At 45.6% G+C, this 109,746-nt stretch overlaps 1 protein-coding gene across 2 annotated transcripts; it reads right to left on the bottom strand.

Annotated features, from left to right (window-relative positions):
• Positions 1-17,331: 17,331 nt before the first annotated feature.
• LZTS1 (leucine zipper tumor suppressor 1) lies at positions 17,332-81,220 on the bottom strand. 2 transcript variants are annotated; one of them, XM_048513384.1, is made up of 4 exons: positions 81,092-81,220; positions 31,660-32,141; positions 26,806-27,633; positions 17,332-23,996 (listed from the first exon to the last, which is right to left on the bottom strand). In XM_048513384.1, the coding sequence occupies exons 2-4, from the start codon at positions 32,002-32,004 to the stop codon at positions 23,328-23,330; spliced, it is 1,842 nt and encodes a 613-aa protein (XP_048369341.1). In that variant the 5' UTR covers positions 32,005-32,141; positions 81,092-81,220; the 3' UTR covers positions 17,332-23,327. The 2 variants fall into 2 exon arrangements, with proteins under 2 accessions (XP_048369341.1, XP_048369342.1); XM_048513385.1 differs by lacking the exon at positions 81,092-81,220 and adding an exon at positions 71,933-71,985.
• Positions 81,221-109,746: the final 28,526 nt, after the last annotated feature.

Raw genomic sequence — 109,746 nt, 5'->3', positions numbered from 1 at the left:
ATGGTGTTGGTTCAGCAACCCGAGAAGCTACAGCTCTCTTTGGCTGCAGTCATTAGAGAGAGGCCTCCATCACCATTAAAAAAACACAAGGGCCTTTGCTCCAAGATAAACTCACACATTAGGCAGGGGAGTGAGTTGAAGGGACTGCATTGCCTAAATAAGCTCGAACAATAGGAATTGGCCATGCCTAAACAGATGAATCTTTAAAAGTGTGTTGATGTGCATTGAACTCTCTTTAAACCCTTTCATTTGACAATATAAAGAGCAGAAAAACAAACTTGTAATTGTAACTGCAGTAAACAACCATTCTCCTTCCTCCCCCGCCCACCTCGCTATGTTATTAGTTCATGTCGCCATTAAACTAACAAAACTGCTATAAGTTGAGTATAAATGTACATGTGACTGCAGATTAGGAGTGAATCCAATCTACGAACCACTCTAGAGGGTTAACTATGCAGAAAAATAAAACACAAGTCCCGTGGCAGCTTCAAAGAGTAACATTTATTCCAGCACGAACTTTCGCCTGTCTGAGCTCACTTCTGTGTGCAGCTTCAGAATTATGAACGGTCATACTGGAAAAAATGTAGCTACTCTTTAAGGCAGGGTGTCAAACATGCTACTCTTTAAGGCGGGGTGTCAAACATGCAGCCTGGGGGCTGATGAGGCCCATGAGCCAGCTGAGCAAGGTTTTGTTTTGTTTTTTTTGCTTCAGCTGGCTTGCAGGCCTGATACGGCCTCTCAATGCAACCACCCCACCCCACCCCATTGTGGCATCACCAGTCCAGGCAGCCTCCCAGTGCTGTTCTGGGGCTAGCCGAGACAGCCATCCCATGCCGCAGGGGCATGGCCCGACCAAGAAAGATTTATGTCATATTCTGCCCTCGCCAGCCCTCATAACAAATGAGTATGATACCCCTGATTTAAGGTGCCCTTTGGACTTCTCAATATCTACTACAGCCACTGGCCATTCCACAGGTGCTCATACCACTTCTCGTTTGTTTCTTCAATTAGAACTTTTTGTCTGAGACGGTCCAGTATCACCTCAGGCACTTGGCAAATGGATGTTTTCACAGGCCCTGCTTCATCTTCCATTAGTAGCAGATGTGAGACTCACCTCTACCAAGGGTAGTTGTAGCACCTGAAGATCTGGATTGACCTGTTTCAAGCCACCTGCCTAGTGCCAGACCCCAGGTGTTTCTATCATCAGGTCAACACTTTTTTTTGTTTACTTGGGCAGTTTTTGTTAATTTGTTTTAATTCAAATATTATTTAGATATTTATGTTTAGGGCATAGGCAAAAGTATCTCAAGAGCCATATTTACTATTGTCAACCAGTCCAGGGTTTGGGGGCTGGCAGAAGATTCCCTGCAGAGAGTGCCTATGCTATACTATCTGTATAATGTGTGTAAGGCTGATGGGGGGACAGGATGGGACAAAACAGGAGAATCGTTTCTCTCCCGGAAGAAGTCTTAAAGTGGCTGACAAACTCCTTCCCTTCCTCTCCCCACAACAGATGCATTGTGAGGTAGGTGGGGCTGAGAGAGTTCTGACAGAACTGTGAGAAACAAATGGCTGTTGTGGGGTTTCTGGACTGGTTGGGCATGGTATGGTAGTTTTTCTCCTATCGCTTTGCCTGCATTGATGGCTGGCATCTTCAGAGGCAAGTCACGGTAAAATGTGTGCCATGGAGAGAAATGCATCTTACCATGAGATGCCTCTGAAGATGCCAGCAAAAATTACCAGATCGTGGCCACACAGCCCAGTAAACCCACAACAGCTAATTTTATATTCTTTCCGTCGCTCAGAAAGCAGTTTGCGGCATAAAACAGATACCAATAAATGAAAACTGTGCCCAAACCTACATTACGTTTTAGAATAATATGACCTGTAACAATTTACTTTATGACCTGCATCCCATGGTTCAGTCAAGTAGGGTTCTCAGGTTCTAGTCCAGTGGTGGCAAACCTTTGGCACTCCAGATGTTTTGGACTACAATTCCAATTGGCCATGCTGGCAGGGGCTGATGGGAATTGTAGTCCATAACATCTGGACTGCCAAAGGTTTGCCACCATGGTTCTAGTCTGATTCCGCACATGCAGAATAATGCACTTTCAAACTTCTTTCAATGCTCTTTGAAGCTGTGCAGAATAGCAAAATCCACTTGCAAACAGTTGTGAAAGTGGTTTGAAAACGCATTATTCTGCATGTGCGGAAGGGGCCTGAACAGTAAAGGAATAGGAGAGGTGGGTGAGCCTTGCCCGGCCAGCCTCATTCGTCAGGTGCTGAAAAGGGATATGCAGAGAGACTCATCAGGGTCTCTCCTGGTGAAGCTCTACAAACACTACTTGAAACAATGCTGAAGAGAACCTCCTATGAAGTGGTTCCTCCTGGCATGTTCCTGGCCTCTTATTTTCAGAAGAATGTGAAGGCCCAGGGACAGGGGATATCTGATCTCCTAAGCACACTGACACCAAGGCAGACAGACTAGATGAGCTTGCTCAGAACTCTGAGAGCCAGAGAGCACCTACACTCAAGCCCCATCAAGTTGCTAAATGAACTTGGCTAAGAAAGAATTTCAGTGTGTCCCTTCAACCTGTAATTTCAAAGGAAATTATGTGTCTGAGCATTCCAACAAACACAAGCGATAGGAACAGATCTAGGCCAGGCAGCGACTGGAGCTGATTTTGTGACATATCAAAATACTAAACAGCAAGCACAGCTGTAGCTGGTTTCAATATAACTTGTAACTTTCCCGACTGTAATGGGAAGTGGGATGGGGGGGGGGGGGAAGAGGGGCTTCATTCCTATTCTCTGGCATTACTAAAATGTGACAGGATAAAAATTAAGTATGTGGGGTTTTAAATGTCTAAAATCATTGGCAACATTTCTGGATTTACTTCTACAGTTTGCCAAGTCCCAGAAACAAATAAATTTAGAATCGTATGTGCCATCTGTGAGACAATGTAAAGAGAAGCCGAACAATGCTGGCAACACAGCTAAAAAGCAAGGTTGCCAGATTAATTTTTCACAATCATGTGTGCTGTACTTGTTAAAACTATTTATAAAACAACCAACATTGCGCTAGGAATGGTGTTTCAAGCCCAACTATATTCCAGGCTGTTGGGTGAGTTCCAAAAATTAACTGTGCATTGCAGCTAACGCTGGGAGAAAAATTATGCAAGGTTCAAATTACAGCTTTTGTTATTATTGGGGTTGTTATTCTTATTTTTAAAAGCCAAAGGCAAAGAGGAACGGGCTATGCAAAAGCAACAGCTGATGTGGAATGGGGTTTTGGGGAGGGTGAGGTTGCAAAGATTTGCACCGCAGCATAGTAACAGAAGGAATATAAAGGATGAAACAGAAGCAGAAATACAAATATGCTTCCTTTGCATAATTTACACTAGATGAGTTTCCATGGTACAGAGCACAGGTATTTTAAGGCTGAACTGGCGGTAAGAAGTGCCGTCAAGTCATAGCTGACTTATGGTGACCCTGTGGGATTTTCAAGGCAGGAGTATTTAGAGGTGGTTGGCCATTGCTTGCCTTTGTGTGGGCTGAGAGAGTCCTGTGCCTGGACTGAAATCACCCAGCAGACTTCATATGGAGGAATGGGGAACAGAAACCCAGTCTCCAGATTAGAGTCTGCTGCTCTTTACCACCACACTGTGCTAGGATCTCGAGCAAAATTAGATGCATTATTTTGACACATATATTAAACCCTGTGATGCCTCTTCCCAAACTCTTTACTTCCCAGGCTCTACCTCTAAATCTCCAGGAATTTCCCACCCTAGAGCGGGCAAACCCAAGTTCAGGAAAGACATGGATGGTCACACTTTTGAAAGCTCCCATGTAAAAAGCCCCTCTCTATGAGTAGAAAATTAATCCATTGGCAAAGGCTGGAATTATGCCTCCAAGAAGAAGAAGAAGAGGAGTTTGGATTTATATCCCCCCTTTCTCTCCTGCAGGAGACTCAAAGGGGCTGACAATCTCTGTGACTAGCCCAAGGTCACCCAGCTGGCGTGTGTGGGAGTGCACAGGCCAATCTGAATTCCCCAGATAAGCCTCCACAGCTCAGGCGGCAGAGCGGGGAATCAAACCTCCAGATTCCTCCAGATTAGATACACGAGCTCTTAACCTCCTACGCCACTGCTGCTCCCTAGAAATGCCTGGCACCACTTTAAATCACCACTGCTGAACATGGCGATAGGCTGCTTAAGGCTATTCCTTGTAATGAGCCTGAAAGAGAAGGATGGCACATGCACACACGCACGCACGCACGCACGCACGCACGCACGCTCTCTCTCTCTCTCTCTCTCTCTCTCTGCTTTCCCAATCTCAGATTAGCCTGTGCACTCCCACACACGCCAGCTGGGTGACCTTGGGCTAGTCACAGCTTCTTGGAGCTCTCTCAGCCCCACCCACCTCACAGGGTGTTTGTTGTGAGGGGGGAAGGGCAAGGAGATTGTAAGCCCCTTTGAGTCTCCTACAGGAGAGAAAGGGGGGATATAAATCCAAACTCTTCTTCTTCTTCTTCTTCTTCCTTGGGTTTTCTTGCTCCTTGCCTCATTCCCCACCCACACCACAGTAGTTCCTCCAACTCTACTGGCCATCATTTCAAGATGACTGAAGGTTCGGGGAGATCCCCCTTGCTGCCTTCTTCGTTTTAAAAATGTTCATGTTTAAAGTAGACTTCTGGAGCAGTAGACTGGAGCAGTGAACCTGGTGAAATTAACAAGGCTGGGTTCATTAACAAAACTGTTACTGGCCTTCCTCGTCTCTCCCCCACAGCCACTGCTGCCTGCCCCTTGCAAAACTTTATACCTGGATTGTTAGGTATGACAGACCTTGCCATCAAACTTTTCAGCAATCTATTAATAGGCAAAAGGCGCCACCTCCCAAAATGTGGCATGTAGCTTCCCAAAATGGAGGTTGCATGGCAACAGCAAAGAGGTGGGAGGGCAAAATGGCAGATCTGCTCAGATGTGGGGAGGGGGAAGAATGATGTAAACAGGAAAACCCCACTGCAAAGCAAAGTTAAGAGAATCGACTGCTTCTCAGTTGTAGGGTGAGTAGTGTATGCATAGATGGCCGAGGCAAACTTCTCAGCTTGAGCTTTTAAGAATGACTGTTTTGTTTGGACTGCATCGTTTGGAACCCCTCTTAGAAAGCTGCAATACATTTCCATGTCACTGCCCATCTGGAATATAACCACTGTGGTCCAGAGTGGGATACTTAGAGCAAACCCTGTAGCAGAAGGGTTCCTACACAGTGTGAGATTACAAGTTCAGACCAGTGTAATACAAGTAAGGCACACATATTGGTTTCTGAAAGGTAAGAGATATTTGCTTTCAGTCAGTGCTTCTGGTAATTTTGAAGACAATTTCATTGCTTGGACAACCCCAGGCTTTCATTCGTCCACTTGCTTTTTAAAATTCCCAGCCCGTCTTGATCCACACAGTCTGATAATGGGCCTCCTAGCACTTGTTATAAAAGCTGTTAGGTGCTGGGTTACTATAGGAACTGGGCTATGCCTCTACCTTTGGAGATGGAGAGGATTTGGAAAGCTGTGTCAAGCAGAGGCGTGGGCGGCAGCGCTGCTAGACCCAGTTCAGCAATCTGTTCAGACAAAAGGGGAAGCGTGTCATGCTCTCTCAGCCAGCCACTAGAATCTGACCGGCAGTCACCCTGGAACAAAGTAGCCCCTTAAGGCTCAGTGATGCAGCTCACATTTACAGCTCTTTCTGCATGTTCAGTTATTGCCGAAATATTGCATTGTCTTGGGTTAGGGATGCCAGCCTTCAGGGAAAAACTTTTGTTTGGTTGAGTCAGGAATTCCTAAGAGACAGTTTCTGGAGCTCCTGAAAGCCAGCAAGGTGATACAATGGTTCAAGGGTCTGTAACACCCCGGTTTGAGTCCCCCCTTTATTATGGAAGCTCACTGGGAAACCACTTTCAAACTAACTGGAATTGTTGCTGTGGGGATAAAATGGTCCCCAAAGAGGAGAAAAGGCAGGTATAAATATCTAAATATTAGGGTTGCCAACCTCCAAGGGATGGCTGAAAATCTCCTGGTATTCCTCTTATCTCCAGGTGACAGAGATTAGTTTCCTTGGAGAAAATGGCTGCTTTCAAAGGTGGACTCTAGAAGATGATTTTGGATTTATACCCTGCTTTTCTCAACTGTAAGGAATCTCAAAGCAGCTTACAAATTCCTTCTCTTCCTGTCTCTACAACAAACACCTTGTGAGGTAGATGGGGCTGAGAAAGTTCTGAAAAAAATATGACTACCCTAGGGTCCTCCAGCAGACTTTGTGTGTAGGAGTGGAGAAACAAACCTAGTTTACCAGGTTAGAGTCTGCTGCTCATGTGGAGGAGAGGAGAATCAAACCTGGTTCTCCAGATTAGAGTCCACCCGCTCTTCACCACTACACCACACTGGGTCTCTATAGCATTATGCCTTGCTGAGGCCCCCCTCCCCAAACTCACTCCCCTCCCCCAATCTTCAGGAATTTCCCAAACAGAGATGGGAATCCTACTCAGTATGTAAATAAATTTTGGAATGGGCAGCTGGTCGGATTGTTGTGGGTGAAGAAGCAATATTGCCAAGGCAAGCTCTGGGATTGAGTGGACCCCCAAAACTGTATGGCGGCCCCTGACTCCCTGCTGTTGTAGCTTCTTCTGGGGACTCACCTCTGGAGGCAAGGAAACACTGCTGCTTTGCTGACTTGCCTACAGAATTTTTCTCTGTTCACTTACTTGTGGGCAAGTCTTGCTGAATTCTATGGGCCTTGTTTCAAGAAAATATGCCAAGGAACATGGGGTGGCTCACCCACATCTCTACTTGCCTCCTAGCTCTTTGCTTGCCCAGTGAATTGTCCCCCCATTCCTGCTGGTGAATCATTTGGCTGAGTCACTAGTTGCTTATCCATTTTTTAGGATGGCTGTCCTATATTTCAGGTCGTCTTCCTTTCAAGTGGATATGAGCACTACTTTACTTTTTTTTAAATTATTAAGATTAATTTAATTATGTAAGAATGTTATAAAAATATCATCTGTTCTCATCATATTCCCTTGCAAAGGAAAAGGAATCTATGAAAAGAAATCTAAATCTTCCACCATTTGGAAAAGGGACCCACAAAATGATGGTTTTGATCCAGACTAAAATTGGCAATTTCTGCCAATTCTGCCTTCCTGCTGCAGATCCTCCTCTTGTCATTACTCAAGGCCCCTGGTCCCTCAAGGAGCAACACTTTTCCGGAGATGTTGTGGGGGAGGGGAGGGAGGAAAGTTCAGTTGTGCCACTGGAAAATTTAGTCAGGATCGAGCCCTGTTCTTCCTTGAGTTATATCAGCTTGCCTACCGATTCCCCACTCTGAGATCAGTCCTATGCAGGGGTCCCTGGGGCTTACTCTGGTTCTGCCCCACCCACCTGCCCGGGCTCCAATCCCTGCACCCCCTAGCTACGCCACTGGTCCTATAACCACCTTTATGTGACATTCTTTTTTCATCATTCCATTCTAACCTTGGTTCATCCTTGGAGCAACCTTGGCTGAAGTGTCACCTCGATTAAACTGGCTGATGGACATCTGCTGCAGGGACAAATTGTCCCATCTGCCCAATACTCAGTCCAGACTACCTCAGGGGGAATACTTTGTGTGCCATCTCCGTTTGACAGTTTTAGCACTGCAAATAGCATTGGCACAAAAGCAGAGAGGCCTGCGACTTGTAAAATAGCGAACGAGGCTCCAGGGACAAACCTGGGACTGGGTTACTGGAAGATTAATAACCAGGTGCTACAAATACACTTTCCAGTTTAAGGCTGTTTCTCCAGGTGATGGATTCTATCATTAGCACCCCACCATACTCAGGTCTTGGATGGAAATGGAAAGCTTGTCCTCTCTTGTGTCCAAAACCATACCCCAAATTTGGGAGTCCTTTCTGTGGTGTTTTGGTCACCTGATCGACCATGTGCATTACACATGGGCACTTAGCTGGATGCTAAGCAAATAGTCTGAGATTTCACGGCAGGCAGGCAGGCAGCAGGTATCTCTCTAAATGGAACCTGCTGATTCCCACAGCTGCTGCCCTTACAGGGCTTTAGGTCTTAATTTTTGTAGAAGTACCAATTAATGAGGACTGCCCACAGGGTTTGCTCTTCAGCCATCTGATTTCAGCTCCTTGGAGAGCCAAGGAGCAGCTGGCTCTTCATTAATGGAACAGAGGAGAACAAACATTAGGCTTGCCCTGTACCCTTCCCAAGGGAGCTGACTGAGGCTGGGCTGGCAGATGTAAGGCAGGGAATACTGCCGAAGGAGAGCAGGGGAGCTGAGGAAATTGGCTGGGGAGTATTTGCATATTTTTAAAAAAGCTGAGAATGGCCCCCTCTCATGGGCCTGTGATCAAGGTGGTTTACTCTGGAAATATATGGAGTTGGAAAGAAAAGTGGTATTGAAATGGTATAGAACACCAAAACAATTAGCATATATGATTAAAGGACTTAGTTCCAAATGCTGGCACTGTGGAGACCAGGAGGCATATTATAGTCATATGTGGATGGAATGTACAGACATTTTGGGCAATTGTAATGATATATATCGAAAAACTGGTGAAGATTAATATTGGTGTAAATAATGATTTAATGTTCATGGGTGTAATGGGGGATAGAAGGGTGGATTAAAATATAGCTATATGTATAAAATAATGATTAGAGCAGCGCATGCAACAATAGCTTTAGGCTGGAAAGAAAAGAAAAAAAGGACAATCCAGAAACGGTTGGAATACATTTGGGAACAAGTGACACTGGACATTTTTGATATAATAACAAAAAATAAACTGTGGCAAGATAAACAGAGTGAAATCTTGACGATATGAACAATATATGTGGACTGGATGAAAGAAGCTGGAGCCAATGAGGAAAGATGGGAGAAGAGAACACAAAAAATGAACTTACTGCTGTTTGATAAAATCATGAAGAAAACACAGGGAGGGAGGGAAACAAAGGGGAAATGTATTGTTTGCAAATGAATGAAAAAGAGTTCTAATATAAACTGTAATGTTCAAATGATACAATAATTTTTTTTTTTTAAAAAAGGTGGTTTGCTCTGGTTTGTACTCACTTTCCAGAGCAGCTGTTTTGGGGAGATTAGGAAAATTCAGCAGCAGTGCATTTCCAGTTCTTGAAGGAAGAGGGGGAAAGTTGCTTGTTACCCTCTTCACGGAGTTACAGTTCCCAACATTTCTTGATAGGAGCCATAACTGTGCTGTGTCAAAATTCCTTTTTGTACCATTGTCTCAGAGTTGTCATTTCAAAAGAAGTTCTAATTTTACTAGAATACATTTTGAGCCAGGAGGGAAACATTGTGCAGAATGCTTTGCTGGAACTGAAAGTTAATTTCCACTACCCCTTGGTAATTTCCACTACCCCCTAGTGGCTTATTTTCTACATGAGGTGATGCTTTTTATCAGCTCAGAGGACATGCTCAGTTCCACCAAAACTCCCTGACCCTGGGTTATCAAACTATTGCCAATCTCAGTGTTTGTGTTACTCTATTGGGAAAGAAGTCTTCAAAAGGATGCTGCAACTCTACAGGCAGGAACCAAGCCAATATGATTGGCCAGTCCTATAATTTGGAAGAAGCTATTTGCAATAACTACCCTTAAAACTTTGAGCCCCGTTAACCTCACTTTGTTCATCATTCCTCCCTGAAGTGAATGCTGTGTAGGAAATAGCTAAGCTGCTATTGGTGGAACAACCTAATTTTCTTCATTGCCAGATTCCTTCCATCTCTCTCCTTCCCTTCGGTGCTTGTAATGGGATATGGACCAGAAACTGTCAGACCAAGCCCCACGCGACACCGTGGAGATTGATCACAGCAGGAAAATTGGCCTGTTATTTTTGGTGCTAGCAGTATAATTTCACCTCACCTGTCATTTTTATGAAGGCTGCAGAGGTCTGATTGCTCATAATTGAAACTGAGGGAGGGAACAGGGTCTATGCACCATGTCAACAGATACATGTGGCAGGGAACTGGCGGGCACATAATGTATTTATGCGCATGCTTGTGCACATTCATGCTCCTGTAACTGAGAACAGGTGTGGGGTAAAAAGAAAACATTACGGCATCACTGGTAAGAATTCTCAAGGCCCAGCAGATCCCTCTCAGGAGCTGTTATTTCAGTGATCTCAGCTATTAAAATGAATTATACACCTAGTATTTAATGTTAAAAACCAGCCCTAGCTATGCATGACACCAGTGAAACCAAAGGCAAGTAATTGCAAGGGAGAACAGTCTGTGTTGTGGTTGAGGCTGCCAAATGGTCTGTCCCTTTAACAGAGACTTAACGTGTGGAAATGGGCAGTTGAAGCTTTTAGTCGCATGAAGGTAAATAGCATCACCTGATAAACCTCTGAGACAGAAATTGGTTCTCCAGGCTGGTTGGCACCTTTAACCGGAGCTTTGTATCATCTTAGGCCACAGATGAGTCTCACTTCTCCCGCTTGGTCTTGCAGACTCCGGCAAAGTTTGGTTTTGTCCATTGTTGATTTTATGGATTTGGTGGTTTTATCTCATTATTTTGGGTACTGCCTTCGACTTCTAAATGATGGGCATTCTATGCTGAATCAGTTTTTTTGTAATGTAATTTTACTTGTACATTGCCCCGAGCCAGTCTTGGGAGGGGCGATTAATAAATCCAATAAATAAATATTTATTTATTTGTTGACAGCAAGTCACAACATATGTAGATTAACATGTGGCCCCTATGATAGTGGCACTCCCCCCTCCCCCCCGGCAACTGTGCAAAGTGCTCATGCATTAAGATGGCCCAGGATAGCAGTAGATAATAAAACACAGATCATGCGAAACATGGCTGCTTTGGACATACCCTGAGAACCTGCCCAGCAAGCATTCACAGTGGCTTTTGCTGACTTCCAAAGGCACATAAAGTGCTATATTAATACAAAGGTGTGCAATGCACTGGAAGGAAACTGGGATGACACACCAAAAAGCTGCAAGTGTTGCATTTTCCGCACCCTGCTCATTGAGACGATCCCTACCCAACAGCTTTAGAGAGAAACATATGTCCTTTGTGCCAAACGATTCCATCAGGCAGTCACAGGGCTGCTCTTTCTTGTTTACCCCAGGAAGGTTTTACAGGTAGCAGATGGGATTCCTGATAACGAAGCCACGGCTCACGCCGGCTGGTGGCTTTTGCAAGGGAGAAAGAATGTGAGGAAGGAATCGAGCACACACATGACTGCATGTGATGAGCAGCATCTGCCATTAGCAAATATTCCAATCTGGCTGTCACAGCCAAGAACCAGAAACAAGGGGTTAGAGAATCCATATGTCAAGCCTCCCCTGGGCTTGTTCCTTTCAGCCTTATTATAAACTGCAATGGCTGCTTCATCGTTTCACTTGCTTAAGTCCAAGAAGTCCCACTGGGGGTGCAGGTCCCTCCATACACCAGAGGTCACAGGGGTGCACGTCGCCTCGTTCACCATGACCGTCCCTTTTTATATACCTGCCCCCTCCTAGTGGGATGCTGGGCTTTGTCAGCTGGCTTGCAGGATTCTGACTCTCTCAGCCGTGATCTGATATAAAGACTCTGGGCTGATTTCACTTGTGTCTGTCTCAGGTGGCAAATTTGGGGCAACATTAAAAAGGCAGAAAATTGCCCCCTACCTTAATCATAATGGGGGGTAAAGACCAACAGATTGATTAAACCACAAACTTTGGTGAACTAACCTTACTCCATAAAATTTTTGCATTTAATAAGCCATTAAGGCATCGCTCAACACTTTTCTGCTGTGATGGACTAATACAACTGCCCCTCTGAAGTTTATTTATCTAATGTCTACTCATTTAATTACATTTATTTATTTAATGAGGGGATTTTTTTAACAAGCTGCCCTGTAAGCCACATTGAGCACTATGGAAAGGCATGATAAATATTTTAAATAAATTATACTGAATCGGAACAATGGTCTATCAATGCAACAATCATCTTCTATAATTGGCTCTCCAACGTCTAAGGCTGCGGTCTTAAACACCATCTACCACCTGAGCCTTCTAAATAGAGATGCAGAGATTGGGTCTGGGACTTTCTGCATGTATTGCAGATGCTCTACCATTGAGTCACAGCCACTTCCTAATTTTATGGAGTCCATTTATATTTTGACTCAAAATGTCCTTGGCACCCCCTTCCCTGCTGGCATGGACTGTTCTCTCTGGTTCTCCCTGCATATTTGCTCAGAAGATAAAGAGCCAACAACCCAAGATGGCAGGAACCCTGTGACTGGATCTTTTGCAATTTTGAAAAATGTCAAAAGAAGCTGCAGGGAGGATCCCGTTTAATGAGATGGATTTCTTTAAATACAAAAACAGCAACAACAAAAAAGTGCAACTAGCAGCCGCCACCTTAGAGGCATTCTCTTTTTTGTGTCACACAAGAGGGAATGCCTCTTCCAAGGTATGGCTGCCAGGACAATTTGCATGTAGCAGAAGTTTCCTTTTTGGAGGGAGAGGCATTCAATTAAACAATTTAACGGTGCAGCCCTAAACAGAGTTACACCCATCCCACTCTTTCGGAATGTAACGGAACAGTCTAAGTCCCATGGACTTAGAAGAATTTAAGTATGCTTAGGATTGCACTGTTCACCAGTTTAGAGAATGCGTAAATCTGATTATGCATTAAGAAACGTTACTGACATGCATGAATGGGACGGGCTGTGGTTCAGCGGTAGAGCATCTGCTTGGCCTACAGAAGATTCCAGGTTCAATCCCCAGCATCTCCAGTTAAGGATCAGAAAGTCTGCAATTGGCCAATTGGCCATGGTGGCAGGGGCTGATGGAAATTGTAGTCCATGAACATCTGGAGAGCCAAAGGTTGCAGACCCCTGAATCTGGTGATATGAAAGATTTCAGCCTGAGACCATGGACAGCGACCATCAGTCTGAGCAGACAATACTGGCTTTGACAATCCGATGATCTGAATCAGGATAAGGCAACTTCACGTGTGTTCATATGTGACTTCCCCCTGGTTTAAATGTGGTGCCAGTGAAATAGAAACAGGTACTTGTGCAACTCCGCTTGGTATCAATATCTCATTTATACTGAGCTGTCCAAGCTTTGGATCTCTGCCAGGCTAACTGAGCCATCGTGGCTGCCTCGTGCAGGTATCTGCCCAGTTCACACAAGCATGTGGGAATGCGCAAAGCCACGTAACTAACGCCTCCTTCGCATCCCCATCTCAAATTGTCCTTAATCACTTAATGGCCCACTCATAGGCCAAGAGATCTCCCAATATGGAAAATATAAAGAAAACCGCAAGAGCGTAACTCTGGTTTTTACAAATTTATTAATACATAAAAACATAGAATTCATTTACATCATTCACCAGAAATAACTTTTAAAAATATTAAAAACTGCCAAGAACTACATTAAAAGGGGTGGGGGGTGGGGTGGGAAGGAAGGGGAAGACAATTGTAATATTTACAGCCTGCACACTGGATTCTCCCAGGCAGGTCTGGGATGGGACAGACGGGTGAATTCGAGGCAACACACATATACTGTCAAAAGCAAACACAGCATTGTGCAAGGACAGCAAGTCAACATCCCCAGGCATTGTCACATGGGGGATTCTCTGTGGTCTCCTTAATGCTTTGGAAAGGGGGGCTGGAACAAATGCATTCACATGGCCACTGGGGAGATTGGGCTCTCTCCTAATAGCTTTGATGGTGGTGTTGGAAAGTGCCGTTAAGTTGCAGCTGACATATGGCAACCCAGTAGGGTTTTCAAAGCAAGAGACATTCAGAGGTGGTTTGCCATTGCCTGCCTCTGCATAACAACCCTAGTATTCCTTGGCGTCTCCCATCCAAATGCTAACCTGGGCTGACCCTGCTTAGCTTCTGAGATCTGACAAGATCAGGCTAGTTGGAGTCATCCAAATTAGAATTTAACAGCTTCACCATGTTCATAATCAGACTGCAGTAAAAAAAGACATCCTCCTTATGACCTTGCATGATTTAAATACATGCTTATGGCTGGGACTGGGGGCAGGGATTCTAACCAGTGTTCACACTTGCAAGTATCAAACACAACAGTACCATATTTACCCAAAAGGAAGCCCACCCTCAATGGAAGACAATCCCCCTAAAGAAAAGGCTCTCCACACAAAAATAGATGTGTTAAATTACTGTACACAATGGTACCTTCCATTTGACTTTAAGATTCCCCCCTCCAATGGCGCGTGTGGAAAAAACACTCTAGCCTTCCTCTCAGGTAAGCTGGATAGCTGTCTGCAATTGTTGACCTAGGTTCTAGTCCCACGTCTAGGATAGTCTCATTCAAATAGTCACCCCTTCCCATCTGTAAAATGGGAATAATAGCAACTGACCACACAGGCACATAGAATAAAAGATTACAATATACTTTGCAAAGTAAAAAAAAGTTGTGTAAACATGAGCAATGGGCTATGTTGGGATAGCACACCCATCTGTGTGATCTTATACATATGGCACCAAGTTCTGTCTGCACAATTTGTGGCAAACCCGGGAGGCATGGGCAAGGTACAAGTGGGATCTTTAAAATCAAGGAAGCTGTGGCACAAGGTCTCTTTAACACACGGTACACCAATAGCAATAGTGGCAGGGGTAATACTGCCAGTTTGCAGTGTAGATACCATGACTCAGTTTCAGTGTGGCACATAGGCAATGTTATGTATGGTAGGGATGGAATTTGAGGCTCCCGCCAATCCTCCCTGGTCCCCACTGCTACTCTAATGAACAGTGGGGAAAACAGGGAGAGAAAATGTTGTTGCACAATGCCTTAACACCATTTCCAACCCACCCCCCCCAAACAGATGTGACATCACCATATTGCTGTGATGCTCTAGGAATCCCCTAGATCTCTATGGCCAAACCATACAGATCTGCAGGGTTTCTTGAGCATCACCACATTGCAGTGATGTCATTTTACAGGAAGTGGGTTGCTGAGCTGTTGCGCCAGAGACCTTGGGCTAGTCACAGTTTTCTCAGAACTCTCTCAGCTCCACCTATCTCAAAGGGGTCCGTTGTAAAAAAAAAAGAAAGGGAAGGAGTTAGTAAGCTGCTTTGAGACTCCTTCTGATTAAGAAAAGTGAGGTATAAATCCAAACTCCTGTTCTTCTTCTACTTTGTAGCAGAATACAGCCTAGCCGTTTTTACTTGCAACCAGTGCACATTCTTAATACCAAATACACGAAGCAGCCCCAAAGCCCTTTGAGTTGAGGGAGTTGCACATGATACTCTCACCTGTTCCTTGTACAACAGGAAGCTTCAAGTTCTCAAGCTGAAAAATGTGAAACACAGAAGCCAAACAGAAAGAAATATGTCCAATCATTTACTCCCTAAACGATTTCTTCCCACAGAACTCTGGTGACTGTTCAAGGCATGAATCCTGATTTTGAGAGAGATAAATGGCAACAGAAGGAAACTAGCATCCTGGTGTCGCACCCTGACATTCTTTAATGGCAAAATAGTGGGATGAAGTGCAGCATGTAGCTGTGGACTTGTTCCCAGTCAGGATGTTTTCCTAGGAAAATCAGACGCTCTCTAAAGCAGCTAGAGACAGCTAACAGCCTCTCAGGGCTGTCTTGTTGCTTGCAAACACAACTCTGGTTGCTGGGCTGTTGCACCAGGGACTGGGCCAGGCGCTAATAAAGGTTGTATGTGAAGGTATGTAACGAAACCATGATGAGGACTTAAAAAGAAAAGAAAAAACAGGTTTGAGGGGGGGGGATTTTGAGTGCAGACGATGCGGATTCTTAAACCCAGATTAGGGATGCCAGCCTACAGGTGGGACCTGGGACCCTCCCAGAATTACAGCTCATCTATGGTCTACAAACATTAGTTTCCCTGGACAAAATGGCTGCATTGGAGGGTGGACCCTATGGCCCCCACTGAGGTCCCTCCCAACTCCAAGTTCTACCCCACAAATCTCCAGGAATTTTCCAACCTGGAGCTGGCAACCCTACAGCCCCACCAGTGGTCAGGGAGGACCTGGCAATTGACTTCCTGCACTTTCTGCTTCCCTGCTTGAAAGGTGCTCCCCCCAGAGGCTTCATTTGTGAGCTTCCGAATGTGCATTTGCAAAGATGGAGCACTGAATGGACAAGCAGCTGAAGGGAGGAAGATTTGAAACAGGAAAGAAATGAGAATGGGAGGCAATGGGAAGAACGCACCGCACCTGCCTTCCTTGTCCGCTCTAAATTGCTCCTTCTAAGACCAGCTTTTCCTTCACAAAAAAATCAAATCAAATCTGTAGAGTCTTAAGTTATTTCTGAGAAATTCTTCCAAGAAGGAATGGAGCAGTGACACCTATTCTGTCGGACAGATGTCAAGAGACAAGTCAGCATAATGATGGGATCATTTTAACCCAAGCTAGTTATTGAATTCTTTCATTTGCCCTCTCATTCACGCGATCAATGTAACCCTGCCTTTCCAAAATTTCTAGGGTTGCCAGCTGTGGATTGAAAAATGCGTGTCCCCACCTGCAGTGTTTCGTCCCGATTTAGCATCTGTACCACAATGTCTTGTACAATGCATGTGAAAAGTTCTGCGCACTAACAATAGTGCTGCATAAATCCTATGTGTGTGAATTACAGGTACAAAATGCCAAAGGTAACCTATTTCTGTCATACACATCAGAAAGGCCCATGTGCAGTACAAGAGGAATACTGCAACCAGCATTTCCCTCAGAGCACAGCTGTGGTATAGAGATAAAAGCCAGGACAGGGGTAACTGAATTTGCAAGGTGAAGGCTGTAGGGTCATTGTAACAGATGGATAAGAAATGAAAGAACTTATGGTAGGAACTGGGGTGGCAGGGATTGGGGGGGGGGGGGCACACACACAGAAAATCAGTAGTTGCCAAGTCCTAAATCATAAGGTTGAACCAAGAAGAAAATGAGGATATAAATATTTTAATATTAAACAAACAGAGGTTTAATATGTGAAAATGCACAGGTAAAAGTTTTCATGGCATGTAGATAAATAACATTACTTGGTAAATGACATGCTATTAAGCTTCTATTAAAGGAGTGGGCTGTTTTCATCCAGGTCTGTTGGCAACCCTAATTTCCCATTTTGCAATCATCACTGCTATGAATGCCGGAGCAATTGTGTTGGCAATGGAGCACATAAGAGCATAAGAACTAGCTTGCTGGATCAGAACCAGAGTCCATCTAGTCCAACACTCTGCTACTCGCAGTGGCCCACCAGGTGCCTTTGGGAGCTCACATGCAGGATGTGAAAGCAATGGCCTTCTGCTGCTACTGCTCCTGGTCTGCTAAGGCATTTGCAATCTGACATCAAGGAGGATCAAGATTGGTAGCCATAGATCGACTTCTCCTCCATAAATCTGTCCAAGCCCTTTTTAAAGCTATCCAGGTTAGTGGCCATCACCACCTCCTTCATCACCACATGGGGATTTTCTGTGTCCTTCACTCTGCCAGTCACCATTTCCCCTGAATTTCCCCCCACTGCACCATAGGAGAACTTCCGTGAGCTTAAAAAACACCTGTTACAGCACAATAGTGGTATAACACTGTAGCAATTACCCCCACCCCACCCTCCGTACCAGTAAATTCTCCAATGGCATGGGAGGAAACCAGCAACTGCAAATGACTTACAAAAGGAAACTGGTGCTGATAAGGTTAGGATATTTGAAAATGTACACAAATCCTTTCACACAGCATACTTATATGCTTCAATGGCATTCTTTCAGAAAAGATTACACTGAACTAGGTTTGCAGAAAACCATGCTGAAGACAGGGAAAACCTGAAGAGTGGATGGTTACAGGACATCATGAGGAAGCTCCCCAGGATAGCATTCCAGTTTGGAAGTAACAGTGGAATAACAAATGGAAAAACAGTGATTTCCTCATAACCTTCTCTAGCCCTCTTGCCAAGTTGGTGTGTCTTAGCAGCTATGAATTCTTACCATTAGGAAGGTGAAATTAGAAGAAATGTAACTCTGGAAGCTTCTTGAGCAGCTCGCGGTGACCACAGCAGCTCAACAGGGATCTTTTGGAGCTCATTTAAAATATAAGGAGGATCTTGCAAAATCCAGCAGGAATGATTCTTGGCCTGGCAGAGTAGGGTGGAGCTTGGAGCGCCTCCACTTTCAGAAGGTACCAGCTGCCACTGGCTATTTTTAAACCAGAAATATTCCTATTTAAAAGTCTCTGTTTTTAAATGGCAATATCACAATGGGTTGGGGGGGGAAAGCTGCCCCCCCCCCCAAGCCGTAGGTGGGATGAATCAATGTTCTAGGTGGGAGGAGTGGCGTTCCCACTGGCATCATTCCTGGCTACGGACCTAATATGGAGATCTTAATTTGAATTCCAAATCTCAGTCACAGCTTTACTGGGGGGAGGGGAGAGGCTTCTGAAAGCCAGCTTCAATTCTCCATGCACAGCAGAGGTGCAGCCGTGGCTACTCCTCATATCTGTACAAAGCATGCACACAAAGAAACGGCTATTTCAGCATCTGTGCAACCCGAGTCTAGGCTGTTCATAATTAAATCAAGGAGCTTGTGCTGTCCCCTCATTTAAAACTTCTTATGGGTTATCTATCTGATTCTACTCTTTCCTGCCAAGAACATGAAACCTCCAGGGGTGGACAGCAATGCCCACCCAAAACCACCCAGCAACAGGAGAAAGAGAAAGGTGCTACCTCCAGCTTCCATGCAACAATTCCCAGATGCAGAAATTCAGCAGATTTGGCACAGGAGTTGACCTTAGCCCTCTCCCTCCAGTCCAGAGCCAAAGTATCACAATTTCTTTTTGTCTTTGCCAAGATAAAAATAAGACATAAAACCATGAAGCCTAGGAGGAGGGAACCCTCCCTGAGCAGCATCAGTACAAATGAACTCACTGACCGCACAGCAGGGACGGTGTTTTAGCAGGGCTGCACATTTGTGCTGGACGCATTTTACTGCCTTGTTGTCAAAGATGCCTGAAGGTTAGAAGGGACCAAAATGATTTTCTTTCATCTTAATGAAGCCTGCCAACAGCTGTTCCTCTGTCCCCAGGTGAGGGGGGAAGAGATAGAAAGAGGGGCAGGTGGTACAGAAGGTGGGAAGAAGAGCAGAAGGAAGTTTCATCACAGCAGGACATGACAGGCAGGCAGCATGGAGAACCTCCCACCCCAAGGTAATTAACCCCAAGGGGCTCATTGGCTGGTCTCCAGGGAGCAGGCCTGCGGTGGGATTGCAATTAACAATGCAAATTTTGTTAATCAGAAGCATATGCACACAAACCCAATTAGCTGAGTAGCAGGCAGAGAAGAGGAGGAGAGAGGGTTCACGACCCCAAGAACGATTTTTCTCACTACTATAAGCTGGGGGGGGGGGGGAGGGGAGACAGCGCTTCACAGTCCTTTGTAGCTGCTGAGAAGCAATGGAGTAAATTGGATTTTCAATCTTTCTCAAGTCCTAGATGTCAAATAAAACAGAAGTTCAGTGGCCCCTTAAAGGCCACCCTGGTTTTAGGGTGGCCAACCTATGGTGCTCCAGATGTTCATGGACTACAATTTCCAATTGGCCATGCTGGCAGGGGCTGATGGGAATTGTAGTCCACAAACATCTGGAGCACCCAAGGCTGGCCACTCCAAGAAACTACCCCTCTGGAAGAATCTAAATATTGAATGCAAAGCTATTAACTTCCAGGAAGTGGAACTATGTGGAATATGCTGAGGAATACTAATTGACATTTCCAGAAAATGTACCTTCAGGGTAAATGCACAGAGATGGCAAGAGTCTTATATCAACTATGTGGAACCAGTATGACGTAGTAGGTAGAGACTGCTGAATTTAGGATTGTTGGCTTTTAAACTAGTCCCTCTAGATATAACTTATTTATTTAACTTCATTTATACTCCACTTTTTTTCTCAACAAGGACCTGAAGGGGTCTGCAACATTCTCTGCTTCTCCCTTTAATCCTCAAAACACAACCCTGTGAAGAAGGTGAGTTTAAGAGAGAGCACAACTGGCTCAAATGCTGACTATAAAACCACAGTCTCCAACAGAGGAGGGCAACAGTGATGGACAGGCGAGATCTGGATTCAAACCCTTATTCAGCACATACGGTTGCAAAGTATCTCCTGGCCAGCTGTGGGGGACGGGGGCATGTAGGGTTGCCAGATCCAGGTTGGGAGACTGCTGGAGATTTGGAAATTGAGCCAAAGGAGGACAGGGGCCTCAGTGGGGTACAATGAAGTAGAATCCAAAGCAACCATTTTCTCCAAGGGAACTGATCTCTGTAATGTGCGTCTGAGCTGTAATTCTGGGGGATTCCCTGTATCCTGGAAAATGCCCTGTATCCAACTGAAGACTTAAGGGCACTGATGTTTTCTCATGAAGGAGGCTGAAAAAATCCTTTCCCAGTGACTTCTGTTGAATTTTGTATCTAGGAGGTCAGTGAACCCCCCCCCCCCCCCCAAAAAAAAAATAAATCCCCAGCATAATATGGCTCTATAGTGGGAAGGTAGAATCTGCAAAGATTGATGCCCCCTTAAAAATCGTATGAACCCTTAAATGTTTGGAATGTGATTGGACAAAGGACACTGGATCATGGCCAACCCATCTAGTACAGTGAATGCAAGAATAATGCAGGATAATCCTGTGTATGCTCTTCTGAACTCCACGAAGGTGTTCACAAATGTGGAACACAAAAGTCAAAATAATAAAAATGATTGCATTGAGAATGAAGTCCAGTGAATCTGACCAAAGTTTAGGACATGGCAGGAGTAATAGCATGATACTCTAACTCCCAAACTCATATGTCTCACAACATTTAAGGCTGGGTAAATGCAGAGCCAACAGATGCTGGCAACAGCTGCAGAGCGCCTGGGGAAACGTTTCACCTCCAGAGTGTCCTCCAAGAAATGCTCCGGGATTATAGGAGAGAAGAGGTTATGGTTTGGGGTGGACAAAGTTGTTTGGCATCAAAGTAACTGAAGCAGCTGAAGGTCAAACACTGGAACACCAGAGAAGACCAACACAGCAATCCTAACACCAGCTCTTTCAGGCCACTTCTCAGATGCCCTTGCTCTGATGCACTTCCCCTCATTTTGTTCAAGCATGGGTACCACTTGCTTGAAAAGTTACCCATTATTTGGTTGCTGGACCATAGGAGGCTGACTTATATTGAGCTATGCGCCTTACCGGAAGTAGTAATGAGCAGCAGCTCTCAGATGACCTATGACCTCATCTCTTTAACTGGAGGTGCTCGGGGGTCGAACCTGGAACCTTCTGCATGCCGAGCAGATTGTCTACCATAGGACTACAGCGACTCCCCAAAGACCCTCTCCAGGATCTTCATCACAGAACAGTCTTCCTCAATGCTTTTGTCTCCAGACCCCTTTAACTGGAGATGACATCAATGGAACCTGGAATCTTCCCTGTACAAAGCATCTGCTCCACTAGCTACAATACTCATGAAAGAGCAAAGCAACCTTACATTGGGTGAAGTCCACCCAGTACAGCATTGTCCACTTTGGCTGCCAGATGCTCTCCAGGCAGTGATTGATGCCCTAGCTACTGGAAACCTTGTTAGATGGAGATGTTAGGAACTGAACCTAGAACATTCTATAACATACACTGTCCCACTGCTTTAAGGCTCCACCACAGAGGAGCAACAAATCTGAACGGATAAGCTTTGGAACAGGACCACTGAAAGTCAATCAAGAGAACACATGCAAGGTCTCCTAGGGAAGATCTTCCATCTCTCTGCCATTATGGATAAGACTCTTGATCCAAAAAGCCCCATTATCCCACAGACACCAGTCACAAAGCATGAGAGAAATGGGAGGGGGAGAATGCAGAGAGTTCCCTGGAATGTCTTGGAGCTGAACTGACGTCTTGTCCAAGAACACAGTTATCTTCTGATCCATCTGCCTGCATTACGAAGCCTCTTGCCACATTCCCTGCTATTATCTCCCCATCTGCTTCCGTTTCTCCTCCATTCTCCTATTGCATTTATATCTCACAGTCCCTGGAATGTCTGGACAAAGGAGGAAGTGTGGGGTGTGTGTGTGTGTGTGTGTGTGTGTGTGGCTGTCCTATATTTAGCTGAAGCTGCCTTTGTCAGTGGCAAAATAGAAGAAGAGGGAGAGATGTGGAAACATACACGCTCAATATCTGCAAAATTAAAGAGATCTGTAAAACATTCACATTGGAGAGAAATCAATACAAACATTTCTGTTCAAAACACGAGTAAACTTCAGTTGTCTCCCCCACACAAATATTCTTCCCAACTCTAGTTGAGCGACAGGAGAAGGGTCCTGCTAAATTATTAGGAAAGAAGAGAGAAGACCCAGTGGCCGATGGCCAGATTATGGCTTCTAGAAACCAAGAACACTAACCTATATATTTTTTTCTGACAGCAGAACTATGCTGCTAAAAGAGGCAGTTAGTGAAACGGGGTTATTTCCTCCTGGACAAAGAGGGCTTTCCTTACAACCTGCATGACTATGTAATTGTCGTCAAGTCACAACTGGCTTATGGCAACCCCAGAAAGAGTTTTCAAGGCAAGTGAGAAGCAGAGGTGGTTTGCCAGTGCATTCCTCTGCAGAATTAGAACCCCAGCTCCATCAGTCCTCCAGAATATCCCAGAATCCTCTTGCAGCTCCTTATCTCAGCAGATCAAGCGACTTGCCTATCTAGCCAATCAGAATCAATAGGATATCTCAAGGACCTGTGATGTGGTCTCAGCATGCTGTGTGCTGTGTGTGTGTCACAATGAGAGGCACAACGGATCAAAAAGGCTGCAGTTCTTCCATAGTCCTCCCACACAACTATTAGGATGGTCTTGGGGAATGCACAGTCTTGTGTTGTAGCTTGGGAGGAGCAAAGGAGCTGCAGCGGCATCTCCAAGCACCACACGGGGTTGCAATGAGCTTCTTTCCCCTTCTTTCCCAGCCTCTTGGCAAACTTGTACCTGGCTGGCAGGTGAGCGGGAGCCCCTTATTCTTTCTGGCACAGGGATTTTTACATATTCTGTAGCAAGGCAGCCCCTGTGTCAATGCTACCCCATCTGAGCAGTTGGTGGGTGAAAACCTACCCCTCTCCTTCTCAAAGTGATGCAATTGGAGGCATTAGATGTGCTGGGGAGAGCTGAATGCTTGACAAAAAAAAACAAGCAAAAAACCATGGCATGACAACAGCTGGAGATCCACTTTGGCCAAGCAAGGACCTCAGCCAACAAGCAGGACTGTACACAACCCTACCCCCCAGCAGTTGAGAGAGACCCACCTCCTCCACCGTAGGCAGAGGATGCAACGAGCTTCAGATTTCAGTGGCGATGATGTCCTCGTAAGGGACATCAGTCCCGTGTAGGTCAAGCTCGAGGGGCTCTTTGCCATCTTCTCCTGCAGCCAACTGCTGCAGCATTTTCTCCAGATTCTGGTTCCTCTTGTACATGTGCAAGTAGCTCTGCTGCAGCTGCTTCTGGTAGTGGATCACCTTCTCTTTCTCCTCCTTCCAGGTCTGCCGTTCCTGCTGGAAGCCCACCGTCATCTGCTCATTGTTGCTGTGCTCCTCCTGGAGTTCTGCTTTCAACCTCTCGACTTCCCTCCACAGGGTTTGAATGTCCTCTGCTGTGGTCCCTTCTGGGCCCATGGATGCCACCCCGCATTTCCTCTCCTCCCTAAGGATGGTTAGATCTGTCCTTAGCTCCACAATCTCCTCCTCCAGCAGGTTTACCTTTTCCCTCAGGAGCTCCGATTCATTCTTCTTGCGCTGGAGTTCATTCTCACAGACCTCCAGCTCCATGGCCTTGGCCCGCAGCGAGTCTTCTAGGTCCTGAATCTTCATCTCCAGCAGCTCCATCTTTCCCCGGATGTCCTTCAGCTGGGCCTTCAAGTTGAGCACTTCATTGGTCTTGGTGTTCAGCTCCGACTGGGATTCCTTCAGCTGCTGTTTGAGGAGGGAGATTTCGCCAGACTTCTGGCATACCTGCAGGAGGTGCAGAACAGAAGAGCTAAGGAAGTTGCCTAGAACCAGCCAGACTGAGACCTGAAATGCAACTTGGCCTGGTGTTTAACAGCAACAGATTGTGGCACAGAGGAATTCATCTGAGGGCTGCCTCAGATGCAGCACATGAAGTGGCTTTATTCCAAGTCAAATCACCATTTTGTGGGGGAGGGGGGTTGATGATTTCCCAGCTTCTCAACGTGGGACGCGTTTCCAAACTTACTGCAGTTTTTGCATGCTACTTTCCCACTTCCTCAACATAAAACAACAAGCCTCACTTCAGTTAACACCGAGCATGTTTGTATTTTTGTTCTTTTAATTTTGATATTTATGGTCAACCATCCCTGGTCATCTCTTCCCTTGAAACCCAATGAAGGCTCACTGTGAGTCAATTATGAGGGGATGGCTCTAACTTGTGATTATTTATAAACATATAGCATCATTGAGCAACAGGCTGCACTTCAGAGTCATTTATGTCATGTTTGTATCTTTTTCTCCCTCTGCAGGAAAAAGCAGCTTTGGAAGACTATTTGTACTAGGAAGATGGCAAAGGGAGGAAGGGGTTAAACACCCCCTATCATTGCCTATGCAAATTGGCAGCCCACCCTGAGGCTGCTTTTAATTAAAATGTTGAGAAAAGAGATTAGTGCGATTCTGAGCAAGCTCCCTAACTGATCATTCCATTCAAGCCCCAGAACTTAACCCGTTCAAAACATTTTCCTAAGGGGGAAAGAAGGGGTTTGATTTAAAAAATATCTCCATAAAAGGAAATCAGGATTGGAATGCTGTATGCTGCTGCTGCAAAAGTTCATCATTTTTAGATGTTTACATGGGATAAAATCAAGCAGAACATTTTCAATAAGACTGGATACAAATATAGCAAAAAAAAAACACATTTAATCAAAGTGGAACAATAATCTCCTGACATCAACTTCACCTAAAATCTCCTATGCAGGAAAAAAAAATCCACACCTACATCTTTGCCCCTTCCCACATTCCCCTTGAGTAACTTGCAAGGCATAGTAGCCTGAAACATCCCAGAACCTTAACTACAAAGTTATAAAGAGCAGACAGTACCCTATAAACCTTCTGCTTTCCTGCATTATTTATTTATTTTATTATTTATTTGATTTCGAAACCGCCCAACCCCTAGGGGCTCAGGGCGGTGAACAACAGTGTTAAAAACAGCTTAAAAACATAACATTAAAAAAGTAATTAGCAATAATAAAACCCGGAACCCCATTACATGGTGTTATCAGGTGGCGTTTCTCCACCCTCCCACCCTCCCTACCATTATGCCCACGGGAGGCCAGATGAAATGGCAGCGATGTATTTAACCAGGCTGGCCAAATGCCTGGCGGAATAGGTCCGTCTTACAGGCCCTGCGGAAACTCTGCAGGTCCCTCAGGGCCCTGATCTCCCTTGGAAGCCTGTTCCACCAGGTAGGGGGCAGGGCTGTAAAAGCCCTGGCCCTTGTAGAGGCCAGCCTGATAGCCTTAGGGCCAGGGATCACCAGGAGGTCCTCCTCTGATGAACGGAGGGGCCTAATGGGACGATATGGGGAGAGGCGGTCTCGTAGGTATGCAGGTCCAAGGCCGTGATTGGCTTTGAAGGTCCTGTTGTGGGTTCTTCTGTTACAATAGGATTAAAACACCACTTGCCCTGACCTGGATGGTCTGGGCTAGCCTTATGTCATCCAGATCTCAACTGCTACGCAGGGCTGTCCCCAGTTAGAAGTTGGAAGCAGGCAATGACAAACTACCTCTGTCCTCTTGTCTTGAAAACCCTATGGGCTCATCATAACTCAGCTGTGACTTGACAGCATGCTCTGACCCCAAATCATCATTTTCTGGGGATGGGGTATCTTCAACTGTATGGATCTCTTTCTGTAAACAACCAGTTGGCACCATTTCTTTGTTGTTTAGAAAGCTGGGATAGGACTTCCATCAGGTTTTTAATGTCTATTAAGGACTTCTAAAGATTTCTGATGTTTTCCATTCTCTAGACTCTTGGATGTCCCTGTCCCATTAACTATTTTTAGTTATTTTAAAAGACGGACAATCTGATCAAAGATTTTAGTTATTTTAAAAGATGGACAATCTGATCAAAGATCGTCCAGGTTCTCATAGAGTTTGCTGCACAGAAAATTAAAAAATTACCAGCTGGAACTTAGGTAATGTTAAGTAGAATTCTTTTGTACATACCAGACCTTCGTACACATATTAATTTGTTTTGTGGCAGGAGGTACATTTATGTACAGGGTACATTCAAACAACCATGCCTTCACTCAACAAGCATTGACCTTCCTACTTTTCATGTGATGGGAATCAAATTTAAGGTAGCTACCTGTCTGAAAGGTAGTTCCTGTGGCCATCTTTGGACCACTGGCTTGTTCAATAAGTAGTACCTACACTGATCTATAGGTATGTTCTGGTAACCTATCAGCACTTGACTTCAATGACCAGAGGCTGCAAAACTCAATTCCTGGTGGGCTGTCCAAAGCTATCTTTGGAAGACCAAAAGGAAACTAGTACAGTTCTTGTGGAAAGAGAGTGGGCAAGAAATGAGATGTCTCCTCAATGGCAAATAGACATGTCACAGGCACTCTGCCCCAAATATAATATGCCAGTCCACGAAGATGAAACTTAGGCAAACTTCTCTTGTGTTTGTACAGGTGTCCAATTTGTGGGTGCCGTAGATCCTATCCTAATGCACACTTGGGTCTGCAAGCACATGGAAGAGGATGGGGCCTGAATATTATGGGCACTGTGGCAGTTTAAGTCACACTTACCTCCCACTGTGTCTCCTCCAATGCCGGAGCAAAGTTGGTCTTCTCCTTCTCGTAAGACCTCAGCTTGGTCTCTAACAAGTCCTGCTCCTTCATCAGGTTCGCCAGTTCTTCGCGGAGCTGCTTCTTCTCCTGCTGCAACTGGAACACCTGGAGCTGCAGTAGCTGCTGCGCTCTCTGCGACTTCTGCGATGTCTGCTTGAGCTTGTTGTTGCATTTTTGTTTCAGCCCTTCCATCTCCTCTCTGCAGCGCCTCTGCTTTTCCTCAAAGCTTTGGCAGGAGGCGATCTCCTTCTCTTCGAAGCTGCACTGGAGGTCCTGCAATTCCCCTTCCCTCTCCAGCAGCTTCTGTTCCAGCTCCTGAATGGCTGACTCGTCTGTGGAGATGGGTGAGCGGATGCAGGAGTTCTTCTCCCCACTGTGCGGATGAGAAGAAGACCCTTTGCTGGGGTTGAGAATCTTGTTGCCTCCATCGGAGAAGGAAAGGGCCTTCAGGCTCATCATGTTACTGTCCTGCAGGATCGCGCTCTGGGTGATGTTGTGGGCAGAGCCCCCAAACCGATTGATGGGCCCTACAGGGGTGACAAGAGGGTCCAGCTGGTAGCTGCTGGCAGTGCTGTGGGTGGGGAGGCTAGACATGGAGTTCCTCCCAGAATCTGAAAGTCCTCCTGAACATGGTGCTGGCTTAACATCCAGGTCCTTGGCTTTGTCCTGGGACTGCAGCTGCTGGGGTATGTGGTTGCCTTGGTCCAGAGAAGAATGGAGTACCGTGTTTGAGCGAGGGAGCACAGGCTTGAAGGCCGTGGGCCTTGCAGAACTCTTGTCTGTAGCCTAGAGAGATGGAGAAACTTGGTCAGTTGGTGCTGCAGCATCAGTTACACAGTCCTTTCGATCTACTGCCAGAGAACCCTACACCACTTCGCCAGTGGTTATATACATATACACACACAGGGTGGCTTCCACACACAGCCTTGGCTCTGCATTCCAGTCCTCCAGAGGCTTTGGGGTGGGGGGATTTCTGAACAACACCCTCGTGTCACCTTACAGGTTTATAGTTTACCAAATCTGCTTTGGTAGGATCTTCCTGAAAGATCCTACTGAAAGCAGATTTGGGACTGCATGGATGAGCAGTTGCAGATTTCCACACTTCCATGCCATCTCCCCCCCATTTCTCCTCATACCCACCACTCCTCCCTACCTTTGGGCTTACTGCTGTGTGTTTTTTAAAACATAAAAGGTTCCAGCTTCCAAATAATACTGGATAAAGCTACTGCCAATCTTCCTTTAAAAAAAAACTTGGCAAAAAGCTTTCTGGGGGGAAGGAGGAAGGGAAAGGCAGACACAAGGGCGAAGCATGTAGAAAATCCCCATGTGGAGCTGCCTTGTACGGAGGCAGATCCTTGGTCCATCAAAGACTGCATCACATCATCTACTGAAGACTGGCAGCGGCTCTCCAGGGTCATAGGCAGAGGTCTTTAAAAAGATTCTGCCAGGTCCTTTAAATGGGAGATGCTGGGGACTGAACCTCGGGTCTTCTGTGTGCCAAGTGAATGCTCCAGCCCTGATCTGTGGCAGCAAATGGCTCCTACACTGGCAGGTAGGCAGGTTCCCTCCCAACACTTTGGCACAAAAATCTCAGCTCCATTCTCTATAGGGAGCACTTAGCTTTGTGGTTAATCCAGCATCCAAATGGGTTCTCTAATGCTGCCTCCCGAGGCCACTAAAACACATTGCCAAGATTTAAAATGATCCAGGGTTGATCAGGCAGAAGCTATTAACAGTATCTGGGCTCACCTCTGGGAGTCACAAAGAAGATGCCCCTGAACAAACGCAGGGATTGTTTTGACCTCATCACTGAACAAGCACCGGGGGGTAGGGTGGGAGAAGCAGATCAGGGTTTTCCAGACTGAAGGGGCAATCAGGCAGGCTAAGGGTTTGATCCCGCTTGTTTCCAAAAGTAGTTAAGCACACCAAGGCAACCAACTAGATTATTTGCAGAGGTGTGTGTATGAAGAAGAAGAAGAAGAAGAAGAAGAAGAAGAAGAGGAGGAGGAGGAGGAGGAGTTTGGATTTATATCCCCCCTTTCTCTCCTGCAGGAGATTCAAAGGGGCTGACAATCTCCTTGCCCTTCCCCCCTCACAACAAACACCCTGTGAGGTAGGTGGGGCTGAGATAGCTCCGAGAAGCTGTGACTAGCCCAAGGTCACCCAGCTGGCGTGTGTGGGAGTGCACAGGCTAATCTGAATTCCCCAGATAAGCCTTCACAGCTCAGGCGGCAGAGCTGGGAATCAAACCCGGTTCCTCCAGATTAGATACATGAGCTCTTAACCTCCTACGCCACTGCTGCTCCTTGAGACTTGGTTGCTGTATCAGTTTGTTCTGTCTGGAACAATTGCAGCCACTAACCCTCACCCTCATTGTTCATAATACCAGGTGCCGCTCTCTGCAACTCACAAGGCCTGGTACAGAACCCAGCAGAAGCTGAGCTTAATGGCAATTCGGAGAGAACTATACGTCAAGGGCTGCTAAGTATGGCTGAATTTTCTTTTGAAATCTGTGTAGAGGGACCTATTCACACATACAGTAAAGCAGAAACAAACAGGATTCAAACTAGGGCAAAGGTTCTCATTCTTGTGCATCAGAACTCAAAAGTGGGTCATGAGACACAGAGGGAGGAAGCGAAAAAGGGTGAACTGGGGTAGGAGACTGTGGAAAATATACAGAAACAGGCAGTGGAATACTACCAATGGACAGAGCTTGTATGTTTCTATATGGAGGGATAGGGCCAGTGGGCTCACTCCCCCTCTCCACATGCTATATTGTTTGTGGCTGTGCCGTGTGTGCAGGGTTCACACAGAGGATAAATGATAATGCTGCTGTCTAAAGGCATAAACGCAGATAAGCCCACCAAAAAAAATGCAGTAGTGCAGGCAATGGGGAATGCAGCCACCTTCATTTATTTTTATTTGTTTAATTTGTATGCTGCCCTTCCCCTCATGGGCTCAGGGTGGCTTGAAACAGATAAAAACAACAAACATACAACAATTATTACTTTAAAACACAGATGGTGGCTAAAAGGCTGATCTTTAAATAAGCTAAACATTCCAACCACAGTTACATCCCAACCAATTTACTAGCAACAAAAATGGAGGGGTAGGGGAGAGAAGGAGGCCATTTTGATGGTAGGAACTGTAGCTGTCGCAACCATACACCTGGTGAAACAGCTCTGTCATATAGGGCCTGGAGAATTAAATCAAATTCTACAGTGGGGTTGCTGCACGTTGCGTAGGAGAACCACAACTGAGCCTTCCTTTAATGCAAAAAAGTATATGCGTTCAAAAGATGCCTATACTGTTCCCTTTTTCTCACTGCAACTAGAAAATGCTCTAAGGAGCCATTCTGATTAAATAAATGGGTTTTTTTTGCGGGGGGGATGGAGGGTTAACCTCCCTTCCTCCAATGCCATGATCTTGATCCAAATCTCTGTACTGTTTTTTAATGTCAAAGAAAATATTTGGCAATCTAGTCATGACTCTCTCCCACGTAATTGGTTCCGAAGCCTTTGCCGATTGGTACTGCTGGCTATGACTCATTTTTCCTCACAGGATCACAGCCAGGGTGCACAGGGCAAAACAAATAGAAATCATTACATTGAAGGCATTAACAAAAATAAAAGCCATTAGGAAGCGTGCATTTTCACAATAGCAACATCATTTCCTTTCAACAGGTGAACACCCACAAATGTTGACCTCAGGAGGATCTGAACTTGACCAGAATACAACAGGCAAATAGTTAATTGGACCCCATCCTGAGGAATATATTTCCCCAGCTTTCACTGGCTTCTGGGAACAATTGGAAGTGCTGATCTTGACCAATCTTGACCAGAGGATCCAGTGTGGTGAACTGGTTAAAGTACTAGACTAGAATTTGGGAAACGCAAGTTCAAATCTCTACTCAGCCATGGAAACCTTGGGACAGTTACCCATGGTCAGACTAACCAACCTCACAGGATTGTTGTGAGAGCAAAATGGAGGAGAGGAAAATGATGTGAGACACTTTGTGTCCCTACTGGGGAATAATTGGGATGCAAATGAAGCAAATAAACAGGCCCAGGACCAAAGCAGCTAAAGGACCATCTGCTCTCATATGAACCTGCTTGTCAGTTAAGATCTTCATGTAAATCCCATGTAACTTTTGCAGGGCCTTTTCTGTGGTGGTGTCCTGGCTGTGGAATCATCTCACCAAATAAATTTCCCTGTTTGAAGCATGAGTAATTCCTATTTCTCAGTTCATCTTGTTTGCCTGTATTTTAATGGCAACAGATGTTTGGCAACTATAATCTGGCTCTTATCTTTTTAACTACTGTTTGCCTGCAATGTTTCACATTGTTTTTTTTATTATACTTAATCTGATGTGTATTAAATTAAATCTCCAGCCAACTGTTAGCAAGGGAGGCTATCATTACTATTCTCTTCTCTGCTCCATAGGACAGTAGCACACCACAACTAAAATTTGCCCTCACCCACTGGTTAACTTATTGTTCAAGTTTACAGTCCTTACGATGGGCAATTTATGACTCACCCCCTCCTGTGTTTGGAAAACCACGCAGTCTGTTTTTGTTAGTTCTTTAACGCAGCTAATGGATGCCCAAAAGGAATTAATTAGCTCTGTGATTAACTCATGCCTTAAAAACCCAACGAGGTTGCTGTAAATAAGATGCAACTAGATGCATTTTTCACCACCACAGTTAATATGCGTCCTCCCCCCCCCCCCCGCCCCGACAAATGCAGCAGTTGATGGCTCTCCGCAAGAGGGCATAACTGCACTCTGAACAGGCTTCACTTAGTACAACTCACCAGTTCCAGCTGGTTGGAGCCTGGCTTCAGTTTGGATGATGTCGGGGTGCCAAAATCCACACTGCTCCTTCCCGCCTGGCCTCCCAGCTCCCCGCTGGAGAGAGGGGTGTACTCTGACCGATGAGTCTTTTGGTTGACCTTGATGTAAAAGAAATCCTCATTCTTGTTCCCCTTAGAGCTGGACTTGTTGTGGCCAGTTTCCTGAGAGAAGCCGAATTTCAGCAACCCGTCTGAGTACCTGTTCAGCTTCTTCAGGTGAGAGGATTTGCGCAGCTTGTATTGCGAGGCCCGGCAGTGCTTGCTGTGAAAACTGTGCCCAGAGATGAGGCTACTGACGCTCCCCATGATGGTCCTGGATGGAGGGCAGGCAATTAAGAGAGATGGGCTTGGGCGTGCTTTCTAGTAGGACATCCTGACTGTTGGGAGAGAAGGCTGGTGCTGTGGTCATAGCAGAAACCTCACAGTGTCAGGAAGCAATGAATCTAGGGGAGATGGAACAAGAAACTGTGAAGGAAGTGAAAAGGTAAACAAACCTATGCAGAAATAGTCACAATGGAAATGGAAGTTAAACTGGATTTGGGCCTTGCCTTCCCCAGGAAGACCATGCAAGTCTGGCTCCTTTCCACACAGCCAAACTAAAACAGTTTGAGGAAGGAAATAAAATGTTTCCTTCAAGGAATTCTGCACAGTTTTTAGCTGCAAACGTTTTATCTCAGTCTCAAACTTTGATTTGGATCCTCTTAGCGATCTTTCTTCTTAATTTTTTTTAAAAAACGCTTCCTCCTTCCCTGAGTGGAGAAACAGGAAATGTATTATTTTTCCTGCCCGAATTTGAACCTCCACGCGTCCCCTTAGATTCTGCTACTTTAGTTTCTCTGGCTGTCTGCCATTTTCTGCTGCTTCAGAAATTGTATGGCTGTCCGCTATTTTCTGAAGTCTCCTACGGATTTTTTCTCATCTAGCCTCATGGCTGCCCACCATTTCTGTCATTGCTGTACATTAATAAATTCATTATTGCCTGTTAATTATGCAAGCATGTCTTTTTTCCTTTCCTTTTCTTCAGTGTGTTTCGTGGATTCGAGGCTACGTAGATTCGATGTCAGAATTAGCAAGGCTTTGGATATCGAGTCTTGGTAGCATCGAAGTCACACATGCTTGGGCTTTTTTAAAGAACGGTTTTTACCTTTTTAAAAATAGGTTATGCAGGCAAAACCCCAGGAAAACAATTATTTTCACAATGCTTGGAACACACTTAAAATGCTTTGTGCTGAAATGGCCACTGTGTTTTGCACATTACCTAGAAATCCCAGTAACCTCATAAAACTTTGCAACTTCCACCTTATTAGTACATAAGAGTGTTATACTTAGGCTTCACAAAAGAGGTATAATAAATTCCAATCATTTTTTATTTGGAGGGATAGTTTTTTAAAACCCCAAGAGCAAGAGAAATAAAACAAGACCAAATATTTTGTAACACTTTGCTCCAATAAAGACCCTGTTGATAATATCATGTTGGATATTTTCAGGCATCTTCACCTTGGTCTTATTACTAATGACTTCACATGACTTGGCTGGAGAGACATCCCCCCGCCCTGCCAATGTGTTCTGGAACGATTTCCTTCATCTTTGAAACATTGGTGAAGTCTTTGTGGAGAGTAAGCAGAAATCTACAGGGAATGTCTTCAAATTACAATATGCATGTAAGTTAAATAAATAAAATTATTAATCAAACAGGAGACATGGGGGCACTTGATCAGGGTCTGGGATTCTAGAAGAGCCTTGAGACTCACAAGTCCACTTTACTTTCTTGCCCACACCAGACCAAAGCACATCTTTCTGTGTGTGTAAAGTACCATCAGCTCGCAGCTGACTTATGGCAACTCTAAAGGGTTTTCATAGAATCATAGAGTTGGAAGAGATCACAAGGACCATCAAGTCCAACCCCCAGCAGTGCAAGAACACATAATCAAAGCACTCCTGACAGATGGCCATCCAGCCTCTGTTTAAAAACCTCCCAAGAAGGAGACTCCAACATACTCCGAGGTAGGACATTCCACTATCAAACAGCCCTCTCAAGACAAGTGAGAAACTGAAGTGGTTTGCTGTTACCTTTTTCTGCAAAGTCTTCCATGGTGATCTTCTCTTCCAAATATCAACCCTGCTTATCTTCTGAGATCTGACAAGATTGGGCTATTCTAAACCATTCCACATACCAAGCACATATTTATATCTGGGCTTTTAATTAGAGGTTTTATCTTATTGGCTTTTTAAATGGTCTGCTTCTTTTATGGATATTTTCCATGCTGTTTATGATCAGTGGCTTGTTTGTAATGGTTTGTTTCTACATTGCTGACTGCGGTAATTGCATTTTCTTTTGCCCTCCAGTCATAATTGACTTATGGCAACCATGTAGGGTTTTCAAGGCAAGAGCCATTCAGAGGTGGTTTGCTATTGCCTGCCTACCTCCCTGTCAGGACCCTGGTATTCCTTATTAGATTTATTTATTAGATTTTTTTAAAAAACCAATAGCTAGAGGTCTCCCATCCAAATATTAGCTGGGGCTGATGCAGTTCAGCTTCTGAGATTTCACGAGAGATTAGCCTGGGGCTATCCAGGTCAGGGCAAAATAGAAATCTTCTCAATAAATAAGCAGATGACTGCTTTTCACATAGGTATTGAGCACTTTTAACCTCAGCTGTGGCATTATGTAGTCTTTGCATGACTTGAGCTGCACAAACCGTCTTTTTTATAACTGCACACCTTCCCCCCTCACCTGGAATTGTGCATTTTGTGTTTGGGCACACACTAAAATAGGCTCTAGATGTCAGGGGCCCCTGACACTGCATGGGATCTGGATCATGTTTTACTGAGGATGCTAATCTCTCTTTCATTTTCTCGCTGTCTCCATGCTTGTACTGTGTAGTGATTTAGAATGCGCTCTTATCAGCACTCATGGCCTTGAAGAGTAATGGCTAGTACACTCCCTGCAGAATTATGCCTGGGCATTTGGGAAGGAGGAAGGAAGAGGGGCGGAAGGGTGAACTTATATTGGGCTTGTGGAAATGAGTTGGCCTAAAAATAATACTGGGGAAGTCAGCACCATACTTTATTCCCATAAGCTCATGGCCCTAAGATCACTCACTCTTCAAACTATTAATCCTGTTTGTGTTTTACGCACATTTGAAGAGCTAACGCAGGAGATTATTGCCACTACTACGACCACCAGTCATGTGGAAAGAACCAAATCAAGAAGTCGACATGACCTAGTACTAAATGATGAATACTATCGCACAAAGGGACTCTTACGGGAGACATATGCAATCTTTAGAGATACCTCCTGTAGTAACACCTTGGGTACATACTTCTCCCTAAAGAACCAACTTCATAGTATTCTCAAAGAACGTAAATTGATACTACTAAATGATCACTGGGAGCAACTTGTACAGGCAATAAACTGTAACGACTCAAAGGAAGTTTTCGGTCCCTTGTAATCCAAATGACTCAGGGTTCAAACTTAGTTTCCATCAGCAGCTCTGTATACCCAGTCATATCTGGCAGAAATACTTCCTTGATGTTTCTTTAATGAGACCCTTCATTTTCTCTAATTTGCATGTTTCTGCTCTACATAAAACGGCGACAGTCCAGGAAAGTGGCCCCCTGTCTGTAAGCAGAAGAAGTGCGTGAGAATTGTGCTTAAACTAAAGGGACCACAAGGCTCCAGGACCCGGCGGGTTCCCCCCTCCAGAGTTATTATTTAAGAACCTTTTTAGTTGACTGGTGGTCCCCGGTACTAGCAGCTTTCTTTTACATCCGTTAATCAAACAGCTCTTGTACCATCAGATTGGACCTACATCGCGATTATAATTCCTGCTCCTTCAAAAAAGTGAGATTTTTTTGCTCCCTTCCACCATTACCAGTCCGCATTAGTTTATTGTCCATCACTGGCAAGGTATATGCAAAATATTTGCACAATAAACTCTCTTCATGGGATTACAGAAACAAAATCGATTGGCCCAGAACAAATAGGATTTCAACATGGGGAAATCTACTTTAGATCATCATTGTTTGATCCTTAGGACTCTCGCTCACAAAAATACACCAGCGAAGCAATCATCCCTGTTTGTGGCCTTTTTTTGGACTTAAAGGGGCATTTGACTCTGTTCTCCAGAAATCTACTGTGGAGAAAAACTTGTTAATCTAGGAATTGACAGAAGGCTACTTACGCACTAGTAATGGTTTCCTTAGCATCATGACACACTACCTGTCAAGATCCAAATGCTCTCTCCCTGATGGTATACCTCTAGTCCTTAAGTATAAATACAATTAACAGGGGTGTCAAACAGGGGTGTGTTTTGGCCCCAACCCTATTTAATCTTTTCTTTTTTTTTTAAGTGATCTGGCTTCCTTTTTGGATGATGGAGGATTCCTCGCGACTGCCCCCGCTTTGAATCATATGACCATACCTTTACTTCTTTGTATGCTGATGACGCTTATATTACTCTCCGCATACAAAAGCTGGCTTGAAACGCTTTACTGAGCATCGCCTTGTGTTGAATATATTATTGTAGTCATAATAACCTGACGCTTTAATTCCTTGCAAAAGTCAAAATAATGGTTTTTGCTTGTTCTTGGAGACTACATTTAGTTGGCCAATAAATAATGAACAGTTTTCTTGAACAGGTAACAAACATTTTAAATACCTGGGTTCTCCACCTTCTAATTATAACTCCTCTTGGGTTACCCAAAGGAAATTGGCCATTGAATCAAGCAAACTTAGTTTGCAAAGGCCATTAGCCGCTATTTTTTCAGCACCAAAGGTCATGAATTTAAAATACCTGCAGCCATTAAAGGCATTCAATGCTAAAATCAATTCTGAATGCAATTACTTTCATAATCGAATCCCACTGTGGATACATACAAGCATGGAGAGCTGGCGATATGGAAAGAGTTCAGTCATGCTTCTCTCTATAGTATACTTCGGCTTACTCTTACTCCAGTCCCATATGCTGCGGTCTGTTTGGAGGTGGGCCAACATCTACCTCCATACAAGAGCATGGTGCATTGACCTTCCAATTCTGGATAACGTAATTGTGCTTTAAAATAACTGTCACAAAAGCTTTACCTTACCAGGCTCTTTCTTTTCATAGCCAAAACCGAAAGTGGTGGTCCTTTGTTGAGTATGCGAAAATCCATGAAATGGGTCTATCAGCTGATGCATTGGTTTTAGAATGAATGCCAATGAGCTAAAGCTGACTATCAAAAAAGAGATTGTATGATCTCGGTAGTATAGTCACCTGATGCAGCAAGGCTGAATAAACGCTGCTCTCCCTTGCACTTGGGTATACCATTAAAACCCTATACCACATGGCCAAGAGTATTTCCATTTGGTCTTCAGGAACCCAAACAATCATGCGGTAACGAGCCCCTGACCCTTGCTAGGTGCAATATTCTCCCTTCAGCTACCACTCAGGGGCAGAATACAGAAAGTGCCTTTTAATGGTGAAAAGATTTTTGTCCCCACCTGCAGTTCAGCTTTACAAAGAATCAATCCAACTTATCGTGATATTACAACTGCCCGCTACACAGTTTAGCCAGGAATAAATATCTAAACCTGTGGTATTAAACCCCCATTGATAATATTAATCTATCAATTGTGTAGTAACGATGTTGGATTGTGGTTCTGCAAGTGTATTGGAAGCGCTGGCTAACTTTTTGTGCTCTGTCATCAGCAAGCGGTTATAACTGTACTGGAGATTGTATCATTACACTGAGGTCGCCATTTTTCTGGTATATTGCTGCTGTTTTAATTATGCCATTAAAGGTTTATATATATAAAAAAAAAAAAACTGCACACCTTCCCCCCTCACCTGGAATTGTGCATTTTGTGTTTGGGCACACACTAAAATAGGCTCTAGATGTCAGGGGCCCCTGACACTGCATGGGATCTGGATCATGTTTTACTGAGGATGCTAATCTCTCTTTCATTTTCTCGCTGTCTCCATGCTTGTACTGTGTAGTGATTTAGAATGCGCTCTTATCAGCACTCATGGCCTTGAAGAGTAATGGCTAGTACACTCCCTGCAGAATTATGCCTGGGCATTTGGGAAGGAGGAAGGAAGAGGGGTGGAAGGGTGAACTTATATTGGGCTTGTGGAAAGCCAGACCTTAGTTCTGGCTTTCCCTCGATATGGTCAAACTGCTGTCTGTCAATAAAAGCTTCTGATTGAAATCACTGCGCTCATTATTGGTAACAGATCCGGGGCTTGACACTAGGTCAGGGGTACTTTGAGCATGGGGTACATGCAGAAGGGGATGTTCCCGAAGAGATCCTGGTTCCAAATGGTTTGGAACTGTAAGTGGGGGCGGGGTACACTTTGTATTCTGCCCAGAAACTACTCTGGAGCGGTGGAATTCCTCGAACAGCAGAGATGTGTTTTCTCAGCAGCCAACCACAGTTAATAACAGTCTGTCTACCACTCCCCCAACTTGTATGGTTCGTTCAAAGCCTCCAATAGTCACCCTCAGCCAAGCCAGGAGTGAATGGAACAACTGTAACCTTTATTCCGAAATCATCTGTTTGCTCTTCCGGACCCCTGTAATCTTCAGTGCTTCATAACCTGCCCCACATGGATGCGGGCTGCACTTAATTACAGCTACTGTCTGTGTGGCATTCTTCAAGACGAGCGGCATTCGATGCAAGTGTGATGTGTTATTACCATCATTACAGTTCAGAGGCACTCAGCACTGTATCCTGTTTTCCTTCCCTTTGTTGGGGGGAGGGGGCGAAATGGGATACAATACGTCATTGGTGTATCTTGGTTCGTAGTTGGTGTGGGAGCCAGAGAAGCAATCTATCTTTCTGATGCACATTTAAATCTCAGGGAGCACTGGCAGGTGGGTAGACATTAGCACACCATCAAAAAAGGGAGCTAAATCTTGGGAGAGAATGAAAAAGGGGAGCCATTCGGAGGCTGATTCACGGCAGCCAGACAACTGTGTGGAAGCGGTTTGGCTTCCCTGTCCCTCCCCAAATACACTAAAAGATTTTCTGCCACTCCACATTGTAGGCGTTTGAGGGGAGGCTGTCTTCACCTTCCTGGCAGAGAACCGAGCCCTGTTCCCTCCACGCAGGCCTTCAGGTTTTAATTTGGAGATAAGCACAGGTACAAAATATAATCCTCCTCCTCCCTCTCTTTCCCCCTAAGCTTTTCAAACAAATGGTTTTCGGCACACCAGCTGCAGAACTCTGCGTGGGAGAGAGCAACGATGCCAGGGAGAGCTGGAAGAGGAGGAAAAGTGCTGCTTTGGGGGATGATGAAATATCACCACGAAGGGGAAACTGTAGCAGATGGATCTTGCTCACCTTCCTTTTCCACCCTGGTTTCTAGGGGGAGACCTTGCCCTCTTTTCTCACTGCCTTCATGTGCACTACTTCAGAATAAGATGGCTTCAGGCTGCTGCAGTTGCTGTGGTGAATCTCACACTCATGACAACAGTGGTGGTCACACAGCATTGAACACTGAGCTACTGTAACCACTCACTTCCCAGATTTTCTTTGTTGAGGCAGGACAATCTAGGAGGTACACGTCACAACAGTGTCTGGATCCAACCCATGTTGAGGAAGTGCCCTCAGTTCCCTGATAGCTAAAATTGTGCATCTACTATTAATCTATCACAGGGTAGATGATTCGTTCCTGCAGCTCAAAAGTGACTTTTCTGACTGGTCATCATGGCTCTTCTCCAGGGTCCTTGGCAGAGAAAGGTCTTCCCCAGCACTTACAGTTGTCTAAACTGTAATGCTAAAGATGGTATTGGGGTCATTCAGCATGCTCTCGATTCCTATCCTCTCTTTGTTTTTGAACACAGTGGCTACAGAGAGGAAGCTTGCAGCCTCTTAAAATGGTAATCACACAATCTCCAAGCAATATCATAGGGATCAATAAGATGTGATGAGGGAGCCCTGTGTATTTGTTCATGTTCAGTTGCCTGTTAATGTTTGAAATGTGTATGTGTGTGTGTGTGCGGGGGGGGGGGGGCGGCAGCAAGTAAGGCTGCCAGGAGCTTGCAGGATAAAGACGTTAGGGGAGAGTGTGTAGTTGTGTGGGCCAAGATGTCATTTCTGGAAAAAATCAGAAGTAATATCAGGTAGCTCCAGTAATTGCTAGAAATGTTACGATAAAACTACAGACTCTCTGGCAATTCCTAGAGTTCCTGACATCACTTCCAGATTTCCCCAGAAGTGATGTTATAGCACACGTGATGCCAACGTTGCTGTGGCACTGGCAGGCAATGAGGGCTGCTGGGAGAGGGCCTCCCATCATAGCAGGAGGGCCAAATTGGGGACAGAAGATTCTGGTTTTTTAAATATCCTAAAAAGTGCACAATTGACAGGAGCCTTCCTCCTCCTCTGCCTCACCAGGGTTAGCATTTTACCAATAAAGGTACCCTCATTGATTCCTCCCAAGTTGCTGAAGGCCAAGTCACTTCACACAGTGGCCCCTTCCGCACACGCAAAATAATGCATTTTCAAACCACTTTCACAACTGTTTGCAAGTGGATTTTGCCATTCCGCACAGCTTCAAAGAGCACTGAAAGCAGTTTGAAAGTGCATTATTTTGCATGTGCGGAATGAGTCAGTGCTACCTTCAAGTGATAGCTCAAGCAGCTTGGTAAGAGAGCCGTTCCTATATGACCAGGCCCTGATGCGTAAGCACCTTCCTTCCTGCGTCTAGTATCAGAGCGGTGCTTGACAGAACAGGCCATTAAACAACCAAGGACAGTGAGATTAGAGGCTGACAATGTCCACTTCATACCCTCCCCCAAAGTATCTCAGTGAACTGGACCAACGCCATATTTTTTAAAATGCCACTTTGCTTCTAAAAGTTACTTGCTTTCTCAAGGCAAGGATGGATATGACTGTCTCCAAACCATCCACGAGCTGCCATTTCCAGGACTGCATCTCCCTGCCTGGTCCCAGACTCGGCTCATTTGCGTGGTTAAATATGATTAAATTAAAAAAGGATTCAGCATGTCGTTTCTTCTTATCCTCATCAATCGGGGAGCGACACAAGCCTTTGCCCCAGCTGTTGGAAGTGGAGCTCACCCAGCTACGCAACACCCGCCAGTTCATTATGGTAGAGCAGCCCAGAGAAGGGGGAAGAAGAACCGACCCATTATCATGTAAATGGTTAGCAAGCCAGTGCAGAAGGGGCAACACACAATGCTGGGATTTTTCAACCATTGAGATTATATCTTCCTGGCTGGTGGGTACGAATAGCTGGTTAGCAGCATATGGAGCCCCAGGAACTTGGGATGCAGCTTAGTAATACCAGGGAGGCACCTGGCCCGGGTGGACCTTCACGCTTATAATAGCTAGCCTGTTATTTAAAAAGGTGGCCTAGATACCAGTTACTGTGCTTAGAGGCAGGAGCTGCACTCGCCTCCAGCTGGATGACCCTTAACAGGATATTCAAGAGCCTGTTAACCAAATTAATCAATGGGAGAGAATAATGGACCATATGGGGAGCTTGTTATCAGGGCCCTGAAAGCCACACTGCTCATTTGCCAGCGAGGGAGGCAGGCAAAGAGCCGAGAGCATGAATGGCGGAATGCTGCGGAGGGCAACAAATTCTTCAGGACGGTGCCAGGATGGGTTGCAAAGTCTTTTGGAAGTGGACAACTGAGTGTGCAGTTACACAGATTCTTTTTTTGCACCTTTGCTCCCAAACAGAGTGCTGGGTCTTGGCGCATTCACACGATGATATCCATATATTTGTTATGTTTTGTTCCGAACCTGCTTTGCTCCAGTCATTTGCCTAAGCAAGGCAGCCTGCCATCTGGACAGGAAGGTGTGCATTTTCAAAAGACTCATGTGCACAGGAGCCATTTCCTGCTCTCAGTCCCTCATGTCCAGCCTTTTCCCCACTGTACTACTGCAGGACATTTTGGAGGCCTTTAAAAAAAAACTGCTGTAGCACTACAACGGTACAGCAGTTACTGATTTTTTTCTAAAAAAAGGTTTCCCCAAAGGTCCTCTGATGCCACGATGAGGAAGAAATGCAAGGAAAGTTGTGGTCCAGGAAAGAAAGTGCATCGAAAACTCCCTTGTGGATGCCAATCATAGTGGCAATGAAAGTACAAAGGAAAATCCTTGCTGTGTTGATGAAGTTTGAATAGCCTCGAGTGTGAAGTGATACAGGTTGCTACGTATGTCCTGCTGGAGCCTGGAACTCACTGTGACTAACCAGAACAGAGACCCTGAGTCCCTAGAGGATAACTTAATTACAACATTAAGTTACCATGTGTGCTATTATTCGGAACAGGACTGAAAACAAGACTTGCAGGACTATCTCGTTGTAATGTGCATTTATGTAGCAGCCAGAGTTGGAATACTGTGAATAGTTCTGGTTTGTTTGTTTTTTTTTTTTAAAAAAAGAGATGACAGAATTGGAAAAAAGGGATATGTCTCTCCAAGCAGCCAATCCTAACCATGTATGTAGTATAAATTGGAGAACATATAGTGCAAAAGTCAAATAACCTAAAAAACACTTAACTGTACGTAGGCTGTTATATTCAATACAACAAGCCATACCTGTTGAATAATACCTATTGAATAAACACACTTTACTGTATAAATTGTCTACAAAGCCTTATAAATAAGATACAAAAACACACAGAAAGGTATATCTCAACGTCCAGCAACATGTAGTTCATGAGACCTGAACAACTATCAGCAAGTTCATGCCATTCCAGTCCATTTTGTATCAAACAGTTATGGGTCTCTGATACATGGCTGTTAATGTGGAATCCGGCTATTCCTCAGTTTCTTTCATGCATCCCACAGAATTGAACTACCATCAAAGTCATACATTTTTCATAGAATCCATTTGGTTCTTGCACAGCTGTACAGGTAACTGACTCTGCTGTCTTGTAAAGATGTAAATGTAAAGAACTGGACTCTCCCTGGCTGTAGCAGTTTGGTGTTGTGCCCCAAGCTGTCAGTTATTCCCTTGTCTCCATCTCAGATACGACTCTATTGTCTGTACAGAGAGAAAGTGACTTCCCTGTTACTTCTTGCCAAAACAGCTTCAAATCTGACTATTCAAATGCAAATTACCCTGGGTGGGATGGTCTTCCGTTCTTTTTTAAAGGCAGCGTGCAAAATTCAGAGTGGGACCCAACAGCAACACTGGGACAAAGTCCACTTTCCTCCATTTGACTTCAATAAGATATATGCATTTTATACATATAAACAATTCCTAAATAAATTAATATTTTTGTGTTACTTACAATTAATGCAGCATATGCAAAAGAATCTGAGGAGCATATTGCGAAAGATGGTAAACAATAAGGCATTTCTTTAAATACATCAGAAGGAGAAAACCAGCCAGATTGGATCCTAGATACAACCAAGGTGTGAAAATATTACTGAGGGAAGATAGGGAGATTGCAGAGAAGCTAAATTAACTCTGGCCAATGGTCTTCTCTGAAGACACTAGATTCCTGAACCATGTTTTTTTCAGGGAAGGTATCCAAGGAATTGGATTCGAAAAAGAAGATATGAAGTTTGATGACTGACAAACTCAAAACCAACAAATAAGTGGGTCTAGATGGGGTACCCTGGATAAACAAGTACTCCATGTGACATGGCTGGCCATTCAATGAAGTAGACGGCATTGGCCAATGGATTGTTAAAGACCCTAAGTATTGCAGTACCTTTTATTAGGCCAGACCAAAACATCAGATAACAATAAGCAATATTACATAGTTTTGCTCAGAGGTGTGTGATATTTTGATCTTAATTATAAACTGTTGCCTTATCATTTTAATTGTGGCACAGTAGTTAGAATGGGGCAGATTAACATCTGGGACATTCAAGTTCGAATCTCCACTTGTGCCATAGAAGCTTGCTGGGTGACTTTAGACTAGTCACCCTCTGTCAGCCTCACCTATTTCACAGGGTTGTTGTTAAGATAGAATGAAGAGGAGAAAGATGCTGTAAACTAATTTGGAGAGAAAAAAACATTATATATTTCTGAATCAGAGCTGTTCAGCCTTTATGAGCCTGTGCGCCTCTTTGGAGTTCTGGGTAGTGGGCAAGACCACAAAATGCCTGCCACACACACACACACACAAATAAGTGGTGGGGAGAAGAGGGATAATTTTAAAAATAAACTTGGATAGAGAAGTGAGAGAGAATGAAAGCAACACTACGCTGGCAACTGGCACTGAAACAACATTATTGTAATCTGTCCAGCCAAAAGGCTCTCCAGTTGCTGGTCAAATGCTAAGAATACTTGGTGGGCATCATGTTGTAGGCCCCTGGAGACCCTGGATCTAAATACATGAAGTGAATGTGTTGCTACAATCAACCCCCGCACTAGAAAATTTGGAAAGAAATTATGGAAACACCAATTCTTATGAAAGGATCTAGGGAGAAGCCAGGAAATTACAGACCCACTAGCTTAATGCCTGTCCTGGGTAAATTGGTGGAAAGCATAATTACAGCTACAATTATTAAACACATAGAATAACAGGGGGAGAATTGGCATGGCTTCTGCAAAAGGAAACTCTGCCTCAAAAGCCTTCTAGAATTCTTGGCAAGTGTCAGCAAATGTGTAGGTGTAATATGGTAGACATTATATCCTTGGGCTTCTACCAAGCTTCTGACAATGTTCCTTATCAAAGCTTCTGAGCAACAGTCCTGCAATTAAAGGACTGGCCTTAGCAGAAACTGGTTCATTGGGAAGAAGAGGGCAAGAACAGTTTTCACAATGGTGAAAAGAATGCAGTGCAGTGTCCAATGCTTTTTAACACACACACCCCCTTGGGGATGAGCAGTGAGACTGCTGATGATACCAGAATGCTAAAAATGCAAAAAGGAGGAGTTCTCCAAACTGAACTCACAAAACTGGAAATTAGATTCCACGTAAGTAAAATGAAAAATGTTTTTAAATGGGGTAAAATATCCCATCATACGTTCCCTGGTGGGATCTAAATTGGCCCCATTACCCAGGACACAGAGGCCATTTCTGCAGCGCCATGGTAGGGGTTGGAGTGCGACGCATTACGATGGCGCCCAACCCAACCCCTCTGGGACAGTTTGCATGAACGGTCCCAGAGCCTACTGGGACGACGGCGCTGCGCTGCGCTGCGCCGTCGTCCGGTCGACCTACCTGCTCTGTGGCCCTCCGGCACATCGCCGAGGCCAGGGGACATGCCCCCCCCTGCCCTGTGCAACTGCTCCGGAGTCGCAGGGCAGAGGGGGCGTGTCCCCAAACCTCGGCGATGTGCCGGAGGGCCGCAGTGCAGGTAGGTTGACCGGATATGGGGGGAGGGAAGGCGCCTTTGAGCTGCTGCCGTTCGCACAGCAGCGGCTCGAAGCCACCGTTTTCCGTAAACCTTGCTCGGGAAGTGAGGTAGGAAAACGGTGGCTTTGCGCCACTCAGGCCGCACAGCTGCGAAGCAGCTGCGCCCCCTGTGCGAACAGCTCCCTGGGGAAGGCGTTTTAGCCGTCCCCAGGGCACCGTATTAGGCCCGTGCAGAAAGGGCCAGAGCTTGAGCTTGTGTGGACAGTTCAGAAAGATAATCCACACATTACGAAGTGCTTCCGTTCCCCACACTTCCAATATCAATCAGATGTGCAAGGGTAGTTCCATGCTTGGACCTTAATTCTCAGGTACACATGGACCTGATTCAGAATGGAAGAGCACCAAAGGGGAAGATGAGGCTAATGCCCGTCTTTCCCACTCTGCCTCCTCAGCTGAAATGGCCCTAGGACCACTTATATAATGAGAGGTACAGTTAGTGTTCTCGGGGGCTATTCAGGCTGTGAAAGGGGCACAATAAGAAAGGTTTGAGACCTTTGCTGTGCACACTACAGTCCCAATCTGAACTTGGCCTGTGCACATCTGGGAACTGAATTCAGAGCTTGGAACTCCCAGGGGACATCTTTTGACTCTGCACATGAGGGGGGGGGGGGGGAGAGTGACTTTATATGTGAACTGGCCCCGACTAAAAATGCCAGAATAGTGTCAAGAAAGAAGACTGCATTTCAAGAATTATTCAGAGTCCCAGGGACCTATTTACTAAACATGACTGACTGGGGGCTATAGCCAAGTCAGCACAAATGGGACTGTCAAAAATAGTAAGAAGAATTTGTACAGTATTTTCCATTACTTGAAGGAATTCTTGCAAGTATTCTACTACATAAAGGTTGTTATATATGACAACTAAGGGCTGAAGCTGTCAGAGGCCACTAAGTGAGTTCATACTTCAGCTGTGGTTTGAACAGGGAATGTCTCACATTACACCCTAGACTAATAATCCACTATTAATACTCTGCATTTTCTCTCAGTGTAAATTATGTGAAGAGTCTACTAGCCAAGAGTAGGCTTAGAAGTCCCAGTTACTAATTTGAAAAGCTGTATCATTGAGCTAGAACACTAGTGCACATGGAGTTTTGTACAAACTCAACTCCATGCTCTACCTCAGGCATCCCCATAGTGATGCACCTGAGGACCACAGTGGCCACTGGTATCTTTCCTGGCATATGCCAATGTTTTTAGGAAGTGGGTGGGGTTTTTGGCCAACAAAACTTCTGACTGGCCATTGGAGACCTGATTGGCTGTTCAGATTTTTTCAAAAAAACTTTGGTATGGTAGCAGATGCCACCACAGCATAAGAATCTTCACTGTGTGACTGAAGATGAGTTATGGTGGCCATTTTATAGTCAGCTCCACCTCCTGAGGCAGCCACTTTGTGGCAGTTCTCATCAAGCTGTGACAGAATTTAAAAGGTGCCAACTAGGCTTGGAGATTTGGGTGCAACATATACCAGATTTGGCCCGAATCTGGGTGAATTCGGGCCAAAATCGGCTGAATATGTCCTGCCCGAATGTGAACGAATCCGAATGCAAGGTATTTGGGCTTTTGGGGGGGGGGGGTATTTTTTGTATTTTGGACGGCAGGGTGAGCATTTGTAAAGCTAGCAGCACCACAATTTCAGGATATCATCCAGGGACTGTCCTAATGATACCATCCGAGTTTGGTGAAGTTTGGTTCAGGGGAGCCAAAGTTATGGATCCTCAAAGGGGAAGCCCCATCTCCTGTTAGCTCCCATTGGAAACAATGGGGGATGGGGCACCCCCTTTGGGGGTCCATAACATTGGCCTCCCTGAACCAAACTTCACCAAATGTAGGGATGAGCCGCTGACCCAGCAGCACCGTAGGCAGAGCGCTGGCATGCCGGCCCAACTACGGCCTTCTGGTCGCACCCGCTCCCCCATCCCCCACCCCCCGGTGAGTCACAGGTCATGAACTACCTGGCTCACAACCACCAGGTGTCCCAGACAAAGGGACAATGGAGCCTTTGCCCCCAGGTGTGGATTAGACCCAGATGTAGACACTTCCTCCCGCACGTAGCAGCCCGATGAGATCATGCATCACATGATGATCTCCCGGTCTCCCACCGATCCACCCCTTTTCACGCCCCCGCTGTAACCCTAATAAAAGGTACCAGAAACTAGCATGCGGCAGAGTTGCCAGGATCACGGACCCCGCGCTCCCGCTGCTGGCTCTCTCCACCAGATGATATTTCCGCGTCTCGTCTCGTTCTTACGGTGACTCCGCGGGCACAACTACAACCAAACATGGGTGGTATCATCAGGACAGCCTCCGTATGATACCCTGAAATTTTAGTACCGCTAGCTTTAAAAATACGCCCCCTGCAGGCCAAAATACAAAAGACACAAAAATACTCAAAAAATCAGACGGAACCGAATATTCGGGTATATCTGAATATGTTATTTGTCTTATTCGGGCATAGATATAACTTTTATGCCTGAATAAATCCCAATCTGAATTTTACCAAATTTCTAGGGTATTCACCAAGCCTAGTGCCAACAGGATCAGCAAGATTGGCGACCCCTCCACTACCTTCTTTCTGGAAAAAGGAAGGGTATAGCTTTGTGCACTTCAAAAAACAAAAAAAGCAGCCTGGAAAGCTCCTATATATACATTCTTTTATGAATGTACTCGGATTTTACCAGACAAGTGTTCTTGGGTTGGGATCATGTGAACAGGTCCCACCTTTATATCATAGAAGCCAATCTTTGTGTGAACCTAACTAGATGTGATTCTGGGGCTTCCACAGCTGGGTCTCCCAAGCACTTTTCCCCTTGTAAAGCAGAACCATCCTGGGTCCTGATTTTACTTGGGACAGCAATGTGTACGTGTATTAACCTTTTCCCCATATTCCATAATCATAACTGAAAATGGCCCCACAGAAATGCTGTCAGTTTTGCTGAGAGAAACTATAAGGTAGATATATAATGGAATGTGGAATTTTTCCGGGCAGCCATAACTATTGACCTTCTTGTTGCAGAGGTCATGCAATTGTAATTATATTGTTTTAACATATTACTGTTTTGATTTTAGTGTGTTTTAACCATTGTATACTGCCCAGAGCCCTTTGGGGGTTGGCGGTCTATCAAAATAAATAAATAAATAAATAAATGGTTGAACATTCCTTTCACAAGAATATGGAACTTTGATTCAGACCCTACAAGTCTGTTATTTACAAAGAAAAAAATATCCAGTCATGAAAGTCTGACCATCTCTTCCCTCTAAGTCCTGTGGTGAATCTGCAAGACATCCCCTGTGGAATAATAGCTACTTGTAAAAGGTGTGTGTGAAAACCACTCTTGCTATAGCCCGTAAGAGACTTATTTCAACACAGCAATTTCAGTCAAAATGCTCTAGGATAAGAAATCTGAGCTTAAGAAGCATGCTAATGACAGTGATTCTCTATGGGCAGTGACACCATCTCTGAAGAGCCATCACCAGCTCCGCCTACCCATCTTCTTTCTACTTGCCTTAATAGGAAATAAATTTAAACAGGTACCAATTGAGACAGACAGAGAGAGAAAGCACTAGTGAACGGGTGCTCAATTGTCTTGCAGACTGAAGGGCCCCATTACAAGGCACTCATTCACTCTAATTCATCGCGCCCCCATTCATTCTCCTGACATTCATTGAGATTGTTTTGATCATGGGAGAAAAAGAGAGCACTCAGTTGGCAGTTCACAAAGCCCCTACACACGTGCCACCCCTGCTCTATCATTAGTTAAGAGAACACTTCAGACTGAATTACATGTTACAGCTGCTCCAGGAGTCCACCATACTTTACATTCGTTCAGCGAACAGCATCTGGGACTTTCCCCACTCACTGGGTGATGCACAGACAAAGCCAAGAATGGGTCAGACACCACTGCAGGTGGCACAGTGCCAGCCACTTCCCTGTGTGATTCTGGGCTGTATCAATAGAAAGCCAATGTGATTCTGCATCAGTAGGAGTTTAGTGTCTAGATCAGGGGTCTGCAACCTGTGGCTCTCCAGATGTTCATGGACTACAATTCCCATCAGCCCATGCCAGCATGGCCGATGTTCATGGACTACAATTCTTCTACACATACTACATTGTTATCAAGTGACAAGAACAATTAGAAACTTGGCATCAACAAAGTTCATACCTTTAAAATCTAGGGACGTATTATATCCACCGAAGCCAACAAAGGAAACGTTTTTCTCCTCTCTACAACCCCTGACATTAACAACATGATCATCATGCAGGTTACAAAGTTCATGGCATATTCAATCCAAGCCTTATCAATGATTCATCACTGAAGCTTTATACCCACTCAGGCATATCTGATCAGTTATGTTTGGCAAAAAAATACATACCCATAAACCCCAGTTACATATTAGGGGGGGGGGGGAGTGATTTAATTACTGTGAGCTTCTAGCTTTCTCTGACAAATATGCAACTAATACTTCAATTAAATTGCCACTAATTGTGTCTCTTCATTTGCTCTTACAGCTTTTCTGGATCTTTGGGGATATGAGATTCGGACTGTAGTTATCCTTCCTGGGTCTCCAAGGATTTGCGCTCCACTGGAGATATGCATGCTATTGGTGTGTCAAATACCATCTCCCCACACACAAGCTGAGGCAGCCCAATTACAACCCATTTGCTATCAAAAGGATTCTGAAAAATTCTTTCATAATTTAAAGTACATTTTTGTTCTTTTGACAAGTACAGCTGAATTCCTGATGCAAAATTGTCTAGCACTGAATACTACAAATTACGAATTACTTAGGTAGAAGAAACTGCAAGGTCATTCAATCTGAGCCTTTCAGCATTTCTAAATTGGTTCTTTCGTTTGTCCTCAATTATTCCAACTCAAATTGCCAACTCTGGCTTTTGGGAAATTCCTGTAGATTTGGAGATGGTGCCTTGGGAAGAAGGAATTTGAGGAGGGGCAGGAGCTTAGTGGGTACCGTGAAGCTATATAGCAGGGGTCCCCAATCTTTTAAAGCCTGTAGGCACCTTTGGACTTCTGACACAGCATGGTGGGAGCAGCCACAAAATGGCTTCCACCAGAGGTAGAACATGTGAAAAAAAAAGGTTGTCCCAGTTTACCTTCAGTTGCACAGTGATGATCCTTGTGCCATTCAGAAGCCTCACTGGGCAAAAATACCACCTAGCCCTATCCACTTTCTAAAAACCCTAGATGGGCTCCAGGAAAGGTTTGATGGGTACCATGTTGAGGACCCCACTATAGATTCTGATCTCTGAAAATGGCATATTCTCCAGGGGGCTGGATCTCTGTAGTCGGGAGATCATTTGCTCTTCCAGGAGAACTCCAGGACCAATCTGGAAATAGGGAACCTAACCCAACCACATTGCCCAGATCATTACATACCATCAGTGCAAATATAAACCCAAAGTCAGCCAAACGATAGAAACCAAACACATCAGCCAAGCAACTTAAACAACAATTTTCTTCCTATGGAGGTCACCCTAACTACCTTCTGTTGAAAGCCATTGGAAGGCCTTTCTTCCTCTTGGTCCCCTTTATATAGCATCACAGCTGTATCATGGTTTACTCAGTTCCACACTCCAACCTTCCAGATTGCCACAACATTCTGTCTATCCATGGCAGAAAAGGAAGGAAGTATTTTTAACAGCCAGAGAACATTCCAAAATGCTACCCTCTGCCCTGTTCTATTTTCATACATTTACTCCCTGCCTTTCTCCCTGCACGGAGACCCAAAACGTCTTACAACTTCTCTTCCTCCCCTTTTTTATCCTCACAACAACTGGCATGTGAGGTAGGTTAGGCTGGCAGAAAATGACTGGCATACAGACACCTAGCAAGCTTCCAAGGCTGAGAAGAGATTTGAATCTGGGTCTTCTAGATCCTAATCTAATTACCACACCATGCTGGCTCTGTCTAAAGTGGTCCATTCCACCTCCTCAAGCATCCCATAATTTCCACCTCTGCATATGTCAACCAAGTAACAAACTGTCACACTCCTTTTAGAGATCTCCCAAAAACTTTCTGTGGTCGTGAGCAGTCTTGCTTCTGCTCCCAAAGGGGACAACTCACAGGCAAGGAAGAGTCTGGGGAAGAAAGAGATGGGGAATGGTGACTTTTGCAGAAAGAAGTGGTTTTCAGGACATCCCTGAGGGCAAACCGTGCAGCTTGGGCAGCATTTATTTATTCAGAATGTCGAGAGTTCATGGGTTTGTGGGCAGACAACAACCAGGGCAGCTCTGTCACGTTGTTGGCAGACACATGCAGCAAAGATCTAGGATTGCTACAAATGGATGTCAAGTGGAAAAGGAATGGGGGCCATGTCAGACAGCTGGAAGAGAACAGTGACAGGAAAAAAGCCTGTGTCTGCTCTAATAAGCAGCACTTACACAGGGCTTTTTTGCCCTTCTGAGTGTCCAAAGTGCTCTGTAGACATTTGTTCACTGATCCTGACAAGCAATCTCATAACAGGGCAGCAGCAGCAGCAGCAGCAGCAGCAGCAGCATCATCATCCTCTGTGGGGTGGTGAGATCTTAGGGACAGCAGATTGCTGAAGGTCCCCAAGGAGTTCATGCACAAATGAAATCTGAACCAGGAACTTGAGACGTGGATTGCTTGCATGGGAATGTTCAAGAAGAAAAAGAAGAGTTTGTTTTCACACCCCACTCTTCTCTACCTTTAGGAAGTCTCAAAGCAGCTTACAATCACCTTCCCCAAAACAGATAACTTATGAGGTGGTACGGCTGAGAGAGTTCGGAGAGAACCGTCTTGCCCCATACGTCCCAAATCAACCTCTGCGTTCAGCAGAGGCCAACTTACTGGTGATCCCTGGCCCCTCTATGATATGGCTAGCCTCCACCCGGGCCAGAGCTTTTACAGCTTTGGTTTTCCTGCCTCTGGTGGAGAACACTCTACCTCCAGCTCACAGCGAGGGTCTCCCTGCCGGAGTGATCTTAATGATTTTTAAGTGAGGGCCTGCAAGATGGAGTTGTTCCACCGGGCCTTTGGAGAGTCTGGCCGCTGAGGGGCCCCCCTCCCCCCCTTCCCCTCCTTTTCTCCTATAACATCTGTGGACCCTGCTGTCTCTCTTCTCTTCTTCCCCCCTCTTTTTTAGGGGATTCATTAGTAGGACACCATCGATATACCTGATGTTAGAACGCTGCATTTTAATGGGGTTGGTTTTAATATATACAGAGCCGTTATTTAATGATTATTGATTTTATTGTGCTCTATCTATTTGTTTGTTCACTGCCCTGAGCCCTTCGGGGGAGGGCGGTTTATAAATATTAATAACAACAACAACAACAACAATAATAATAACAACCTAAGGTCACCCAGAAGGCTTCATGTGGAGGAGCAAGGTAACAAATCCAGTTCACCAGATTAGCGTCCATCCCTTTTAACCACTATGCCGGGCTGCCTTTTGGCATTGTCTGCCATTTGTACACTTTCCAGGGTTCCACTTCCAGGGTCCCAAGCTGACTTCGGAACAAATCTTTCCAGCATGATTACAGTCCAAGCAGGTTTGTGTGCTGTATGGATAGGATGTCAAGAAACCCTTGCCCTTCTCAGGGCCATTTTTAGAGGGGCCAGGTTCTCCAGCTATGTCCTGCCGTCCCACCTGCACCCCCTGTTCCCTCCTGCTGCTTGAAAGGCTGAGGAGGGAAAGAAAGATATCCTTGCGTCATGCATCATACTGGCAGTTTTATACACTCCATGTATAGGAGGCACTGGTTAGGAAATTGCCCCCTGGATAATGGGAAATCTTTCTGAAGTTTTCGGGAAAGAGATACAGATCAGAGCCTAGAAAATGTGATGCCCTTCCAGGTGAATGGAGGAGATGGAGAATCAGCAGGAAAGGTCGGAACCCAGAGACACATTTAGATGCTCATTGAATCTGAAGAATTGGGCTTTCATCCACAAACACTTATATTGGAATAGCATTTTGTTAGTCTTTAAGGTACCACAAGACTGTATTCGCTTACTCTGTGTAATCCGCCCGGAGATCCAGAGAGAGAGAGACTGACTATCGACAACAACCAAAAATGAGCCTACTCTATTTTTGCTGGAACAGATGGTGGCAGATAAGGATTCCTATGTGGAGTTAATAGAACTTAGGAGTAAGGTATAGTCACCGAGAGTGGGGTAGCAGGGTTGCCAACAAGCTTGGAGAGAAATGTCCTGTCCCTTTTATCAAAAGCTTAATGGCATGTTAGGCATTGCCATGAAAAGCCTCAATTGCCTGTTTTTACATATCCATCCTCTGTTAAAGGAGAAGCAGAATCTTTTTCTGAAAGCCTGTTGGGGAAGCAGCTCTACATGGGGGAATCTCCATTAAAGGCTCCTCTTCCCCTTTCCTTCTGCTCTGCTTCCATATTGGTAAATATAGCAAATTTTACAAAATATGCCAAGTCACTGGTGCCCTATCATCCGAAGGAAGCCAACAGAGAAATCCTAAGCAGAATTTTACTCTGGTTTATTCACTGGGGCTTGCTTCCAGGAAAGTGTTCTGAGGATTGCAGTGGAAGCCATGAGGCTTCCAGAACTTCACTATTTGGTGAACGGGGGTGGGGTGCACATCTTGCTATTTTAAATTGATTCTTCCTGACAGGGAGTGTCCAATGAGGCCACTTAAGGGTTTGAGGCCAACATCTACCCAATCAGGCTTGTCACCTCGGCCCGGGGAACTGACTACCCCGCTGGCAGTTATTGCTGAAAATTGCCCACTTAGAGAGGCAAGAAGCAAGCTTTTCCTTAGAAAAGTTAGAAGTTGAGCCCCATGTTGCCATGGAAACCAAGCCCCAATCTCTTCCCTCCCACCTCCAAGTAATTTGAAAGCCAATATTTGTACAGTGGGGGCCGAGGACTCTGGCCAAAGTCAGATGCACGTTTTCAAGCACTTAATGATCACTTGGGAATCTATTCTTACATTCAGTAAATGTGTATCACCTTCATTCTCAAGTTACACTGAAGCAGGTTAACAGAGAGCGTGATTGGCCCAGCAATATTCATTATTATTTCGTGACTTCATTTACACATTTTCTCCCAATGGAGATCCAAAGCAGTTTACAGTCTTCTCTTCTCCTCCATTTTATCCTCACAACAAATCTTTGAGGTAGGTTAAGCTGAGTGCGTGCCACTCACCCAGGTGAGCTTCCATAGCATTCAAGTTTGGGACTCCCACATCTGAGTCCAATACTCTACACCACACCGGCTCTCAAAATCTCCCAGTGAGTTTTACAGCTGAACAGGGATTTGAATCTTAGGCCCCTTCCGCATACGCAAAATAATGCGTTTTCAAACCACTTTCACAACTGTTTGCAAGTGGATTTTGCTATTCCGCACAGCTTCAAAGAGCACTGAAACAGTTTGAAAGTGCATTATTCTGCATGTGCGGAATGAGCCTCAGTCTCCCAAGTCCTTGCCCAATACATTCATCTCTACACCACACTAGTTTCCTTTACTAGAAATACTGACAAAGATTTATTACATCTTGTCATTTTAGCTAGGGATTAGACAGCGGGAAGAAAGAGGTCATGCCACAGATTCCCCAGTCATAGAATAGGAGTAAGAATCAAATTAAAAATACAGACATCCACACAAAATGTCTTGTGGTCGTGAATTCCACATGTTCATGAAGCATACTGTGAAGAAAGTATTTCTTTCTGTGTGTGTTAAAACTACTGCCCGGCAACTTCAAGAAAGGAAGGACACAATGTGAAATGTCATTACCACATCATAACACAAAAACAGAAGATAAACTAGAATATACATTTCAGATAGAACTCCTCTGTTCCCATAACTCTAAACACACAAAAACATTAAAATGTGACTGTGAATGTCATGGTCAGTCAATTTAAGCCTTTGACTCAAATGCACTTACAATGCTTTTCTGTCATTCACAAATGGATTCTAATAACAAGAGAGAAGCTCGAAAAGAGATTTAAGTGACGTGTGAAACATGCTTAAATCCCACGGGGAGTCTGACACATCCACAGTTAAAAGCTCCTCTTGACATCTCAGCCTCCTGTCTCCTGCTTCCTGACACCTGACACCAAATTTATGAACAAGCATAGATAACAAAGAAAGAGCAACATCTCGAGCAGAGAAAGGAGAGGATGAACGAGGAAAAAAAGCAGAAAATCCAGGGAATACCTATGCTCAAAGGTCCCAGACACTTCAAGAAAAGAACTGATACTTTGCAAAAACAGCAAGAAGAAAAATATCCAGTACTTTTTGCAACTGAATAAAGGAAACCTATCCTCTCTGGGAAAAGTGATCCATACAATAAGAGGAGCACTGCTGGATCAGGCCAAAGGCCCACCTAGCCCAGAATGTTGTTTCTCATATTCAGATGCCTCTAGGAGGCCCTCAAGGAAGACATGGAGGCCAAATCCTACCCGGCTACTAGTATTCAAAGTATACTAGCTTCAACCATGGATGTTTGATTTAGTCTTCAGAGTGAATAATCATGGATGGATCACCCCTCCATGAAATGTGTCCAATCCCCTTTTAGAGCTCACTAAATCTGTGGCCAACCTTATATTACCGGTAATAGATCCCACAAGTTCATTATGCACTTTGTGAAGAAAGTACTTCCTTGTGTCTGTTTTGAATCTACTTCCCTTCAACTTCATTGACTTCCTTGCTTCAATACTTTCTCCACAGCACATAACATTTTATAAACCTCAATCAGGCAGAAGGCTGGAACCTCCTGAAACATCTGAAAAACTTGGAACATTTTCTATAATTAAAACAAGTCTGATCTATCATCTTGAAATATCCCCCCTTTTATCGTGGATTGGTGCCATTCTTATACCCAATCTAACTATTGCTTAAGTATTGTATATTTAGCCTATCACATGATAGTCTTCCATCTATTTACTAAGCTAGAGGTTGGGAATAAACAAGTACTAAATGTTTACAAAACATTTCACCAACACTCATTATTAAATTCAGAGAACTTTATGGACTTCAACAAAAAAGCCTGAAATCTGTTTCCATTACTGGAGCTCATGCTGGATTACTAGAAGCAAAATCCTTACTTCCCTAAATTGCTAGAAACTTTGAAGATTGCTCTACCAAATTTAATTTGTTTTGGATAAGAAACCAAGCAAGTGCTGAAGATTAATGGCCTAGATCCAGATGAGATGGCAAACCTTGGTTTGGTAACACACAGTATGGCAGAGCCACCCTGAGTAGTGTTGCATGCTTCTAAGTCCAAGGATTTGAAAGGATATAACTACTTAGGATTGCACCATGCATCTGGCAGACTTTGAGGTTCACAGGTTCCCCTTCACGGGCAGTCAGCCAATTGCAGACTTTGCAGAAAACTATAGGAGTTTGAATCTAATGACAAACTAGGGCTTGCTGAAAAGTGGAAAAGGGCAGGAAGAAGGCAGAATGCAAATCCAGAACTCACCCAAGCTTTTTCACATCATCAGGAAACCACAGTTTGCGACCATATATGAAACAGGCCATTATCTTTTTGAAACATGTGCTTTATGTAAATCTTACAGTTACACAAGCATGGAATAAAATTTATGCAAACTGACACAAAGATCTGCTATGTCCCACAGAGAACCTCTGTACCCAAAGAAACTTCAAAACCTCTGCCCTTTCAGCCAAGAGAATGTCCTATTTCCACATTTAAAAGTTGGTTCTGATAAAGTCATCTCAGATGTCAGTCCCACAGGTGACTGTCAGGATGATTAGGACAATCATCCTTTAAGCAGCACAGGACTTAATCATCCTTTAAGCAACACAGGTGTTTCCTGCATTATATCTTACTTCCCAGTTTTCAGGTCGACACTTTAAGACAGTGGTTTTAAAACTGAAAACTGGAACCAAACCTTAAAACAACTAAACAAACAAGGAAAGCCCTCTGTTAAAAGTCTGGTTAAAAAGAAAAGCTTTGGCTTGGTGTCTAAAAGGCAGTGACGTAGCACCAACGGGACAGGGGGTGCTCCACCCCGGACGTGCGCCATTGGGTCATGTGGGGGTGGGAAATTGCCCCCTCCCTCCATGGTGCCCCTCACCCCCGCGCCCCCCATTTACCTTAGTTCCTCTCCCCTGCCCCTTAGTTCCTCTCTTTTCCCCCTTAGTTCCTCTCCTGCAGCTGGGTGGAAACTAGACTTCCCAGGAAACCTTGCTCCTGGGAAGTGTAGTTCCCACCAGGCTGCAGGAGAGAAGAACTAAGAGGCAGGAGAGAGGAACTAAGGTAAGTGGGGGGGGCAGGGGGACGTGAGGGGGGTCATGGGGGCAGGGTAGAGCTCCATTTGCCCCTCTACGCCTCTGCTAAAAGTTAGTTGGAAGCCAGGCAAGCTTCAAGGGGGAGGCAAGTTGCCGCCACTAAAAAAGTCCTGTCTCTGGTTGTCACCCTCCTCACCTTTGCAGGAGGCACAGAAAGCAAGAGCTGAGGAACCAATTGTAACTGGATTGGGGGTGGAGGGCTGAACTACAGGTACAAGTAAAATTGCCAGCCTCCATGCATGGAGATCTCTGGAAATTGCAACTGATACAGCTGATATCCAGATGACATGTCAGCTCCCCCAGAGAAAACAGGTGCTTTGGAGAGTGGACTCTGTGACATTAAACCCTGCTGAGATCTCCAAATGCTGCCTTCTTCAAGCTCCACCCACAAATCTCCAAGGATTTCCAAACTCGATGACGTTAACCCTAGGAAGGAAGCAGAGCGTGCAAATGAAAAAGCCCTTTCAGCAAAAGCAGTACTTGATAGAAACATTTGTTAGGACTGTTAATTTTAACTCTTTCCCTGTAAACCACTTAAGTTGAAATGCAGAACTGTTTTGGTAACACAAGGAGAGGGGCCCTCGAAAGCACATTTCTCTCTGTATGCAGTGCCTGCCTCTGCCACAGATTGTTTGTAAATGTCAATGACAAGATCTCCATGCGCTTCGCAATTTTCATGCTGCATTAAAACCTCTAATGCCATCTTCTTGCTTCAGTGATATGGCAGCCTGCCAAGGGCATCCATCAGATACCTCAAATCAATTCCCCATCAGCTAGGTTGGAAAAAAGGGGGCCTTGTGTCTTTCCATGGCAATTAAAAGCAGTTTGCCAGAACTGTTTCTTGTACAAAACAAGGCTGGGATGGAAAAGAGAAACCCTTGGAGTGTCTAGGCTGTAAGAAGGAACCGCAACTGATTCCTGTAGTACTGAACTCTCTTTCTGAACAGCAGAAGAAGAAATGCCAGAACATAAGGGTGAAAAAACCCTTTCTGCCCAGATCCTTTTTCAGAGAGGTATGTCTGATTTTGGAAAACTGCTCGCACCCACTGCCAATCATATTGCTCCTTGGCTTGTTTTGCAGCTGGTGTCAGAATGGGGCCGTGGCAGGCCCATACAAAGAGAAGAAGCCCATTCAGACAGACACGTAAGTGTTTTGATTGTTAACAAAGACACATACTTCAGTTCTACCTCGTATTCCAGCCTCATACAACAACCTAGAGAGGTAGGCTAGGACAGAATCATTTGTACACGGCTACCATCATAAAAGCTGATTCATACTAAGGGCTCCTCTATTTCTTAAAGAGTTGGGTCCTGCTACCCTGGATACAATTTAAATTCTTTGCAACCACACAGCATCTGCAGGGAATGGCTGTTTAAAAAAAATAAAGAAGAGTCCATTTGGGGTGGGAGCATCACCACGAAGGACTCCTTCCTCCCCGCCTCCCATGTCAAAACAGACCTGGTTTCCCAGTTTTTGCTGTTTCACATGCACAGGGTGGCCCACATCAAGCAGCAAAACACTAAGAAATAACACCCCCTGACACACACACACCCACCGGTGCAATTCTGGCATGGGGAAAAGGCTTTTCGGGAAGAGATGAGCCCTTCTGTGGCAATGATCCAAGCCAAAGCGGGCTTTCCTCTGTTTTTCAACAGCCATTCCCCAAAGATGGCCACACGGAACCTGAGCTGAGCATGGGAAAACTCAGTCCAACTCTTTAAAACCACACATCTATATTGGCTCAGTCAGACCACTGGTTCTTCCAGCTTAGTTTGATCTACTGCCTGTTAAGTGGTTCTTCACAATCTTGGGTACAGAAAGGTCTTTCCTGCTATCCCAAATCCTTTAATAACAACAACAACAACAACAAAAACACAAGGAGAACCTCACTGGTTTTGCCATCAGATGGCAACATAATGCATTTGCAGAGTGGAAAACATATGATTGCAGTGCAGTCATAAATGGTCCTTATAAGTGGCTGCAGCTCCAACAAAGGATCACCCCCTCCAGTTTTCAGCGAGCACTACTCAGGTTATCAAGGGAAAAGCAAGTAGCAGTCCTGCACCCCATCCCTCCACATGGCCTGAATCTCACCCCATTCATGTTCTTCTTTTAAGTTTTAACTGCATTACCTTGTTGTGTGATAATTCCAGAGGTGTAGCCAGGTTAACCTATCCCAGCAAAAGTGAACCAAAGTCCTGTGGCACCTTAACCACTATCAAGTTTTTCTTTCAGCACCAGCTTTTGCGTGCTATGGCCTCCTCGCCAGACTATAGAGGGGTGATTAAGAAAAGCAGTTGCAAACAGCAAGGCAAAAGAGCCCTTAAAAATGTCCACGGTGAGATTTAATTACGTAAAATTCAAATACAATCAAGAAAAATAAAGAGACCGCTCAGAATAGCAGGTAATTGACAATCTGCCTGTAATTTTGCTAAGATAGTTAACCCCTAGATTGTCTGAGGATTTCCAAATACTTTGGGAGATTATACCAAAATTCTAATTGATGGTGGAGGGGGGGAGTTGTTTACACCACAATCAGTGGATCCTGAAAGACTGAAAATTTCTCCCACAGGTTTCTGAATACTGCCATTTTTTTAAATGTCAGATTTTTTTCCTCCTTTCATAGCACTATATCGCCTAACTCTAATTATGCTATCTTGGGCTCATTTATTTGCTCATATTCAGATGTACTACCTGGTGCCATGTGTCAACGGTGTTCTATTCTTCAACCATTCAGTCCCTACGCAAAGAATAAATGGACACTCATTTCAAAGAGCAGAATTAAGACACCAGTGGGAGGACTCACTTAACAAAACCAGGGAGATTGGGGATAGAGTAATTACTCCTGTTGTGAATAGACGCCATATTTTCCTTGATTACATTAGAATGTCACATAATTACATCTCACCTTGCATTTCCTATATTTCATGGCCTTTTGACTTTACAACTTTTTCCTTTTAGAACTATATATAAATATATATACACACACACACACACACACACACACATATATATGCCTATTTTTAAATAAGTGCGTGCACACACATAAAACCCACAAGAAAAAATGGACTTGTGGAAGCTTATGCTAGAATAAGGAGCTTTTAAAGAGCTACAAGATTCCTGATGTCAGTTTTTAAAAAAAATAAATTGATTTGATTACACTGCTGAAAAGATGCATAATAAATACTGGTCCAGTCAGCTGATCAGCATTTCAACCTCAAGCAAAGTTTTTAACTTCTTTCTCAACGCCACTGATGTCAGCCAGAGTCTTTTCAAAGCCCTGCTTGCCATTTCCGACTGGGGCACAATTCTTGCCCGTGTTCCCCTTGAAATTACAGCATTTCCCATCTTTCCGCAAGACACCAAAAACCTTCTCAGGCAAATTTAACAGCAGTGTGCAAAAATCACAGTGTGTGCCCGTAACAGACATCACTTCATCTGCAAGCTGAGCACAACATTACTCTGGACCAGAAAAGTCACAGTCACTGAGCTCTGAAGACAGCCAATTCACATGTTACAAAGTCATCCCCCCATGGGCTTTTGGTAGAGTTATAATTCTCACATGTGCGTGCAGGCCTGATTCAGACTGGGACAATGGCCAGGAAGAAGGGGTTTCACCCTCCCCTAGTTAGTCAATTTAATGTGGTCCCAAAGAACCCACCATTTGCCCCTCTAATTAAACCTGCACATAGTTACAAGGTTTTCCAGTGGCCAAATAGCAACTCCCCGGGGATGTTTCAGATCAGGAACAGAAGATGAGATTTTGGTTCCTTTTCCTCACTGTCTGCAGTCTCAATCAGAAACAGACCTGCACACACCTGGGAATTAAATTTTTAGCATGGAATTTCTAGAACACACCTGCTGAAAGTCCACGCAAGGGGGACATGAAATCACGGTAACATGTGAATTAGCCCTAATCAACTGAAGATTTCAGCAGAACTAGACCTAGGTTTGTGTTCTCCTGGGTCTCATTTAGCTACATCTTCTTTACTTCAGTCTATTCATATACCTCTGACCTGGATAGCCCAGACTAGCCCAATCTGGTCAGATCTTGGAAGCTAAGCTGTACTTGGATGGGAGACCACCAAGGACTTGGTCAGTACTTGGATGGGAGACCATCAAGGAATTCCAGGGTCACGATACAGAGGCAGACACTGGGAAATCAACTCTGAACATTTCTGGCATTGACCCCCCCCCCCCCCCCCAATAAGTCAACTGTGACTGGAGGGCAAACAGCAGCAGTTCTGGGTCTCCTCCCATCCCCTTATTTTGTGCATACAGAGCACTTGGCCTCTCACATATGTGTGCTTGTGTGTTCTTCAGGGATCCGTCCATGACTCTTTTCAGTGGAAACACTTCTGCGTATTGAATGCAAGGACACAGGCCCTGATGGCTTGCTCATGAAATGAGGAATGCACTGAAAGGCCAGAGTGAAAACAAAAAGCTTGGGGTTAATTAGCTCAATCTGTTCTGCACCAGGAATAATGACCCTGCAGTCACTGGCGCGCGGCTACCTCAGCCACAATGAGGACTTTCCAGTCATCTTGCCCGGCTATCCCTGGGGGAGGCTTGAATAGGACAAGAAAGAAACTGCCATAAAGGAAGCAAGGAAAGGGTCTCTCTTATCTGTGTTGGAAGTCTCGCTGCAGGGGATCTGTCCAGACACTTCACCACAATCATATCTGCATGGTGCACACCCAGTCTGAAGAAAGGGACAGCCCAGGGCCACCTTCACAGTAGGTTAAGAAATAGTCTCTTGGAAGGAGTTCCTGGTTTTCCCTCTGGTAGTTGCCCTCTTCCAGCTCAGACAGTCCACAGAGCCACCTACATTTGACAAAGTTTAGGGCCTGGACAGGTCTTTTCCCAGTCCAACCCAGTTCTACACACAAGTTTTGCTTGGGTTTGGGATTCAAACTGCAGCAGGAGGTTTTTTTAAAATAAAGCAGCCCCATGACATTCCCTAACCTCTAGCACTGTTCTTTCAGAGGGTCTGAGAGACCCAAGCTTGAACCCCCGTTTGTGCCATGGAGGCTCGCTGAGTGATCTTAGGCCAGTCACACACATTCAGCCTAACCCACCTTACAGGGTTGGTGTGAGGATAAGATAGAGGAGAATGATGCAAGCTGCTTTGGGTCTCCATTGGGGAAAAATGTGGGGGATAAGAGGTCAATAAAATATGGGGGGAGGGGAGGAACACTGTCTCCATGCCTTGTTTATGGCTTCTCAGAAGCAACAGCTAGACACTGTGGGAAACAGGAGGCCAGATTAAAAGGACATTTGGTCTAATGCAGAAGGCCTATTCTTCATTTTCCTCAGTTGCCCTTCTGTCCTTTTGTAGCTTGGCACATGCCCAGCAAGGCAGCACTCCGTACCCTTTAATACAGATGCGACTTTCACTATGTAATCTGCCCTCCAAACACTACATACGGCACACATCACAAATCATTCTTTCTTTAATAAACTGAAAAATGAACTAATGGGGAAAAAATTCCCCCGGCATGCAGCTTGCTTTTAAAACATGTTGCCATGGAATGCAACATGAACTGAAATAGTATAATTGAGTTTACGGAAACCATTAGATACATGTCTGAAAGACCAGAAATGGCTATTTGCTCACAGACCAGCCCTCAAAACATCATGCCAAGTCAGCAACCTCACTAAATGTATTCATGCTTTTTTGACCTTTAGAGTTGACTACTGCAGTGTAACAGACATGGGGCTGCCCTTAAAGATGATATGGAAGCTACAATTGGTGCAAAACACAAGAACGTATCCAGCCATTTTTGCACTGATGGCACAATTTACCAAACTTGCTTCCACAAAGTGGCTCCCAAGGCTTGTTTCAGGTCAGGGAAATGGCATGATGGGAAAACTATTCCCCTTCACTTATGCATCGTGATCATATTCCAGATTGGCCATGCATGTAATTGGGAATTAAGAACAGAGCACAGCACTCCAGGGGCACAGATTTAAATTCCTTATGTTGGCCACATGGGGACACAAAGATTTTGCCACATCTGATTTGGCCCTAAAACATGCTCAACAATTTCTTTAGAACTCTATATTTATGCTATCCTCTTTAGGATCAGCCTCCATATAATTAGCAGTTTTATTACAGATTTAAATAAGAAAATGCTGAGATAACCTTTGGGAGATTAAGCGCACATATTACCTTTTTGTCAGGGTGAACAGAATTCCACCTCAGCAAAATCTTCAAAATTAGCATGGCGCATGGTTTATTTATTTATTTATTTATTGTTTAGATTTTTATACCGCCCCGAGGGGCTCTTCCTTTCAAGTTGCACAGGGAGTTCCTTTCAAGTTGCACAGGGAGAAGCTCCCACACTTTGGGCAACTTGACTCACTTATGTAATTGAACAAGGTTTTCATCCTTTATTTTTTGCAAGTTCTATTTTTGCTATGGTGAGAAGAAAGGATTACAGATCCTTGTTTCTTATACACATATTGCAACCCTGAGCAAATTAAGTTGTAACCATCATATTTAAAAAAATCATTTTGATGACTAGATTTTTACTGCTGCATCCAAGTCTGGCCTTAGCCAGGCTCAAATGGACCCTTGCTGCTTCCGCCTCCATGTGGAGGTCAGGTGTGACATGGAGCTCTCCACATGGTGATGGAGTCCAGGCAAGCCCAGCTGACCCTCTTTGCAATCTCCATACAGAGATTGCGGTGCCAGCCTTCAACTGTGCTCCTGAACAGGGAATTCCCAATCAGGTGCACCTAGGGGTGTGTGGCACGGCCACAAAATATGCCCCCCAGAAGTGATGTCTGGGGCCTGAGACCCCCCTTCCACCCCCTAGATACACTACTATTTTTTACAACACCTAAAACAGTCTGGTTGTCCTCAGCCAGGGCTTTTTTGGCCTTGCTGATGGAACATTCTGTCGCATGAAGAAGAAGAAGAAGAAGAGTTTGAATTTATATCCCCCCTTTCTCTCCTGTAGGAGACAGTAGAGTCCTGTGGGATCTAGAGCAATTTTGCTGGGCCTGTAAGACAGAGCTGTTTCACCAGGCCCATGGTTGAGGGCAGTAATGTTTTCCCATCAGGCCATCCTCCCTCCTCCCTTTCCTCTCATCTTTCCCTCCCAGACACAATTGAAGATATTGAGTGGGAAGATATTGGCTATGACAAATACTCTCGGTTTTAGGGCACCAAGGTGGGTTTTTGTGTGTGTGTGTATTATGGAATTTTATGTCAATTTTAATGGTTTTTTTTTCCATGTGACAATGTCTATGATGCACAGCTTCTTTGTTGTAAGCGGCCCTGAATCTGTTTGGGGAAGCTCAGCACAGAAGACAAACAAATAACTGTTTTTAGGGGGCAAAGCCTGTCCCAAGAACTACTTTCACTACGATCCAACCCAGTGCTCTGACTGCTGTGAGCTCCTCAGCAGAATCAGGAAAAAATATCTTCAATAATAAAAGCATCTTCATTTAAAGATGCAAGTACGGGGCCCTGTCATTTGCACATTGACCACCCATCAGCTCTGCCCTGCCCCAAGGCAGAAACCCGCTTGGGTGATCTCTCTCGCCCCTCCACCTGGGAACTTTTCATCTGCTTGTTCCCATCCAGAAAAGGAGCATTCATCAACCTCCCACTGTGCTCAGCCCTGCCTGCCTGCCGGAATGGAGTGACTAAAGTGGTGGGTGGAAGTGCAGCGAGTCAAACCCAATTTAGCAGCTTGCGGTGCCAGGCAGAGGGTGTTCTGTCAAGGACCGTGTTGGCTCAAACAGAGTTGGGGTAGTTTCAGCAGCTCAAGGGTTGCCAAGGGGAAAGAACTCAGTGGCTGGAAAGTGCAAGACGATGGGCAGATGGAGCGTGCAAGCATGTTGCTGCAGCCGTGCTCTGAGGCCGGAAATCATGTGCTGAGCTTCAGTTTCAATCAGTGCGATTTGGCGCATTTGGTGGAAATGTGTGTATGTGTGTGCAAAGTGCCCTCAAGTCACAGCAATCACGGCAACCCAGTAGGGTATAGCTAGTATTTTTCATTCATATATCTGACAAAGCTAGCTCAAGTCCATGAAAACTTATGCTGCGACAAAAACTTGCTAGCCGTTAAAATGCCAACGCTTCAGTTGTTTGTTTGATCAGTGCATTGTGTTAATTACTGTCTTTTTCTCTTTCAAACCATGTTTTTGTTCCTGCTCCCAATAGATTCTCACATCTATTATTTTGAGCCTGCTGATTACCAAAGACACACTGTAGAGATATACTCCCTGGCTAGTTTAATGTCTCTAAGCAGCAGGGGTCAGACAAATGCATCTGAGGTCAGACAAACATATGCCCATGAATGGAAGGTGGAGGAAGTATCTTTTTCTTCACAGCACAGCTATCCTTCCTGCTATCTAGAAGAATGGCAAGAGTGAAGTAAATAAATGCATAAAAATTAATCTTTCTTCCCAGTGATTGATATATGACAACCTGCTCTGGCCAATCGGAAAAAAAAAATAATTTGACAAAGAGACTGGTCACAGGGCATCTTTTAAAACATTAACTTTGTGAGATTGACAAAAAAGAGATACTTCAATCATCAACCATTCTTATTGTTAGGTGAAATGAAAAAGCACGTTAGTTAACTGGAATGATATAGTCGTTAAGAGTGGCAGACTCTAATCTAGAGAACCGGGTTTGTTTCCCTATTCCTCCGCATGAAGCCTGATGGATAGCCTTGTGCCACTCACAGTTCTCTCAGAACTCTCTCAGTGTAGTGATGCACTGCTGACCCAGCAGCACCGTGGTAGAACGTTGGGACGCCAATGGACCTACGGCCTTGCTGGTCGCACCGCACCCCCACTCCTCATCCCCCTATGAGTCACGGGTCATGAACTGTCTGGCTCAGTCACCGGGCGCAGGGACAATGGTCTTGCCCCCAGGTGAGGATTAGGCTCAGACGCTTACGCTCCTCTCCGCACGTAGCCAGGTGAGATCATGCATCACATGATGATCTCCAGGTCTCCCGGTCTCCCGCTCATCTCCCTACCCACCTCCCTTTACACCCACAATGAAACCCTAATAAAAGGTCGCGAGAGACCAGCACAGAGAGAGAGTTGTCAGGATCCGCGAAACCAGCGCTTCCTGTTGCTGGCGGCTCTCCGCCAGATGAAACCTCCTCCAGCGTCTACGCCTATTCCTTAGCGGCGACCCTGCGGGGTTGACTACAAGCTGGTGCGAAACCGGGAATCCTCGAACCTCCACCCTGCTCACCGTCGCCTGGGGAAGGGCCGCGATACCGAAGTCCGCTGGATCGGCGCATCCAGGGACCACCGTTTCGATATCGCCCTGTCCTCTGGATCGGCGCATCCAGAGACTGCCCGTCCTAGGACACTCTCTCGTCGGCCGGAACACGGTGAGTATGGGAGCTTGCAAAAGCAGGGCTTTATGACAACCGTTGGCAGCGAACTGAAAGCGTTAGCGAAATGCGGCAGGGTCCCGTAAAGAGAAGGAGCTGCGCCATAATTGGTTGAGGAGATTGAAGCTCAGTGTCCATGGTACCCAGAGGGGGACATTGAATCTTAAGGACTGGGAAAACATCGAGCGACTCTTAGCACAGAGCCTGCAGCGCCCGATGTCGCTGCTACTGGCGTGGAGACAATGTTTTGTAAGCCATCAGCCTGCAGACCTATGGCTCCCTTGCTGTAGGCCGCCCTCCTTTTCGATCTTTCACCTTCAATTTCAACCCGGAATTTTCTCTATCCACTAAATTGGGCGCCTGTCCTCCTTCTGCCCCTCAACCTTCACCCATTTCAAACTCTCAGCGGCTCAGCCCCTCTACTGCTCCTTCATTTCCGAAGCCACTGCACCTCCGTCAGCGCCACGTAATGGCGGGTTTCAAAACTCGCCAGAGCGTATTAGCCCGCGATCTGCAGAAGAAAACCCTGGCGGAAGAGCGATGCCGAATTCTTGCATTGTGCCCGTCCACTTCACAGATACTGAGGGGAGGGTGGCGTCATCCGGCGGGTTGTCGAGTCACCGCCCCTAAGCTATAACATCCTTACTGAGCTCCGCCAAAGCAATGCGGGCGTAGGAGTCACTAGCCCCTCGTGAGAGGCATGCTGGAGGCCATCGCAAGGAACCACCTAATAATGGTTCCAGACTGACTGGAAGACCACCTTCGCGATGCTCCTGGGCCCTGCACAATTTGTGGTCTGGGAAAGTGAGTTCCGTAGCAGTGCTTCAACAGGAACAGCCGCCTCCGGCGCCTACACAGCCGCTCAGCTTCTACGGCTTTGATGCCTTCAGTAACCCCAACAATCAGATCGTCCTGCGGTGGCCCACCCATACGATTGCGCCTCTGAATGCCTACCACAAGGCGTTTTAGCGAAGATCCCCAATGCCCGGACAGCCAACCCAAAGTTTTTTCTAGCACCCGGCAGAAGCCTCAAAGAGCCCTATGCTGAGTTTGTGAACAGGCTCCAGGAGGCCCTCAAGAGGCAGGTTGACAGCGAGGAGGCCCAGGGGCGAGAACTCCTTAAAGCGCCTTGCCAAGGAGAGCGCCTCCGCTGAGTGCGCCAGCGTCCACCCAGGCCTAGGAAGGAACCCGAGCTGGCCGACATGCTCAAAGCTTGCCAGGATATCGGGTCTTTCGCCCATCAAGCCAGCCTTCTAGTCGCCGCCCTCTCCGCTGCCATGAGGCAGCCCGAGGGCAGTGTTTCAATTCGCGGCAAGCCAAGGACATTTCGGAGGAATTGTAGGCTGCCGGCGGCGGGGGCCTACAACCCTGGCGGAGGAGGTCTCTCCCAGAGGGCGAGGACCCCCAGGAAAGTCTAGGGCCGGGCTCCCAATGCCCGCTGGGGAGGCCAGCGCCGGGCATCTCCCAGCCGGAACCAAGATCCGCACCTCAAACCCTTCCCCAGGAGCTCCCCATGAGATCTTCCGGCTGCTCCAGCTCAGTATAGTGATCCCATCCCCACGAGGAGACCATTAGGCTGGTCTTGCCAAAGCTTCCGCCCAGCTGAACAGGGGTTGTTCATCATCCCAGGGGTCATCGACCCCATGCACCAGGGAGCCATCCACATCCAAGTATGGACAAACATCCTGCAGAAACTGCCAAGTTCACGGAACACCCCTGCCTCTATATGCTCTCCCACTTGAGTCTAATCTAAGTTCAGCTAATCCTAAATCTCGTTGCTCGCTCCCCCTCTACGTCTATACTTCCTGCTCTGCTAGCCCCTTCTACTTCCAAAGTCACCATGCCTCCGCCAGTGCCCCAGAATGGCACGCATTTCAAAAATCTCTGCAGAGTCCACAGTCACTGAATTGCAGCAGAAAGGAATGCTGGCCGGAAGAGGACTGGCCGTTTTGAGCCCTCCTCAGAATGCCCCATAGCCAATCTACAGGACAATGAGGCATGGAAGGGAAGATGCTCGCACAATGGCCTTAAGCCAAAAGTCAGCCGTGAAGAAGAAGCCCCTTAGTCCCTCTCTCAGCTGTAAGGTTCAAACCAGATCTCATAGCCTCTGAGCCTGTGTGCAGAAGCCCTAAGCTCAAAGCTCCCAGTGGCAGCAAAATCGTCAGCACCTCCAGAGAGAGCAAAATCTCAAATCAGAGTTGCAATCCTCCTCGTCACTTTATATGTGCTCTGTATGCCTATGTATGTTCTGTATGTCTTGCCCCCTTCAAGAGACCCCTAAGGTTTTCCCCTCATAGGGGATTTTTCCATTGCTTCTAAGCTATGCTCTTGTGCTTCAATTAAAGTTTTTCTCCTTCTGATTATGTGTGCCAATGCCTTGAAAGGCTTCTACGCCCATTACAGCATCCGCTTTAAGCGGGACACAGCTCGTCGTGCTCCCCAGGATACCGATGGGACTTGCTTCAAGCAGCCTCCATCTTAGTTTAAACCTTCAAAACTTTTCTTCAAACCTCTCCTTGAGAACCTTTTCCTTCGTCCATCTGAGCCTACACTATTACATTGGTGGCATAGTTTACATATGAAGCCAAAATCATTTTCATGCTCCCACATTCTCTGCTGAGGGGCTCCCTGGCTAGTCACAGTGCCAAGGGGTCTCTCAGCCACACCCTATCTTACACAGCCTCCGCTGTGAAGGTAGGAAGCGAGCTCAAACCGGCCAAAGTCCCCTTACGGGGAGGGAAGGTAGAGCTGACTTCCAAACCGCTTCCCCTGCCTTCCTTTCTGCACACCCTCCCTCTTTCTAATGGGCTGGCGCACCCCACCTCTAGATCTAGGATCTGATAAAGGGTTTTTGCAAACCCCTCTCAATTTGTAACTCCTGTGATCAAACCTCAAGCCCAGGAACTGTTTTCTTTGCATCTTCTCTATATCTTTCCTATAGACGCTATATTACGATATGACTATAATTGTGAATTGTTCAAGTTGCTTTGCAAAAAACCCACACCTTAGAGCCGGTGATTGGGATTGTTTTACAAACAAACATCCGACCTGGATATGACCTCTCCCTTCTCCTAAGCCTTCGGCAATTCCCTGCCTTGTATCTCTTAGCGTAGCAGATGTTGCAAGTGATGCGGTCAGCCGGAATGGGCCTTTCGCCTAACGAAAGCCAGCCAAAACAAGCCGAAAAAAAAGGGAGTAGTTCCCCTATTGACCCAATCAAGGTCTCATCCAGCAGACCATATCCAAAGTACTCTTCTCTATTCTCTATCAAAATTGCCCGCCCCACTCAGGGCTCGGGCTTTCCATTGTCATCCTATAAGAACGAATTAACTCAGCCAGCACGCATAAAACCCACAGAAGCGTCGCTTGTTTTTTCTCTTCTATACAGGAGTCCAGCTCGCCATGCCAGGCCAGCCCCATCCCGGAGATGGAGCCGGGGCCTCCCTGGAGGGATCGACCCCGCTTGCCCTGTTGAGAGAGCGCCCGATCACCCTCCAGCCTGGGCCAAGATGGGAGGGACACCCATTCTTCCACCGAGGAGATGCGCCCAACCCAGGCTGCCATTGAGACCAGCTATGGCTCAAAGGTTGGCCTTTGTGTGTCGCTGCTCCTCATCTACAGCCGCCATTCTCTCTCTCCTCTCTGCAGCCCTGGCTGGAAACTTGGAATTGCAGCCAGGAACATTCCTGATAGATTAACCCTTGGAACTCTCCGGCTGTTTTCAGCGGCTTGAATAATTGTTGGAACCACGCCTTCTCTCACAACCTTGCTCGTGAGGAATCACTGAACCTGCAATGCTAAAGACTATCAGTAGCTCTCCCTCGGCTCTTGAGAAATCCATGGACTCTAGCGTCATCGGCTCTGTAGCTTTGGTAGTCAAACAGCAAGAGCCATGCATTGGACAATTATGCAACCCGCGGGTTTGCCTTCCTTCATACATCATCCAGCCTATGTATGCGTTTAGCCATGTTTTGCTGTTTAAATTTATTGCATGCCCTAGTTTTTTGAAGTTATGTTATTTGTTATTGCTGCATTTCCGCCTGTCTGTCTGCCGGGACTCTCTGCTACCCCAGGCTCCACCCCAGGAGCCCGGACGCCCGCCCGGCAGCTCGCTCTGCCTTTCGATCCCTCCTGTCGAAGCAGCCTTTGGTCGCCCTCTCAAAGGCGGAGCCTGTCCCCTTTGCTTGGGAGCCCGGACTTGTTTCCTGTAACACCAAGACTATTGGCGGCTGGCCTGTGCCCTTAGAAGCCCATCAATTCTACCTCCATTGCTCTGGGCGGCTCTCTGGCCTCCTCGAGCAGCAGGAACCGTCAAGCGACCCTAGACAATCGTGCAGCTATTGATTACTTATTGTTATTACATCTGGAGTTGTGAGAATGTACATAATATGTGTTGTTTTAATCTTTCTGATAATTCCCAAATTGATTCATATGAAATTACATGAGCTGCAAGTTGTATCTAATCTGAAGTATGATGTTTTGCCCCATTGGTGGTCAGCCCTCTGGAGCTGGCTGCCGGAGGGAGATGGTTGATGTGTTATTGTACAGCTCTGCATTGGTTTAATTGTGTGCCTCGTTATCCGGATCTTGCTTCGTTCAATGTGTGTCCTAATATTGCCTGTAGCGTGTGCAAAGAAGCCCCTCCGTTTCCCTTACCCGCTTGAGCCAAGTTCTAATGTTACACAAGCAGCTTGGTCAGCTTGACCAGATGGCCGGAGGAGACAAAGCGTCCTTTAAATCGCCCTTAGCATTTCGGTCCCCCTTTTTCTAAAATGTAAAAAAAGGAGGAGATGTAGTGATGCACTGCTGACCCAGCAGCACCGTGGTAGAAACGTTAGGGCCTTCAATGGACCCTCTGGCCTTGCTGGTCGCACAGCACCCCCACTCCTCATCCCCTATGAGTCGCGGGTCATGAACTGAAATGTCTGGCTCAGTCACGAGGCTTAGGGACAATGGTCTTGCCCCCCAGGTGAGAGGATTAGGCTCAGGCAGCTACGGCTCCCCTCTCCGCACGTAGCCAGGTGAGATCATGCATCACATGATGATCTCCAGGTCTCCCGGTCTCCCGCTCATCTCCCTACCCACCTCCTTTACACGCCCACAATGAAACCCTAATAAAAGGTGCGAGAGACCAGCACAGAGAGAGTTGTCAGGATCACGAAAACCCGCGCTTCCTGTTGCTGACGCTCTCCGCCAGATGAAACCTCCTCCGCGTCTCGCCTATTCCTTAGCGACGACCCTGCGGGGTTGACTACACTCAGCCCCACCTACCTGACACGGTATCTGCTGTGAAGAGGGAAAGGCAACTTGTAAGCCACTTTGATACTCCTTAAGGTAGAGAAAAAGTGTGGTATAAAAACCAACTCCTCTTCTTCTCCTGTTATTCTGAAACAATAAAATAATTTTTTTAAAAATGAAACATTTTAACACTCTTAAGTGAAGGGATTTTTTTTTCTTTTGTTGAGGCAGCTGTGCAAACTAAGCCATTTTTCCTACACAAAGAAGTCTGTAGTTACATATAATTCTGGGTCAGCATCAGAGGTTGGTAAGGATGGGCAGTTACTGCTTGCTTGCTTGCATGGCAGTGGGAGAGGACAGCCCTGCCACCATGCGCCAACTGCTGCTGTTGCGTGAGCAAGAACCCAGGCAGCATGCGAGACAAAGCCTGATGGCAACCAGGGTCACAGCTTTACAAAACAGCACCCAGGGCCAAACCTGGGCACTGCCCCCCCTTCCACAGCTGCTCCCCACTGAACTCCATCTGGGAGTGGGGCCAGCCAAGCTCACCCGACCCCCGATCTCCATGTAAAGATCGGGGGTGGGATAGGCCTGTTTGATGCTTGCCTCAGCTTGTCGAGGTCCAGCTTTAAATTGCAGACTTCCAGCCTGCAGTTTAAAGCTTGATCCAAGCAAATAAAGCTGGTGTGTGTGTGTGTGTAGCCAACAGTATAAAGCTAGAGCTGGTCAGCCCCCAGTGCTGTCTGATCCTGGCCTCAGAGAGGCTTGGATTTAGCTTTAAACTGTAGACTGGATGTGAGCTGAGGCCGGCATCAAATGACCCCACCAACCCCTGAGGAGATGTGGGTGTGGCAAGATGGCTGGCCATGGTCCCAATCTCCACATGGAGTTTGGGGGGTGGGGCGGGACACCTGCACCCCTGCTCGGCATCCTAAAGGAAGTGGCTCCCTATGCCCTGATGGAGATCCCTCCCTCCCTCCCTCCCTCTCCCTCTCTCATTGTGTGAAGAAAAGGCTTGGGGCCAAGCACCTGGGGGCAAGTCACTAGCCAGAAGTCAGGACACATGAGCAGCCAAGCAGCAGAGGTGTGAGAATGAATCAGAGCATTCCTCTACACATTTACTCATAAGTAAGGCCCACTGAGTTTAGTGGGGTTTACTCTCAAGTAAACATCTACAGGAAGGTACACTGTACATGTGTGGAGGAAGGGAAGCAGCTGGGAGTCTGGTCTAGGTGGCAAATGGTGCTCATTCATGCCCTAAACAGAAAAGAATGTGCCTCTGAGTTGCAACCAACTCATGGCCAGTCCAACAACAGAGTGCTCAAGGCAAGACATGCAAAGAAGTGGTTTGCCACAGTCTTCCTTCACTTAGGTACCTCACACTTCCAGCGTAGTGTAGTGGCTAAGAGCAGGTGGATTCTAATCTGGAGAACCGGGTTTGATTCCCCACCCCTCCACCTGAGTGGCAGAGGCTTATCTGGTGAACCAGATGTGTTTCCTCACTCCTACATTCCTGCTGGGTGGCCTTGGACTAGTCAGTCTGTTCAGAACTCTCTCAGCTCCACCTACCTCACAAGGTGTGTATTGTGGGGAGAGGAAGTGAAAGGAGTCTCCTTACAGGAGAGAAAGAGGGATATAAATCCAAATTCTTCTTCTTCCATGGTGGTCTCCCGTCCACTGGCTGGGGACAACCCTGCTTAGCTTCCCAAGCCCTGATGAACTTGGACCAAACAAGGTTATTTGGGCTACTGACCCATAAGGAAGTTTGAAAAAATAAAGTTATTTTCGACTCACTGGCTTTCTTGGTTTCAAAAAAAGTATTTGATGGCATGCTAGGTGGTAAGCTGGCAATACTGGTCTGTTCACCAAGCAGCATGCCTGCTCTGTTAGAAGCACACTTGGTGCCTGCATATCATGTTTTCTCATCCTCCTTGGAGATTTTTTAATCATGAGCACAATGCAATTGAGCACTTACGTCTCTGCATTTGACCTACATACTTTGTAACGCAAAACAAAGCACATTTGGTATCTTTAGTTCTGTTCCTTTTCTGGAGATTTCAGAGCTCTCTGGGTAAGCATACACAGTTATCCAGAACACAAGGAAGAAAAAAACAGAAGCTGAAAAACAAACTTATCATTGTATTGTCGAATGCTTTCACGGCCGGAATTGCTGGGGTGCTGTGTGGTTTCCGGGCTGTATGGCCGTGGATCCTCTGAAGATGCCAGCCACAGATGCAGGTGAAACGTAAGAGAGAATGCTGCTAGAACATGTCCATACAGCCCGGAAACTTATCATTATCAGCCCAATGATGGACAAGAGGTCACACAAACATTCTCATCATGGGTAAGTGTGACAAATGTGAAATATGGACTCAACACCAGGGCAGTGGGACCCAATGTATCATCTATGAACCTGTCCAATTGTTAAGCTCTCTGCTGGAGGCCCATCTCTGAGAACCCAAAATCTAGAGGTAAGACTAAGAAGGATAGTGCCTTTTTCATGGTGATTCACTAATGGTGGAACACTCTCCCTATAGCTATTTGGCTGGCACCTGTACTGATCACTTTGAGTTCTCAGTAACAAACATTCTGATTTTTCCAAATTTTTAATATTTTTACTCAGAAAATAAGCAAAATTTGAACCACATGCCACAACAGATTATATGATAAAGGGGATACATGTTGGCAGAGTGCCAATTACACAGAGAAGCTGCAGACTCACTGATTAAAGATAAAGTTAAATGTTTATTACAGAACTACATTTCAGATTGGAAAACTGAGGGACAGGTAGCCTTCAGCTACCTCGCTAGCTACGGAGGAGGAAGAAGAGACTTCTGAAAAGTAGGAGGAAATTAGACCTCAGATCATCAGCCTAATGACGGACAAGAGCTGACACAAAAGGATGGAAAGTTCTTACAGCCCAATCTAGCAGACCAATTGCCTGCCCCCTGCTGGATCTTCTCACTTATACACTCCTATTACACCAGCAAGGGGAAATAAACTAGACTTCTTCAAAGATGGGCAATAGCTCTCTTGGATCCCACCAATAATTTGTTTTACCACTATATCCAAATCATTCAATGAGACTCAGAAGTGATGTTTACAAATGCTGTAACCTGTGATTTGTTCACTGTAAACCAGAGCTAGCAATCTTCACCATTTTAACTGCTTCACCAACCCATGCCTCCATTTCTATTGTACAATGCCTATAAATGTCAAAGGTTATAGAGTATTACTACCAACCATACCGCAATTCTAAAAAACTATCACCGCTGCCACCACCTTTCTTTCAAATAACAGTATTTTTACTATGCAATTCTATGCAGAGTTACTCCAAGCCTGAGCCCATTCAAATCAATGGGCTTAGAGCAGAGTACCTTAGCGTAGGATTGCACTGTTAATAATTTCTACCACTGTTTTTATATTTATTTCCTGCTGACTTGCAGCATTCTAATTATGATGCTAGCTATAGCTGAAGGCTGAGGCACAAACACTCCATATAAAGAAATGTTCTACTCCTGTGTCCCATTGCAGGCCATCTTATATGTAGAAGGTCTCAGGTGTCCTCCACATTCCACTTGCATATTTGCATGGAAAAGAAATTTCACCCCACCCCACCCCTTGAATCATACCTGCAAAGGCCATGCTTGATAAAGGTATTCAGTTATTTCTCCTCCTCTTTCTGAGATACTTTTTCAGTGTTTTAAAGCTGTCAACATCCCCCCCCCCCCAAAGCTGAAAGGAACAACAATCTTTACCTACAAGCTTCGACTGCAATGTCCTATTTGAGGGATTTCTACCTGTAAATGTTTGTTGTTGTTATTGTTCATTCGCTGAGCAGTTAGGACAATCACAGCTGTACAAACGGGTTCAATTTCCAACACAGTAATCCAATGTCAACAGGACATTGGCAATGCTGATAACAGAGGTCACAGGTGCATCGGGCGTTACAGTTTGCAAACTGGCAGCAACCGACTACAAGAAACCCAGCACCGAGAATGCCTGAATGGGTGAACAACCAAGCCAGATTCAGTGAGCATGCTTGAGGCACAACAAGGCTAAGTGAATCTGGCAGGCTGTATTCTAGCAATGCTTTTTTTCTAAAGCAAGGTATTCAGTCCAGCAGCTGGCACAGTTCTGTCAGGAATTTTAGACGGCACAGGCTTGTTAGGAGTTTTGTTCCAGGTGACAAACTCCACAAAGACCCCATCTGCTCCCACTCCTACTTGACCACATAGCAGATTCTATAACCACGGTGGAACAATGGCCGGATAATCATAACCTCATCTTGGCACCACACACTCCTCCATCTCCAGACAGAGATCCCATATGCGATTTACAGTTTCGCCCTCTTTCACTTTTCCTAATGCACCTGAACTGGAAGAAACTATATTCTGTTCCACAATCCACCTAAAGAGAATAGTTCGGTCAGCTGAGGTGCAGCAGTTGAGAAAGTTGTATGCTTTCGCATTAGAATATAGTCCCAAACGAATATGAGAATTATCATTCATTTTTGCGCACTGTTTTTTTCTCAAGACCATTATTTTGTGCATTATTGAACATGGTACTTTGATACAAGAGCATTTATGCCAAAAGGTATCTTTACTTTCAAATGGATGTGGCGAGCAGGGCTAGGAAAGCACTAGGACCCAGGCAGAGCACTCTGCAACAAAGAAAATCTGGCATGCTTTGTTCTATGGTGGAGGAATACACAATCTACTATCATCTTTATGTGGAACCGAGTAGCAGAGGTAAAATGGTAGAGCAGCCTGGATCTAGTAAGCTGCCTTTTTACCAAGTCAGACCATTGGTTCATAGAGCTCAGGACTATTTCTTCTGATTAGCAGAAGTGCTCCAGGGTCTCAGGCATAGAAAGACCATTCCAAACACCAGGAAACTGAAAATACTAGAAACTGAATCTGGGACTTCCTGCATGCAATAGATCAGTCTTCTCCCCCCACTGAGCTACAGCCCCTCCCCTAAGAGGATCCAGGGTGGGAAAGCAAAATAATTACTATTTTATGTCCGAGAGGTTGAAACTGCTACAGCTTGGTGTTGGGTGGGTGGGGATCAGACTGGGAGTTCAGGAGGGGCTGAATGTCACGGAAGGGGAAGCACTGGAACAGAGCAAAGTACAAAACTGCAAGAAATTCCTACCCTTTTCAGTTTTCTGCTGTAGCACTATGTTGATCTGAACACTCCTTGGGACAGGGATCTTTATGACTTTTCTTTGAAAATATTCTGTGTGTGGATGGTGCTACGTACATAAAAAAATGGGGACGCTGGGAATTTCCCCCTTTAAAACAATGTCTAATGTAGGGTGGGGGAATGGCACATTTTCCTTACACATCAGCACAGCCTGCGTCAGTTCTACCTGCTTTACACAAGAGCAGAAGATCTATGTCAACTCTCTCTGTGTGCCATTAAAGCACAGCTGACTTATGGTGACTCTTCAGGGTTTTCATTGCCTACCTTCGCATGGGCTGAGAGAGTTCTGAGAGAACTGTGACTAGTCCGAGGTCATCCAGCAAGCTTCATGTGGAGGAGTGGGGATTCAAACCCAGTTAACCACTACAATCTACTGGATATGTGCTATAAAATTGTATGAGCATGATCCAAGCCTTCTAAAAACCTGACACTGGTGCCATCAAGGAACAGGTCTTGAAAGTTCTGGGGTTCTGTTGTTGTTTTACTTCCAATCTTTTGTTGTTCTTTTGCATTTCCATTGAGGGGATTTAACCTTTTTAAAAGCCATCTATAAGTTTGCTGGGTTAAGAGACAGCATAAGCTTGAGATATTTGATCAATACACTGAGCTGTACTGCCATCCAGCTCTACAGTGGTTAAAAACCAGAATTACATAACATGCAAATACTTAAAACAGCTAAAAATTCCGGCACAAAAGCCTACTAATAACAAAACATTCCAAAATGTATCAACAGACAGGTAACTTGCACAAACACTGACCATGATTCATCTGCCCTTTCTATCACCTTTATTAACACTCACAAAGTCTACTTTTATTTTATTTAATTTAAGCAGAGAGGTGTTTTCAAAATCTCCTGTTCTGAACTTTCTAATGATAAGGCAGGAAGGTCTGCAAAGGGAATGAAGCAAATCCTTGGACTTTTCCCCACTTACCTTAAGCCCCGTGCTACTTTCTTCAAATAGCGCGGGATCCCCGGGCACTCCCCACGACGGGCGGCGACTGCGCAGCCGCCCCGACGCTGCCGCTGTTGCACCCCCTCAGCGCGCCGCATCCCTTGTGCTCTTGTAAAGGGTGACTTTTGATGACCCCACGCAGAGCGCGGGGTCGTGGGGACGCCCGGGCGCACGCCAGGGATGCCGCGCACTGAGAGCAGCGTGCGGCATAGGGGGGATCCCGGGGAGTGGGGAAACGCCCCTTGGTTACAAAACCTCTTTTGGCTGCAGAAATCACGAAAGTGATGCCACACACTCTTTTCCCATCACGGCATTAAGGTGAAGATTTGCTTTTGTTCATTTCAGCCATGAGGAGACCTTTCTATGCAGCATACCCTAAATCAGGGTTCTGTAACCTGTGGCTCTCCAGATGTTCATAGACTACAATTCCCAACAGTCCCTACCAGCATGGCCAATTGGCCATGCTGGCAGGGGCTGATGGGAATTGTAGTCCATGAACATCTGGAGAGCTGCAGGTTGCAGACACCTGCCCTGCCCTAAGTGCTCCAGCCCCCACCCCCCCCAGACAAGCTAAGAGGTCTCTGGGCACATACAATCCAGGCACAAGCTTCAGATCAAAGCTGATCACGAATATCTATTATTACTTCCACCTTCTTATGCCCTAGGGCAGCATCTCAAAATAGGCAGTGCTCCCACGGAGGTGGAAAACGCACAGGCAAAGACAACCCACTCACAAAACGGTAGGGGCAGGATCCAAGGACACCCCCCCTCCTGCAAATATAGCCTGTGAAGGAGCTTTCCAGAGCCAGGACTTCCAAACGTCCCATGCCAATTCAGATGCTTCTGCATACAATCTCGCACAGGTATATTAACCCACTTACATATTTATACATGAATACACCTACACCATCCTGACGCTGCCTTTCCTGAATGCATTTTGTATGGTAACCACTTACACAACATGTGCCTACAAGAGGCAGAAACCTGATATTTCCTCACACACTGTTGTACTGGGAACAGCAGCCTGCTTTTATGTTCCTAGACAGCTGTGGTGACCCTCGGAAAAGCCTAGGCTGAAGATGCAGCTTGCCAGACCCTGTCGCTGTCTGTCTGTTTCAATATTCTACACATGAAAGTTTCCAGACAACAAAGAACAGGTGTAAGGAAAACAGACACTCTTCGAATTGGCCCAGAGGCTTAAGCTCTGGATTTTCTTCTTGGTGTGGGACATGTAAAATCCAGCATTACCCTGTGGACAGAGAAATTATTTGGAGAAAAGGGCAGAATCGCTCTGCTGTAAGGCATTGGTTCTGTTATGAACTGAACATCTGTCCACCTCAGGTTCAAATGATGAGCACTGATAAGCAAAGCACGTTGCATTGTTTTGGATGTCACAACTGGATCAAGGGACTGAAGATTGTCCCATAAGACCTGTATATTGCAATGTGAATGTTCATCTTGTCAGAAATGAGGCACAGATTTTTCAGATGCTAGTCCAAAGCATCCTCTTTTTTGCCATCAAGTCACAGCAGACTTATGGCAACCTCGCGGGATTTTCAAGGCACAAGGCATCAGTCTGTCATTGCCTGTCTCCTCCTGCCAACCTTGGTATTCCTTGGAGGTCTCCTATCCAAATATTAGCCAGGGTCAGGGCTGAGATTGTCCAACTGGCCCAAGCTCACCCAGCAATTTTCCACGGGGCAAGTGGGGATTTGAACATGGATTTCTCAGTAACCACCACTCCGGCTCTTTCGGAGCATCCTTAATTGCTGATAAATTCCTTCAAACCAGTGGGATGCGGAGTAGTCACCAGTGTTCCCCTGCCACATCAAAGCATGCAAGTCTTTTTAATTGCATTTGTTCCTCCTAAATGCATTATGCACAAAGTATCCTATCACATATAAATATACCATACCATGAAAAGTCCCCCTGTACTTCTGGGCATGTGACCAGATTTAAATGTGTCCATGAGTGATGGAGGAGATGCACATCACAAACACACACTCAAAAAGAGAACAAGGAAACCACAACCATGTCACATTTGCAGTGTGTGCAAATCCTCTCTTAACGTCCCCCTCAAATTATTTTAATATTGGTGACCCAGCGGTCGCCAGCGTTTGTCTGCTGCAGTACAAACAACACAGAGGGCTGGCGGAAGGCAGGCACCAGCAGCAGCCCCCAGACAAAGATTCCCACAGGGCCTCCCCTTCCCATCACTGAGGCCCACCCCAAACATCTTTTGAAAGCCAATTACATCCTTGCCAGGCTCTGTAGTCCACTACAGCTATCAGTGATTTGCAGAAATATATCCCCAAGCCTTCCAAAAATCTTGGGGCACCTTCAAGACTAATTGTGGGCATATATTTCTGTGGCCCAGCATCCACCTGACGGGACCAAGTAGGCTCTGGTCCACAACAGCTTCCACAAAAATGTATGCATAGGACTCTGTGCCTTGATGTTCACCATATAACATGCACCCCACACAAGAGTGCTCAGCAAGTGCTGGAGAAACACAAGGCTGGTCTATGAGAACAGTTATGAGTCGCGTTACCCTCCATACCTGACATGGGGCTTTGGGTATGACACGTGCCGTCTGCACGAAGCATCCGCTTTCAACCCATGAAACCATGACAACACACCAGCCAGCCCTAAGAATGACATGTGTAATGGCATTCTGAGGAACCCACAGCTTGCTTTGAAGTGGGCTCCTAGTGCCAGCGCTGCTCACCTCTCGCACACCTTATGCAAAGTTGCTACTCTCTACCCATACCCTATTCGGCCGCTCTGTCCGTGAGACTGCGGTGTGCGTGCCCGGGACGCAAAGCTCCAGAAGTGCCAGGTGGCCTGTTTTGTCTGGCGGGCGGCTGTTTACATGATGACAGGCGCCGCTTTGGAACCAGGGGCTTTTTAATGCGCTTGTACCGGAGGCGCGCGCCCAGCCTGGGCTAATCCCCCCACATCCCACCTGGGAAGTCCCAGGCTCTCCCATCCCCGCTGGGTCCGGAGCCCCTTCCCCCCGCGCCGCCCTTACCTGGCCCTACCGCTGGCTCCAGCCAGACGAGTCCCGTCTCCGATGCGCCAACCCAGCCGCCAGCCGCCCCCGCCGCCCCCGTCTCTTCCCCCGGGCCCGGCCGGGGTTGCTTCAGTGCAGAGCCGCCAGTGCATGCATAGAACTGGCCGGGGAGGGGTGGGGGAGAGAATTGAGGAAGGCGTGGCCCTGTTTTACATACACGGTGTTAATTGGCTGCTTAACAGGCGCGGGGAGTCGGGGCGCGCGGGGAGAGGGCGCGCGCTTTGTGCACCGCTGCTGGCAGCTGCCGGGCGTGATGGAGCAATAAAGGGCGGGGAGGGGGGAGCGCAGGCGCTAATCTGTGTCCCCAAGGCCCGGCACGTGCCGCCGCCGCCTGCGCCCCCCGCCCGGAGGAGGAGGGGTCGGGCTTGGGACTGCGAGAGGGGGAAGGGGCTGCTGCAAGCAGGAGAGCCGGCTGGACGCGCCTGCCCAGGGAAGGCGGCGAGCAAATTCTCCACCTTGGTGAAACCGCGAGTTTATGGAGGAGCGCTCTGCTGCAGAGCACATTGCAAAGGCTCAACGGGGGTGTGCGTGTCATGTTTTGGTTCAGGAAAAGCCTCGTCCTCCCTCCCCTCCCCCAACGGCATTTTTGGATCACCTTGACCTGTCTCTCCCACATCCTGCCCAGGCGCACCCCAGCGCTCTGAACCTGCCTCTCCCGCGTCCCGCTCAGACGATCTAACCCCCACCTGCAGGATGGGTTAGATCGTCTGAGCGGGATGCGGTTGAGGCAGGTTCAGACCCCACGCTGCTGTGCTGGGTGAGCGCGGCTGCTCACTCTTACCTAGCCTACCTCACAGGGATGCCTGTTGTGAAGATAAAATGGAAGAGGTGAGGGTAGAAGTTGTTTTGGGTCACTCTTGAGAGGGAAAAATGTGATATAAACGTCTAAATAAAGTTTCATTTTCTTCACATCCTCTCCAAAACAGCTGGTTTTTCCCCTCCCCTGCTGGCTGATATTCCCATTTCACAGATCGGTACAGAGATTCGGAGATCAGCATTTACTTGAGCCAGCATCTAAGTGAGAAAGGCTGCAATCTGGTGGATTCTTAAACTTTTCAGAAGACTTACCTCCAAGTAAACTTGCGTAGGAGCAGGTTGTAAAATGCTTCTTTCTGTCAGTTGCATTTTTATCCCACCCTTTCATCACAGAACTCAGGGTAGGAAATATGGCTCTCTTCTCTATGGTAACCCAGTGAGGTATGTCAGGATGCCAGAGAATAACTGGACCATGATCACCAGGTGGGTTTCATTGCTGAATGAGGATTTGAGTGGGGGTCCCAGCTTCTTTACTCAACCAAATATACCCCACTGTCTTTTCCCCTCACACTAACACAGTACCCTACTTATACTAAAGCCTGTCTCAGTGACCTTCCAAAACTGAATGAAAAAATTGCAACTTTTTTTCAGTAGTAAACAAATACACAAGTAAAGCTTCCACCCTGGGAACTATCTTTTAGAACAGCACCTTCAAACACTATTCACAGGTGTCAAACTCGTGCCCCTCCAGATGTTATGGACTACATGATGCTGGCAGGGGATGGTGGGAACTGTAGTCCATAACATCTGGAGGGCCACGAGTTTGACACCTGTAGGGTCCAGACACCCCACACTGGGAGGAGGTAGACAAGATCCACAACATGTTTGAAAGAGAAAGACCGCAACACAAAACGAATCGCAGGAGCTGTCGGCACAAGCCCTAAAAGACAATGTGAAAGTAAAAGAGACTAGAACTGGTACAACCTGTAGTAATAACCCCTGGAAATCAGACAGTGTGGTCTCCCACGCAAGGAGGCCTAATGAGCTTATAATAACAAGGCCTTGGCGCAGTGGCATGTAGAATATCCCAGGTTCAATCTCTAGCATCTCCAGCCTACAGACAGTCGGTGTTGAGGAAAACCTGTCAGGGCTTGAGATCCTGCCTGGAGAGCCTCAGGCGAGAGGAACCAAAGGTCTGCCCATATATGGCAGCTTCCTGTATTCTCACAGATTGACTCAGTCTCATAGACTTCCGGGCTTACCAGTGTTTAGGATTGCAACCTGGCTTACACAGATGCTTTGAAACACATGGAGAACAAAAGAATGTAAATGGCAGAGCCAATTCTTAACATTACAGTCAGTTTCTATGGACAGAGCGGTACAGAGTTAGAGAGTCAGGTCTATAATCTATCTTTAGGAGATCTGCATTCAAACACCCATTCTACCATGGAAACTTGCTTGGGCCAATTGTTCTCAGTCTACCCTACCTCACAGGATTGTTATAAGGATAAAATGGAAGAGGGAAACATTGTTATAAGGATAAAATGGAAGAGGGAAACATTATGTATGAGTCCCTTCTGTGGAGAAAACTGGGTATAAATATCCAAATAAGACATGCACAGTTTAATCTTAAGAAATACGCCTAAAAGTACCATTTTATGCACTAAGTTGTAGACTGCACATTTTATGTTATTAAACCGGTAAAATAACTGTAGGTGTCACAAGGAAATTATTGCACACATCTCAGTTTTTCCCAAAATGACCATTCTTCTCCCCAAAATGCCCCCCCCCCGGCTTTAAAACGTTTGGAAATTTTACATTAACTTCCCCTAATTTTTAGGTGGGACAATTTAGAAATTAAAAAATAAACAAGCAAATTAAGGTGCCTGCTAGGACACTGACCACAGCCAGTGAAAGGCACCCTTTAACTAATATAAACAGAAGGCAGACCTGTGAAGTTGAAGGAAAACTGTATCACTGCTCTGTTTTGAATCCCTGCTGAAGTCTACGATGGAGACAGAATTCTTCTGCACTCAAGGAACTGGTAATTATTTGGGTGTGAAGAAAGGTGTTCTAAGCTATTGATCGTTTGCAGTGTGCCAGCATCATACTGATCTCTTTGTTCACCCCAGGATCAAGGGCAGTTTGTTCCAATGAAGTCAACTCGCCTACCTGGAATGTGCTGACTGGGAGCTGGCATGCACCTCGGGAGTCCCGGCATCAGGTGTTGCACTGTCTGCCTTGTGGCCAGGTATGCAGCAATGGATCCCTCTTTTCTTCTGGAGCAGTCACACCTGCACCCATTTTAGGAAAGCAAGCCTAAATCTGCCCCTGCCTCAGGGGTTTTTGGAATCAGGCCCAAATGTCTGGATACTTTAAAAATTTGCTTGCTCCTGGTGCTTTCGGTTTTTGAGACACTAAATGGGACAGGAGAAGCAGTATTTTGTACAGCACATCCAAAGAGTGTGCCGCAGCGCTGGCATGCGGGCTTACCAAACACCAGGGAATATAAGCAAACCCCGTGGCGGAGGCCGGGCAAACCTTTTGGGGCACGGCATGGGAAAATGGAGGTGTGGCTGCAACGTAACAGCTGGATCTGGAAATGCAAGAAATACTGTTTGTGTTGCCAGACGCAATATTCCCAAGCATGCCCACCCAGTCAAACTTTTCTCATTGCCATACCCAATCTCTGCTTGCATATTCATTTATACCCTGCCCTTCTCCACAGTGGGGACCCAAAATAGCTTACATCATTCACTTCTTCTCTGTTTTATCTTCACAATAAGTGGTAGTGTGTAGTTGACATAAGATCACTTAACAAGCTTCCATAGCAGAGTGCAAGTTTCAATATAGGTCTCCCAGGTTCTACATCAACACTTTATGACACTGGTATGTGCCAGTCATAAAAACAGCAAATTATATCACCTGTAGCCAAGATATGGTTTAGTGAGAATGTATGGGGTGCCTCAGGTGTGCACAAAAATATTTGGTAAATCGACTAAAGAAACTCTGCCACCAAGGGACAGAAATACTGAGCATGCCCAAAGAGGCAAATAATGTCAGTTAAAGGAGTTGAAAGGGTGAAAAGTAAGGTTACTGCCACCTGGGAAAGCTTATAAACTCTTGGAGAGGTCAGGGTTTCCAAATCGTTCCCTTTCAGAATCCATTTTCCCCAAATATCATGCCTAAAGCATCTTTGGTTTACATAGCACTTTGGAAAGTTAGTCGAAAACAAGAAAATATCTCTGCCCATGAGAATCTTGTATCTAAACAAATAGCCACGAAGGAGACAACACAGGGAGGGCAAGCAAAGGGGCTGGATGATTGGGTAGCTTGATTGCAGATGGGCAGGTTGGTTTGGATCAGGGGTAGGGAACCTGCGGCTCTCCAGATGTTCAGGAACTACAATTCCCATCAGCCTCTGTCAGCATGGCCAATTCCCTACCCCTGGTTTGGATGATCTCTAGTAGCAGAATCAAGGCATCCAGATCCAAATCAGTGAACTTTACAGCACTCAGAAAATGAGGCATCCACACACAGGATTCTAGTCTAATCTTCCAGATATGCATATTTTCTAAGTCCAGGGAATTTAGCTTTGTTTGTTTTGTTTGAAGGAATGTTCTGAGCCTGTCCTGCAACCTGAAATTATACAGCCTAGAAATAGGTTTCCTCCTGAGGGAGAAGGAGACCCAGTTCCTTGTGCTTCGTTTAGGGTTCTGGAATGGGTCTTTCTCTCTTTGGCTTTGAATCCTCCAAAGGCCATTTGCTTTGGAACCAGGCTGGAGCAGTGTGAGTAACCCTGAATAAATGCACAGCAATCTGTACAAACTGGATGTTTCCTATGACCCTTGTGCTCCTGGAAGACCGCAAAAGGAAAGGAAGTTTATATAGAGAAGCAGGATGAAGTTCCTAAATATCACAGTCAGTTCCAGTTTCCCCTTCCCCATTTAAGAGCTCTTCAGTGGTTCTTACACTAAACCCACAACATGCGAGTATACACATGCATTCACACAGCCCTCCCTGGAGGAGGGAGCTGAATGCAACGATTTCTTAGAAATCTAGTATATTCTAATCTGAGGAACCAGGTTAGATTCCCCACTCTTCCATGTGAAGTCTACTGAGTAACTTTGGGCTAGTCTCAGTTATGGGGAAGGGAAGGTAGTGTGATTGTAAGTTGCTCTGAGAAGGTAGAGAAAAAACAACTTTCCCTTCTTCTCCAAGGAACTATTAGTGATATTTGTGGCTCTTCTTGTCTCCTTACAATAACTCTGTGAGGTAGGTCATTTGGAGCAAGAGTGACTGCCCTGAAATGCCCAACAACTTTCCTGGAACACAGAAGACCTGAACTCAGATCTCCTAGTGAAATACTCTAACGTCTAACCTGTGCACTACACACTGCTCTTTTCATGCGTCTTTAAATCTTGTCACCCTGGCAAGACTAAAAAGAATACGAGAGAATCCAACTCCATTCACTTCCAGTATGAAATGGGAAATTGCCCCACAAGGCCTTGCAACTTGGTAAGGGTCTTGGGGTAATCACCCATCCCCAAGAGAGAATAGACAGGCTAAGCCTCTCTAATTCATGCTGTCCCTCTGCCAGGCTATGGGTCTTGGCTAATGCTCTGCTCTGCCACCCCTGGATACCAGTTCTGCCAAAGATGTGACCAACTCTGCAACAGAAATCATTCAAGAATAATGAAACCAATTCTAAGCCAGCAGAGTACACCCTCAGAGCATACTGAATCCTTCTGTAAGGGGGTAGACTTCCTTTCTTTCCTTGCTGCCAGCTGAAAAAACCCACAGTGATTGGTATAGATACTGCTATGGCCACTTGGCAAGAGTCCATTCTCTGGCTTAACAGGGTGTTCCTGGCTCTCTGTGTGGAGAAACAGTCAGGGTCATGGCTTAGATGATGCCTCCATCTCTGCTTTTGTCTCCTCTGTGTCTCTTTGTGCTGGAAATAAATCTCATCCCCAAACCACAAGTTCATTCTTGAGGCACAAGCTGGAGCTTGCCCTGTCTTGGCTTCCTGCATCTTCATCATGTCTGACTGTTTTTTTGTGTTACTTCACACTCACTGGCAAGATTTCTCAGCAACACAAAGATGTTCTGACTTGGGAGCACCAAACGAGTTGGTCCGGTGGACTAAGCATTTGGGCCACACGCCTGAAATAGCACTGAAACCCAGCTTTGGCTGCTTCCCCATGTTGTTGTCTTTGCTGCTGCAGTCGTAAAAATCTTCTGCCTAGCAATTTTCTCCTGTATTCCCTGACTCTGGCTGGTATTTAGTCCCTGGTAAACAGAAATTAAGAAAAAGCACAGTTGCACTTTCTTCTGAAACAGCTCGTATTGGAGAAATTATTGATAATCACAGTCTCTGAATTGAGCCTGTCTTAATTCTCCACAAATGGCAAAGTGTACTGGTTGGGTCTGGGTCTCCACCCTGTGTCAGATGTCACACAATCACATGTGAGTGGGCCCGTCTCAATGTTCATTATTTCATATTCTGTTACAGAAATTGACTATTGGAAGGTTGTGAATTACATGGAGAGATTGTGATTGCGAAGCAACAGGTCCTTACCTTGGAATATTTTTAGAGAACATTGTTGGGAAGTGCTTGATGCTTTATCCATAAGGTACAGAATTTGACAGAATTATACCAAACAGAAGGTTAGCTTATGTCCAAGTGACTCCCCTGGGACTTATGGACAGTCTTAAGAGATCTCAGTTACAATATAAAGCCAGTGCTGAAGAGCTAGAGGTTCTCGAAGGCTTTCACGGCCGGAATCACTTGGGTGCTGTGTGGTTTCCGGGCTGTATGGCCGTGTTCTAGCAGCATTCTCTCCTGACGTTTCGCCTGCATCTGTGGCTGGCATCTTCAGAGGATCAGTATGAAATGGGAAATTGCCCCACAAGGCCTCTGAAGATGCCAGCCACAGATGCAGGCGAAACGTCAGGAGAGAATGCTGCTAGAACACGGCCATACAGCCCGGAAACCACACAGCACCCAAGCTAGAGGTTCTTTGTTGTTTCCATCACATGATCAAAAGAGCTTGCTGTGGTCATGCTCTTAGGTCCCTGGTTCTCCAAGGGAACGCCTGCAGATGCCTTCCTCTCTTGCTCAGAGACTAGCAGCCACCTCTCCTAGGAGAGCTTTTCATTGCTGCAGAACCCTGGGATTATTTTGTCTCTTCTGAAAGAGCTCATCAGAGCTCCTAATTGTTGCCACCCACGCACGTCAGAGTGCGCCTGCAAGAAGCAGCTAAATGGGGGAAAGGGGGGGGGGTCTTGTCAGGCTGTCAGCCCAACCCAGAGTCTTTGCTTGGCTCTTCTAATGAAGCCCCTGCTGTGCTATAGCTGGTCCAAAACACCCCAGCTTCTGCCTGATAGTAGCTGGAGAGACGAAAGACAGAAGAAACTCGACCCTCCCCACATGTTCAGACGTCAGTTCACAGAATTATAGGGTGGAAAAGATCAAAAAGCCCCTCATGCCTCGGTTCTTAAATTTCACTGGGCTAAGGACCATTGCTGGCTTCATTGGCCACTTGTTTGTGTACAAGCCAGACTTCCAAACCTTGGGGCCCCAATCACACTTGAAATAATGCCAAAATGACTTCCACACTCAGGGTCAAACCTTGCTGAGGGTCCCGACTCCCTGATCAGATTTTTTTGATGCATAATATTGCAGCCACAAGCAGTCACAATATAGCCAAACCGTGGCAGTGGAGAGTGGGAAGTCTAACGCTTCACCCTTACACCACTTCTTTTCTTGCCCCTTCATTGGTTTTTAGCTCTGGGCTGGAGCAAAAAAGGTTCTCGTATTGGGTTTGGGTGATCTTGAACACCCACCCAGTTTGGTTTATATTCTGTTCCCTGGTTGCAAACAGTACAGGGTAGTTGACACCATGTGACGCATGCATGCTTCCACAGGAACCCATCACCTAGCCCTCCCCCACAATAGACCTGTCCTCCCTGCCTGCTGCTTGGCAGCCAAGGGCAGGCACAGGGAACACATCAATCAGTCAGCCAGTAATTATTAGCACTACATTGTCTGGGGAATTTTACAGCTAGGTGTGTTTTTTAAAGCCTGTGCTAGCACTGAGGCTATTGCATGCCGGTGCATTTTTGCCCAACCTTTGAACCAATTTCATCAACTGGGTTACTATGAAAAAGTGTATTGTCAAAGGCTTTCACGGCCGGAATCACTGGGGTGCTGTGTGGTTTCTGGGCTGTGTTCTAGTAGCATTTTCTCCTGATGTTTCGCCTGCTAGAAAATGCTACTAGAACATACAGCCCGGAACCACACAACACCCCTATGAAAAAGTGGCTTGCTCTACCTCTTGGAAATAAAATTTCATCGCAGCTATGGGATAGCTGCACAGTAGGGTTGCCAATTCTGGGGTGGGAAGGTCCTGGAGGTCTGGGGGTTGGAGCTATAATGCCACCCTCCAGAACAGCTATTGCTCTGGAGCAGCAGTGGCATAGTGGCTAAGAGCAGTGGCTAAGAGCAGGTGCACTCTGATCTGGAGGAACCGGATTTGATTCCCTGCTCTGCCACTTGAGTTGTGGAGGCTTATTTGAGGAATTCAGATTAGCCTGTACACTCCCACACACGCCTGGTTTAGCCTGTACACTCCCACACACGCTGGGTGACCTTGGGCTAGTCACAGCTTTTTGGAGCTCTCTCAGCCCCACCCACTTCACAGGGTGTTTGTTGGGGGGGAGGGAGGGCAAGGAGGTTGTAAGCCCCTTTGCGTCTCCTACAGGAGAGAAAGGCGGGGATATAAATCCAAACTCTTCTTCTTCTATTTTCTCCAGGGAAACTGGTCTCCATAGACTGGAGCTCAGTTGTAATCCGAGGAGAGCGCCAGGCTCCAGTTCTTTGTGGGGACAGAATGCCAATTGGAATCCCTGGGATGCAGATGTATAGAAGAGAGAGGGATCACTTGGTCCTAAAAGTGTTGAATGGTGCTCACAGAGCCCAAACAGAAGAGTAGTGATGTAAAAGAACAGACTGTTCACTGCTGGGAAGTTAGTTTTATTTGCTTTTGCCTCTTGCTACCACAAGGCGGCTTCAAGGGTGTAGTGAGGGGGGGAAGGGGGGGCTCTTACCCCAGGCACCAGGTGCCTGGAGGTGCCCTGGCTGCTGTGACCCCGCAGCTCCCCCCCCAAATATCCTATGATGCTTTTAAAATGCACCTAATTTCTATCTGAGGCACAAGGAATGTATTGCTGGCATTGGTGCACCTTGGATAGAAGGTAGGTGCATTTTGAAGGCACCATAGGGTATTTTTTTGCAGGGGTAGCAATGGGGGGCAGCTGTGGGGGATAGCAAGTGTGTGTGTGTGGGGGTGCTGTTTTGTAAAGCTATGACCCTGGGTGACTTCCAGCATTGAAAAAAATAATGCTAATTTATGAAATAATGCACACTAAGAGATATCCTGGGGGCAAGCAGCCCACAGCCTAAAGAGACAAGATGCTGACCCACCAGCAAGCCCAAATTGCTATAAATACAGATGAATAAGCAGGGCAAGAAATGAGCAGAGTGGGGGAGAAGCAGCCCTGCGAGGAAAAAGAACTGCCCAAAACCACATCACATCATACAAAGTAACAAGCCATCAAAAAAGCCTGGGAGAACCAAGCACATCCAACTCAGAAAAATTCCTGCCAGGAACGTTTCTGCAGGGATGGAGTTCCACAGGCCACTTTGAAGTTTCCACAGGAGCTGCTTGCGCTGCTCAAATGGCAAGTTACTTTTCAGTTGTAAATTTCAACTATCTGCATATTTCTCCCTGTGGGGTGGCAGTGGCAACATTTGGTGAGAGAACAGGGCAAGGGGAAACCCTGCCCTCTTCTTCCCGTTAACGACAACGAAATCATTCATCAGTTTAAGAACTTTTTTACACAAGTGATTAAAACTCAGAATGTGTTGCCAGAGGACACAGTCAAAGCCACAGGATAGAGGGCTTTAAAGGGGGATTAGACAGCTCCATGGAGGATAGATTCATCAGTGGCTACTTGCCATTGTGACTCCATGTTCAGAGGCAGCCAGCCTTTGAATGCCAGTGCCAGAAGGCAACATCAGGACAAGGTTTTGTCCTCTATGCTCTGTTGTTGGCCATCCAGAATAACTGGCTGGCCACTGTGGAGGCTGCTGTGGAGACAGACTGTTGTTCTGATCCAGCGGAGCTTTTCTTATATTCTTGTAAAGAATACAGGCCAGTCTTCCTAGGACACAGCACTTGGCTTGAATGACACCCCCACTCCAACCCTTCCCGCCTAATCACAACTCACAAGAGGCAGCAAAAACCATCTCCTACAAGACTGTGGCCCCTTCTGCACATGCAGAATAATGCACTTTCAATCCACTTTTACAATTGTTTGCAAGTGAATTTTGCTATTTTGCACATCTTCAAAGTGGATTGAAAGTGGATTGAAAGTGCATCATTCAGCATGTGCGGAAGAGGCTTGTTTTGTGTCGTTTCCCACAAACGGTTAAAGATTGGCATGCCATCAGACTCATCAGGCAAGCCATTCCAAATTATTGGGGCCAATACTGGAAAGGCCCAAACCTGAGTCAAGAAACAACTCACGTACACTGAAGGAAGCCCAGAAAAGTAAACATTAAAATCTAAGAACTTGAGATGCTAAAGACTGAATCTTGGCTGTGTGTGCGCGCGCGCGCACGCACACACGTATGTATGTCTGTATAGTAGTCAACTTTTGTTTGTGGTCATAGGCCATTACAATTGCAAATTTACAGATTTAACAATATTACCACTCGGATAAAATAAAATAATCAGTACAGTTATTTCCCTCTTTGAATGTAAATCTGGTCTGCATCTTCTTGGTTGCCAAAGCAAAAAGTGACACATTATAGGAAACAGTAGAGTCGGTGTCAGAAAGGAGAAAGGACATTTTTTCTGAGTCAAGTTCATATTGTTCATCCACTCTGTATCTGGACTGAGTTTTGATGAGATCCCATCTAATCTGTCCATTGCTAAGTACTACTGCCCTTTTCCTGGCTTCCCGGTTTCTTTCTCATCTCGACCTCGACTTTGCTACACATCCAGCATTCCCCGAAACTTCTGTTCTGGAAAATAAATACTCCCAGGAGCCTCAAACTGGGCTCAGCAGGGGAGGCTTCTTGTGCGAGGAATATTGTATTCTCGTGCTTTCCCATCACTTGCCCCAGGCCGACTTCCTCGTGGGATTATTCAGCGCTCGACTGGCTTCATTGGCCGGCAGCCTTGAATCTCTCTGAATAATTCAGCTGAGTTGGTACACCATTTGTCTAAATAATTTATCTTTGGGGGGAAGGAGAAGCAGTTTAATCGCAGTTAGCGTAAGGCTTGCCTAAGTTCCCATTCAGGGTGGAAGGAGGGGGTCAGTTGAGACCCTATTTTCATACTGAGCCATTCTGCAGAAGAGGAGAAACTGAACAATTTGCATGGGAAGCAGGAAATATTGTTTCCTCAGACCAATTCCTGTCTCTGGGCTTGCATTGCAGTTCTTCCCTTGATCCTGAAACCTCCTCCACTCATAGCTTTGCAGCTGGGCCATTTATCTAACTTCCACTGGCAGGCTGTTACCGGTATTCTTGAGGACCAATGGTGGCCAGGAGCCAGCAGAGCCAAGCCTGGGCAACTCTGCTAACAGCTTAGGAACTGTCTGGCTCAGACCTTTCTTAGCAATGGCTCTCAGGTACAGCTCAACAATGGTTTTTTCCAACAGAACATTAAAAGCATTTTGCAAACGTTTTGAAATGAACTGGTTTGGCTTTTTCTGTCTGCATGGTGTGGAAAAATAAAGCGTTTCAGTGATCATGGTTCACCAAAAAAATGCTGTCATATCTTCGAGGTTACAGAGTCTCAAAATCTGTGCAGCCTTGCCAGTTCTCATATTGTGTCTAAGTAGCTTCAAAGATACCTCACACACATAATTCTCTATCTCCCCTCCCCCACATAAAAAGGACAGAGGAGGATGTATTGTTGCCGGAAAACCCATCAGAACCAGACAGAGGAGGGCTTGATTAGAGAGTCAGAGAGATAGAGAAGGCAAGGCATGGGGATCCTTTCACTGCTGCTCTGACACCATAACTCTGATGTGTCAGTTCCTCCTTTCATGCTTATTTTCACACCTCTACTGACATCCATACTTTTCTATCTTGCAACCATGAGGGGAGATCACAGGTCCTGTATCTCCTTCCATCCTAGTTATAGTTAGACTAGATTAGGAAACTATGGCTCATTCCGCACACGCAAAATAATGCACTTTCAAGCTGCTTTCACAACTGTTTTTGCCATTCCGCACAGCTTCAAAGAGCCCTGAAAGCAGCTTGAAAGTGCATTATTTTGCGTGTGCGGAATGAGCCTATATTTACTCCATCCTATCTAGAAATGGAGTTCCCACAATTAATGAAGTATATTCGTTTGAATAGTAGTGGTAGAAAATTTTATTGCATAGGCTATTGGTCCTCACAAGGTATTAGTTTAAGCCTCAAGAAATATTAAGAGTAATTAAAACAAGACTCCTTGATCAAGAGCAATGGATGAGAGAGATCAGCTCACTCGGAGAAATTGGCCATTTTGGACAGGTTGACCAGACGTCCCGCCTTCAAACAATTTGTCCCGTGGGTCATTTAAATTGTCCCGATTTTTGGGAGGTTGCCGCACTGCCTTCTGGGGTGCAAGGCAGTGCGGCAGCCTCCCGCGCGTGCGGCCGCAGGAGCACAGCCTTCTGGGGCTTGCTGTTTCGGCAATCCCCAGAAGGCAGTGCGCTCCTGCGGCTGCGCGCGCAGCCGTCCCGATTCACAAAGGCGACCATCTGGTCACCTTAATTTTGGAAGGTGGACTGTATGGCATTATACCCCACTGAAGTTCCTTCCCTCCCCAAACACTGTTTTCCTCAGTCTCCACCCTCCAGGGATTTTCCAACGTGGAGCTGGCAACTCTTGAAACAGCACCTTATCTTCCCCAGCACGAACTCTCTGCTACCCTCCCCTGAGACTCCAAAGTCTGTGCTAGCTTAAGCGACATCGCACAGCCCGTTCCTCCCAGCACCGAAGATTCCTGTTATCAGATATGCAAGGAGATGGTGTAATAGGAGACTATTGACCAAAACTGGCTCAGTGACTTTCCAGGCATTGAATTCCTCTTGTGCACAACACAGCAGCCAGACTGTTACACGTTAGAGCTCCAGCAGCTATTCTGAATCATAATTCTAGCACATTATGAACTGTGGCATAAACGGCTCGCTTTTGTACGTTGACAAAAATCAATTCTTTGCCCTGCAAGAAAGACTTAATTTCCCATTAGCATGAATCACTTGAGGGGGCAGAAGTACATGCTGACTTTAATTTTTGACCATGGTTTAAGAATGTAGTTGCTTTGCCAAAGAGACATTTGGAACAATAAATGTGATTTGCAGCAGAGAAGCAGCCCCCAGGAAGAAGATTAAGTGTCTGTCCCTCTGTTTCTCTATTCCAAAGCTTCTCTGCTGAAGTATTGGACTTCTATTACATACACGTTTCCACTTCCTGTAATAACAGGGAAAGAGACCATTGCTGAATTTTACAGTGAATGTGTATGATGCTACATTACAGGAGCTCTGATGGACACCCCCCCTCCCCCCGCATTTACTTGTCAGTTTAGGGACTAATCAGAACCTGATTCATGTTTAGTTCTACCTTAAGAAACCAGTTTTTTGGGGGCAGTAGCACAAGGGAGCAACAGTTTAATTCTTCCAACCCAGGTGATTTATCTGAAATTATCCCAAACATATCCTGCTTTGCTTTTGTCCAACAATGACCTCACAAGCCCCATTCAAGAGAACAAGACTGTTTCCACAACCCAGACAGAGCAAGTGCTGTCACTCCAGAGAACAAGGCTACCCTCCTGTGGCCACTTTTGGAACACTTGGTCAGAATATTGATCACACTTGGTGTAGTTAAAAAAAGATAAGTTTTTATTTAAGTTTTACAAAAGTCAGTATGTCTGAACATCGATAGCTGATTCCTGGCTAAAAACAGGAGTTTGCTTTTATTCATCTGTGAGCCAGAGAGACCATTCAGCTCAGGCTGTGTCATCCAAGAGCAGGACTGTAACACCACCACAACCCTACACCTGTACCCACAGTGTGAGTTCATTTGTATTCAAAAAGTCGTCAGTAACTAGGATAAGTTTTCCCACCACCATATTTCCTTCCCTTGGATTGTATCATCAGACATAACTAAGCACAAGTCTTTAAAAGGATCCCTAAAACACTGGCATGCACTTGCTTCTTGCCATAAAACATCTACAAAGTCACTGGTGAGCAGTTTAAGTCAAAAGAGTAGAATTACCGCCCTCAGAGGCAAGTCACAAGTGACAAATAATTCCCCCATCCAGGCCAGGGAACAACTGTGGGACTAGCTTTCTTCAACAGCAGTTTCCTCAGCTACGCTTGAGGGACTTGCCTCTGTTAAAGAAGTTGGTTGAGGAGACTCTGAGGAGAGACTTGTCAAACCTTCATTGAGACCAGATGGTAGTGGATCTTCAGGGTTCAGCTGTGGAGCTACAGTGGGCATCTCTTCCATGAGGATGGGTTCATCCACTTTATTATTAAATCCAGGTGTATCTTCCAGCACTTTCTTCTCCCCAAGAAGATAGTTTTTTTCAACACATTTGATGACGTTGGATGGTGAGTCAGCCTTCAGGCTTAATTCTTGAGAAGAGAGGTCTCCTGGCTTTTGAAGGGGGTCCAGACTGCAAGAAGCTTGTCCAGTTAACAAAGCTGGACTAGTCCTTGGCTCCCCATCAGCTAACTGATCACTGCTATGCACAATATTGACACTCTGGCTTTCCCCAGACTTGAGATAATCTTTTCTAGGAAGGCTGATTTCTGTTTGTAAAGTGGCATTGCTAGTTGGATCTTCGACGTCATCTAACTTTTGAGAGTTGGTCTGAGCATCACTGGAAGTTTTAAAGATTTGGCCGACCAAGGCTACAGGTTTCAAAGAGATACTTCCTGAGGTGACACCATCCTCCTTGCTTGTTACACCTTCTCCTTGTCTTCTGATTTCACCATTTCCTTCCATGATTGCTAGATGTTGCATTTTTGACCATGCCTTGCAGTTCTCAAGTTTAGTCATCTGCATGGCTGGACCAAGATTTAGACTGACTGAAGATTCAGAGAAGATTTTGATATTCTGACCACGACCACAAGATGGGGTGGCCTTTGGCAGAGTGCTCGCTGTACCCAGATCATTCAGATGGTCAACTTCTGCATCTCGAGCAAGATCTTCTTGCTCCCTGGTGAGAATACAGGACACTGTTATGCAAATCAAGTTTTAAATGTGAGAATTCTCATAAGACCAGCTGTTGTGCAATCAGATCTTTCTTGAAGTATTTCTATAGTTTGCACGGAGACACCACAGAGCAAACAAAGGTCAAGGCTCCATAAACCAGTGTGGAGCAACTTATGAAATGTGGTGTTGAAGGAAAGTTCTATGGATATCATGGACCACCAAAAAGATAAATAAATAGGTTCTAAGTCAAATCAAGCCTGAATCCTCCCTAGAAGCTAAAATGACTAAATTGGGACTACTTTCTTTGGTTACCACATGAGAAGACAAGACTCACTGGAAAAGACAATAATGCCAGGAAAACTCAATACGAGATGGGTTGACCCAAAGAAGTCAGAGCCTTCAGTTTCCAAGACCTGAGCTAAGCTGCTAACAATAGAATGTTTCAGAGGTCATTAATTCATAGGGTTGCCATCACTAAAAATGACTTCACAGCATGCAACCCACAAATCAAATATGTCTGTGCTAGTATCGTAGCACCAATGGGGCAGGGGGTAATGCCCTGGCGTGTCCGGGGGTGTGGCATTCTGGAGAAGGGGAGGGTGTGGCAGGGGCGCGGGGTGCACACAGTTCCCTGGCGCAGTTCACCCTCACTCTGACTCTGGTCCTCACATGTCACATCACCAGTCACTAAAGGAGTGCTCAGCCAAGCAGGTCTCATACCACCTGTGAACATCCACATCTGGAACTGGCCTCCCAAAAAAGTTGCCTGGACAAAGCATTTTGCTACCTGAAAGGTTGTGCTTTGCAGCCCAATAGATGGTCCTCAGGACTCTCCAGCAAGGCAGAGAATGCAGCAACTGAAATAATTGATTGCATACAGCCTATAGGATGGTGGAAGGGAAATTTAGACAACTGAGCTGCAATAATTTGAAGGACTCCGTAATTAGCTTCCCACGCAGCTATCATGAATTCATCTAGCCTTGCATCCTTAGAAATGGACTACAATGGAAATGAATTTAACTGCTGTGAGGAGCAGCTGCTTGACCACGTATCCAAGCTTTGGTTCTTGCCCTTTCAATGAGGCAGCTTTTCAAAACATCCAATACTAACCAGTTCCACCTCCGTCTAGTGGCCACAAAGTACCTGCTGCTTTGGAACAGGTTCAGGGACACAACAGTTGCTTTACTGGGCATTGAAACTGGGTCTATAAGGACTCTGAAGGAAACATCTTAAGGAGCAGAAGGTAACTTATAATTCATCGGCATCTCTTAGATTAATGTAATATTTTCCAAGTTGATTCCCACTTAGAGTCAAGTTGATGAAAGCACTAGTGCAGAAGCCATACTGAAAATCACCTCCACACCTATCCTACTCTACTAGAGTTTCAGTCCCACCTTCTCTAGATTTGCATGAGACTTGTGGACACATTACTACCACTCACCTCTCTGGATGGGTATCCAAGTGTCTATGGACTAGTGCAACACAAGAATCATTATAGCCAGCAGAGGCCCTAGAGCTTCTTGGAGGTTCAGGTGTAGGCCAACAGAAAGCTAGAGGTTGTTTCAGAGAGAAGTACAGCGTCAGAATAGATGTCAGTATCAGAATAGATGTCATCTTGGCAGCCAGATGTCTGGCCAACCTTCAAGAACCTAGAGTTTGAGCATAACCCATCACTGCTACCTGCTTCAGAGTAGTCACCAGAGTAGTCTCGGTCTTTGGGCACTTTCTGGTCAGTAAAAACGTCCCTGTTCACATGGAACACAGAACTCTGTAAACAAGACAGAGCAGCATGTTAGACAGAGAGAAAAGGTGACTCAGTATGCTGGGACAGGTGAGCAGGCAAGACATTTTCTCTGTACATTTCTCTGTCCTTACTGAATATGGCACCTCTCCTTGTCTATGCTACTGAGTTCTGAGCAGGGACATACCACCACCCAGGGAAACATGTGGGGTCAAATGTCCCCGGGCTGAGGTCATTTACTCGCATGCCTTGACACATGCCTTGACTCGCATGCCTTGACTCGCATTCACCAATGCTAGACAAGCTAGCTAACTGGGGGTTTTAGAGAAAAGTATTTTTTAGGCTTCTAAATTGAACTACCAGGAATGTGAACCAACTTCTGTAAGAGTTAAGTTTAATCCTTTTCTAATGTATTTGCCTTATGCATGTTCCCTGTGCACGATGCCACATTTTTCCTAAATGTGTGCAAGTGCAACTTACGCTGTGTGTGGGTGTATAAAGTACTGTCAAGTTGCAGCCAACTGAAGGTGACTGTAGGGCTTTCAGGGCAAGAGACAAATGTAAGGGGTTTGCCATTGCCTGCCTCTGCACAGCAACCCTAGACTTCCTTGGTGGTCTCCCACCTAAGTACTAAGTGCAGCTCGCCCTGCTTAGCTTCTGAGATCTTGAAGAAACTGGGTCATCCTGGTCAGGGTAACTTTTGCTATAGCAACTAATAAATATTTCCAATAAGAGTGTGATTGACACTGCAGGCAGCATTAACTGCACCAAAGACAACATTCAGCTGGTAGACAGATTGCAGATACAGGGACAGCTAGAAGATATTGCTTCACTTCCTATTTTATCCCTTGGCAATGCAAGCAGAACATCATCCCTATATCAGTCTCATTATGGTTTAGTCCCGTGGTGGCAAACCTTTGGCACTCCAGATGTTATGGACTACAATTCCCATCAGCCCCTGCCAATTGGCCATGCTGGCAGGGGCTAATGGGAATTGTAGTCCATAACATCTGGAGTGCCAACGGTTCACCACCACTAGTCTTTAACTGATATAGATCCTCTGAAGATGCCAGCCACTGATGCAGGCAAAATGTCAGGAGAGAATGCTGCTAGAACACGGCCATACAGCCCGGAAACCACACAACTCCCAAGATATAGTTCTTCTCTGCTACATGGACCTGCCTTGTCAGATCATTGGTCTATCTATATTAGTTTTGCCTACTCTGATGGACAGCCACTCTCTGGGGTTTCAGGTAGAGATTTTTCATGTCACCAACCTCTTAACTAGAGATTGTCAGGAACTGAGCCTGAAACCTTCTGCTTCCAAAGTAGATGCTGTAGCACTGAGCCACAACCCCACTTCAGTGGACTCTGTATCTGGTGAACCGGATTCGTTTCCCCACTCCTACATTCCTGCTGGGTGATGTTGGGCTAGTCACAGTTTGTTCAGAACTCTCTCAGCCCCACCCACCTCACAAGGTGTCTGTTGCAGAGAGAGGAAGGGAAAGGAGTTTGTAAGCCCCTCTGAGTCTCCTTACAGGAGAGAAAGGTACTTACTCCCCGATTCAGGGGAAAGGTACTTACTCCTCGACTCAGGTACTTTGCTTCTGAAGATCCTGGTTTGGATGGAGATCTCCTGGAAACCTTAGCCAGTGCTCCTTTCCCAGAACTCTGCTTTCGGGGGGAAACTTCATCTGTAAGAGGATGGAAAGGAATAGCCCCCTGGTCTTACAACATACTGTATTACATCGATGTCTGGAACATTCAGTGCTATCATCTTGATAGTAACACAGGCCTGTGTCTTAGGGGCTACATTATGGGAGTAGGAAAACCTTGATCAGGACTAGTTTTGTGACTGTGTGGGCCCTTGCCAAAGGAATATAACCGGCCCCTCTTTCCTCCTTTTTCCTCCAACCACACCCCTTCCTTTCAACCTCTCCCTTTCCTTCTTCAACTGCTCCCCTTCCAAGTTTAATTTCCTCACTATGGTAAAGAGAACTTTATTATATTGTGCTTTCTTATGTGGATTCTGCACAACATATTTATAACGAGTTTCAATTGTCTGGTGTCCCACTGTTTGGCTATTTACATTAGGGAAAGGGAGAAAAATGGCCATATATATATTCTTACATTCTTTTCCTAGCTGATCCTTGAGAAGCAATGGCTCACTTCTGCCTGGAAGGCTTACTTCTTTTTAACTTGACTTAAGCAATCTCACCCCCAAATTTAACACCACTTACCAATGGATTCTTTGGCCCGTTTTTCTGGACTTCGTGCTGCTGCCTTCTCCTCTGGTGACTTCTTGTGCATCTTAGAGAAGAAGGATCTGGAGAAGGAGAAAGGAACTTTTTCATGTTCAACTGTGCAATAACTGGAGTGGATCCTTGGCACATGTGTATGGACTGTCATAGCAGAGTTACTTCCCAAGTGTACCCAAGCATGGCTGCAGAACAGCCAACTGAACCAGAGTTAGGAACTCTTCAGGGGAATCTAGAGGTGGGGGAAAGGCCTCAACAGTAGTGTCTCCTGTACTTGATCACCCGGAAGACCCCACAAAGAAGTAGAAAACTAGATTCACAAAATGGCTACAGTGACCAGTAATGCAGCATTGCTGGAGTTTATAATTATCTGGCTTGGAACAGTTTCTACTCTGTAATGCTTTGTGTCCTCCTAATTTAGTACCTTGTAGAAAATCTCCTTTGGACAGAAAAAGTAGTAGTAGTTTTAGGCATGTACACTGAGCCTTCAACAAGCCACTCACGCAAAATCACTGTCTTGCAGGCATATTTGCCAATGTTAGAGTTCACTACTTACTGCTAATAAAACTAGAAACAGATCAGAACTGTCACCAATTTCAGTGAAATTATAGTATAATGCTAAAGAGCAAGTGGTATTTATTTTTACTGTTCACATTCGATGCAGATGAAATTGGGAGTCCTTATGTTGAGTGTACTTTTTATAGATTTTGATCTTTTTCTTTTCTTTTTGTAAGCATCTTAAGTACTTAACAAAATTTGACTACAGAAGAATGGCCACAAATTATGCAGTCAAGTTGCCTCGTTTGGACTATTTCTTGCCAACCTCCAAGTCAAAAACCCTCTTCTTCCTTGTCTGTGTTTGTGTCAAGAGAATGCATAGCTGGGGCTGGAAATTACAGCTCCCATCTATTCTACAGTTCAGAGCTTGCACGGACAAGACAATAAGCCAGTTCAGAACTCAAAACCTGATTCTTCTTCCCCTTCTATTAGTTTGGATAACCCTTCATTAACAAATCATTGCAAAGTCACTCATTACGTTAAAAAAGTTCCCCATTTGGTCTGTGTGAGGAAACAAGGAACATATCTGTGAGCTGCCAGTGGGACAGGGTTGCCAGATCTGGGTCAGGAAATTCCTGGGGATATGGAGAGGGGCGAGGGAGGGACCTGGGAGGGTGGGGTTTGGGAAGAGGAAGGACTTCAGTGCGGTGTAATGCTGGAGACTCCATCTTCCAAACAAGCCATTTTCTCTAGGGGAACTATCTCTGTCTTTTGGAGATCAGCTGAAGTTCTGGGAGACCTTCAGCCACCACCTGGAGAATGGCAACCTTACACTGTGAGGAGATTGAAACTGAAGTTCTGGGACAAACCTGGTGCCTGGTCTACTGGCCTTTGAAACCATTTATCTGGCTACAGCTTTGGTGGGTGTGGATGTTGGTTTGGTCTCATGGAGTGCAGGTTTTGACTGTAGCTGGACAAAAACAGCAAGGAGATTTCCAAGGAGCCACATCTAGAGACAGAAATCTATTTACCATCTCTAGTTCATAGCCCATTTCGGTGCCATCTATGACAGCAATGAGCACAGGTTTGTGGGGCACATGGAACAAGAACCACGCTTGGCGCTAGCTTACCTGAAGGATTGTGTAGGATAGGCAGGTGGAGGATCATCAGGCATGAGCGAAGGCTCCACATGGTGTGTGCTACGATAATTCTGCAGGCACTTCTCCAGGACATACACTAAGAGGATGAGAAGCAGCCAGTAGGCATTAGTGTATCTATCATAGCGAGAGAATGTAGCCACCCTCAAAGAGAAGAAGAATTCTGCTCTTGGAAGAATGTTCCTATGGTTGAGATACAAGCATCAAGCTCTGAGGGACCAAGAGGTTTCACTGTGAAGCGGGAGGGCTGTGCAGAGCCTGATTGGCTAGGTGTCTAACTAAACCATCATGAGGAACCTCCCCTTTGACTAAAGACCAAACACTTCCTTTAAAAACAAATCAGGTGCCATATGATTGCCCCCATGTATCATTGTCCAAATGACACTTTAAACACAAGGAACCCCACCAGGAAACAGAATAAGATGCCAGAAGCAGATGGACAGGCCGGACGGCCAAGAAAACCCTTCTTAGTGAACAAGTTATTGTTATCTCCATGAGCATTCTGTGCTCCATCGTTCTCAAAGCAGTTCCCTGTACAAAGCAGGAGAGAAAAGCTAAAGCACATACTCCAAGATGCACATGAGGGATCTTTCCAAGATCCTCCCACAAAACTCATTAGAATGGAACATAGGAAGTTGGCCCCAGCTTTCATGCCTCCCATAAATCCAGACCCTCACTCTGCAGAGATTTATGGAACCAAAATCCCTAATTATGAAATAATGGCAAGTGATGACAAGTTTTGAAAGCCTCATCTGGAAGGGTGCTGAAAGCCAATTTCTCTCTTACCTTCACACTCCGTTTCCCAGAGAGTCCGCTCTGCCCTCTGGGCTCTTTTCTCTAGCTGGTTCTTCTCTAACACCAGGCGCTCCAGGTAGTCCTTCACCTTCTGTGCAGACCGGGTGGAAGTTGAGTCACATCGCCTCATCTACAACATGGAGAATCAGAGAAACACCAGGTGAATCCTGGCCTCCTTCTATGGGAACTATACCCTTAGCTAGGGGCTGCCCAACCCTGAGCATCTAGCATGGTAATAACTCAGCATGGAAGTCGGGTAGAGATGAACCTCAAGGTCCCTTGGTCACATGAAGATTCTTTGGTAGCTTTCTATAGTCACAGAGGGCAACCCAAGATCCCTTGCTGGATAGTTACTTGTGAGGAGCAAGCTTTTTAGACTCTCTGCACCTTCCCAGTCCAAATGAACACTTCTAAAAGACTTAGTTCAATTTCGGAGGGTCTATATTTAAGACAGAGTTGTTCTGCCAGGTTTATGGTTGAGGACATCAATGGTATCCATTCTAGCTGGTCCTCCTTTCCCCTTTCCATCCCACCTTTCCTTTTCCCATCTTTCCCCTTGATATGTATGAATGCCAATTTCAAAAGATAGAGTTTGAATTTTAATTGTTACCCCTTACTGGAATTAATGGTGTTGGAATATAGATAAGAATGTTTTATTGATTATTGCTGTTACTGATGTTTATGACGTCCAAAGCCCATGTGGAGAAAGGCAGCCAAGAAACTAACCAACCAGACAAACACACAAGTAAATAAATACCCCAGGGAATGCAAGACGGCCTATTTCATACAGCTGACGAGATAATGCCTCCTCCTTCCTCAAAGCCATGGTTAGCTCTTGCTCCATGTCTGTGAAAAACCAGATCATCAAGTGAGTAAAATCATACCTACCTATGGGATCAAAGTCTTACACCATAAATGCCTCGAACCCTGTTTAGCCTTCTAATGTTCAGCCTTCTAATGTAAGCTGAGGAAAGGAGACTTGGACTTGGATGAAATCTCTAGTAGCTGTACAAATTCTGCCATTATGGCTCAGGTTCCTCATGACGCCGTAACATGCTCACACCGAGATTTCCCCAACCACCTTATGTCCTACAGCAGTTAACCATGACTCCAGTGGGTGACACTGTCACCAAATTTAATCATAAATCCTAGTAATTTCTGTCTGCACATCTTGTAGTTCTCATCGTTAAGAAGAATAGAGAGTTATGCAGGGCACCCATGCTTATGCCTCTCAAGTTCCACTCAGCCATCTACCCCCTTCCACGATGGTCTATGACTGTAGAAGAAGAAGAGTTTGGATTTATATCCCCCCTCTTTTCTCTCCTGTAGGAGACTCAAAGGGGCTTACAATCTCCTTGCCCTTCCCCCCTCACAACAAACAACCTGTGAGGTGGGTGGGGCTGAGAGAGCTCCGAAAAGCTGTGACTAGCCCAAGGTCACCCAGCTGGCATGTGTGGGAGTGCACAGGCTAATCTGAATTCCCCAGATAAGCCTCCACAGCTCAGGTGGCAGAGCGGGAAATCAATCCTGGTTCCTCCAGATTAGAATACACCTGCTCTTAACCACTACGCCACTGCTGCTCCCTCTTGATACCATTTTGTTCACAATACCATTTTAGTAACTAGATTCTTGCTCTATAAAGTCAATTGATTCTTGCAAAGTTAAACCAATATCTCTGCTTGGACAATGAATTCTTGAGATCCAAGCAGCCAATTTTCTCCTGCTTCTAGCCCATATAAAACTGGGATTTCAGACTATAATTCACTGGGATTCCCCCAGACAAAGATCACCCAGATCCAACCCTATCATCCAATGAAAGCATGTCCCTTGACTTGGCCCCCTTGGCCATGTATCCCTCTTGGTAGGTCGCCCTCTTGCAGTGTTATCCTTTTATTCACTTGTTTACCATAGAGGTGCTCTTGGTAGTTGGCTTCTCTATCTTCCCATCTAGACAAGTTCATGATCTGAGGCACCACCTGGGATAAAGGCGGTCGTGACTAGAAGGGAAGAACAATTTGTTATTGACCATCATTTGTGTTGAAATGGATACTTTTGCATGTAGCTCAGTGGGGTGAGGGAGATGAAGAGGTCCTGTATGTCACCCAGAGCCGCATGGTTATTCTAAGTTAAGCCTTGTGAGCCATGTGTCGAGACACAGAATTATATTCTAGCTCTGGGTGCTGAACTGAAGGATTCTCTTTAAGAGCCTGTGCAAAAACATGTTTTTTTTTCAACCCACTGAATCAACTGAAGTGGTCACTGCACCCTATTAAAATCAAGGGCAAATGCACAGCAGTGAGAAGCTCTTAAAATGAGCATAACCTAATGCAAATTACCCTGATAATATTGTATCAAATTTTCCCTAGCCAAGTTGTCTGATGTCATTTAAAAACTTGTCTTTTTCCAGTGCAGGAAGCCAGGTTTCAGCAAAACTGAGGGGGCAGGATTAAGGATTAATCCCTCTTTACTGGGATCTATTAGCTCCATTATTTTTGTTCTGGACAATACTCCATACTTTCCAGACTGGAAAGTAGCAAGTGCAATTCTATATTAAACACATGCTCATTAGAAACCTATGGTGGTGCATAGCCAGAGTCCATTGATTTATTTACTTCATTTATACCCTGCCTTTGTTCCCAGAGGGGTTCAAAGCATCTTAGATCAGCCTCCCCTCCTCCATTTTATCCTCACAACAACCCTGTAAGGTAGATTTATAACATCTGTACCCTACTTTCTGCCCTTACAAGTTAGGTTAGATTGAGAGTATGTTTGGCCTTGGCCAACTTGCAAGCTTCCACAGTAGAGGGGAAATTCAAAGCTGTGTCTCCCAGATCCTTCTCAGATATTCTAACCACTACACACCATTACCTTTTTAAAACGTAAGGGAGGGCCTACATAGAGACCTCTGCAGGAGAATTTGACCAGCATCTGATCTTGTGCTATCTCAAGTTTTGGACTGCATTTCTCCCAACTAATTCAAAACAAGCCTGAATTCAAGGGAGGCGTTCTTCCCCAATCTTAATGGCTTTTGGTGGTTAAGAAGTGCCAGTGTAATTAACATAGCCAGGCTGTTTAGTCAAGGGACTAGTAGATGGTCAAAGAATGTTGACCTGGTGGTGGAGAAGGTCTTTGCCGAGGGGTTAAAACTCAGCCGAGTTTCTCAGCCAGAGTGAACAGGAAGGGAAATTGTTATGCAAGCTTACCTGGTTAAAGATACTTTCTTCATCACTATCAGAGGCGTTATAAGATTGCTGCAGAGGATCCGATGAACCATCTAAGGTAAAGAACACAAACTCTAGGCAGATCATAGAAGAAGCAAAGTCTCCATTACCTTACAGTGAAAAATAACACCCAGAAATGAGAATAAAAAGCTAACTAGTCATTTGCTGCATAGAAACATAGAACTGGAAGGGACCTCAAGGGTCACCCCCGTATGATGCAGGAAACTTACAACGACCTCCCACTCCCACAGTGATCCCATGAGTACCAGACCAGTCTTAATTTTTAATACATGGTGTAAGCATTCATTTAAAGGTTTCCTACTATGGCTTCCACAGTCCAACTCATCAGAAAAAGTTAGTAAACTGAGACCCAAAAATGTAATTATTAAGAGTAACAGACACAGGTAAGACAACTAGAAAATTTGATATCCCCATGCTACTATTTTAGGCTTCAAGGTTTTTCACAAAGCAGAAACTGCTGATACAAACTGTGCATCTCTAATTCTGCACAAAGACTTCCTTAAGTAGTCTCCAGGTAGCTACTATCTCAAAAACCTTCTCACTCTCTGTTACGATGCAGGAATAATGTTTCTGCTTAGTTGGGGTAGAGGGGTGCTTTTTCCAAGTCCACCTAACAACATGATATCTGGCAGTGGCTCATGGTGCAATCCTAAACAGAGCTACAACTTTCTAAGCCCACTTAAGTCAGATTTGAAAGTGTTTAGAAACCCACCTAACAGTTAGTGACCCACCCAACCAAACCACTTGTTCAGCTGGAGGGACCATAGCTGTGCAATAAGATTTCTAATATCCCCTCTCCTAGTCTGCATTGCAAAGTATCTTATTTCAGACCTCTTTGAAAACTCACGCAATGTTGCTGTTAACAAAATGAAAGTAAATGAAAGATTCCATTTAATAGATTCAAGCTCCTGATACACCTTCCATTGTGACTCAGGAGCTAAAAACCTTTTCTGAAACTAGCTTTTCACCTCTGTATCCTTGAGAGATACGCCTTAGCTGTGTACAAAAAACAACAACCCTCTACCGACACAAACCTTCAGCAACAAAACAGCATAGCATCTGTGTTATTCTGGTCCACCGGCCCTTCTGGTTAGCCATAGCTAAGACACACCTAACTAATCAATAGGAGGTTGTTGCTTGGTCTCTTTTTTTATCCCCGCTTGCAAATTACTGGGAGAGTCCAGCTAATGAGAACAGCTGGTGGTCATTAATTGTTTCTTGAATCCAGCTGTGCTGCTAGTTCCTTGCCTTTCCCAAACCCTGACCAGTTCACTCAGGTTGTGAGGACACACTCTTAGAAAGCCAGTACATGAGAGTAGGTGTAGTGTTGGGGAGAACTGAGTTCAAATTTCAAAGCCAGGGGGTCATCAAGAAAGTTGGTGTTTTGCAGTAGTAGTGGGTATCTTAAAATAACCCCATGGTGCAGAGTGGTAAAATGCAGTACTGCAGTTGAAGCTCGGTATCTGAGTTCAGTCCTGAGGGAAGTTGGTTTCAGTTTGACTCAAGGTCTTCAGGCTCATGGTTGACGCAGCCTTCCACCTTTCCAGGGTCAGTAAAATTAGCACCCAGCTTGTGCTGGCAAAGGGTAGATGTCTGGGGAAGATAATGGCAAACCACTTAGTAAGTATAGTCTGCCTAGTAAATACTGTGATGTGACATCACCCCATTGGTCAAAAATGACCTGGTGCTTGCACCTTTTAATGGACGTCTTCATGTATTTGGATTTTGATTATATATTTTTTGTTCTAGATTGTCTGTGACTATCATTTACACATTGTTCTGAGTCCTGAGTTCCAGGAGCAAAGGGGTGTGTAAATATCCTAACTAAATCTTCTCTCGGTCATAAAGTTCATTAGGTGTCCTAAGACCAGCTGCTCTTTCTTAGCATAACCTACCTCACAGGGCTGTTGTGAGAATTCAGTGGCATTCAGGGAATCAGACAGCTATGCTGCGCTGAACTTCATGGAAGAAGGGTAAGATTTATAAAACGTCAGTGTCCATCTTTCCACTAGCAATAGTCATCTGAGCCTATAAAGAGAATGGAAAAACCAGATGACCCCTCCTCCACACACAGTGTGTTCAAACAAGCAGGTTGGGTGTGGTGAGGAAGACTTATCCCCTTTAAGAAGAAGAGTTTTGGATTTATACCCCACCTTTCTCTCCTGTGAGGAGACTCAAGGTGGCTTACAAGCTCCTTTCCCTTCCTCTCCCCACAACAGACACCTTGTGAGTTGGAGAGTTCTGAGAGAAATGTGACTAGGTCAAGGCCACCCGGAAGGAATGCAGGAGTGCGGAAACACATCTGGTTCACCAGATAAGCCTCTGCCACTCAGTTGGAGGAGTGGGGAATCAAACCCGGTTCTCCAGATTAGAATCCACCTGTTCTTAGCCATGTGACTACACCATGCTGGCTCTTTACTGTGCCATAGCCTTGATCTATGTAACCCCCTATCCTTCCATTTCCTTTTTGCAGTTAAATTTCATGTCAGAATCTTCCACTGATGTATCACTTTCCAGCTATGAGGCTCATCCACAACCGTGTTTGCTTATCAGGTGAAAGGGAGGGGTAAGAGGGACTGGAAAAGAATAGCGGAAGTTGGACGAGAAAAACTGAAGAGCCTCATGCGGGTATTAGTCATCGGGAACGGACTGAGTAAACCTACTGATTTTGAGCTGGAAACCCTGTGAGAAAGATAGCCTGACAAACCAGCTCCGGTTGGCAAATTTTCAAGAATAAATGTAATTAACCACTCCAAGAATGATTCCATACACATTTTGCTTCACTGTATCTGCACAGAGTACCACAGAATAATTGTGCTTATCCATACTGCAACTGTGCAGAGATACCTGTGTATGTATTTATATGAAGAGCACCACTTTCCATTCAACCTAGGACAGCGGTGGCGAACCTATGGCATGGGTGCCAGAGGTGGCACTCAGAGCCCTGTGGGCATGCGCAGAGTGCCCCCCCCAAATCTAGCCAGTCCTGGGCCGCTGGGCTCGATTATTAGCATTAAACCTAAGACCTAGTTTTGGGGAAGCAGTAGGTAACCCTGTTAAGCGCTGTTAAACCCCACTGATTTTCATGCAAAGAACAAAAGCACAATCCTTTACCTGGGAGTAAGCTCAGTTGCTGGCAATGGGGCTTGCTTCTGAGCAAACCCTCCTAGGGTCGTGATTCATCTTTTGGAAGAGATGCATGGTTGCTTTAAAGCAAAGCCACCAAGCTTACTCCTGAGTAACAAACGGAGCCAACCGTTTTTTCTAAACTAAAACCTCAGTATTCAGGTTAAATTGCCATGTTGGCACTTTGCAATAAATAAGTGGGTTTTGGGTTGCAGTTTGGGCGCTCGGCCTCAAAAAGGTTCGCCATCACTGACCTAGGACAACAGGCAGGGTCCAATGGAACTCCTTCGGCTTCAAAAGCTAATTCAGCCAATTTATCACCAGCATAAAAGTGCCCCAAACCTTGTTCTGATTGGCAAGCTGGAGATGCAACTAAAAGGATAATCTTGCATTTATGTGTGTGTGTGTGTTGGGGGGGGGGGGCAGGGGTGCATTCTATAGACAGAATGTTTAAGAGTGGCCCCAAAACAGAAACACTTGTACACATCACAGGAGAATCAGCTAAAGGTAGAACCAGCTCCAGGATGAATTATATGAAGAGTTTGCAAAACATTAAAGGATGCCCCTGGGGGCGAAAAAGGGTTAGTGTTTTGCAGCAGCAAAAAACATGCATGGCTTGCAACTCTATATCAAATGCTGATCTTGTTCCCTTGCGAATTGGTAGCCAGATGGGAAGCAGATAATTATTCTGCCGGAAAATATTTTTTAAAAAACCAATGGAGGGGGATTAACTCCTCCCCCCAAGAGAAATGA

Source organism: Sphaerodactylus townsendi, linkage group LG12 (assembly GCF_021028975.2).
Source record: "Sphaerodactylus townsendi isolate TG3544 linkage group LG12, MPM_Stown_v2.3, whole genome shotgun sequence".
Classification (NCBI taxonomy): Eukaryota; Metazoa; Chordata; class Lepidosauria; order Squamata; family Sphaerodactylidae; genus Sphaerodactylus; species Sphaerodactylus townsendi.
The sequence above is the reverse complement of the archived record's forward strand: the minus strand, read 5'-3'. Positions and strand labels throughout refer to the sequence as shown.

What these genes read in the sequence shown, in the direction of transcription:
- LZTS1 (XM_048513384.1), bottom strand. Translation starts at nt 32,004, where the DNA reads ATGGGGAGCGTCAGTAGCCTCATCTCTGGGCACAGTTTTCACAGCAAG. An exon ending in GCTCCAACCAGCTGGAACTG is followed by an intron (nt 27,634 to 31,659) that starts GTGAGTTGTACT and finishes CCATCTCTCTAG; the next exon opens with GCTACAGACAAGAGTTCTGC. An exon ending in TGGAGGAGACACAGTGGGAG is followed by an intron (nt 23,997 to 26,805) that starts GTAAGTGTGACT and finishes CACCTCCTGCAG; the next exon opens with GTATGCCAGAAGTCTGGCGA.